Here is a 108,960-nt window from a genome sequence, read left to right as displayed (position 1 = left end):
TTTGTACCTTTAACATTTCCAGCCTCTTATTGCCCCGTCCCAACTTTTTTGAGATGTGTTGCTGTCATGAAATTTCAAATGAGCCAATATTTGGCATGAAATTTCAAAATGTCTCACTTTCGACATATGATATGTTGTCTATGTTCTATTGTGAATATAATATCAGTTTTGGAGAATTATAAATTATTGCATTCTGTTTTTATTTACACTTTGTACTTTGTCCCAACTTTTTTGGAATCGGGATTGTAAATCTAACTCATTGTTGTGTAGTGGTGTGCAGTTGTGTTCATCAGTTTCAATCTTATGACAAAAAGACAATTTCAGACCAAATTTAAGATAGCAGCGTGCATGGACACAGCACTTCCAAGGCTCCAGCTAATGGTGCTGTGTTATTGTCTGTCATAGAGACAGTCAGTCTCTCTCAGGGTTACAGCCGTAAAGCTCTTATAGTTTTGGGCTCAAAGAGCAGCTTTGTAATACCAACATCACAAAGAGAGAAGCTATGTGGCCTCGGACTACTACGTGGACAAAAGTTCAACACGGTGTCACCTGTTTCAGCCACCCAGGTAAGGAGGCACTGCAAGCAGAGTGAGAGGAACCAGAAGTGAGGCAAATGAGTGGGTGTCCGCTGGAGACGAAAGACTAACTCTAGCTGATCAGCTCTCCCATTAGTACCACTGGCTAATGTGTGTTCTCTGGACAATAAAATGGACCACCTGAGACTTTGACCACCCAGTCTGAAACAAGGAACTGCTGTGTACTCATCTTCATGGAAACATGGCTGCAGAACAACATCCCCGACAAAGCTATCCAGCTACAGGGGCTAACATCGTTCCATGTGGAAAAGAACACCGAGACCTCCACTAAGAGCCATGGTGGTGGATTCTCTGTTTATACCAACAATGAGTGGTGTTTTAATGCATCGACAGTCGCTACTCATTGCTCACCACAAAGAGTGTTTTTAGTGGTGAAATGCCGACCGTTTTATCTATGATGGGAATTCACCACTATTATAGTAGGAGCAGTGTACATCCCTCCCAGTGCTAATGCCAGTGCTAATCCTAACAAAGAGCAAGGGTGAGCCCAACAATGCCATCAGTGAGCAACAAATGGCCCACCCAATGGCTTTTTCATTGATGCCGGGGATTTCAACCATGCCAACCTGAAAACTATAGCACCAAAGTTTTACCAGCATGTCAATGTTGCAACAAGGGGAGACAACATGCTGGACTTATTTTATACCAGTGTCTGTGTAAAAGTCCCTGCAATGGGATGGAACACTGAAGCACTGGGACAGGCGGGTTAATGGTAGGGCACTTGTTTTATTTGAGCTTTTCAGCATCAAAACTCTGCTCTCTCTCTCTCTCACACACACACACACACACACACACACACACAGACACACAATTAGACACAGGTCTGATCACTTTGCCACTCACCTTCCCTGGTCTCACCCTCCATTCACAAACTGGCGCTCGACCACGCCCCCACTGCCACAGTCTGTGACTCAGACAAGGCCATCCCTCAGTCACCACCTGGGCCACTCAGACCACCTTCATGTCCTGCTTCTCCAAGCATACAGGCCACTACTGAATCACTGCAGGCCAGTCCAAAGAAACAGAGTCTGGCCGGAAAGAGCCACTTCAGCCCGACAGAACCGCTTTGAGACTGAACTGGAACATGATCAGGGAAGCTGCCACTTATGACCAGTACATTTGCCTGGAAGAATATCCAGACTTTGTGACTGGGTACACAGAGGAGTGCGTTGATGTCACTGTTGAAAAGACCATAATCACGTGCGCCAACCAGAAGCCATGGCTTTCGGCTGAGGTTCATGACCTGTTAAGAGCAAGAGACACTACCTTCAAGTTGGAAGAGGAAGGGCCTGAGGTCAGTAAGGGCTTAGAATCAGAAACACTTTTATTGCCAGGTATGCGAACACACGAGGAATTTGACTCCGGTACCACTTAGCTTTCATAGTACAACAGAGATAAAAGCGTATACACAAAACAAACAAACAAAACAAAGGAATGGTAATAGTCGGGAATAATAGGGAATACAGAGAGAGAGTCTAACTGCAGTGATCTTCAGGGGAAGATTGTTGCTCCAGCAACGACCTTGACCAAGGCAGTGCTGGCTGAGAGAGCCGAAGATAAGATTGGAATTTGTATAGGCTTGAAACAGGTAGACGTGGCAGACTACCCTGCTCATCCATTCTGGTCCCTAAAAACCATTTCTCTCTGCAAAGCCATCAACTTCTAGATGAATCCACAGAGTGACTAAAAGTTCTGAATAGCCACAGTCTAAGTGCCAACAGCTCTGCCCACCACTTCAATCATGTCGGGCAGCTTAATGGGGCTTTGAACAGCTGTCACTGTTTTCTGATTTCCTCAATACACCAGGGCAATGCCTAGTCCAATCAGCAAAAGTCCTGTGATCATGGTTCCGAATAAGGAATTATCCTCAATGTCCTCCACAGAAAGAACCGCCAGGCACACGACACGCCACCTCTCCCACACGGCCATCGTATATCCAGCTGCGAACGTTCCGGCAGGACAGGCTGGTTCCCCCGAACCCAGGCTTCTCGTCGAGAAGATTGTGTCAATTGCATGAAGAGACCAGTTTATCAAATCCATGAATTTTGATTTGAAGAACAATGCAGAAAGGGTCTCTCAGACAAGACAAGTCAGCAGAGCAGAAGCAGGAAAGCTCAGGGGAGGAGAGGCAGAGAAATGCAAGATGAGAGGAAAAAAGCACCTCCACATTATGCTCCTATCAGGAGCACCATGTGGAAACATTTAAAAAACCTCAGCGCAGCAGCTTTCCGTGAAAGCACAGAGAAGAATTAACACAACAATTACACAAAACATAGAAAGTATGAGAGAGCGAAGTCCCGAGGCAGCCGTCTGCAGCGCCATCTTAGCTTTCCAAGGTCACCAGTAAAGCAAATTGGCAGTATGCACAGAAGATTAATAACCACTTCTGTGATGCTAAGGAACCGAGACACATGTGGCAGGGTATTGAAGCCCTAACAGACTATAAAATCACACCATGCATGCCAGGATGCATGCCTGGGCAAAGTGTATGGAGATCCTGTGATGCCCAGTCAACAGAATCCCCCTCTCAACCTCACCGATGTGGTCCAAAGGTGAGCAGAGCAATATATTTGGCATCAGCTTGGCTGCAGGAGCTGCCGGAAGGAGGTCAGTGTTGACGATCCAACCGCCTTAGGGGCCCCGCTCCAGATTTTATCTCGAGGTTTACTCCTGAAGCCTTTTCCATGACTGGATATGGCCGCAAGGCAGTGGAGATTTGGAATCAGAGTTTATCTTCTCCGATGGACTACCTTCCCAGGCTGATGAGCTCCACCTACCCAAAGCAACTGGTTTTAAGGTGCCCTCGCCCCTTCTTCTGTCAGCAGAAGCAGCTCCGCTGGGTTTAGAAACTCAGCTGCATGAGCAGGCCAGGAGTTGGACTTGGTTGTCAGAGGCTATTTGAGGCACATGCCATGTGGGAGCACTTTAAAGGCAGTGGGAGCTTGTCCCCACCGCACTCCTGGCAATGACAACCTTGGAACCAAAATCACGCCACATGCCAGCAACAGTGACACTCACTTCCCTGACATGTTAAATGACTTCTGCGCATGCTTTAAAACTCTGAACAACACATGGGCATGCAAGTCCATGCCCACCCTGAGGAGCAGGTGCTCTGCTTGGCCCCAATGGACGAGAGAAGGATGCTATCCAGAGTCAACCCATGCAAAGCTGCAGATCCCCACAACATACCAGGTAGAGTGTTCAGGGACTGTGCCGACCAGCTGGCAGGTGTGCTCACAGACGCCTTTAACATCTCCCTGAGAAAAGCTGTGGTCCCCATGAGCTTCAAAAAGATCTTCATCATCCCAGTGCCGAAGCAGTCAATGGTGATGTGTCTCAGTGATTACTGTCCAGTAACACTGATTCCCATCATGATAAAGTGGTTCGATTGTCTGGTCAAGAGACACATTCATTCCACCCTCCCTGCCTCACTGGACCCCCTGCAATCTGCATACTGCCCCAGTCGCTCCACTGATGATGCTGTCTTCGACACCCTGCACTCCATTTTATCACATCTGGACACAAAGGACACAAATGTGAGAATGCTGTTCATCGACTTAGGCTCAGTGTTCACTGTTCCCCCAGCAGTTAGTGAGGAAACTCTCTCTGCTGAGCCTCGACAACCCACTCTGCAACTGGATTCTCAACTTCCTGACAGAGACCACAGTCGGTGTGCATCAGCAGCAGAACATCAGGCACCATCACGCTGCACACAGGTTCCCCCATGGCTGCATGTTCAGTCCACTGCTGTTTACGCTGCTCACCCATGATTGCACAGCCAAGTCAGAATCCAAACTCATTGTCATGTTTGCTGGTGACACGACAGTCGTGGGCTTCATCAGCAACAACAACGAAACACCATACAGAGAGGAGATGGAAAAACTAGTGAGCTGGTGTCACAACAACAATCTGTCTCTTGATGTAGACAAAAGAGATTATTGTTGATTTCCGGAGAGGGTCGGCTGACCACCCTGTGCACTGGCACTTTATTCTCTGCTTCATCACATCTGCTTTCATCGTTCTGCTGCTGTTTACCCGATGTCACACTGTCTTTTGTCTGCATTGTTTTTGCAATTAATTTTATATTATGATGCTTCATGTTGTGTTTTGTTATGTTACATTTGGCCGAGTTATGTTGTGCGATGAGATATACACATGTATGTGAGGCTGAGTTATGTCAAGTTGTGTATGATATGTTCAGTTATTTTATGTTGTGTTATGTGATGTTTGCGCAGCTCTTTACCAGCTCTTGCAATATTTAATGTTTACTGTTTTATAGTGATTTATTGTTTGCACTATCTATGGACTTTGGTCTGTAAGAAAACAATCTTCTGTATCCTACCTATACGGAATAATGACAAAGTTGAGATGAGTAGTTCTTGATTTACAGCTTAGAAACCAACTATAATTTGTTGTTAAATTTACTTGAGTAAAAATGTGTTCTGTATCTTTCCACACTGGGAAACCTGTAGAACATCATAGCATGTTGAAATTACTCAAGAGTCCAAACACAGGAGCAATGGATAAGTTTTCCACCTTTCATCATGAACATATTACAACTACAAAGCTATCAGAGAAGCAAAACATATGTATTATTCACTGTTATCTCATTAACAGCTTTAGAAATATACAAGAAAAAAAATCAAAATGCACCAAGTGTACACTGTCTGAATAAGGGTTAGGTGGTGTTTACATTAGACCATATCCGTCTCGTTTTCGTCGCGGATGCACTGTCCGTGCACATTAAAACGCCGGGAAACGACTCCACAGGCGGAACAACTTGAATCCGCCAGGGCCCACATATTCAACCCAGTTCGTATCTGATCCGGTGCTGTGTAAACATTGAGGAACGAGGAAACACAGTGCTGAGCTCTAGCTGACGTCGTCATTGGACAACGTCACTGTGACATCCACCTTCCTGATTCGCTGGCGTTGGTCATGTGACGCGACTGCTTAAAAACGGCATGGACTACAGGAAACGACACACAGCGGCTCAGTCCCGAATCACTGCTCATGTGCTTCACTCGCGCGCTCGGTGAGCTGCGCAGGGCCGGAGTGCGTACCCTCCAGAGGGCACTCGCTGTTCAGGGCGGAGTGATTTGGAGCGCAGGAGGAAGCGCTGAGCCGCACTGAGGTTTATTTTCACATTTCAACTTATTTACCTCCTTCAGGCGCTTAAACTCAGTGAGAACATGAACATCACAGCCAGGTGTGTTTATCTGCTGGAGAAGGGGTTCGCTTGCCATCCTTCCACTTGCAAGTGGTGAGTGACTTGCGCATGCCCGATATGCACTGGGATCATGTGACGTGCCGTCTAATTAGTCATGTGATTAGCGTATCCGTGTATTGGCGTTGCTGTGTGCACGCAAATCGTGTATTGGCGTTGCTGTGTGAACATGAATCGTTTTAAAAACGTTAATCTGATGATCCGCTGATACGGTCTAATGTAAACACCACCTTAGTGTGACCCCTCTGTTGGTTATGTATCTGGTGGTGGTGAGGGTGGAGTTGGGGGATCTGAACCTGAGCAGTGGATTATCAGTAACACACTGTTTAAGGTGGTATCAAAATGTCCCTGATACCAAGAACCTTATGTCGAAGGACAATGTTTGATTTTGTGATGATCATCAGACATGAGACCGTTTGTTTTTGACACTCGAGTCACGAGAGACGCAGATCAGTCAAGTGTTCTCTACTTGCTGGTGAGCTGGTTTCATCACACAGGGTGCAGCTCAGATTTCTCAGGTAAACCCAGGAGAGTCTTTCAGGTTCTCACGGGAGCAAATGGAAAGAGCTTTACAGGAAGCTAATTTAACCTCTGAATGAACTGCTCCTGTGTACACTGAGGTTGGTAATATCCCTCAATCATAGAGGCAGCTGCAACAAGCGGTTCCCGAAAGGCTGTCAAAGAGGGGGAAACAAGTTAAATCAGGAATCCTTCTGTGTTCTGCTCATGAACAATGTTCCCAGATAGAGCTGATGATTTCCAGCCTCAAAACTGTTCAAAAACCCCAAAACATTCGATCAATATTTACTTCAGTATTTTAATTGCCAGTATTACTGACTGTACCATAATTAAACATAATGCACACCAGAAGCAGTTGAAAAATATATTCTTCCCACAGCCCAAAGACATGCAGATTGCAGGGGATATATAAAGTATACACACCCCATTAAAATGATAGGTTTTTCTGATATCTAAAAAAAAAAATCACAATAAATAATTTTAAAACTTTTCCCACCTTTAATGTGACCTATAACCTGTACAATTCAATTGAAAAACAAACAAATCTGTTTGGGGAAAAACATAAAAAATAAAAAACATACAATAAGCTGGTTGCATAAGTGTTCACCGGCTGTCAGAACTGATGAAGGCAGAAAATCAAGAGAATCTGAGCTGCTTGTGTGACCTGACTGAATGCAACTGCGGTTAAATTTCCCCAAAATATTACATTCCAGACATTTAGCAGATGCTTTTATCAAGAGTGACATACAACAAGTGTAAAAATCAAGCACAAGAAGTACTAAACTTCAAGACAAGAAAGTTCGAGTGCCAACTGAACAAGTGACTTTGTTACTTTAACAGAATATTACACTATCAGCAAACAGCCAAGGAAAACAAGCCAACCATACAAATGAACTCACAAAGTACAACTAAATTGAGAAAAATAAAACCCCATCGGCTTACACCAAGTTATTATGAGCAGGCGAGACAGTACACAGCCTGGGCTGGTTGGTCAAGGCAGCTACAGTATGTGATTACACAGTGGGCAGGGAAGCAGGGGAGAGGTGCAGCCTGAAGAAGTGGATCTTCAGTTTGTGCTTGAAGGTGGTCAGGGAGTCGGCAGTTCTGACCTCAATGGGAAGGTCATTCCACCAATGGGGAACCAGGACAGACAGCAGTCTAGAGCAGGCTGGGCAGGAACGGAGAGGAGAAGGGGCCAGACGACCAGTAGTTGTGGAATGTAAGGATCTCACTGGCGTGTAGGGGTGGATCAGCCTCTGGAGGAATGCTGGACCTGACCCCTTAACTGCCTGGTAAGCAAGCACCAACATCTTAAATTTGATGCGAACTGCGATGGGCAGCCAATGAAGGGCGGCAAGCAAGAGGGGTGACATGGGAGGAACCAGGAAGGTTGTAGACCAAGTGGGCTGCAGCATTCTGGATGAGCTGCAGGGGTCTGGTGGCAGATACTGGGAAGCCAGCAAGGAGAGAGTTGCAGTAGTCCAAGCGGTGCTTGGACCAGGAGCTGAGTAGAGTAGAGTAGGTGGTGAGGAAGGGGCAGATCTTTTGGATGTTGTAAAGGAGAAATCTACGTCTGGGTCACTGCAGTGATGTTCACCGAAAAGGAGACTGTCGAACACCACCCCAAGGTCCTTTGTGCTGGGTGAAGGTGACTGATGTCCCACAGGGAGATGTCAAAACCACTGTGCTAATTTTTTACAGTTGCATTTGGAATATTTTCCACTCAACACGTCGTAAAGCTCCTCTTATTCACTCACTCACAACACTGTTTTTGTCCTCCATGTTTTTCTGTTGCTTGTCCACCAAATTGTGACTTGATTGGTTGAGAGGTTAAAAAAATTGCATCCTATCACTCAGTGTTTTTCTAAGAGACATTATACTTCAACTTGGAAGCTTGTAAAGTACAGATGACACTTTTTTTTTTTTTTTAAGTGGATACATTCTGATAACCAGCCACTTCCTGTTGGATCACCTACAAAACATGAGAGAAAAATTCTTCTTGTGAAAGCAGCCTAGTCAGGTCTGTTGGGATTCTGTATCCATTTTCCTGGAGAAGTTAGATTCCATGGTTTTGGGGAGTGAGCCACTTTTCCTCTGGAGGACAAAGATGGAGACATTCAGTGTGTGTATTGTCGATTTCACAATCCATTTATCAGGAGCTGTACCTCATTTTTTCCTTCTATGTATGGCTTCATTCTTTTCCTTCTTGGAGCACCCTAATGGGGCATGGAACCTTGAAGGTTTTTGATTTCATTGATTCACTTGCAGGTCTGCTCTGGGGATGTTTCATTTCTGTTTCCATTCAGCCATTTTTTTTTGAGAGGACAGGGACTTGATGGACCTCACGCACCTTCACTTCTTCTGTTTATCATTTTATTTCATGTGACTGGAAGGTGACATGTTCATCCACCCGATGATCATTTCAATGTTAGCATCAAACCCAAATCAAGGATGGACTGGCTATTCTATGTCTCACATAACCACACTGAAGGATTGTGATTGAAAATTTTCTCTGATAATTTATAAAGCAAGCAATCAAACAGGACTGATGAAAATATTATCGGATGATTTTCCTTTTCAATCATTTGTACGTAACGTATAAAAGATCCTCTCGTGCATCACATCCATTTTGTATGTTTTGGGGTTGGTTTGTTTGGTTGTTCAGTGTTCTGCATGTTTGGACTCCTCCTCAGCCCTTTTCTTCAGCTCTTTCAGTTTCTTCAATATTTCTGGACGTCGAGTTTCTTTTGCTTCCTGAATCAGGAAGTCCAGATCCTGAAGTGTGGACACAGCATCAGTCTTTAAGGCGATCTTTTTCAGGAAGTGCATACACTGATGACATTCATCCACCAGTCTGGTTATTTCTTTTTCTTGTTCTGCCATTTCTTTCTCAAGCTGGGTTATGCATCTCTTTTTCTCCTCAGACTCTGTCTCGTATTTCTTTTTCAGATCTTCCTGAATCTTCTTGACCTTCCTTGTTTTCCTCACATAGATTTTCGCTTCTTTAACATGGACAGTGTAGTCACACCTTCCAGTACACACTGTGCACTTGCCCTTTGACATGGCTCTACACCATGAAAGATCTCTGGCCCACCGGCATCCTGGGTAATGACAGTTCTCCTCACACACACTGCAGCAAGTCGCCTCTTTGCTCGAACTTGTTGACGGGTCAATTGGTACTTTTTCTTTGTAGACTTCATCCATTTCATATTCAAAGTTAACAGTTTTCCTTTTCTCTTCATGCTGCTGCAGAGCTTCATTTACCTGATCAAGCTTCATTTTCTTGAGCTGCATTGCTTTGACTTGTTTCCTTAAACTGCTGATGTGGTCTACTCGTTGCCTGCAATATGTCAGCACGTTTTCCGTATTTTTCCAACTCACAGGTTTGCTCCCATTTAGAAAACGCAAAAATTTCTTCATGCTTGTGTTGAAGAGATTCCATGCTGCCTGAAAACCCTGTAACAGTTGTTCATTTTCGTTTTTACGGTCATATTTCGCATAAAAGTTTTCACAGTGGTAGTTGTCAAACCTGAAATGCACAGGCTCCTCCTCATCAGTCTGAGCACATGGGATTTTGGCATCTTTAATGGCCTTTAAGGAATTTGTAGACTTTGTTGGGGCGCGTGTGATGAACACAACCAAGTTTTTCTTCACATCGTTGCCAAACAATGAGAGAACGGCATTAAAAACATTGTGCTGTTTTTCAGTGAGTCGAACAGTGCTTGATGACACCACAAGGCACACTGCATCAATTTCATGAACCCAGTTGCTGGAATGAAATAACTCAAATAAACCATCAGAAACTTTTAAATCCTCCTTTCTACCTTCCGTTTTTCCAAATCCAGGCGTGTCGATGACGGTCAGAGAGAACGGGCTGTGTTCAGTAAAGATGTCATACACTGTGACTACATTTGTCTGAGAATCACTTTGGTCCGTTTTTGTCTCGATGATTTCAAACCAAATTCTGTCTGTACTGTCCACACCCAGCATATAGTTGACCATGGCATTGACGAGAGTCGACTTCCCCACTCCCGTTTCTCCAACCATGATTATGGTTTTATGAGGTTTGCTCTCATCTTTTTCTCCGAATCCCACTTTCTTCAGTCTTTCACCATCAAGAAGAATCCACGGGTTTAGTATATATCTCGTGAGGAATCCGTTTCGGCTATTCTTCATATATTTACGTTGTTGTTCCTTTCTTGAGGAGCTCCTAAAATTAGGTCATGTATAGTGCATTAATTTCAAGTTAATTATTAAAGCTCATCATAGACAGATAAAAATGGTACAGATATCATTAATTATCTACAACTGAAACAAACACACACAATCTTGAAAAAAAAAAAAAAAAGACACTTTTGGATATGAAGTAAACGTTTTGGGAACACATTTCTCTTGTTTGAATTCAACATTAGAGTTTTTGTTTGCTTGCCTGCTTTTTTGATTAAAGACTGAAGCTATAATGGGGATAATGTAGTTCTGTCAGATGGAACCTTACCGAGAGAAATGTTGACCATCTTCCATGACTGCTTGTGCTATACAAGTGTCTAAATGCAAGGAAAGAGAAAAAACATTTTGACCGATCAGTTATTGGTACAGTTACAGGTAAAATAATAAAACATGCACAGTGGGACCGCCACATCCACAGGGGACACATCCCAAGACCTAACATAGATAGTCAAAACCGCAGACAGGAGTGAACCACGTATACATCTATTTCATGTACATCTATACCTATGATGAAGTTTAATTTATAAGTTACACACAGTGACATTAACAGTAACTAATAATAAAACAGCTACTACAATATACCCAAATAAAAGTGAAGTGAACATGGTCTGTTTATCTCTTGAATGGGATTCTGACATTTCCACTTAATATTTTTGGCCCGGGTTAAACCGCAGTTACAGAGTCAGCGCCTAACTATATGAAATACGATCGTAATGTGAGAACACTGGCACACTTCAGCACTTGCTTTACACATCACTGTTCCCAAATATTACTTTTTACCAAATGGTCAATGATCAATTTTGAGATTAACAGACTTGATCTTCAGCAATATGTTTTGAACATGGGATCAAAGAGATGAGAGAGTTGTATTCGTTGTCCAGGGCACCAGCCAGATTTCCCCCAGGAAAGCTTTCCAGGCTACTTTGGAGAATGTGGTAGACACTTCAGTGAATAACAAACTTAAATCACTCAACTGAAAAGGACTTCTGTGCACTGTGTGAGATCAGGGACATTAAGTCTGTTTGGACCATATTCAAGTCCTCAATCACAGAGGGCGCTACAAGAAGCTTCTGGCTGCCGGACTGGCTGGAGGTGCCCAGGGATGTGTTGGTGGACACCGGGGTAAGGGAAGCTATCAAATTAAAGAAGGAGGCTTTCTGAGTAATGAGACTCCTGATTCAACTGAGAGGTACAGAAGAGGCAGAAAAATGTTGCAGAAGCAGCTGCAAAATGTTATGGGATAGAGTTTTGGGAGGCCATGGAAAAAAAAAAAGACTTTTCGGTGGCCCAAAATATGCTCTGCCAAACCATTTGGTGCCTCAGGAAGAGGAGATGAGACCATGCGCAATCTTTGCTAAGCAAGTGCAGGAGGATGTTGACCTCTCCAAAGGATACCATTGTGAGATGGAAGGAGCACTTGGAGGAAACTCCTGAACCCACTGGATATGTCCTCTCTTCAGGAGACAGAAATCTTTGCTGTTTTGGAGTTCATCCTTGTGGGTGAGGTTGCTCTGGGGCTAAGAAACCTTCAAGGTTGAGGAGCAGATGAGATTCAGCAAGACATGCTGAAGGCAGTGGACAAGGTTGCTGTTGTGTGGATGACATGCCTCAATGTTTCATGAAGACTAGGGACAGTGTCTCTGGAAAGTTCTCTCTATTTTTTAAAAGGGGACCAGAGAAAGTGTTTCAGTTATTAGAGAAATACACTTCTCGGCACCTCAGGGAAAAGTCCATGCCTGGTTTCTGGAGACTCCATTCAAGAGCTGAGCCAAGTCTTGATGCATTCTATAAATCCCAAGATATTGCCCTTATGTCAATGATGCACAAGTACAGGCAATTTTCAACAAAAGACATCATACATACAGATGGCTTTTGTTTTTTTGTGGCTTGCACCACATTTTCTGAATAAAATCAAAGCCCAGCACTTTCAGTCCATGACCAAGAAAAGGGTGAAGGGTAAATATCAGTTATGGTGTTGATGAGGCAAACAGAGTATCAAAGGATCAGCAAAAGGCAGAGTCAAAACAAGCAGAACAAAGTCAGGAGCCAGAGGAACGAAATAGAGAATCAAGGCTTGGTCTAGACAGACAATATGTACTGCACATATACTTCAAGTCTGTGAGAGTTCAGCCCTCTTATAAGGGCGTACCGATTGCACTCTAATCTGGGACAGGTGCATGTAATTAGTCCGAGTGGCAGGCATAGATGAGAGCCAAGCTCAAGCGCACACAGGACATGTCAGAACCACCCCCCAAAGGGCTCCCTCCAGGAGCTAAAAACCTACTTGGTCGGCCCCAGGGATGAGGACCTGGCGCTGGACCAAGTCTGCATGAAGCTTCGCTCTGGCTCGGGGAAGACATGGCATGGGAACATGGGCTCAGGCAGAGGTTTGGGTCCTGGTTGGGCCTTGAATGAGGGCGAGGACAGAGGTGGAGGCTTTGGTTCAGGCTTGGACTCGTACTGGGTCGGGGATACAGGTGGAGGCTCAGGCATGGCTTCAGGCATGATTGTGGGCTGAGGCACTGACATGGACTCAGGAATTGACATGGGTTCAGACCTAGACAAGGGCTTGAGCCTAGGCATGGACCCTGACTTTGGCATAGGCATGGACTCCAGCATGGACATGGGCCTGAGCATGGGCATTGTCCCTGGCATCAGCATGGGCATAGATTCGAACATGGGCATGGACTCAGACATCAGCATGGGCATGCAGACCTAACAGTAAATGTAAAGGGGAATGCATGTTTATTTTTCATCTTTGTATTTCTAATAAAACTGAGGCTAATGTGTTTACAGATTTATTAAAATTGTACCTTGTCCTTCTAAGGAATGATCTTGTTGGTATCTGGTGTCTAGAAATAAATCAGATTTTTTTCCCCAAAGTCTCAGTTTCAGGAAAGGGAAAACATTATATTCAGGGCAAAGTAAGTCACAGGCACATTAAAAATTCAAGTATATAAAGTGAAGCATTTATGCATAATATATGTAGGCCTGTGTCAAGTGCAAACTTTTGGCTGACAATGAATTTTATCATAAGCATAATAGTATTGTAGTTGTGCACATATGTATGCGAAGAAACAGCTTTTTAACCATGTAAATAAGTTGTATTTCTTTTAAACTGTAAAAAAGTTGCAAAGAGAAGATGGCAGTGTCATAGTCGTGGCTATCCCTCGAAAGCGAGGATGATGTTCTCCTAGTTGTTGGCAGCTCGGTCTTGGTGGGTTCTCAGGTGGCTGAGGGGCCCAATCCTTGATTCACAGGATTTGTTGCAGATGCTGGTGGTGGGAAAATGCAGGCGGTCCGGATTTTGCGCACGTTCTTTCCTTTGCCTCCTCTTCTCCTTAATGTGGTTCATTCTCTGGTTTTGTGATGGTTGCTCTCCAGGTTTCTGGCCTGGTCTTCTCAGTTGTTCCAGTCAGTGCCGCAGCTTTTCAGGTTTTGTTTCAGCAAGTCCTTGTATTGTTTCTTTTGTCGTCTTCTGGACCACTTTCCTTCTCAGAGTTGGGAGAAGACCAATTTTGGAAGTTGGCTGTCCTCCATTCTGACAACGTCACCATCCCACCACAACTGGCTTTGGATGATGGACTCCATGCTCAGGAGTTTAACTTCAACCAAGATGCTGATGTTGGCATGGTAGTTCTCCCAGCCGATGCAAAGGACGCTCTTCAAGCAGTGTAGATGGAAATACTCAAGGGTCTTCAGGTGGCAGCGGTAGGTGGTCCAGGTTTCAGAGCCATACACAAGAGTTGGAATGATGACAGGTCTGTAAATGTGGACCTTCGTTTCGCCTCAGAGGTTTCGGTTTTGGAAGACATGAGGGCGCAGGCGGCCGAAAGCTATTCCAGCATATTTAAGTCGGTGTTGGATCTCATCATCAATGTTACTGTTTGAAGGCACATGGCAACCAAGGTACAGGAAGTGGTTCACATTCTCCAAAAGTTGTCCCTTCAGTTTCACAGTAGGGACTTTTGTGTTGAACTCATGGGGAGCAGGTTTGTACGAGACTTGCATTTTCTTCAGGTTGATGTGAAGACCGAGCTTGGTATAGGCATCATCGAAGGTTTTGAGGATTGTTTGAAGACCTCTCTCTATGAGAGATGACACGCCGTTGTCATCGGCAAACTGGAAGTCCAGAAGCGAAGTGGCCAACGTTTTGTTCTTGGCTCTCAGCTAACTAAGGTTGAAGAGCTTTCCATTGGTTCTGTACATGATGTCCATCCCTGGTGGTACTTTGTCCCTGAACAAGTGGATAAGGGTGGTGATGAAGACAGTAAACAAGGTTGGCATGGTGAGACAGCTTTGGTTCATTCAAGATTTGACCTTGAAGGTTGCGGTTTTTGTTCTGTTCATCAGGACCATGGCAGACATGTTGTCTTGAAGAAGTCTCAAGATCTTAATGAACAACTCAGGGCAGCCAATTCTGCCGAGGCTCTTCCACAAGAGTGGCTATGAGACACTGTTGAATGCTTTAGTGAGATCTACGAAAGCAAGATGCATTGCCTGGAGTTGTTCCCGATATTTTTCTTGCAGCTGACAAACTGTGAAAATCATGTCCATCCTCCCTCTCCAGTGGTCAAAAAGCCGCACTGCGTTTTAGGGAGAGTGCTTTCTGCAATGGGTTTCAGCTGGTAGTTGGTAATGCGAGCAAGGATCTTCTCTGTGATGGATAGCAAGGAAATTCCACGGTAGTTGCAGCAGTCAGACTTGTCTCCTTTCTGCTTGTAGATGGTAACAATCATCGAGTCTCCGAAGTCCATGGAGATGTTTGCTCAAGTCCAGATCTTGATAAGCTGGTGCAGCTCATGCCCAAGATAGCAGTGTAACATATATAAACACCGATTACTGAAGTATACGGAGATGTTGAACACATGGCTTTATTCACATCATCTCCAAGTGTGAGTAAAGGGCAAGTTATAATTAAACTAAAGAGTATTGTGATACATGACAAAAGAAACAGTTCATTGATCAAATCCTGAAATAATGTTCTGATAAAATGATGAGAATGTATTGAGAACTCACCTTCATAAACCTTTCAGAACTGTTGAGTTCATGATGACTAATTGCATATTTAAACTAAAACAAAAATAATCAGATAATATAATTGATCAACTCCAATAATAGTGAATCACAATTTGATTAATTGTAATAGTTCTTATACTGTATATTCTTATCCATCAAAACATTTGTTTCAACAGCAACTAAAAGCAGAAGTGTAATTTTATAAAATTTTAACACAACGTCTAAGCCTAAATAAATTTGATCAAGAAAAAAAAAACTGAAGCATCAAGAAATTCACTTAAAGGCAAATCTAAAAATATGACCTACCTTCTAATGCATCCCTGTACCTTTTCTCCTGTCCACCCAAAAAGAGAAAGAACTCAAATGAGTGAAAGCTGCCTGGATATAGAGCAGCACATAATTTACAGGAAATCAGTAAAGTTCTCTGCTGCATATCAACAAAGACATTGGCAGAGCATTTCCTGAGTATTGGTCTGTCTTCCTCTGTAGGCACCATTTTGTATGTTACAGTTTCCAGATATCAACCTGCAGTTTTACAAACCATTTCAACAGCCAATTACACATTTTCAGTTTTCAAAACCAATAAAGTCATTCCTGTTGTAGGGATGGATTGCCATGCCCGTAACCAGAGTAACCATTTATGAACACACCAATCCCTGTACTCGATGCCATGTTCCATCTCCGCCCATTCTTCTGACTCCCTGTAATGGTATTGGATACAGAGATGATACTGGATACCAAATACAGTGACGTCACGACTGTGCTTTAAACTCGTGGCAGAATCAAAAGTCTTTCTCTCTGGCGGTGGGTTTCCATGCGAAAAAGAGAAGCTGATGCATCGGTGCTATAGAAGGACAGGGAACAAAGAATGAGTTATTGATACCGGACCTTTAGCCAAAGTTCAATGTATTTGACCTTCGCAGAGTTGTAATAATAACTGAACCGGTTAGTTACTGCAGCCCACGAAGTATTTCAAAGAGAAAAGGCGACCAGATCCCTTTTCCCTTTCTCAGCATCGACGAGCTATAAACAAGATTCCTTCCAGATCATCGGACGCCCAACGGAACACCGAAGATCTTCAGCTGACAAGCTGTAAAGTGAAAGGAACAAAACGGTCTTCTCCCTGGACTTGCGCTCCGCACTGTCTTCGGATAACAGATGGCGCACTTTCAAGCAAGAGCGATCTCAAATAAGGCTGGCATCTGGGCAATTGTTAATCTTAGTTGTGGCTAGTTAATGTGAAGAGTGTTGTTCATTTGAATTCATTTATGGTTTAAATGTATGCATTTTGATTCACATGAAAGTCGGTCTTAGACCACGTATTGTTTGATTTACTTTGTTTACTATCTGTATTTAGTTAGACAGGCATGCAAACTGGTCAGGGGTGAAAAAGGTGAGAAGGATGCACGGGGACACGGCACGCGCGCAAAAGTACATTTCGTAGTCTACGTTACAAAAAAAATTGCAACCAGTGACATCTTGAATTTAATACAGTACAAAATAACTTTCCATAAACATGTCTTAAGTTACTGTTGAGTGGCCGGTAAACTGTACCATTTATTTGTCAGTGGCCGGTAAAGTTTGATATTTTGTGAAGTTAATTTTCACCCCTGTGTACAACACAGTGGGCTATTTACAAAAAGGTATATATTACTGCCTGTGCTATCTAACAGACCTACCCCAGAGGACACACCTGGCCAATCCCTGTCTGTCAATTTTCTTAAAGACATCACCTATGTGAAATCAGGGGCGGATCTAGAAAAATATTTATGGGGTGGCAAGAGGGGGGCAGGAATTTTTGAGGGGTGGCAACGTATTACAGACATGTATATATACTGAATTTAATCACAGTTTGACGACAAATAGTATGTACACACTACAAAAGGGCACAGGCTGCCATTTACAAACTCATACAGATAAACTTAATCTCATGCCTTTATTGTTCACGAAGAACACACATTCTCAGATGAGGTCTATACCGTTTCTGGACAGTTTTATACTGTATATGCAAAAGAACAGACACTAAAAAACAACAATAACAACACTGCTTCAAGTTCAGCATGATTTAAACCATTTACACCAGTGTCACATTTTATAGTTTTATTTTCTCACGCTTTGTAAAGGCTCACCAGTGAGCAGAACATGAACTTGTCATGCCTACAACAGCTGAATGCGGCGATTTCCATGTTGCTCAGCAAAACGCTTCACAAATTTATCAAGATCTAATGCTTTTGTGCGCTTTGATTCAATGCTGAGTACAGCCAAACTTGATAGTCTCTTTTCTGTCATAGTCGACCGCAAATAAGTCTTTATGAGCCTGAGAGATGAAAAACTTCGTTCACAGGATGCACTGCTCACAGGCAAGACAACCGCTATTTTACACAACCTGAACAACTCAAAAAAAAACATCATCATCTTGGTATGGGTCCAAAAACAGTGAACTCCATGAGAGTGGTAGGACTCTCCTGTTCCCCCTTTTTTCTGTCTAGTACTCTCCTCGTCTGATGTAACTCATGTTTAAGATCCTCAATATTTGAATCATAAGCTTCAGCCAATAGCAATGTTTTCCTTGACAGACGGTGAATCAATATTAACTTTTGTGGCCGACTTCACACAAAACTAATGTCAGACCTAGCTAACATTAGGCCAAAAAAAAAAAAAAGTGTGTTTCAGGTAACATGAAATACTAAAATAAGGTCGGTAGGTAGGAAATTTTTTTTCTTAATTTGTTTTATTTTGTTCGAAAAAATTAACACAAGTAAACATCTTACAAAATAGTATTTTGGCACAGAATCCTTTATACCACACATCATAATAAAATAAGTGTTTTAAATCTTTAAACGAATAAAAAAAATATCGCAAGAGTTCGAGTTATGATCTGCGGAAGCGTATTGCTGCCACACTCAAAAAAAAAATTGGCTTAGACTCAAGTAATTACGTGAAAAGATATTGTTAACAGAGTTATCACGTTTTTACAATATATTTATTATGTAATAACATCACGTAATTTCATGATATTTTCATGTGATAATGTGAAAACACCTTATCAAGAAATAACGTGAAAACATGGTTTAACGTCCTAGGCTCGGCTACTTCCATTAAAAGCAGACGGCCTCGCCTCGCCTACTGTAGAACTTGGGTCGAGCAAAAACACGGAGCAAAAACATGGCTGAATCCTGAATGACTCCTATTTGTATAAATAGGGGACTACATAGGCGGCAAAATGTCGTGTTTTTCCCTGCCATGGAAGTGCACTTGTATACTGAAGAGGAAGCAATTTGCATTACAGCCAGGAGGGCTGATAGAAGTGGCAAAACATTTTACTTTTTATCGTTTCTTTCACAACTTGAATGCGTTGAAACAAAAAATTATGACAAACTAACGCCACTTACACTAAAATATCGAGGGAAATTTGTAATAAAAACTTTACGGTTGGCAATTTCGACGCGGAAATTCTCGATCGGTCGGGTTACCGGAAACACACTTTTTTTTTTTGCCTTACATGTATAGTTAGCTAAATAACCTTCTCCAACCTGATTTTTATCCTCTCAAAATCAGCATCGCAACTATGCTAGCACTGTTCATTCATTATAATTTCATTTTTTGATAGATAGTTAATCAGCTTTTACCCCTTTCCTCCCGTGTCTCCTTTCCTCGCGACTCCTGGCTCCCTCGCTTCGCGCCTCTCAATTTTCCAAAACAACCAATCTCTGGCGTTATCTCGTGCTGCATTCACCGCAGTCAGACATTGGAAATTCGCGCACGTAAATGTCAAATTGGCCGTAATTTTTCTTTGAATTCGTCGCTGCCAACTGGGGTAGCAGCAGGGGTGGCAAGGCTTTCTTTTAGAGTGGCATATGCCACCCCGGTAGATCCGCCCATGGTTATTCACCCCCGAGCGCGCTGGAAACTGTTCCATTGGTATTCAGATTCAGTCGCGAGATGAGGTTGCCAGATCTCTCTATAAAAAGGTGACTTTGCGGTCTGAATCTGTGGAATATTCATAAGCGAGGACTGGCAACCAGCAGTGGGTTGTGCACCAGCTGATCAGAACTCCAATGGAAAAGAAGCGTGTTAGTTACTGTTTATCTTGATTGGCTGTAACCTTGTAAGTGAAATGTTTGGCAACAATAGCGTTGTAGCCTGCCTCCCCCCCCCCCCAAAAAAAAAATAACTCTTCGGATCTACACGATTCACACAAGTGACCTATTTTCGGACCAAAACGGCGAATTTCGCCGAAAGGTGAGGAGTTTGCATGTGTGTTAGATCGTGCATGCATTCTCTCTCTCTTTTAACTCCCTCCATTGTACTCCACTCCTCAACTTTGGGATTTCAGGAATTGCTCAGGGTTAAGTAGAAATTTGGGTTTAAGGCCTAGCCAAGACTAGTTTAAACTCCAGATTCCTTTGTTTCTTCTTTTTCGCGCACTCTCCCTGTGTTGACCATCCCCCTCTGGGTGTGGCCTGGCACAAGGCTCGCGCATTCCATACACACACACACACACACACACACACAAACATGTGGTTTCCCTATCACATTTTAACATCCACTCGCCCCTACACTGTAACAGTGGCATATAGCTTATTACTTCTGATCACCATTAGTGCCTTAATTATCATGAATATTACTGATTCTTATTTGTATATATTGTATCACCATTTATATGGAATTATTCCTTGGCTGCTATTGTTGCTATATCTGATCAGTATTAATTTGCTAATTCATGTCAGCTATTTCAATAAATGGTATCTTTGGAATAAACTGTGTCCTGTTTATTGCTACAACACCCACTGAATGCCAACATCTGCCAAATAAGTATTCTAATTGCCTTCGCCCATTTGGTTGTTATATGAATGTTATAGATCTAGAGTAAACATATTATATTAGAGCTACAATACCCAATAAACTATAGCAACATCACCACCAAGTTATTCCATTGATTTTAATAGTTTAGCTATAAACTATTAGACACTTGAATTAATGATTAATGAATTTATGAGACTGATTTGATAAGCCTATTGCAACTACACTGTTGACTTCAATGAAAGCCGTGTGTTTAATTCCTACATGCTTTCCTCTTAAGTTTCCAACAATGTAATGCCATTTGAGGGCAATAATAAAGAGACAAGGATGACAAGTAAATGTATAAAATAATCCATACTCCTGGAACTCCCAACTCTTCAAGCATTTTTCACCCTCTGTAAAATTCAGGCTTTCTGGTGCTAATGGTCCCAAATGCTTTTTAAATATATTTCAACTTTTTTGAATTTTTTGTGCAGGATGGTCAGCTGTTTACTCTGCCAGGCCCCAGTGGACTTGGATTATGGTCATGACAAGCATGATAAATCAGTTCCAAGATGGGTCCAGCCACCAGGATTTCTCCTGAATCGCCTTCTTGCATTGGAAATTAACTCCACAACAGTTTCAATTAATCTTTTTGTAAAGATGTGTGTAAAATGTCTGCATAAGCCTAAAATACTCACTTAAAATTTTGAAATTGAAAATTTCGAATTTACAAAAATTTTGAAACCACCAATTTTCTTCATATGCTCATGCATACATTGATAACTGGCTAGAAGAGCCTAGGTTGGGAAGAAGAGCCTTTGATGTGACTTCATTTAAAATGGACCTCAACTTGCAAGTTAATGGCCCACACACTATGAATTCAAGGCCTTCCACTGAGGTACGTCTGGGACACAGGATCTGGCATTGAAACTGCAATAAAGTGCCACTAACTCACTTTAACAGAGTCATGCCTCATAGCATTGCTCAAGCACTGACCTCATCTGCCTCCGCAGCCATTGGGAGTCTGTGTCATGGTTCCTCCTCTGCCTGTTTTGCCGTTGGGGACTTCAGATTACTTAAAGCATATATGCAGAGCCATGGCCTCACTTTTGTTAATAAATGCCTTGAGACCTCAAGAATGGCACAGGAATAGTTTTAAGCGTCAACAATAAATCTAATATCATAATTTTTATGATTAAAATGATTTACGTAGGTAGCGGTCTGAGTGAATGACCTTGATGTCTGTAACATCACAGCAGGAAGTCCATCGGTCTCATCGCCATTTCCGCTATACTAAAACACAGAGCTGACTGCAACTCCGTTTCTCCATTGTGAACTAATTTATCGCTATGCCACATAGATGCGTTGCTGGCCGGTACAGCAACACGACAGAAGGTGGATTTATGTTGCATTCATGGCCCAATAATTTTCAAACTGCAAAGATTTGGATGCGTTTTGCGAGAAGTTCACGGGCACATTGGGCGCCTACGAAGTGGTCTCTCCTCTGCTCTGCACATTTTACTGAAGACTTATATGAGACCTCTGATCTGTTGAGGAGCGTTGGCTATAAGCCCGGATTGAAAGAGGGTGCAGTACCAATAATTAAAGAAAACTACAAGAAAAGGAAAGTATTTATTGTATTTTAATTTTTTTTAAAAAGCAAAGTTCAATTGCACCAGTCCTCCCGGAGTGAGCCGAGGGTTGGTGCGAATACCCAGGATGGAACGGGACATGACATATCGCTCGGGCAGTGACCTCCCCACGGTTGTTGCTAAAACCGGTGATGTCCTGTTCCTTCCCGGGTTTTAGTAATTGCCTGAGCTGAGCAGTAATGGCGGAGTACTCCGTATGGACAAAATAGAGAATGAGTGGAGCAGCCATCTGATTTCTAAACTGGATATTGCTGCCATCTCGCCCTTACATAGAAGAAGTGAATGAACGGAGAACTGAATGAACAACTGAAAGTCAGATTGTTTCAAAACAATCGGCCACAAGGTCGGCCTTCCAGAAGTGAGAACACAAACGGGTAAACTCCGACTCTCATTTGGATAAAAAAAAAAAAAAAAAACACCAAAAACACCACAGTGTTTACCTGCATTTAGATTAATCCATGTAACTTGTATTGTGTGTTTAAGTTAGCGGTATAAGATTATTTAATTTGCTTCAGAATGTGATTGTCTCAGTTCATCTGATTATTTAATGAGCCTTTTACGTTTTATCAGTGAAAATGCATGCATGTACATGTCTGTTGCATAAGTTATAGCACCCATCCTGTTTTAATGAGAGTCAACCCACAGTCAATGAAGTCAAATCAGTCTTAGTTGAGCGAGTTGGTAACGGGATTTCTTACTTTCACCATAAATTTTTATTTATATGACTTTGGTCTATAGCTGTAAAAGGCCTCGGCTTTAAAACTGGTTCCCGCTGTGACGTCACGCACTCAGGGCTGGCTGGCTCAGCGGGGCGGCGCCAATCACAACTTTGCCGTCGATTTCAACTCTCAAAAATGTTTTTTTTTTTTTTATTCCCATTGATGCAGCATACAAGAGTCAAGGATAGAGATACTATCCACGCGGAAATTTATTTAAAAATTAAAAAATTCTGCCTATCTGCTTTAATGACATTTTCAAGCCCGTCAATGGCACAACAATAAACCTTTCTTAATCACTGCTCAGTAAAGGGTGGGAAGTCTTCAGACTGTCTCGCATTTCCTTTTCAGATCTTCATCTTCTTGACCCTCCTTTTCTTCACCACATCACTTTGCTTCTCTAGAACATGAGCAATGTCATCACACCTTCCAGTACACATTGTGCTCTTCCCTTTGGACAGGACACTACACCTTGAAAGATCTCTGTCTCACCAGCATCCTGGGGAATGGCGGTTCTCCTCCCACACTGCTGCAGGTTGCCTCTTTGCTTTGAAAATGCCACTACTTCTGTTGCTACCTTTTCTTTGTAAGGCTCATCCTCCATAACTTCCAAAGGTTTTTCCCTTTTCTTTCTCATGTTGTTGCAAAACTGCTTTCTTCAGTTCAAGCTCATTCTGTTTGAGGTCTGCCACTGTGATCCGTTCCTTTCTACTGGAAATGGATGCTGTCAGGGGTTTGTGTCTTTTCAGTCATCTTCAGGTTTCCATTCTGACTTTCATTTGTAAAAGCCAGAAAGTCCTTCATGGTGGTGTTTAACAGATCCCATGCTACCTTATCATCATCATCTAATATTTCATAATCGTCAGTCTTCCCAGTGAAATCTGAAACCTGAAATACGCAGGCTCCCATTTTTCAGTCTTTGTGCACACAGTTCTGGTCTGTTTGATGGTGTATTTGGGGCATGGGTGATGAAGACGATGCATTTCCCATGTCAAATTTGCCAAATAAGGAGAGAACAGATTTAAAAATGTACAGCTGTCGGTCATAGAGTCGAGTCGTGTCTGATGACAGACCACATTAATTTCACAAACTCCATCTTCAAATCGAAATAACTCGTGGAAACTTTCAGCAACATTCGTGTCCTCCTGCCCACCATCAGTGCTTCCAAATCCAGGGGTGTTGATGGTGGGCAGACAGAACAGGTTGTTTCCAGTAAACACATCATTCAAGTTTTATGTATTTATGAACACCTTGTCTATCAAATTTGGCAGGCTTTCACCATCATCAGTGTACAGGAGATTGCCTGTCAGGTTGGATCATGAGCATGTGCTTGTTGCCCTCTAGTGGATCTTTACTGAAATATGATTTCACTACCTGTATACTGGTCACTTAAAACTAGCCACCTGTGATGCCCGTTTATGTGATAAACCGACCTTAAAGTTCATTCAGATCATTCAGTTTTATTAGGAGAATAATGCAACTAAAATAACACATTTGATACTGCAGGCTTTGTACTTAAAGTTACTAAAGCCAAAAAAAAAAAAAAGTCAACAAAAATATTACATTTATTACAAAATGGAACCAATTAAATATTTAATCTGGAATTTTTTTTAAAGAAAATACATTTTTTCCAGTTATTTACAGACTCTGCTTCATTTATTAGGCTTTACAGGGTGATGGGCTTATTCTTGTTTTGATCCCTGCAAGAAATTTCATCATGATTTTTGGATGGAAAGCAAAACAAGACGAACGGCATGAGTCTATTATACAAACCCTGTTGCCAGAAAAGTTGGGTTATTTTTCAAAAATCTGATTTGTTAATTCACGTGAACCTTTATTTCACTGACAAAAGTACAAAGATTTTCAATAGTTTTCCTGAAAAAATATGAACAACTTGAGAATTTGGTGCCTGAAACATACTCAAAAAAAAAGTTGGGACAGAGACAAAAGACTGAAAAGTTTATCGGATATCCAAGTAACACCCTTTTGGAAGAGTCCATAATCAGCAGGTTAATTGGTCACATGATTGGGTTTAAAAGGAGCAGCACCAAAGGCTCAGTCTTTGCAAGCAGGGATGGGGCGTGGCTCATCACTTTGTGCCAAAATTCAGGGGAGAATTGTTCGTCAATTCACAAAGAATATTTCTCAGTGCAAGATTTTAGATCTTTCAAAATCTACAGTACATAACATTGTGAAAAGATTCAGGGAATTCGGAGACTTCTCAGTGTGTAAAGGGTGAGGTCAGAAACCACTGTTGAATGGGTGTGACCTTTGAGCCCTCAGGCAGTGCTGCCTGAGAAACCATCATGCTAATGTGACAAATATAGCCACATGGGCTCAGGAGGACTTCAGAAAACTGCTCTCACGTCACACAGTCCACTGCTGCATCCAGAAATGCAACCTGAAACCGTATTACACAAGGAGGAAGACATTCATCAATTCTATACAGAAACATCGGTGATTTCTCTGGGTTGGAACTCATCTCGGGATGGACCGAAAGACAGTGGAAAAGTGTGCTGTGGTCAGATGAATCACATTTCAGCTCGTTTTCAGGAAAACCGGATGTCAAGTTCTCAGTGCGAAAGGTGAACACGACCATCCAGTTTAACAGAGAAAAGTGTAAAAGCAGCATCTGTGATTGCATGGGTGAGGTTACGTGTGTGTGAAGGTACCAACAATATATTGGGGCACGTATAGGGATTTTAGAGAGACATTTATCAAGGCGACATGTTTTCCAGGAAGCTCATGCTTATTTGAGCAGAACAATGCCATGCCTTGTTCTGCACGGACTACAACAGTGTGGCTTCACAAACAGAGTGCATGCGCTTGACTGGCCTGCTGCCAGCCCAGATATGTCTCCTACTGAGAATGTATGGTGCATCATGAAGAGGAGAATCAGACAACGGTCAGCACGGACTGTTGAGCAGCTGAAGTCTTGCATCAAGCAAGAATGGACAAAAATTCCAATTGTGAAACTGCAACAATTCGTATCCTCAGATTCCATATGATTAAAAAGTGTTATTAAAGGAAAGTTGATGGAACACAACGGTAATAATGCCTTGGTCACAACTTTTTTTAAAATGTGTTCCAGGCATCAAATTCTAACTTTGTTTGTATTTACAAAATGCAATTAAGTCGATCAGTAAAACTACTGAAAATCTTTCCTTTGTACTTTTGTCAGTGAAATAAAGGTTCACAGGAATTAACAAAATCACAGATTTTTGCTTTGATTGCATTTTGGAAAATCTCAACTTTTCTGGAAATGGGGTGAGTAATTGCTTTTAATTTTAGAATATCTAATTCATAAAGCTCATTATTCAGCCCTTTTGTTGTTCAAATGGGTATTTGAGGCCTTAATTATCTTTCAAACATCTCCGCTTGTCCATCAATTAGGCAGAGACCAGTGATTTAGGGGGCCAAGACAACACACACAGACTGCTTTGTTGAAAAACTTCTCATTTGCCTGTAATTTCACACGAAATTCTGTTGTACAGGACCAGTTAAAAGTTTGGACACAGACTTTGTTTTTTTTTACTCTTCTCTAAACTGAGACAATGAGACTATGATGTCGATTGTTTATCAGATGAAAACTTACCCTCGAGTGCAATAACATGCCATGATTAGGATCTTGTTACAGGTATTAAAAAAAAAAAAAGGTTGGTTTTAGAATTAGAGAGAAAATATTCGTAGGGCAAAATAAATTATTAGATACAATTTAAAAAATTGTACAATTCATCAAATCAATCTCAGGAATCATTTCTGTTAATATTAGATAATGAGCAAGTATATTATCTTCTTGTATTTTAGTCCATGAGTATTTTATCATAATCCTGCACATACTATAAACAGCTTTTTAAACCACATGTAATTACATTTTACACTGTAGAAAATACGTACAACCAGATCCTACAAATAACTGCTTCATGCATTAATTCTATTAATTGAAGTACAGAGTTTGATGAATAAAAACAATGTGCATCAGATGACTATCGCCCACTATTTTCTTCTTGAGGACTCCTTTGTTTTCAGTTTTTTCTATCACCCCTGCCAAAAAAAAACGAAAAAAGAAAACCATTTTAAGCAGATCAAAAACATCTCACTTACCTTCTAATGCGTTGATATTGTTTCTTCTGTCAAGCCTGAATTGAGCAGCATCCTGCCTGTATTTATAGCAGCACCTGAGCTGCTGCCATCATGTGATTTACAGGAAATCTGTCTCACATCAGCAAACAGTGCGGTTTTCCTGAGTACAGTTTACCTTCATCAGTAGCTTTCTCCTTACAGCCCTGCCATGCACGCCATTTGTTGTTCAGTGTTCTGATGGTGGACTCAGGAACATTAACATGAATCAAATGTGAGCGAGATCTTTTGTTGTTTCTAAGTTACCCTGGGTTCTTTTGAGACCTTGCGGACTCTTACATGCCTTGCTCTTGGAGTGATTTTTGTTGGTCCCCTCCTGAGGAGGGGGACAGTGAGCTTGAATTTCCTCCATCTGTCTGACTGTGAACTGGTGGAGACCAAACTATTGAGAGATTGTTTTGTAAAGTTTTCCAGCTTGATGAGCAACAACTCTTTTTATGAAGTCCTCAGAAATCTTCACTTCTACCAATGACCAGAAACAGGTAGTACACTCATCTACGTGCCACATGCCACTCGTACTTTGAGAGGTCTTTGGCACACAGTTCCAGGAGGCACTCGATAGTCACCTCTTTCTTTTCAAAACCCATTTCAGGAAGGAGGTTCATTTTTCATCACCCTCATCTACCATCACAGACAGCACAGTGGTGTAGTGGTTAGCACCATCACCCCACAACAAGAAAGTTCTGGGTTTGAGCCCCGTGGCCGGCGAGGGCCTTTCTGTGCGGAGTTTGCATGTTCTCCCCGTGTCCGCATGGGTTTCCTCCGGGTGCTCCGGTTTCCCCCACAGTCCAAAGACATGCAGGTTAGGTTAACTGGTGACTCTAAATTGAGCGTAGGTGTGAATGTGTGTGTGAATGGTTGTTTGTCTCTGTGTATCAGCCCTGCGATGACCTGGTGACTTGTCCAGGGTGAACCCCGCCCCTCACCCATAGTCAGCTAGGATAGGCTCCAGCTCACCCGCGACCCTGCACAAGATAAGCGGTTTCAAATAATGGACGGATCTGCCATCACACTCTTTTAAATTAGATTTTGGAAACTGCAGCTGGACAAGATCCACAGGACCAAGCAATGGCCATATTTTCACGCCAGGTTAGAATCAGCAATTATCTCCAGGGCACAGTTGAAAAAAGTGCCACGTACAAAGGCTTCTGATCTTGCCACATCAGCGGCTTCCAGGTCAAAGATCTCTTGGGTGTCTTTTACAGCATCACTGCCTCGAAGATGTGAGACCCAGGCCAAATGGTGATTTTTTTTTTGGGGGGGGGGGGGGGGGGGGGGGGGTGGAAGACATTATGCGCAAGTCCATGGGCCAGACCAGATGACCAGGTCCATTTCCAGATTCCAAAAATAGAGACGGAATCTGCCTCATTCCCAATCTCAGGAATCAAATTCCCGTTCTGTCTGCTCCAGACACCAGATATGATGTGAGCTGTGGAACGCAGACAGCTAATCCCTCTTTCACATCAATGCCATAACTTACAAGTTCAAGGTCCTTCAGTTCACATCGAGTCGTGAGGGTGCTCACAAAGTGTGTCTAAGTTGGTTCGAGTCCCTGCAGAGGCAGGGGCTGTGTCCGAACCACACCAGGTCCTGATCTAACAGAATCAAGCACTGGGAAATTCTCCATCACAATAATCACCCGACTCGGTCATCTTCATGTGCACGAGGCTCGAGTCACATCATGTGAACTTTCTGGACATGTGTCAGTCCTCTCAATTACAGGCAGAGTCAGGATCTTTCAGGTGTCCAGACATGTTGGAATGATGGTGGTGGTCACTCCGGGACTGAGAACGTTTACACTGCACCTCCATTTAAGTGATTTCTGCTGAGACCGTTACTAGCAGACACTGTTCTCAAAAATTAAAGGACAATACAAGGTTAAACATCCAGTTCATCTTTGCAGTGCATGCAACAGTCAAGGAGACTCGGAGAGGAATGTGTGTCTTATTGCTTTTATTCAGAATCTGCAGAATTTTCAAAACAGGACAAAATCCACTCAAATGTTTCTTCCCCCACCAGAGGCTCGACTTCAGACGTTTACTTTTTTTTTTTTTTTTTAAGGTCAAGGCTGATGACGACATCATGTTGTGAAAGCTCATTAACAAGAGACAGAAGTTTAAAACCTTATTTTACAGAAAAACACAGCCACTTTCATGCTTAAAAAGAACACAAAATCCACCACCCAAAACAGTTCATCATAAACAGGAAGCTGTTCTTATTTCTCACACAGTTTTCATCCAGGGAAATTATCAAGAGAGTCAAAAATAAAATGTGCAATTAAAGAAAACACAGGACACAAATATAGAGAAAGGGAAACAAGTCGCAAAAAGACAAAATTCAAAAAGGATTTATTAAATATTAATATTAGGTGATTAATTTATGGTAAATAAATATTGGAGAGGTTCTCCATCACTAATTGTAGACTTTATGCTTTCATTATTTTATCACATCAAGATGTAAAATCGGTTGAAAAATAAAATGGGGAGAATAATACTTTGGCCCTCCACCAGATTTCCTTCAAGTGCATTTGGCCAAATGTTTTTCAAGTTTAGACACTGAAAATCTCATTCTTCTGAAGAATTAAAACTTAATTTTTATTAGTTTTTCAAGAAACGCATGGATCCTTCATGGCAGTAACAGTTTCCTGTTTCTCTGAAAGGCGAATAGTCAAGTTTATTTTATTTTTATATGCAGCATCTTGCTGTTAATTTACAGGAGACAGAAACACATGGAGACATGAACATGGTAAAGTCTGAAGATTTTTCTTTTTTAAAAGGGGGACAATATTTCTGCTCAGCTAAACTCCTGAGGATTCTCCTAAGGCTCAGTCGAGTCTCCCAGTCCTGCGGTCTGATTCTCATTTCAAGCAGCAGATTTAGAAAACTGTTGGCATCTCCATTACCAAACTTCAATCCGTTTCAGATTTCCTCACACACCTGACTGAGCAAACGGATAATGAGAAAATGAGCTGGAACATGGTTTGAGAAACTGAAGTTCAGTCGGTTCCCCTGATTGCAGTGGAGAACCTCACTTTCAGTGGTTGATGTTCAAATCCAGGTTGAAGGGGTGAAGACCAGATTACAAACTCAAGCCGGAGCGGAGTACATAAAACAACCGAGTTATCATCTACGCCAGGAGAGGAAGCTCATAAAGATCCCACGCACCTGTTTGGAGAAATTATTCAGCAGCATCAGATGCTCTTGACTTCAAGATGAAACGTATTCATGAGCAGAGAATTACAGACTGTGAACCAGAAGAGACATTTTTCTTGACGGTCCTAAACGCAATGGAATGCACTCCCAAAGGAATTCCTCCTGCAGGTTTTTAAGAATCCTGACAGTGTGGCTGAGTGAAATCAGTCATCACAGAGTTCTGCTGAGTCCAGTCCAGTCCACTGGGCATTCGAAGAATTTCTCAGTCCTTAAACAGTATCACGGTGCATGGGGATGAATTCTTCATGTTTTATCGCACCAATTAATTTATTTTTATTGCAAACAGTGTCAAAGAACTTCAGGTGAAAATGTAACGTGACTGCACAAATAAAGCAGCAAAAATAAAAATAAAAAATTACCAGGTGTCCTGAACCAGTTTTTGCTTTAACTCCAGAAAAAATGATGAATCCAATTACTGGTCAGTTAGTAAACATGAGTCATGCAACCCACCCGTGAAAATGTTCGGAGATCATTAAGCATGGTAAAAGCGTGGTCAATGGATAATAAATAACGCTCATGATTGGATGTGTGCTCTGGAAAACATTGCCAAATACAATGGACTTAAGGGTTAAATAAAATGCTGCCATTTTATATTTTAAAGACTGAATATTCACCCCGTGGTGGACGGCCAGCTCCAAAGCTAAAGGTCTGTTTCACTGGATCTCTGCACAGCTGGTGAAGGCACTACGACAGCAATGACTTTCAGTCATTAGCACTGAACCTGAACCGCTACGTTGCACAAAGGAAGGAACACACGAACCCACATATGCGTGCACACACACACACACACACACACACACACACACACACGAGACACTTGTACCACCATGCCTCCCCCCCCAAACTAAACAAAAGGTCCCCGTTTTATACCAAGACCTGATAGCTGATGACAAACAGAACGTAATCGTCTACAGAGACGGATCTGAATGAAGAAGTCTGCCAATATCACTTGAACTAGAACTACTGATAAAAAAATATCGTGATTCTGTGATGTTACAGGAAGTAGAATTTTGGAGAAAAACAAATCAATAAATAAATTCATAAAAATTAAAAAAAAAAAAAATCCACAGGTTTGGATGTAAAGAGTTTGTTCCAGAATGAATTTGGCCCAATTACATTTTCCTTGGCCTGACTGGGCAACATTAATTTAATTGAATCATTCTTTTATTATATTTAGATTGTGATAGATATTTGGGGGGTTATTCTCATAAAATATACAGACATGATGGACAACATTAACGTCTGCAGCGTGCAACTGGCGAGAAGCTGGCCGAGTTTCCAAGCACCTACCTTCAAGGAATCATTTATAAAATAATAAAACATTTCCCCCGACCACAAAGGCAAGTTTCAGAACACACGCTATCGGCGAGAAAGTTTTTAAACACTTATTTCTGAACCATTTCACAAAATATACAGGTAAATCAATCCAGTTTATCCAACATCATGATATTGGGCTTTTTAGAATGCAAAACAAAATCAAATCCAGTATTTTGTTTGTCCAAAGAAAGACTTAACAATGCTCCGAGTCACAATGTGACCTCGACTCCACAACTCGGCTCTTAAAAAAGACACCATTTTCCTTTTTTTTTTCGTTTTCACGTTAGAACAATTTATTTGCACATCTGGATGTTCTCTGTCTGGTTATAAATTTGGAGAGGTGCGTTTCAATGCACACGTCTTCTATCTGGTTCTTTTGGAGGCTGTTTGACCTTTGTAGGTCATGCAGATATTTTTATTAGAGAGGGGAGAAGGGAAGGGGGGGGGCAAAAAAAAAAAAAAAAAACCACATGACATGTTAACAATTAACTAAGGAGCTAAAACATGAGAAGCAAAACCAAAAAAGTGAACAGACACCAGCTCCATCTTGGCTGATGATTAGTGATGCGGGGAAGAGTCTAAATATGAACCATTCCATTAAAATTTAAACATTCAGTACCACATGTTCATAAAAAATGGCTTCCAAGTCAAAGACACCAGGCCTTTGCGTAAAAACATGCATTCAGTTTTAAACTCTGAAGCTCAAGATATCCAATGAGAATACTGATCAGTTCCTTAAAAAAAGGAATTCCCAAAAGTGACCAATTTATTCCATAAAAATGGCTAAAAATTATTTCTAAACAGGATGACAGCTTGGTAAACATACATCCCAAGCCAGGGAGTTCTAAAGTGCACTTCCAAAACTGAAATAAAACCCACCACTGGGACAGGAAGCTCCCTCAGATCCATCTGAACTCAAATCAGTTGGAGATCCTGTCAGTGCCGTCAATATTCCATGAAATAAAACATGGTGCCAATTTGTCCCTTGGTCTCTTGAGACCTTTGGATCCAGGCTAAAAGACGACGTTAACTCGGACAACTCTGTACTTCATCGTTCCAGTCTGAAAGCATCGATGCGAACGATGAAGTGATTTCTCACACAAAGGAGTGTAAGAAACCTGCAGCAGCACTGAACGCAATAAAGAGCAGCATATGAATCCCATCTGCTTGTAGCCCATGGCTACGGGAATAATATAAACAGCAGCACGTGATGTGGGCGTTGCCGTGTAATTCTACACGGGACTTGCTTTATTCCACAGACCCATTCAGCTGGGCCTTTCCCAGAAGTTCACGTTCACCTTTGGGTACGCTCAAATGCATGTCAACAATGATAATTCCTGAATCTGCACACGGCCAATTTAACGTGTGCAGATTGAGGACCGAGGATTGCAACCCAGGAACGATCCAAAGCCAACGATATTGGTATAAAGTTTTGAGAGGAGACCCGAAACGCTGACGGAAAGACAAGGAAATCAGTGGAAATGCCCACCAAATCCCAAATCAAAAGCATTTGCAAGTTGGACAGTGGTAGATCTTGGTTAGGAGAGGCATCCAGGTTGCACAAGCGCATGTAAAAACAAACTGGAAACCTTCAAGTCTTCAATTCTTGAGCACTTGAAAGGTGCAATCACCACTGTGAGAACAGTCCAAGTTGCCTATCCTCTGGACATTCCTTTCAATCCAACATGGAGTCTCTGAGGCAGCTATAAAGGACCAGCTTCCCCCAGGAACACGGCTGATATCCACCCTACGTTAGTTACAATCGCTAAAGCAGAGATCCTCAACATGAATCTCAAACGTAACGGTTCTTGCACAGGACAGGGGCCATTCGCAGGGAAATTTCCTCACAACTTACTTGATTAGATGGGAAACATTTATTCGGGGAACACTTGGCGCCTTTATCAGTGTCTCACGAGAGCCTTTAGACTGGAAGAGGGTAAACTATTGTTCAAGCATCACTTCATACAAGATGCACAGGAAGTAAAAAAATGCATCTTTCTCGTCTCCTGAATCAAGGACACCGAGAGGTTTGCACCCTCTCATCAGTGGTTACCTGACCAAGTCAATCCAAGCAGAAGTCCAAGAGGTCCTCTTCAATTGCATAGAAGATCATCCAGATTGGGAAGGCGATCAAGGTCATCAAAGAGGTCAGAAATACCTTCACCTTCACCCAGGCTCATGAGGTAGTCGTCAATGAGTGGTGGCGAGCCCAGGCTGACGAAGGGCGATTCAGAGTAGGGGTGCTGGTCCTCGGTTTGTTGCAGCAGGCTGGTGTAGGGCGATGTAATGGGGGAGAGGTTGGTGACAGTTACCGCTGGGCCTGAACAACTGGAGTTGCCATCTGCAGGTGAGGGGAAAAATAGAGAAGCTTGAACCAAAACACCAAGAAAAGCCCCCAGAGAGTAGAGATGCTCCTATTTAAAAAGAGTAAACCCACCTTCTAACACTTTCAAAAAAGGAGAGGAGTTTCCATTCAAACTTGAATTCTCATTCTTCACCGGACTGTCGGGGGTATTTTCATCAGGACACAAGAAGACGTCAATTGGTCCTTTTGTACTTGTGAGATGAACCTGCAAGCCCTGTAGAGGAAATGGGAGCAACAGCTATAATGAGACAAACTGGCCCTTGGATAACAAAGAAAAAAATAATTTGAAAGCATCCACTTGGTTTCAAAGTCTGAAAGATGGCAATCTACACCAAATTGACGATGACTGACCTCTTGGGGATCAGGCACCTCTAACTTGGTCTCAGATGGTGCTCGGACGACAATGACGGTCTGATCTTTCAGACTACGGTCTTGCCGGAGGTCTTGATACATTACATAAGCGAACGTAGAGGAGGTTAAAGAACCATAATGAAGGACTTGAGTAAATTCGAGCCCACAACAGTATCAGCCACATCAACACTACTCAGGTTTTTAGCTTCACAACCACCTCCTGAGGTTCCCCTGAACAAGATGAGGCAAGTTTTCCCCCCTTCACTACCCAAGCTTACCTTTTACCAAAATTACCCAATTTGCCCACCAAAACCAAGGTGACCCGTTTCCCCACTCCTGGACCAAGCCCATGTTCTCCCCATACCAAACCTACTCAAGTGTCCCCATTTTCCAAACCTATCCAAGACCAAACTAACTTCATTTCCCCGTACCAAGATGACCCAAGTTTTCCCTGACCAAGGTGATCCTCAATCCTGCTTTTCCGAGACTTCCCCAGTTTCCCCCTCATCATGACTTCGATCTTCAAAGTCTGAACAGCAAACAGACATTCACATGATCATCAAGACAAAAGCCACAAAAACTAAACACACATCTGAGAAGTAAACAGTGATCTTGTTGCACCAACATGAGGAAAGGATATTTCTGACTTTGCGCTGACTCGGTCATCTGCTTGACTTCTTGCGTGCACCTTTGGATCAACTCATCGAGTCTGCGCTCCTCCTGCACCAGCTGAGCGACTTCACTGCTCAAAGTCTGTTTCTGGGTCAGTACTCCACCAACCTCTGAAAGGTTACAGCCCCTAACAAACCACACAAGAACGGAGGCAGGGTTATCATGTTAATATGCCTTGTTTATTAGCACCATGCCCACAGAGATGTAAAGACGTGTTCAATTTTCCAATGATATATTTTTAATACACTGATGAGCAAAAACTTTGACTGCAAAAAAAATTATATGTCCCCTCACGGATGACCCAAATCAGGGCTTTTCAAAGTGTGGGGCACCCCCCCCCCAGGGGGTGCCAGAGTTCTTCGGGGGGGGGGCGCGACATGAGGAAAAATAAACCAGAATAAGTTACTATTGCGGACATTTAGCGAACTTCAGCTCGCCTTTGCCAGAGACAAAATGGATCGATTTTTAGTACCTAAAGCTACAGTGAGTGAGGAGACAGAGTCTGGGCCAAGAAAAAAAACAGACCCTCCAGGATTTCGCGATGTTGCGATTTGCAAATTCAACCAATCCCCGCGAATTCAGGGCGGTGTTGCAATTATATCCCATCACCGCAACTTTCCCGCAAATTTGACCAATCGTTGGCGTCATCTTGAGGTGATGTCGACAAACTACCTTCTGCCTTACTTCCGTGTATACGTTCAAGAGAAGCAGCATGTGCGCAGTGTTGCCAGATTGGGCGGTTTCAAGTGCATTTTGGCGGGTTTTGAACATATTTTGGGCTGGAAAACATCAGCAGTATTTGGCAACACTGTGTGCGAGTCAGTGTTTATATAGGCTTAAATTCTGTTACTGAAAGTGTGTTGTGTTTACAGTGAAGGACTGTGCGCACTTTACAGTATTTTTTTTACTTAATACAAGAAATTAATGGATGCCAACATTTTTGCCAAAATGGTATTTTATTTTCCATTGTTTAGGCAGCTTCAGCATCATACTGTGAGATTCTGTTCAAACTGTTTTTTTCTTCTTTGAAGCCTGAGCCATTTATTTTATTAGTTTATAATTATTGTTTAATTTAGTCTTCAGGAGAGACTGCCTGCACACGGTACTAGTGTTAATAGTTTTTTTTTTCTTACATGAAAGCTGAGGCATTTATATTATATTTTAAGGTAACTTCATGTTGTGCTGTGAGGTTCTCTGCACTTTAACTTTTGAACCAACAGGTGCATTTGGATAAGTAAAGCCTATTTTTCTGCATTTTTGTAGTCCTGGTAATCTTTTATACTGGTAAAGTTGTTTATAGGACCATTTCTCAGTTTCTTTGTTTTTAAATCAACAGTTTTTCAGTAATAACTTTAATATTAAACATATCACTCAATTTTAATCACAAAAAGAGAAAATCGCAACAATTCCTCAACTTTCACTTCCTCCCGCAATGTAATCGCAACAAAAACCTAAAACACCGCAACTTTCATCACTATTTTTTGGAAAACCTCCCGCAACATCAAATCCTGGGGGGACTGAAAAAAGAAGGAAGTCTGACCACGATTATTTAAAGTTTGGATTTTCATGGACTGGATCTGAAGATGCTCCACTGCCACAGTGTGTTGTCTGCCAAGAGGTGCTAGCTAACGGTGCTATGAGATGTTTAAAATGTGTAAAAAAAAAAGATGTCTTAAAAAGCACAGATGTTTAAAATGTGTAAAAGAAAAAAATGTGTACAACAACCATTTTTTAAAAATACGAATGGAACATTAAGTATAGCAACAACAAAAATTGTAGGGGGGGCGCTGTTGTTTATTTGTTCTCGAGGGGGGCGGGCTGACTCTCCCACACTTTGAAAACCCCTGACCCAAATAAAATTGAAGACTTTAGAACAATGGTGCAAGTGAAGGTCTGGGACACAGATGGAACGTTCTGATTTTTCGTTCACATTTATGGTATTTGGCCGACGCCCTTATGCAGAATAATTTACAGAAGATCCGTGAGGTTTATATCAAGAAATGCATCTTCATACAAATGACTTCAGATGATTTGACAAAAACAGCAGACATTACGTCTTTTTTAGTTATTGAAAATCCAGACTACTTGCTGGCCATTTTCATCTCTTGTTTTGATAATATTGGCCAATACTTCACACTCCCTGGCCACTTTAATAGGAACTCGTTCTTTGATTTTAAAGCTTCCTGTTCTTGGCTGCAGGAGTGGAACCCAATGTGTTCTTCTGCTGTTGCATGCTGAGATGCTTTTCTGCTCACCACGGTTGTAAAGAGTGATTATATGAGTTACTATATCCTTCCTGGCAAAAAAGCTCGACCCAATCTGTCCATTCCCCTCTGACCCTCTCTTATCAACAAGGCGTTTGTTTCCACCCACAGAACTGTCGCTCACTCACTCAGTGTTTTTTGTTTTTCGCACCATTCTGTGTAACTCTAGAGACTGTTGTGTGTGAGAACCCCAGGAGGAGATCAGCAGTTTCTGAAATACTCAAACCAAAAATACTCATCTGGCTCAAACCAACACCCATACCACAGTGAAAGGAAAGAAAGTCACACTTTGAGATCACAATTTTTCCCGTTCTGTTGTTTGAACATTGTGAACATTGACTGAAGCTCTTGATTTGTATCTGCGTGATTTGATGCATCGTGCTGCTGTCGAGGGATTGGCTGATTACAGAACTGCAGGTGGACGTAGGAGTGTTCCTAATAAAGTGGTCAGTGAGCGTTTTAGGATAGCGTGAATTTTACAGAAGTTCACCGCAACATTTAAAACATCACCATGAGGAAACTATTTTGGAACTTTAAGTTTGAATGATTGTCGGAGCAGTATGATAATTCGGAGAAATGAACTGCAGCGTGTTGGTCTTTCCGGAAGCGTTCGCCTACTGAACGAATGAACGACTCTTTTGAATGAACTGAATGAAAGGAAGATGAAGCTCATTCTCAATGGCCGTGCATACCAGTGAAGAGCATCGTTACTACTGAAAATGCCTTCAGAACTGGACCTTGGAGCAACGCAAGGAGATCACCTGGTATGATGAGGCCTGTTTTTACTTTTACATCACGTCTGGCCAGATAGACATGCAGTGTTTCCCTGGCAACGTGATGGTACCAGGATACACTGTGGGATGATGATGCTCTTGGCAATGAGCTGTTCAGAAACTCTGGGTCCAGTCATTCACGAGGACAACAATTTGACACCTCCATCGATGTAAACGTTGTGGCGGACCAGGTACACCACGTTATGGCAGCAGTACTCCGTGATGGCAGTGGCTTCTTTCAGCCGGACAACACAGCCTGCCACAAGAGTTCAAGGTGTTGCCCTGACCTCCACATTCCCCAGATCTCAATTTGATCAGAGCATTTGTGAGACGTAACAAGTTCAATCCGTGGCACCTCCATCTCACTAAGGACTTCCAGAATTTGCTGCTCATGTCTTGGTGGAATCTTGAGTCCATGGGTCAGGAGGTCAGAGCTGTTTTGGTGGCACACAGAGGACCATCGGCATATTCGGTGGGTGGTTATAATGTTTCTGCTCATCGGTGAATATCCTACATTTCTTAATATCTACAGTAGACAGTGATCCTCCTGAGATAATTACCAAGGCCACCAATTTAGCTAACTAAAAATAACAAGAATGCTCCGAGAGCACAATATCCCCCGCTGGCAACTTGGCCAGAACTCTGGTAAAATGTGACTGAATTGAACAAGATTACAATATTTCGTATTCCCGACATAAAGAATCCTGTCAAGTTTCGTGAAATTCCTCCAAAAATTGTGAAGGTGAGTACCCTTCCTGGGATGGACAGACAGATGGAAATTACAACATAATCCCCCTTCGGGCCTTTCGGCCAGCGGGGGATAAAAAAATTAATTGTTAATAAATTCACTTTGATTTTCACCACCAGATTGTGTGTTTTTAAATGGTGTCTTAACTTCCCGCAAAAGTATTTTCCTTGTTGATCTGGTTATGTTATCCAAAAGGTACTAAAGAAGGCAACTGGACTTGCTTGAAATCCTTGAAGATGTTTCACCTCTCATCCAAAAGGCTTCTTCAGTTCTAGCTGACAAAAGGGTGGACCATCCTCCGGTGGACCAAAAGCAACCTCCAGTGACCCGAACAGCCTACAGGACGGCTGAGAGAGTCACCGACTCCCCTTTAGGTTGCTTTTGGTCCACTGGAGGATACATACCTGGAACTCCCCACGAGTCAGACAGAACTGAAGAAGCAGATTTGAGGTGAACAGATGAGAGGTGAAACGTCTTCAAGAATTTCAAGCAAGTCCAGTTGCCTTCTTTAGCACCTCCAGTTTACAATGATCTGGATGACCGAGAACCTTCACAGACATATTTAGCATGTACTTTGTAGTTTCCTTTTGACTTTTATTTGGGACATCAAGTCAAAGTCCCCCTCACGCCAGAATCTGGTCTGACCAGGCAGTCTCCTGTCCCAGTACTAACCAACTCTTTCAGAAAATGATTACACATCACTTCCTTCTGCTTATTTCACTTCATGAATTCCCTCCACTTCGACACTCCAACCCGGCTCTTGGCTGGGCTCCTGGTTCCTGATTCACATCATGAATCTGACATGTTTAGACTCGTTATCCCACCATGAAACTTTCACACGCTCACACCACTAGTTAGCACGTACAAAGCTATCGCAGCAAAAGTAGGCCACGCTGCAGTATCTCAGCACGTTTTTAACCAATATTACCACAGCAAGCAATATTATTTGCTCCTCTGTATAATCACTTCCTGCTGACAGACAGGAAGTGTGGTAATCAGGCCTGTGTGCAGAGCAGCACTGTATGCAAGGTTTCAACTCAAATAGTTTGTGATTATAAATGTATTAAATGTCTGTCTGGATACTCATGAAAGGTAAATATTTAAATTTCTTGTTCACGAAATCACTTGCATCCATTCGAGATGAAGCTGAATGTGAATACGCCCCTTCACCCTGTTCTACGTACATCCACTGTATGTTGTTCTTGGATTTCTTCTTGATGAGGTGAACCCCCTCCAGGACGTTGGTGATGTCGTAGAGACGTCGCTTCTGGACGTTGAGCGCCTCGGCGGCTTGGTTCAGATCCACCACGCCGTCCGACGACTGGCCCAACAACTGCACAAACTTCTTCGTCAGGAGACCCAGAGACGTGTCGTAGCGCGTCTTCTCTGACGGAGACTTTGGAGCTGTGAGGAGTTAGGAGGAGAATTAACACAACTTTTCACCCCAAATTCGAGACACTTCCATTAACGCCAACAAAAATTCTTTACATGTTATCAGACAGCTGATTAGTCTGGATAGTAACCGTCTGCAGATTGCTCACAAAGATAAAGGCTTCTGAAAATCCTGATTCAGCTAAATGTAACGTGTTAAAATTAATAATAAATAGATCAAATTTAAGCAGTTACTGCTTAATAACACTTCAGGACTGGCTGTTCTGGAAAATAATCAACCCCCCCCCCCAAAATAATAGAGATTACTCATTTTTGGATCAGTATCAGAACTGACGAGGACCAAACATTCATACCTGATCTGAAAAGAGAAAGGGTATTGATGCGCGACTAGAATAAATGGGTAAAAAGTCCAAGGTGTTGTTTATTAAAAAAAACAATCACTTTTGGAAAACTGCTGCTGTGTCAGAGGAAAATACACTGAGGGATGTGCTGCAAGAGGAAAATAATCAACTTTGGGGTGGTAACAGTGATGTGGCTTCTGATTTCCCCCCCATAATAGCACACAACAGTATTTAACTTCAATTAAAAAAAGAACAGACTATCAATTAAGACATTAATTAAGAACAAAATGATAGTTGTCGAGCCATTCAGTACCAATCCAGATAGAATTAGGTTGGTTCTCACTTTTGTTGCCCTTTAGCACAGCCAGCGGGCCTCCATTTTGGGTCTTGGGGGTTTTTGCTACTTCCGCCGTGTACAAGTGGTCCGAGTCATCGAGAGCCAAGCGTCTCTTCGCCTGTGGATTACGTTCACAAGACAATCAGTCAAGACTGGCAGCCATATTGCTGTCACAAATCGCGCAATGCAAGATCAGCAATAAACTAAAACCAAAAGAAGACGCAAAAGCAGCAGAAGCATCGCTGGGAAAAGTTCAACGTTCCTGTCTGAGATTCAGTTTAACCTGCTTTGTGGACTCATCAGTGAAGCAGCCAAATTTTTTGCAAATATTAAGCAAATTTCCACATCACGAGTCAAGAAAACACACACACACACACACCCATCAACTATAATGAAACTGGAATCTTTGACACGGAAGCAACAAGACGACTTCAGCAGGGGAGAAAAAAAGAAATCAATCAATCATGCTGCAGAGATCATCACTGAAACAAGATGACATGGTCATCACTTTCCCCCGCCACGAGCATTTTATCAAGACCTCTTAACACTTACGCCCTTATAAGCCCATTGCTTTAATATTGATTGATGATGTCATAAGTGCTACGGCACCTTCATAAAACGCTACCCAGCTTTTTTCAGTAGGATGAGCACGCCAAGTTTCATTGATGTAGCTTATGTAGTTTCTGAGAAAACCCGTCCCGACTGAGTCGACTTCTACAAAGTCCAATCATGAAAATCAAGGGCCATAACTCTGAAAATAATACTTTCTTGTAAATGATTTTCAAACTCAATTTCGATCATGAATAGGAATATGAGCACGCAAAGTTTCGCTGATGTAGTTTCTGAGAAAACCTGTCCGGACTGAAACGGACGTACGGACGAATTCCATTCCAATACTCCGCTGCGCACTTCATGGCGGGGGATCATCATCAAATGGACACGCACCGACGAAGTCATAGATTCTGATTCTCAGATAAGGAAAAATACAGTTCATACATTCTAACATTAAGGTTATGAGAAATAAAGTCAGAGATTTTCACATTACGATTATCCAAAATCAAATAGCAGATTGTGGTTAAATATTAACATTAGTAATACGATGAGGGGAAAAAAAAAAAAAAGTCATAACCTGTGATAGTAAAATCATAAAAATTGTCAAAGATCCTGACAGAAGGATTACAAGGAACAGGCCTTCTTGAACATATGAGGATGAAGTGAGGATCTGTTGTTTCTGATACAAATATTATGAGAATAATTTACAATATTACACAGACCCGAGTGTCTTTGCGGAAAACACACCACTCGTATTTAGTTTTAATTCAAGCTCCATCTGGGGCATGGAGAACCAAAACTGGGACATAAATCTCGTGAGGAAATCGATGAATCGTTTGGATAAATTTGGGGACTTTTTGTTTGTGAATGTGGGCAACATGAGCTTACCTGCAACTCAGTGCCGTTAGCGCAGCAGTCCAGTTACCGTCTAGCTAGCGTCATTTTAACAAAGGCCAGTGCTCACGCAGTCAAGCCGAATATTATTTTCCCTGTGTAATTTACTCGTTACCTCGCCTGCTTACTCCGTTGCGGGAGAGGCATCGTGATTACAGTTCGTTACTTGCGAAAATCTGAGATTTTTGCAAGTATGTTGATTTGTCCGTTTGTTTGTTGGTACTCAAGCGTTGTCATTTCTTGACCAATCTTCACCAAAATGCATCACTCACTTGGGTCACACAAAGACATCATTAGTTTCTGGTGGGCCAAGGTCAAAGTCACCAAGGTCAAATCTTGTAAAAACACCTCACCAGCCATCAGTTCCGTTTCTTTGCGATTTTCACAAGTATCGTGCTCTGTACGACTTTTCATTTGTCTGTCTGTTTGTAGTCTAGACGGTTGCACCAACTGACTTCCAATTTTCAGGGTAGGTGGGCAATGGTCCCTAGATTACCTGATTAAATTTTGGGGGTAATTGGGTCAAGGTCACCAGAAAGGTCAACCTTCTGGTCAAAATAACATTTTCCATTGTAACTCAAAAACAGTTACTGATCAACAGATGTTTATTATTATGAGCATATAGGAACTCCAATATGGCCTTTCATTTGGCACCATGATCTTTGACCTTGAGTGACCCTGAAAGGTCAAACACAAGGTCACGGATTTTCAGAGGGCTGTAACTTGAAAACAGTTGATGGTAGACAGATATTTACCATTATCAACTTATACAAAGTGCCATATGGGCTTTCATTTGGCAGCATGATCTTTGACTTCGAGTGACCCTGAAAGGTCAAACTGAAGGTCATGGGTTTTCAAAGGGCTATAACTTTAAAATGGTTCATGGTAGCCAGATATTTACCATTATCAACATATAACAAGTCCCATATGGGCTTTCAGTTGCTGCCATGATCTTTGACCTTGAATGACTCTGAAATGTCAAACTCAAGGTCATGAATTTTCAAAGGACTGTAACCTAACAGCTGATGACTGACAAATATTACCATTATCAACATATAACAAGTGCTGCCGGGCGAGGTTCGTTTTGCTCGGCAACACTTGGTTACTTTTAAAATCAACATCGATACACAACGGAGCAACCTGGCAACCGAAACTCTCAAAATCTTCCACTTTATTTTCCACTGAAATTTTGAACATGTTCAAAAAAATTTGTGCGACAAAATTTCTCTCAAAATAGCTGCAAATGTGTCGTTGGTGTCGCAAAGCCATCGCGAACCTTTCTCAAGTCAGTTTCCGTGAGGCTTCCTGTACTTCCCTGCCTGCCGAGGGAAAGCCGGGCTGTGACGGTCTGCGACTAGTTGGAGACTCAACAATTGCGGTAAAATATGCGAATATCAATTCAGTGTGATTCCAAGTGAAAATTTTCAATAATTTGCATATTTTGTTGCAATTGTTGCGTCTCCAACTAGTCGCGGGCTGTCGCAGCCCAGTCAGATACTGGCTTAAAGTGCATATCACTGGTAAATTCAGGAGCAAGATCAATGTAATTCTCCTATTTTATATTAAACTTTGGTCAAATATCAGTCACATTTTGTGCATTTTTTTTTTACCTTGCACAATACCAGAAAAATTCAGTTGAAATCAAGCCATTTGAGGCGAATTGGTCCGCCTCTGAAAAAAATTGCCATTTGGATTTCCCAGGAAACACTGATTTTCATGACATCGCGTGCGGGACGCCTCCCTCTGAATCCTACGCCAGCGCTGGTTTGTTTATGAGAAAACGACCTGGTGGTTTTCTGCAAATTTCTTCAACGTTATCACGTAATTATTAAAATGGTTAACAGATGTATCGTAGGAGGGTGTAGCAACACCAATCTTGATGGGATTAGTACTCATCGTTTCCCAAAAGACCGGACAATGAGAGAGAAATGGGAGCGCTTGGTCTATACAGGCTGTGCACTGAAACCGCGCAAAGCTCGCGCAGCCTGCTGGCGCTTCCGCAGGTGACGTCACGAATCTGGTTCCAGACTCCCTTGGGGTTTTTCCAGACACGTTTTGTTATTTTATTTTTTTCTGCTGTAAACAGATGGCCTTGTGCAAAATTACCCTTCTGGATGAGTGACAGACTTTCATATAAAAAAAAAAGAAGAAATTGGTCCAGAATACGCACTTTAACAAAAATTCCTACATTATTATTATTTTTTTTTTGCACAAACTACTTCCTGTTGACACCTGGGTCTTGAACGGATACTAATAACAACAAATAAACGACAAAACTGAGCAGACTGTTCGGGTTAACTCTCCACACTGGAAGTTGTTGAGAAGCTCATCAGCTGTTTTCAGGCTGAAAGTGAAACTTGGGTGGAATTTGATGTCCTGCGTGCTGACGTCACACTAACCACTTCCGGTTTGTTTCCGCATTGAGCACTGTGGCAGCCGGATGTGGATCAGCTCAGAGAACCGCGGTACGATATTTCACTCTGTATCGAGCTGCTTTAGAACTAAACCCTCCCCGCCTGACAGAGAGAGAGAGAGAGATTACTGGAGTGGGGAAAATAATAAATAAAAAGTTTGACTACCCCCCGCTGACGTCACACACTGTTAATGTATTTATTTCTCAGTGCCTCCTTCCGGTTTAGCCCGAGCTCCGTTTCCATAGCGACTGAACAGACGCTAATAAACAGCGCAGTTCCAGAGGAGCCGGACTCTCTCTCTCTCTCTCTCTCTCTCCCCCCCCCGGTGTGTGTGTGTGTGTTTACCGGAGGCCGTCCCCGTGCAGCAGTGTGTCCGCTCCCGGTGGGGGTGCTGTAGAGCCCGGCGGCCGGAGACTCGGTGTGTGTGAGAGTGAGGCGCGGCGGCGGGGTGACGGTGTGAGACTCGGTGTGTGAGAGAGTGTGTGTGTGTGAGAGAGTGTGTGTGAGTCGCGGCGGCGGGGTGATGATGTGGATGTAGGTGGCGGTGTGTGTGTTCGAGCCCAGGGCCGTCAGCACCGCCTTCTCATCCAGCGGAGATCCACCAACCCCGGTGATGATGAGACTCTCCGGGGCCGAGGAGGAGATGGCTCTTCTCATCGTCTCCAGCGCGGCTCTCTCTCTCTCTCTCTGTGTGTGTGTGTGTGTGTGTGCGGCGCGTCTCTCTCCGGCTCACTTTAAACTGCGTTTTTCACACCAACGCGCTGCTTTTCTGCCATAAATCTTGGCCTTGTATGAAAGCTGAGACTCTGAGGTGTCGCTGCGGGCAGGTTCCGGGTGATATTATAGTGCTGAGGGCGCAGATGGCTCGGATTTCGGAGGCGAGTGCGCGCCGCTCGCTGCAGGAGAGAAAATGGCTCCGGAAGCTGCTGCCTCGCGCTCAGCGGCGACGCGGGTGAAGCGCGAAACTCAGATTTCCCGCGGAACACTTCAAACCCGATTTGCATGTCGTGCACGATTGGTCGCGTCGACACCAAGCCACGCCCACAACACGTTGCCACTCGCGCTGACACTGACAGCGAGGCGAAAGGGCGTGCCGTGCCGGCGCGGCAGCCCGCTGATTGGTCAGAGGCAGCACGTGTACCGTGACATCACACGAGTGATGCGGAAGAGGTTGAACCCGCTGCGGAAGCCTGAGTGTCCCTCAGTGTTCAGCCTTTCCGGGACAATCAGCACCAGGACATTTAACACTCACACACACATCTGTACAGCCGCACCGCTGCCCTCACTGCTGCCCGCACCGCTCCTTTAGAAAGAAAAGAAAGCACAACTTTATTCATCACACACTTGTACAATTTCCTCTCCGCGTTTAACCCATCTGAAGCAGTGAACACACACACACACACACACACACCCAGAGCAGTGAACACACACACACCCAGAGCAGTGAACACGCACACACCCAGAGCAGTGAACACGCACACACCCAGAGCAGTGAACACACACACAGAGCAGTGAACACACGCACACACACACATACCCAGAGCAGTGAACACACACACACACCCAGAGCAGTGAACACACACACACACATACACACACACACACACACACAGCAGTGAACACACACACACACACCCAGAGCAGTGAGGAGACACACACACACACACACACAGAGCAGTGAACACACACACACACACACACACCCAGAGCAGTGAGGAGACACACACACACAGAGCAGTGAAAACACACACACACACACACACCCAGAGCAGTGAGGAGACACACACACACAGAGCAGTGAAAACACACACACACACATACCCAGAGCAGTGAACACACACACACATACCCAGAGCAGTGAACACACACACACACATACACACACACACACACACATACACACACACACACAGCAGTGAACACACACACACACACCCAGAGCAGTGAGGAGACACACACACACACAGAGCAGTGAACACACACACACACACACCCAGAGCAGTGAGGAGACACACACACACACAGAGCAGTGAGGAGACACACACACAGAGAGCAGTGAAAACACACACACACACACACACACACACACCCAGAGCAGTGAGGAGACACACACACACAAACCCAGAGCAGTGAACACACACACCCAGAGCAGTGAGGAGACACACACACACAAACCCAGAGCAGTGAGGAGACACACACACACACACACAAACCCAGAGCAGTGAACACACACACACCCAGAGCAGTGAAAACACACACACACCCAGAGCAGTGAACACACACACACACACACACACACACACACAGAGCAGTGAACACACACACACATATACCCAGAGCAGTGAACACACACACCCAGAGCAGTGAACACACACCCAGAGCAGTGAACACACACACACACACACACACACACACACCCAGAGCAGTGAGGAGACACACACACACACACACACACACACACACACCCAGAGCAGTGAACACATACACACACCCAGAGCAGTGGGCAGCCAAAGGCGATTCTAGAGTCTGTTGTGGCCCCAAGCAAAAATTTCCAGGGGCCCTTCTGACCAGTGTTCATCACCAATATGTTATAAATAATCTGACACCAACGAAAAATGTATTAAACCCAAGTTTTTTAAATTCCAAATGTGAAAATACAATGGTAAAGAGCAATAAAAACAATAAAAAACAAAATAAATAAGCCCTCAGGCCCCGACTCTCAGGGGGCCCCAAGCAGTTGCCTGCCTTGCCTGTTCACAAGCTGCGCGTCTGTGGGCAGCCATGCTAACAGCGCCCGGAGAGCAGTTGGGAGTTCGGTGCCTCGCTTGAGGGCACCTCAGCCTAAGGCCGTCCCATATTAACCTAACCGCATGTCTTTGGACTGTGGGGGAAACCAGAGGAAACCCACACAGACACGGCGAGAACATGCAAACTCCACACAGAAAGGCCCTCACCGGCCACGGGGCTCGAACCCAGACCTTCTTGCTGTGAGGCGACAGCGCTAACCACTACACCACCGCTTACTTCTTGTAACTGTGAATTTGTTGAAAGTGTATTTCAATAAAAACACTCAGTCAGCCCACAAAACTAACTCTGAAACAGATCTGGAAAATAAGTTTCATTGGAATTTGTTTATCTTTTTAGTCAAGTATGATCTGCATCAGTATAAGGTGTCTGAGGAATGCTTGATGCAGCAAGAAACATGTCAAAACATGGCATTCTGGTGAACACTCTTGCATTGTTTGTTCAGCAGGAGTTGTATTTATGTTTATTTTCTTTAAATTATTGTTCATAGAGAGCGCTCTGACCAGCTGCATCTCTGTGCGGTGTGGAGGCTGCAGCGCCTCTGACTGGAACACTGTGAGGAGAGCGCTGAGGACAGCAGAGAAAAATCACTGGGACTTCTCTGCCCTCCATTCAGGACATTGCACCGAGGCGCTGCATGTCTCGAGCCAGAAACATCATCAGTGTCCCCTCACACCCTCACTATGGACTGTTCTGGCCTCTGGAAAGAGGTTCCGCAGCATTCGGTGCAGGATCACCAGGTTCTGTCACAGCTTTTCCCCCAGGCTCCCAGACTAATGAACTCCAAACCCAAACTCTAAACTTCTATTTATAACTTGAACATTCCAAATTCCACAGGTCACTTTATACAATTCCACTTTATAATATTTTTGCTGCTGCATAATTTAATTAAATTTAATACACTTCATATTTATTTCTGTGCTGACCCAAATTGCAACGAAATTTCATTCAGTGTCCACTTCTTGCATACTGAATGACAATAAAGGTTGTCCAAGTCAATGATGGACATGATGTCCTTGTTTTGTTGGTCTCTGGTTAAAATGGAACAAAATAAGAAAGACAGAAGTTAAAAGAATCATGTTTAGATGGGGGGCGGCACGGTGGTGTAGTGGTTAGCGCTGTCGCCTCACAGCAAGAAGGTCTGGGTTCGAGCCCCGTAGCCGGCGAGGGCCTTTCTGTGCGGAGTTTGCATGTTCTCCCCGTGTCCGCGTGGGTTTCCTCCGGGTGCTCCGGTTTCCCCCACAGTCCAAAGACATGCAGGTTAGGTTAACTGGTGACTCTAAATTGACCGTAGGTGTGAATGTGAGTGTGAATGGTTGTCTGTGTCTATGTGTCAGCCCTGTGATGACCTGGCGACTTGTCCAGGGTGAACCCCGCCTTTCGCCCGTAGTCAGCTGAGATAGGATCCAGCTCGCCTGCGACCCTGTAGAACAGGATAAAGCGGCTACAGATGATGAGATGTTTAGATGGTTATTAATTTTAGCTTTCAGTTCTACATGGATTTTTATTATTATTCTTTTTTTAATTTCTGACAATGCACTAGATATTTAGCAGATGCTCTTCCCCAGAGAACCATACAAAATACCCAGAGCAGCCTGGGGAGCAGTTGGAGGTTAGATGGCTTGCTCAAGCTGGTCCAGGGAATTAAACCAGTGACCTTTTGGTCCCAAAGCTGCTTCTCTAACCTTTAGGTCATGGCTCCCCCCCCCCAAAAAAAAAACAAACAAACAAACAAACACAGAAATAAATATACCCTCTGAAACACAGGACAAACAGAAGGCTTTCATATGGCACTAGATGTAAACTTTGTAATGACTGCAGCTGGAAGTACAAAGATTTTGTTTGACTTCAGAATAATAAATAAATCATTGTGTGTACTTTACAATGTAACACGAAATAAACCCAAATTGTTTGAAAGTAGTTTGTTAGGATTTTTAAAAATTATTTTATATCCACATATTTAATCCTGGATAGTCACAGTCTTTGTTGCTAAATGTTGAAGTCTGATGGTCAGTGTTCTCATTCCATTTCCTCGGGGTTGTGGTTATTCTCAGTAGTGAGCAGCAGAGGGCGCTCTGACAACGGGAAACCTTTCAGGAAGTAAAAACCCTGATTCTGAATCAATCATCCTGATTCTCACCATCCTGCATTACCCTCCAGTTCGGGATTATTATGGGCTGTGATCAGTTAAATGCATTGAGTTGATATAATTAATGTTTTATTTCTGTCTTTATCATGAACTACATTACCCACAATCCCTCATGGGGCTCTGGGGAACATGTGGATGTTAAAGCGTGAACTGAGTTTAATAAAAACATGAAGCAATACAGAGTCACCAAGAAAAAAACGCCTGATCCTGCGGTGTGTGCAGAGTGTGCTGATCCTGCGGTGTGTGCTGATCCTGCGGTATGTGCTGATCCTGCGGTGTGTGCTGAGTGTGCTGATCCTGCTGAGTGTGCTGATCCTGCTGAGTGTGCTGATCCTGCGGTGTGTGCTGATCCTGCGGTGTGTACTGAGTGTGCTGATCCTGCTGAGTGTGCTGAGCCTGCTGTGTGTGCTGAGTGCGCTGATCCTGCTGTGTGTGCTGATCCTGCTGAGTGTGCTGATCCTGCTGTGTGTGCTGAGTGCGCTGATTCTGCTGTGTGTGCTGATCCTGCTGAGTGTGCTGATCCTGCGGTGTGTGCTGATCCTGCGGTGTGTGCCGAGTGTGCTGATCCTGCTGTGTGTGCTGAGTGTGCTGATCCTGCTGAGTGTGCTGATCCTACGGTGTGTGCTGAGTGTGCTGATCCTGCTGAGTGTGCTGATCCTGCGGTGTGTGCTGAGTGTGCTGAGCCTGCTGTGTGTGCTGATCCTGCGGTGTGTACTGAGTGTGCTGATCCTGCTGAGTGTGCTGATCCTGCTGAGTGTGCTGAGCCTGCTGAGTGTGCTGAGTGTGCTGAGCCTGCTGAGTGTGCTGATCCTGCTGTATGTGCTGAGTGTGCTGATCCTGCTGAGTGTGCTGATCCTGCTGTATGTGCTGAGTGTGCTGATCCTGCTGAGTGTGCTGATCCTGCTGAGTGTGCTGATCCTGCGGTGTGTGCTGAATGTGCTGATCCTGCTGAGTGTGCTGATCCTGCTGTATGTGCTGATCCTGCTGAGTGTGCTGATCCTGCTGAGTGTGCTGATCCTGCTGAGTGTGCTGAGTGTGCTGATCCTGCTGTGTGTGCTGAATGTGCTGATCCTGCGGTGTGTACTGATCCCACGGTGTGTGCTGAGTGTGCTGATCCTGCGGCGTGTGCTGAGTGTGCTGATCCTGCGGTGTGTGCTGATCCTGCTGTGTGTGCTGATCCTGCGGTGTGTGCTGAGTGTGCTGATCCTGCGGTGTGTACTGATCCCACGGTGTGTGCTGAGTGTGCTGATCCTGCGGCGTGTGCTGAGTGTGCTGATCCTGCGGTGTGTGATGAGTGTGCTGATCCTGCGGTGTGTGCTGATCCTGCTGTGTGTGCTGATCCTGTGGTGTGTCCTGCGCTAATGATGTGAGCGCGTCAGAGTCACTGATTTTTCTCACAAGCAGATGTGAAGTCAGCGTGCCTAAGCTGGCTAGTGGGCGTCACCAATAGAACGGGGTGGGTGGGGCCAAGGTGATGTTGCCAGATTACATCATATTAACTCATCTGCTTTTGTTGAGTTTTATTTATTTATTTTTTAATTCATGCTTTATCTGGAAATAAAAATGTTTTAACGTCACAGTAAAATTAATAATGGCACGAATAATAATTAAAAATACATTTATATTGTTATTTCTGCATGATTAATTTCATTTTAAAATGACTGTTTCCTAAAATATTTTATACCTCAAATAAATAAAGTGAATTTGAAAATATCAGGTCCATTCAGATATTTAAACTGTCTGAACAGGAAAAAAATTATTTCAATTATTTGTAATGATTATAAAAAGACAAAGTGAATAAAACTATTTTATGACTAAATTGTCACTAATTATGATTTCACGATTCAGACAGTTTTACAGTCATTACCCTTTGAGATCATGAAGACTGCTTCAGCTCCTATGAGGACTTTAGTCCTGTCTGGCAACCCGCACAACTCGAACCTGGCAACCCGAGCGCGCGCTCGATCCGCCCCCTTCCTGCGCCGCGCCTTCCCGAACCTGCTCCAACTTCTCCAGGCTGGAGACCAAGCGAGATCATGTTCCTGCTGTGGACCTGGAGCTGAGCTTCAGGAGTTTGGTTCTTGGTGGAAGGAGCATTATTTGTGTCAGAACTCGTGCTGGTGTTGATGACACTCGGATCTCCAGCCCTCACGCGCATGAAAGGGTCTTCAGGAGTTTGAGGAGAGTCGGGATGCAGAATGGATCCCAAACCAGACATCCTGCTTCCAACTACGGGCTGCACATGGCTGAGTCCCATCAGCATGTTCCTGGGGATTCCTCTGGATCAGGTGAGAACCTTGGTGAAGTTCTCAGACTTGAAATTGTGATTGAGATGAATGAAGTTTGGTGATGAGGTTTATTCCTTTGGTTCTTGATTCATTTGGGCCAGTGCAAAAGGAATGTTTTATGGATACAAGACTAGAACTTTGCCTGTTCTCCTCCTTCCAAGGTGAACTTTATCACGTGCCAGATGTTCGGCCTCGCTGCTGCCTTCTGGTTTCGGCTGTGTCTCAGTCCTCAGCGGGTCGGTCCAGCTGTGCGTCACGGCGTCGCTAGTTTCTTGGGGTCGTTGTTCATTATATTCTGCTTTGGATGGTAAGAGCGACGCAGTGTAATTCTTTGGCAATCTGAGTGAGTGTGAAACCTGCAGGACCTGTACCATGACCCCCATCACACACTGCTGACAGGGGTTCGTTAACGACACACAGCCTGAAACCTCTTCTCGTCCTGCAGGTATTCCTCACATGTCTTCGTCCTGACGCTCATCTGTTACGTCATCCTCCACAGAGCGAGTGCACACACTGTTCACTGGTAAGAATCTCCTCTTCAGCTGGATTCTTCTCAAACACGCTGTCCGGCTGTCAGTTGTTGCTTGTAGTCCAGGACAGGAGGTGTGTGCGGATGCGCCCGATAATCTCGTTCTGCTGCGTGTTGATGCTTTTTAGAGAGAAGGAATGTAGGTGGGGTCCGGTGGTCCCCTCAAGACCCGGTTTGTCCAGAATGAGCTGAATGGAGAGAACTGTGAAACTGTTTCACCAACAAACCCCGTTCACAAGACGTTCCGTTTGTCATCGTTTTGATGGTTTGATGATGTCAACATCAAAACATGAAGAAGCATGCAGTGATAGGAAAATAAATCAACAGCAATGCAATGCCAAGTGACGTTACTGCCCTGGAGTTCCTCAGTGTTTTATTCCTGATCCATCACGTCAGTTTGCCAACGATTTAAAAGTATTTATTAAAGAATGACACCTCCTACTTTAAAAAAAAATCGATTTATAGTTACAATTAATGTTGTGGCAAGAAGTTGTGACTTGCATTATAGCAGCGATAAACAGTCATTCCCTCAACAGCTGCTTTTTTTTTTTTTAATTGTCTCCGAAAGTTAATCAGACAAAAAAATGCAGTTGAGTCAGAAAGCCAAAAGTTCCAGATTTACCTCAGACTTGAAAGGTCGCTGGTTCAATTCCCTGGACCAGCAGGACTGGCTGAAGTGCCCTTGAGCAAGGCACCTAACCCCTCCAACTGTTCCGGCAAGAGCGGTGGCATACCTTGTGTCTGAGTAGCCAAAGAAAAGCTGATGATGTGATCATCGGTTCAGGCGGTGTCCAACCAAAACGAGAAAAAAAAAAATCTGCCTGATACAAAGCGCTGATACTGGAGACTCCTTCCAGAAACGTTCAACATGCAAGACATTCTTTGCTAAAAAGACTTATTTCTGTGAAATCTGTTTATTATTAGTCTTGGATGATGATTGTCAGCCGGAAACGTCCCAATGAATGAGCAGTTACTATAGAAACGCAAAAGGTATTAGCACGAGCCCATGAGGATAAACCTGCGCTCCTGCCAGAGCTGGCGTTTTTGAAAATTCATCAACACCTTCTGGCCAATCACAATCCAGAACTCAAGAGCAGTCTGGGACCAACTCCATATTTCTTCTTGTGAAATAAAAATTGTGTAAAATAAGTCGTATTTTCCTTCACATGATCACGTCTTCCAGGATTTCTGCTGTAACTCCGCCTTCAAACTTTGGGAAGTTGAGCATACACCCTGAAGGGTTCTGTGGCTGACCCTCTGGCGGTCTTCAGGGCTTCACTGGATGATTCAGAGGTCCAAGCTTCCAAAATTCTGTCTACTTGGAACCTTTCAACAAACTCTTGTTGTGGAGTTGGACAGAGTTCCTACAGAGGCACAAACTGAAGAGGGTTTTCTCTTCGAACATGTCCAACTCTGATGCATTTGAAGATGTAGTTTTTGGCAGCATGGTGAGAAACTGTTTATCGCAGCTGTAATGCAACTGAGAACAGGAAGCAACTTTGTTTTTGTCAACACATGACATTAAACAGGACTCGAAACAGCTGAAAAGTAACGTTCATTCATAAATAATTCCAATTGTCACCAAGTTGCTGTGGTGTAGGAGGAATAAAACACTGATGGACACGCTGTAACTGGAAAATAGTCAACTTTGGGGTGGAAATAGTAACTCTGCTTCATCACACCACTCAGTATTTTACTTCCTTACACCTCACACCGAGGCCAAATAAGGTACAGATTACATGTGTGTAGCTAAACTAAAAGAGGAAAATAATTAGCATAAAATCAAAGGAAAACAAGCTCCGGTTTCGAGTTTAGTCGCGTTGAACACAGTCGCGGGACCTGCATCTTAAAATATGTGCAGTGTCATTTGACATCCCTTCGAATACCTGGAATAAAATTTTAAAGCTTGGACTTCCTTTTTATAAGATAGTGGACTCTCTTAAAATGAGGTGTTTTGTTCATAATTACATCAGATAGATGCTAAAATGACAAATGTCTAAATTATGCACAGAGCCAGCTTGCATACACTCAGCGGCCACTTTAACCCTAATCATACCGGCATATTTTGCAACCTATTCATACCGGGTGGGGTCGGTTACGACCCCAAGTTATTTTTAGCCAAATATCGTTACATTTTTTATGTGTAGACAACAAAAGCTTCATAAGAGATCAATATTCTTTATTAAACATCTTGTTAGAGATCCACAAATACTATTCTATACTATTCTATGTATATCTAGGACACCAATTTGATTCAACCAAACCTATTTTTTTCAAAAATCTGAAATTACTTTCTGACTCTGAGGATGAACAGCATTGTACTCAGTAGTCTTCCGGCGACCCTCTCTATTTGTCTCTTGGACAATCTGAATCACTAGTGGCTGGGTGATAAAAAGCTGGAAAGACTGCAGTATATCAGTACATCTTCCTTCTGGTGTGATTCCAGGGGCCTGTCTCAAAATTCGTCCCTGCGGTGGCTGGGCCTTATCCCAAACAGTTCCATCTTTACCATTTATGTGGTCTTGGTCCACAGCAGGGTTGTTGGGCTGGGCTTGGCCTTGGGGAATTGCACCATTGTCCTGGCCTTGCCCACGCCCCCTGCCACGACCTCTGCCATGGCCTCTTCCCCTTCCTTGATTTATTTCAGCCTCTCTGTTGTCAGGGCGTTGTTGATTTCCATGGTGTTCAACCTCTGGATCATTATCACTGGCACTCTCAGTGTCACCCCTGTCTGATGCTTCAGATATGTGGTCTGCTTCTTCCTCAGAGTCAGATTCATTTGGTTCACTCTCATCTGTGGTACTGTCCTGCTCTAAGAGTCTTTGAATCTCTTCTCTTCTCAAGTATCTCACTACTCTTGGTCTACCTGCCATATTTCAATCTGAAAAGACAAAATTGAGTAAAATACACCGAATAAAAAACAAGTACTATATGGCTAGTGAAAAATGAGTGGGGTCATTTACGACCCCAATGGTTTTTGGTCCGATAAAAAGCAGGCATCGAGGGCACAAAGAATCCAGATGCGTATCCTGTAACCTGCAAAAAATGTGACAAATTCATGAAATTTCATGAAAAATTAACGCATATTAAATTTTTTATCCTAAAAAATAGACGTCCGGGGTCGGAAACGACCCCACCCGGTATGATTAGGGTTAATAGGAACGTGTTGTTGATTGTAAGATCCCTGTTCTTGGCTGCAGGAGTGGAACCCAATGTGTTCTTCTGCTGTTGCATGCTGAGATGCTTTTCTGCTCACCACAGTTGTAAAGAGTGATTATATGAGTTACTATATCCTTCCTGACAAAAAAGCTCGAACCCATCTGACCCTCTCTTATCAACAAGGCGTTTGTTTCCACCCACAGAACTGTCGCTCACTCACTCAGTGTTTTTTGTTTTCTGCACCATTCTGTGTAAACTCTAGAGACTGTTGTGTGTGAAAACCCCAGGAGATCAGCAGCTTCTGAAATACTCAAACCAGTCCATCTGGATCAAACCAACACCCAGACCACAGTGAAAGAAAGTCATACAAAAATTGAGATCACAATTTTTCCCATTCTGATGTTTGAATATCGTGAACATTCACTGAAGCTCTTGATTTGTCTCTGCGTGATTTGATGCGTCGTGCTGCTGCTGAGGGATCGGCTGATTTAGAGAACTGCAGAAAATAGCAGGTGGATGGGTGTTCCGAATAAAGTGGCCATGAGTGTAATATTTCACTTTGTGCTATTAAGATGCTTAACAAAGTGACTTCTGTTTGATTTATCATCAGAATACTCGATATATGTACATAGACATTAAACTACTTGTAGCCCAACTGTACAAATATCAGCATTCCTGTCCATGAAGAACCCAATCCAGTAAGTTAGGTTAGCTTTATTTATTCTTTGTTAATGCCAAGTCTCTGCTAACAAGTTTCATATTTTGGTTCAGGTACTCGATGATCGTGGCGATGGGCTACCTCACGGTGTGCCAGATCAGCAGGGTCTTCATCTTCAACTACGGTATCCTGGCCACGGACTTCTCAGGGTGGGTCTCAAAAAGGTGGCGCCATCATCTTTTTTTCCCCACAAACTGGTGGTGAATGGACGTACAGCTAAAACCATTCAGCCCGTCACTGCACGAAGAAAAGATGAATTGCACGGAAGGAGAAAAGAAATCTGAAGTGAGAAGCTAGCAGTAGCAGTAAACATTTACAAATATGACTTTTGATAAATCCTTTGAAAAATGTTGTCATGTTAGCCAAATAGCTTTCGCAGTGGTAACTCCTTTTTTTTTCCCCCTGACTTTAAATATCTAATTCTGTCAGTTTAACTCGTGTTAAATACTGTAGCTAGCAGCAGCAGTACAGGTTTACAAACAGTTTTTAAAAACTTAAGTTTTGTGGGAAATACGGTCACGTTTGCTTTTGTTAACTGGCTCGTGGTAAATTTAAAGATTTACTTTAAAATCCTTTCGGAAATCCTTTTGTACTCGCCCACGAGCATCAGCGTTGAGTAAAATAAATATATATATTTTTTCTCTCATATGTTTTCAATATCTTCTCAGAAATCCTTTCAGGGTAGCTTATGTTTGCTAGCTGGCTCGCGGTAGCTGTACAGATGGACAGTTAGGACTTAAAATCCTCTCAGAAATCCTGAGCAGTGAGCTGACTAGCTTGAGCAGTAAGATTTATAAATTTGTGGTTATACAATTTAATATCCTCTCAGAAATCCTGTCAGTTTAGCTTATGTTAGCTAACTATCTAGCTAGCTCGTGGTTAAGATTTACAAACTTGACTGACGGTGAGAAATCCTCAGGTTAGCTTCTGTTATGCACCTGGCTAGCAGGAACAGTGAAGTCAACGCCAGTGAATCTTACTGATAAATCCTCTCAGGTTCTGTTAATTTTGCTCCTGTTAGCTCGCCAACAAGCATTATCAGTCATAATTACTGTATGAATATTAGTTAGCTCGTGAGCTAGCTGGTTGTTGTCAGCATGAGGACTATATCAGTTATACATTAGATTTCAATGTAACATTTGTTACGTGTCGGTCCTGGGATCGAGATGCTGAACCTCTTCTGCTCCTCGGACCTGCCTGATCCATCCTGGTGCCCTGTGTCTGGTTGGAGTCTCATCGCATCGCTCGTGTGGAGGACGGCCCCATGTGGACAGTTGGGGGTCGCGCCTGGAGGACGCTCTGGACTCTGGAGGTGGTGCTTTTGTGGCTGGGGACTGCAGTTGACTTGCTGACTTTAGGACTGCAGTTGTCATGAACGGTTTTGCGCTCTGGTTTCCGTCGGTGGGGGGTTTATAACATCAACGAAGCTGACTTTATGTTGGCACTGTTAATGTTATAGTCATGCTGTCTGTTGTTGCCCAAATGAGGATGGGTTCCCTTTTGAGTCTGGTTCCTCTCGAGGTTTCTTCCTCATGTTGTCTGAGGGAGTTTTTCCTTGCCACCATCGCCACAGGCTTCATCATTGGGGATAGATTAGGGATAAAATTAGCTCATGTTTTAAGTCGTTCAAATTCTGTAAAGCTGCTTTGCAACAACGTGTATTGTGAAAAGCGCAATAAAAATAAACTTGACTTTCATACGATTTCAGATATTTGGCTAGTGGAACTAATGAGCTCGCTGGCAAACTTTTTATCAGAAATCCTCTCAGGTTAGCTCATGTTAGCTTGCGAGAAGTAGCAATAAGGATTTACCTGAAATAACAAAGATCCTTTCAGAAATCCTGTCTTTTTTTTTTTTTCGGTTGCTAACTAGTGATCATTTGCAAATATGACTGATCGATCCTCTCAGAAACCTTGTCTGTTTATTTCACAGCTAATGCTAGCACTGAAAATTCTCAGCTCTCACATGTCTCATCAGGTTAAATAAATGTTAGCTCTCTCGCATTATCAATACCGATGATGAAAATGACTTCCTAGAAATTCTGCCACTTTTGTTTGGATGCGCTACAGGACCATTATAAATTTGACTCAAATCTCAGAAATCCTGTCAGGTTAGCACGTTAGTTAGCTCACTGGCGTTAGCAGCGAATAAAGGAACATCTATGAAACGTGAGGTAAAATTCCTGTCAGGTTAGTCCACGCGAGCTCGACTGCTGACGAGATCTGTAAAAATGTATTTACATGCATATTTATGCAAATGAAATGCATACATATTTATGCAAATGAACTTTTAATTCCAAGACGCATACTTTTTAAAGATGGAATGTCTTGATAAAATCATAAAACCTTGATACAATGTTGAAACTCAACACGTACGCCCATGTCTTGAGCCAGTGTGTCACGATTGCAATATCACGATAATTTTTTTTGTCCATCATCACCGTTTACGATATTGAATTTAAAAGTTAAATTTTAGTCTATGATTAAAAAAACTCATCAAGGGATTAATTTAACCTTTCAACTTTATATTAAGATGTCCACAACAACAGAATCATGGTTGTAGAATATTGTGATGTATCTTAGAACTGATTATTGGGACATGTGAACTTTGGATGTACGTTTTCATGGAAACTCTGTCGAAGAATCAGAGCATGTTCTGACACGTATGTACACACTTGCTTTATGTACACACGCGCACATATTGAGAAAAAAAGACTGTTACTCACCTCAGCCACACCTCGTGCCTGGATTTTGGTCCTTATCTGCTAATCTTGTTAGTTCTCTTTTGCTGCAAGGTTAGGCCACACCCTTAAGCCAACAAAGGTGTGAGGTAATGCCAAGAAAGGCGGGTCAACTGTCCTTGCCGTGCGAGTTTGGTTCAGAAATCCCATTCTCATTGTTGAGTACAAGTGCTGTCCAAGACCTGTATTTATACTTCTTCACCTGGCTGATCATGTCTGATAACAGCTCTTAAAGGAACAGTATGTATATTTGCATCTGCAGAATTCCAGCCATGACCCTCACCTGGGTCTGATACTGATGCGGAATGACACCAGTGTTTACACACCATTAACCAGTTAACTTGGTGAATGTTCATGATGAACAAAATCCGGGTTGTCACGGTGATGGGTTTGATGAATCCGTGAGACACCGATACTGAAATTCCCATCATGTGAATTAGTTTACTGTTTAACCAGCTGTCTAAGTTTGAGCTCATCTTGGCGTGTAACAGGAGCACACAGGGATGTTTTTTCTCATTTGCATATTCATAGATTCTAGAATTTTTAGAAGGGTCAGAAAACCTAAAGTTCCCAATTTGGCTGTTACAAAGTGCTGACACTGGAGACTCCTTCCATAAATGTTAAATAACCACATTTCTCCTTCCTGAAAACTTGTGGAGCGTCCGCCGTACGAGTCCCTCTGAATGAGCGGTTACAATGGAAACGATAACGTATTCGAACCAGCGCATTCATATAAACCTGTAATATGCAGCTGCACTACTCTGAGAGCTGCTGTTATAGAGAATTAATCAGCACCTTCTGACCAATCATAAAAAGCAACTAATGTAGTCTTTTTTGAAAGATGGTGGAACACGAGCACCAGCATATCTTCTTGATTTTACGAGCAAGATGATAAATCTCGAGGATGATGTTTGAGAACGTTGCAACTTGAGAGGTCAGCTCAGGAGTTTCACCCGAACACCTCGTACCCTGAACAGTCAGAGTTTTATCAGCTCCATGAACCCTGTGCACCTCCACCAGGTTGAGGAGAACAGTGACGCCAAAGTGGTGCTGCTTCTCCATCAAGCTGTTTGACTCAAACCAGAAATAAAATGTTCAATGTTGGGTGTAAAACATTCGCAAACTGTTTGAGGCCATGAAATCGGTTTGCATTGGTAATGACTCGGCGTTATTTCCCAACGAATACACATTTGAATTCTTGATAACGACTCTTACTTTCATCTCCAAATGAAAAGGTCTGTTTGACACATGCACTGAAGTCAGAGTTCCGAGTGTTTCCACAAGAAAGTAGTTGTTTGAAATATCCACAATGAGGTAATTCGTCCAAAAATATGTTCGGTGTCCGATGTTTGCATCTTTAGTTTTGCCCTGGAGCTCTGAGGTGAATGTAGCTCTATCTCGGTGAAGAAAACAATCATCTGGATACATGGATTAAAATTCACCATGAAGCTCAACACAGGAACAGAATCCCTTTTTTTTTTTTTTTTCCTCCACAGCTTGGTATTACACTATGCCGCCCAACAAACAGGAAGTGAAGTGAAGTGGATGGTCATGGAGTTCCACTTGTTTCTATGAACAAGAAAATCTTTTTTTTTTTATTCCCTCCGCCAACTTTGTTGGAGGAGGCTATATTTGTCTTTGTGTGTTTGTCTTTTCCCAACATCATTCATGAAGTCGTGGACAGATGTTGAAGAAATTTTGAGGAAAGTTGGGCCAAGGAACAATTAATTGAGATTTTGATACAAATCCAAATATGTATGTGGATCCAGGATTTTTGTGACTGCTCCCAACGTAACTCAAAAAGTAGTGAACGGATTTGGATAGAATTTGGTAGACAGCTTTAGTATTCTCCTCCGTTCAAGTGATTTTGATTTTGATGTTCATGATACGTGGCTTGGCCGAGGTACGCGCTCTACTTTACCGAGTGCCGTTCTGGAGTTGATCCATGATGTTTCGATAGAGGTCTCATCTCATTATCTGTAGCCGCTTTATCCTGTTCTACAGGGTCGCAGGCAAGCTGGAGCCTATCCCAGCTGACTACGGGCGAAAGGCGGGGTACACCCTGGACAAGTCGCCAGGTCATCACAGGGCTGCACATAGACACAGACAACCATTCACACTCACATTCACACCTACGCTCAATTTAGAGTCACCAGTTAACCTAACCTGCATGTCTTTGGACTGTGGGGGAAACCGGAGCACCCGGAGGAAACCCACGCGGACACGGGGAGAACATGCAAACTCTGCACAGAAAGACCCTCGCCGGCTCCGGGGCTCGAACCCGGACCTTCTTGCTGTGAGGCGACAGCGATAACCACAACACCACCGTGCTGCCTTCGATAGAGGTATATTAAAAATTTGGGTTTGTGTTAATGGAAGAGATTTCAGGAGGTGGAAACTTCCATTCTCTCTCGACTAACAGAAAACAGATTTTAAAAATCATTGACCTGGTGAAGTTCTCTGGAAGGAGACATTGAATAAACATTCATGGCGCGACTCTCCAGTTTAACAGGCCAGGGTAAAGCCGTAAACAAGTTTTCAGACATGCTCAGAAGAGGAATCTGAGTCAGATTATATTAAATTTATTTATTTGCCAGCATTCAGATCTCTGACATTCTCGCAGATAAAAATCTTCGTGTAGCTTTCCATTGTTGACGCATCTTCTTTCCCTTTACCTATTAATTCTGTGACTTTTTTTTTTTTTTAAATACAGCCCTAAAAAATACCCTGATGACATGCTGTGATCACACCAGTGATTTCCTTACTTTCCGACAGGAAGTGGCCACACCCACCCAAGCACGCACTTGTCATATGTTAAAGTTCTGACACGCCATGTGATTAAAACACCCAGTTCTCCTTTCCACATTTTAGCAAGTTATTTTACTCCAAATGTTCATTTTTTCTTTCCCTCCCCAGGCCGCTGATGATGTTGGTGCAGAAGATCACCACTCTGGCCTTTCAGCTTCATGATGGTAAGATTCCCTCCACAATGCTGGAGGTGTGATGAAACATCACAAAAATGCGACACTATCAACAAGAAGAAAAGAATTTGATTCCCCAAAGGTGTGTTTTTGTCCGTTTCTGCTCAAGGCTTAAAACATCATTGTGATTGAGTCACAGCTCCTGTGATCTCTGTAGATCAGAGTTTACTTCCTGAGTAGCACCGTGAAACAAACTAAAACACAAACCAGCATTCTAGAGAAGAGAAAAGCCCTCAGTCTCAATCTATGAATTCGCTTTTACTAGCATGAAGACAAACCATCCTTTCGTGAATGACGATAAACTGGCTAGCCACAAATTAGCATAAGTTGAATTAGCTTTATGATAAACGGACGAATGAATGAACTAGCGTTATCGTAAACTATATCGTCCTGTCACATCATGGTAAACTAGTATTATAGTGCGGCATTATATCTAATCTATAAATTAGCATGATTAGGCTAACTGACAAGTCACTGCAGTGATTCTGGTCAACAGCTAATCTATAAATTAGCATGATGGCAAACAGGCTAATGTTGCAAGCTAGCATTACAGTAAAGAGGTTTTAAAGTACAAACAAACTCGCGTGATAAATCAACAGATTACTGTATAAACGAGTGTTATAATAAACATCCAAACACACACTGGCGTGAGAGTAAACGGGCGAATGTACAGATTAACTAGCATCAAAAGGCTAACCACAAACTAGCATTAAACGCATTGAGTTTAGTTTTTACTGCTCAGTTACTAAATTGAATTTTTTTGTGTGTGTTTTATTTTCAGGAAAGTTTAGAAAGCAGGAGGAGCTCACTGTGGAACAGAGACGGCTAGCTGTAGCGTATGTACACACACACACACACACACACACACAACTGTGCAAAAGTCTTCGGCCCCCTATTTTTTTTCATCCAAACTTTGTTATAGATTTCTATTTTATGTTTTTTACATTATCGAGTCAGCACAAAAACATTTTAGAGTCCAAATGTTTGTTTTCCAGCAAAAAATTAAATGTTACTCAAAAAAATTGTTTGTATCTGAGCAGTATATTCCATCAGAGAGCACTTTTCAGATGAAACAAGAAAATATAATGAAGGCTGCTGGGTTTTGGTGTGAAATGAAGAAGCGAGTGTGACAGTCAGTGTCCAGAAGAACCGTGGCTGGTTCTGTAAGACGCTCAGGAAAACCTACAGATCATTTCCACATAAAACTGACCTCACTGGACCTCAGACGACTACACTTGATTATTTTTTTTTAAAACAAAGGTTCGTTTCAGACCAAATATTGACTTTAATTTATTATGACTTACTGATTTCTGTTTGTAGTATTTTTTTTAGTTGAAATATTTAATTTCATCTTTTTTTTTCTTTTTTAAGCCATTTTTGGTCGACAGCATTTCTTTACATGTGCCGAAGACTTTTGTACAGTATTGTGTACATGGTCTACATTCTGATTTTTTTTCCAAATGTAATCACAGTGACATGAATAAATGCATATTATCTATTTCCAAATAATAGAATTATTCCTTTATTATTGGAATATTAATTGCGCCATAATTCTTCAATACCTAAAGGCTAAATCTCACTGTATTTTATCGTGTTGTATTTCGTTCACTTTGCAGAATCTACAATGCAGTTATGTTGCACGCTATGTAGTGAGCGTGTGCGGTGAACAGGACATCATGTAGAATTCTGCTTTCTTGTGAACTGTTCCTGAGTTTAAAATCGATTTTTATGGAGATTAGAAATATAAAAAGTCAAGCTGCACGTATTATCAAACAGGAAGACATTATTTGTCTGAAATAATGAATCGAAAAAGATTTTGGATAAAATTGCAGTAGTGATGTGATAATCTTTTGCTTTTTTGTGAGATGAACACACACACACACACTGTTAACAGCACTACTGTTCATGTTCATTACAGTGTGAATAAATTTACACACTACATCTTGTCCATAATTAAAATTCCTAATTACTGAGCTGAAGTCATGAAGTTTAACTGCTTGGTCGGGTTACAGCGTGTTTCATCTTAAACAGCCTTGTCTTCTTTTCGACTGTAATTTTTGTTTTCCTCCATCGTCCCTAAACCAGTCTGTCCTCATGCATTTGGCTTTCAGTGCACCCGTGACGCAGAGCTGCTCTGTAATGAGCTCCAGATTAAACACTTGATGAAAAATAGTAGAGAAAATATGTGAAAACAACCCGCATGATTACTGAAGTGTCAAAAAATATGTTTTACGAGAGATACTCAGAGAGCCTAAGTTTCTGACAAATCTCTGCACAATAAATTTAGATTGTTTGTTATACAATACACTGAATACAGTTTTACCCAAAAGCGATGGATGACTTATTTTACATGCGTCTCACATCACGTTATTCTGGGGGAAAAAAAATGCAACCGGTTTCTTGAAGCTGAGAGCAGTTTTTGGTCCTGTATTTATTTTTAAAGAATGAGGGTGCCAATATTTTATATTCCCTTTGAGGAAAACTGTTGGTTACGTTGGTGGGAAGTTTAATAACTGTGGACGTGTAATGTTCATGTTATTCAATCATTTCACACCCTGTTTTCTGGGAAGGGTGCCATTAATTATGAAATGGAGTCAGAGGTCAGGGTTGGGTCAGTGTGACGGTGTAAAGTGAGTTCAGATGTGGACTAGTCCATGTTAAAATGTGCAAGAGATGAGCATTTATGAAGGGTGTGTTGGTGAGAGTTCTGGGAGAATGTTCTGGACTCGACAACGTTTCCGTTAAATCCTGAGCTTATTCCCGAGAGTGAGAGAGTGTGCAGAGGAAGGGAGCGCGTCCTGATGACTTGAGTGCACTTGAAGGGTGTGTGCGAGAGAGAGAGAGAGAGAGCGCAAGGATGAAATGACAGGAGTGCAAAAAAAAAAAAAGGTGTAGGCAAAATTCCAAGAAGCAAAGAAAAGCCAGTGAGTGTCGCACATTCCTCACACATACGTCACTGTTTCAGAGAGCAGCTCTGGTTCAGCTTCATCTGCTGCCACGCCTCTCTTCTGTCAACAGTGTCATTCAATCTGTGAACTCGCATTCCGAAAGACAAACACTGAAGTAAGCTTGTGAAAATATGAACAAGCCTCATACTCAACAGGCTAAAAAAAAATCCTCAAGCATTATCGTAAACGCGCTAAAATACTATTTTATCATAAATACACTCACTGTCCACTTTCATCTGAACGTGTTGTTGGTTCTAAGATCCCTGTTCTTGGCTGCAGGAGTGGAACCCAATGTGTTCTTCTGCTGTTGCATGCTGAGATGCTTTTCTGCTCACCACGGTTGTAAAGAGTGATGATATGAGTTACTATATCCTTCCTGGCAGTAAAGCTCGAACCACCTCGAATCTGTCCGTTTCCCTCTGACCCTCTCTTATCAGTGTTTGTTTCCACCCGCAGAACTGTCGCTCACTCACTCACTCACTCACTCACTCAATGGTTGTTTTTCGCCCCATCCTGTGTAAACTCTAGAGACTGTTGTGTGTGAAAACCCCAGGAGGAGATCAGCAGCTTCTGAAATAGTCAAACCAAAAATACTCATCTGGCTCAAACCGACACCCATACCACAGTGAACGAAAGAGTCTCACACTTCACTGTGAGATCACGATTTTTCCCGTTCTCATGTTTGAACATAGGGCGGCACGGTGGTGTAGTGGTTAGCACTGTCGCCTCACAGCAAGAAGGTCTGGGTTCGAGCCCCGGGGCCGGCGAGGGCCTTTCTGTGTGGAGTTTGCATGTTCTCCCCGTGTCCGCGTGGGTTTCCTCCGGGTGCTCCGGTTTCCCCCACAGTCCAAAGACATGCAGGTTAGGTTAACTGGTGACTCTAAATTGAGCGTAGGTGTGAATGTGAGTGTGAATGGTTGTCTGTGTCTATGTGTCAGCCCTGTGATGACCTGGCGACTTGTCCAGGGTGAACCCCGCCTTTCGCCCGTAGTCAGCTGGGATAGGCTCCAGCTCGCCTGTGACCCTGTAGAAGGATAAAGCGGCTAGAGATAATGAGATGAGATGTTTGAACATTAACTGAAGCTCTTGATTTGTATCTGCGTGATTTGATGCATCGTGCCGCTGTCGAGCGATCGGCTGATTACAGAACTGCACAAAACAGCAGGTGGACGTAGGGGTGTTCCTAATAAAGTGGCCAGTGAGTAAGCTAAAACATGCATTATGGTAAGCAGGCTAAACTAGTAATATAGTAAACATGCTAACAGAGAAACCAGGATTCAAGTGTGCACGCTGAAACATTAACGTACTCAAATGCAGAGTAAACGAATTGCCTGGGCTAATCTGATTAACTGCAACGCCACTGAAAATGATCGAATTTTCACGTTCGCTTTGATCTTAAAACAAGCACAGCGAATGCTGTTTGCATGAAAAGTCGTATTTTCGCCTGCTCTTGCTAAAACCGTCAGCCGTGAGTGCATATCGTTCATGTTTGTGTGGAAAAGTGCTGCTGTCAGGGTCAGGTTTAGCCTGTTAGCGCTAACCTGATTAGCCTGATGAAGTTAAGCTTATGAGATTTAGCCTGTTTTTATGCGACAGCACCCAGCCGTCTCTGCTGGAGTACCTGAGCTACACCCTGAACTTCATGAGCATCCTGGTGGGGCCGTGCAGCAACTACAGCGACTACACCGAGTTCATCAAAGGACACCACGTCCACAACAAACTCGCACACAAACTGCAGCACAACGGCTACGACGCACAAGCAGAACCCTCGCCTGTGGTGAGAGACAAAGACTCATTCACACACACACACACACACACACACACACACACACACACACACAGAGCAGTTTATGCTAGCATGTGGGTGTTCACATAAACCAGGGGCCAATTAGCATCAAGTAGAAATGTTAGCAAGTCGAAAAAGCCGTGTGTGTTCAGTCTTCCTCCACACACCCATTTACGGGTTCTACAATACTGGAGACAGAATTTATTTTTCATTGTCTTATTTCATTGCCCTTTTTTTTTTTTTTTTAAGCAAAACAATTTCATATTTAACGTTAGTACAAAAGGTGGAGAAATAATATTGGAGTTTGCATACTTAAATTTTTTTAAATAAATATGAAATATATTTATGAAGAAAAATGTAGATTATAAAAAAGTGTGAAATTGTTTGGTGGATAAAACCTTTTAAGTGATTTGAAGAAAAAAAAAGAAAAAATGCAGGAGGCAAAATTTTCTGCTCATGGAATTGCCGTTTCAGATTTAATGAAAAAATTCTAATTCATTAGAAAAGTGTAGAAATGGGTTGAATCTACTTCTAAAATATTTTTAACCAAATCTCAAGTTTCTTTTCAAAAATTGTTCGGCGGTGGATTAAAAAAAATTTCAGTGAAAAAAAAAAATGTTTAAATTGAAGACGGAGGCGAATAACGGCAAAGCTGAAATTAAAGGTGTGTAGAAATGTTAAATAAAATTATAAATAATAAAGAAGAAGAAAAAATTATCTGCTCATGAATTCAGTGTACTGAATGTTAATATAGGATCAAAATACTATAAAAAAAAAGGTTCTATCTAACTATCTTGGAAAAAAGCAAAAATAAAATGATTGTAACTCAACAAATTTAAAATAAATCTTAAGATTAAATGAATAAAATTGACTGAAATACAAAGAAAAAAAGTTCGAGATCACAAAAATTTTCCAGCAGTACATTTAAAAAAAAAAAAGAGAGAGAAATGGAAAAGAAATGAAGCTTTCTGCAGATTCAATAAAATCCTTACACTTGGTACAGATGTTTAGAAAAGATGCTCAATTTGATTATAATTATTTTATGATGGAGAAATTTTACATACAGCCTGTATATTATTGAATAAATGAGTATTTCTCCCCCCCCCCCATGATGCAACTAGCTGTAAATTATTTATTTTATTTTTTTCCCTCTCCAAAATGACAGACCATGATCCAGCCCAGTGCATTGTGGGTGCTGTGATTGCGTTCATGTGTACGATGACCCGGATGCGTGTTCCTCCCTTCACAGCAAACCGTGTGTCAGAAGCTGATGGTGTGTGTCGGCTGCCTCTTCTGGTTCTTCGTCATCACCAGAAGGTTCCCGATCGGCTACAACGTGGACCCGCGGTTCATCGGCGAGGCCTCGTTCCTCAGCAGACTAGCTTACGCTTTCGTCTCCGTCCAGGCGGCTCGGCCCAAGTTTTACTTTGCGTGGACTCTGGGTGAGTTGGACTCTGTGATGGCTCTGATCATGTGCTCATTAATGCGAACTCTGAGTGGGTGTTAGCGCATTGGCGCGACAGCGTGTTTTCATGGGGCTTTTATAAGAACACAATGTAAGTGTCTGTAGGCGTGACGTCGCTGCACAATGTGGCTGCTTGTTTGGTGTGTGTTGGGCTTCTCAATGCCGTCTGTGTGTGCGCTGAGTGTCTGAGATGTTCCTCTGTTCAGCTGATGCAGTCCATAACGCAGCGGGATACGGAATCAGCGGATTGGACAAGAATGGCCGTGTGTCCTGGGACCTCATCTCCAACATCCACATCTGGGAAATTGAGGCAAGTTTATTTATTCTTTAAAAAAAAAAAACACCAAGGTCACTCTGAAGCAGGTCTACAGCACCCACAATATCAAATACTGGACACTAAATTATTATTAGTATAAATCAATCTACAGGAAATAGAAATGTCAGTGTGTCTTTAAATCCAGATATGGAAATGGGCTCTGCTATGAGTGGGTGTGGCTTCAAGGCCGTATTTCGGAATGCAGGCTTGTCTTTGAGGGCCCATATGGACACAATTTCCACTTCCATGGGGGGCGTCGTGGCTCAGGTGGCTATGGCGCCATACCATAAATCCGGGGACCTGGGTTCGATTCCGACCTGAGGTCATTTCCCGATCCCTCCCCGTCTCTCTCTCCCGCTCATTTCCTGTCCTGTCTCTACACTGTCCTATCCAATAAAGGTGAAAAAAGCCCCCCCCCCAAAAAAAAATAATAATTTCCACTTCCATCAGTGCATTTATAAATTCATAATGGGTATGTCACAAGGACACGCCCATTTGCCCGAATGACACGCCCATCATGAAATTCAAATAGCTGTTTTGAAGAACTGTTATTTTTATGTTCATAGCTCATTCTCATATTTAAATTTAGCTCCCGAGCATTAGGCAACATCTGGAGCTTGCGAGTAAGAGTTAGCTTGCTAGCTAAATGTAATTCGAGATCGACTTCTGGAGATCTGTGAAGTAAAAATGCGGCTAGACCTTTTAATTCTTTAGCTTCTGTCCCGTCTACAGGGAGGACAAATCTAGCTCACACGCCGACACTAACGAGCACGAATTCTAGCGTTGGCCAGTTAGCAGCAGAAGGTGTGATTAAAGTGTAATTTTACTTCCAGAAACTATTTTCTTTGCCATTTACTTCACACATCTGAGGTAAATGTTGATTTTCCGGATGGTTCGGTCTCATTTCCACTGTTATTTTTGCTTTACGTTGCCTGTCTAAAAGACTTCGAGCTAGCTAAACAGTTAGCCTCAATAATTCGCTAGCTCATGCTCACTGGATGCATTTCATCATCACCTCGCAACCGCGTTCTTTCACTTTGAAACTCTGGTGTATGTTAGATTGATGCTAAGTGTCATTTATAATGTAATTTTTAATTCATCAGAATTTTTTCCTCACGAATTTACCAACACGTCTGAGGTAAACGTTGATGTTCCGGATAGTTCCCTTCCATTTCCACCATCACGCTGTGTGTGAGAAAGATTTTAAGGCTAAGTCCTAGCTAGCAACATCCTTCTCGTATCAGGGGAGCGTGGCAGCAGGCTTCTGCCACAAGAAAAAAAACCCGCTAATGCTAACTAGAAGGCTACATCCATCCATTCTGATCGTGTACAGGACGTGTCTCTGTTTGTGAATCCGAGCATGCTAAAGCAGTGACGCATGACAAAGCTGAAGTGCTGAATTTCATGGAAATTGTGGAAGTAGTTCTTTATTTCGTTGAAGGTTTTTCGCTCACAGAGAAATCCGCTCTTATCAGGTTCTGCAAGACAGACTGTCAGAGGACCCTTAAGGGGTTTAGATTTCACCTTTTTTTTCATAATCTTGAATAAATGGTCAGACAATCTTTGTCATTTTTGTTCCTTTTTAATTAAATATTGGTATTTAAAGATCACATCACGATTCAAATCGAACTCTACCCAATAAATAATCAGTGTTTTACCTGCTTGGTGGGAGTACGTTAATGTTTTCCTGATTCTAAATGTACGATTTTATTCCCCCCCAAACAGACAGCGACCAGCTTCAAATCGTTCATTGACAACTGGAACATTCAGACAGGGGCGTGGCTCAAGTGGTACAAACTAGTCTTATTATTCTTATTATTATTACTACAACTACAATTAGTACTCGGATTATGATTAATGACATTTTAATCCTGTGTGTAGCGTGTGTTACGACCGTGTACCGTATTTCCAGACGCCATTGACGTTTGTGCTTTCGGCGCTGTGGCATGGAGTTTACCCTGGATATTACTTCACCTTCCTCACAGGCATCCCCATCACACTCGCCGCCCGTATCGTAAGTCCCCCCGCCCTCCCTATTAGCATAAACGCAACGATTTTAACGATAGTAAAGACAAGTCACCTCTGTGACATCACAACTCTTAACGTAATTAAGATGAGAGAATTTCTCCGTGTTTCTGCATGCTCACTTCTACTCTCTCCTCCATGTCATCGCTGGCAGATTCGCAGGAATTTCCGCCACCATTTCTTGCACTCTCGTGCCGTCAAGCTGGCGTACGACGTCATCACCTGGGCAGCGACGCAGTTGACCATCTGTTACACAGTCATGCCGTTCTTAGTGCTGGCCGTGGAACCGACAATCGTCTATTACAGGCAAGTCACGCTCGAGTTTACTTCCTTATCTCAAACTAGTCTGATATTTTTTAATGTTGCAAATTAATAAACATTTGCACCTGTTTTCATGGTCACGTATGCACATGGAATTTGTTTATAATCGGGACATTTACGGGTGAAATTCGATTTATTATTTTTTTTTCCTCAGAAGAAAATCCCAGAATCCGAATACAAATGAAGATGCAAATCAGCCAACACTGAGATTTAGATAACGTAGCTAGCCAGTTAGCGAACTGATTGTAGCTCATATTAGTTACGAGTCTAAAGGTACATTCTCACCGGCCAGAATATAGTTTTGTTACCATGGCAACTATCCTCTCCATTCATCACTGACAAATATGACTTCACACTGCTGAACAGTTTCACTCATTTGGCTTCGCAGCTAAAAATTTCGGAAGTCACTGTTGCATGACTACATTTGCATAATTTCCAGACAGATTTTGTAACATCACAACCTGAATCGTTTCTACACAGGACTGAGAAAGTTTGTGTCTTAGAAGAGATGTTAACCATGTAAACTTGGTCACTGAATTGAGAAAACTTTGAAATGAAGGTTTGAGGGGGAAAAAAAAGTAAATGATTGTTTTGTCTCTCAGGTTCATGTACTTCCATGTGCACATCATTAGCATTCTGGCGATACTCGTCCTCCCCAGCAGACCCAAGAGGCCTGATCTCCATGTCCAGCACTCCAACAATAACGTGAAGGGAGAATAAACACCCCGCCGTGTGTGTGTGTGAGAGAGACTGCAGTGGCATGAGGGCTGCACAAAGGACGCTCTGTGTCAGTGACAAAGCGAGCTGGGCGGGAGCGTAACCGCCTGCCATAACGCGTCCTCACTCTCGGTTCATGAACAAACACACACACACACGATGGTGACTGAACTATAGATCCGAGTAAAGACTCGACGCCGTTGTGTCATGCCTCACTGCACTGAGCGGTTATGAAGAAAAGATGGACTCATCCCATTTTTACTAAGTAAATTAATTGTCATTGTTCAACGTTTTTAAAACTTTAAACTGGGGCAGTAACGCCGGTTTGGGGCCAGAGAATTAACTGTAAATTAAATGCTGTCTAATATGTATTTTACACACATCCATATTTATAGGAACACCTGGACAAACTCAGTGTGGGTGAGTCTCTGTCCATGATGGTCTCCAGTGGAACCTGAGGTGGTCTTCTGTTGTTGGAGCCCGTCCACCTCGAGGTTTGGTGCATGCGGAGATGCTTTTCTGCTCACCATGGTTGTAAAGAGTGATGATGAGTTCTTTGTGGCAGCTCGAACCAATCTGGCCATTTTCCTCTGAGCTCTCATCAACAAGGCGTTTGTATCCACTCGCAGAACTCACTCACTCTCTCTCTCTCTCTCTCTCTCTCTCTCTCTGACCCCATTCCCGCTCAGTGAAAGCTGTAAAGTTTCAATTATTATTCTGGAACGGTGTCCTGTGCGACTGGAATCAAAACAATGTTGAAATGTTAATCTTCCCTGATCAACCCGAGCCCCCGGTATCTGCACTGCACTGCTGCCACTTGATTGGCTGATTGGGCCACTGCATCAACGAGCAGGTGTACAGGTGTTCCTAATAAAGTGAACAGTGCATGGATGTGTGTATCTAACTTTGTGAATTTTGATCAAATACATTTGAGTGCTACCTTTTTTAAAAATGTATCTTTTTGAATAAAAAAAAATAAAGCGAGGTTTCAAATAAATTATCTCTTGTTCTTATGCGACATCCAAACGCAAATCATGTGTTTATGTTTATGACAAGATTGTACTGTAGCTTCAACCAGTTAAAAGTGGAAACTAAGTGCAATCAAAGTCTGATTTTTAGTTCAACGGAGTCTTTCCTCACGAATTTACTCCCAGATCTGAGGTAAACGTTCATGTTCAGGACAATTCGGTCTTGTTTCCACTGTCAGGGTCTTTTTACACTGTCTGTAGAAAGACTTCAAGGTGGTGATCTATGAGCTCGCTAGCATCATTAGCTAACTTATCCACTGTGTACAAAAGACTTGTGCTGCAAAATCGAAGCTTCTCAGTGTGACCGGACCCATTAAACTGGGTTAAAAGTTGACGGCCAGTGTAATTTAGTCTAATTTTATTTGAACAAATTTTTTTTTTCATGAATTTAACACCACATTTGAGGTAAACGCTGATGTTCCAGACAATCTTGTCTTATTTCCATTGACACTCACCATGTTTCTATTAACCTGTTTAATGCGCAATTTGAAATTGCGAACATAAAAAAAAGGAATGGAAACATTTTTGGAAAAAAAAAAACCTAAAATCTGACAAAAAAGGCTTTTACGCTCACATGAGGTGGATTTTCAGACGATCTGACAGCAATTTTACTCAAAATTGAAATGGAAACATTTTTCATATTTAAGTCACATGACATGAGATGATGTAAACGTGATCTTTTGGAAAAAGAGAAGGCTCTGGAAGAGGAGAAAAAACATAGTTTTAATCACAATTGCCTAAACGGACATGCTGACCCTGCGCCCTGACCACAGCGTCCGAAGGCTGGAATCAGACGCATACATGTCAGCCTATACGGAATGTCCGTATTTTATACGGACTTGATTCAATAAACGTAGTATACGGGCGTACAAATAGTTATACGGATTCTTTAAAAAAACTTCAATATTTATTTAGAGCTATAATCAATTCCCACGATGATAAAAGAGCGCATAACATTCATTTACAAACGTACTGTACACCACAGAAAGCACAAACAGCCAGTAAAGAGTCTTATGAAATCGCGCGTTATCTTGTGGTAGCGAGACTTCGTTCCACTTTTGATCATGCGCACACCGCATTGCAAGAATCCCGCCAACCGGGAAGTAACATTTTGTTTGAAACGCGTATTTCCACCTGAGCGACTTTCACTAGCGACTGAAAAGATTCTGAATGGGCACTCCGGCAAGATCAACACAGACACTCGCTGTGGCATGCAGCCTCGTGAGGTATTGGTGCAGAGCGCTAAAAAAGCTGTCATGGAGTACAATTCAGAACATTAGAGTGACACTTTGTGTTTTTGTCGAACATTGGAGCTTTGTATTCATTCTGAAGGTTTATTGTTATTAATATTGAATAAAAAGTAACTTGGATATATCATTGTTAATTATCATTCAAATTTTAGGTAAATTATTTTCATTTGCATCTTATACGGATTTTATAAGGGGAATACGGATTTTGGAGGTTGGTTATACAGGTTTGATTGACCAAAGGTTGACGTATGCAGACGACAGAAATCCAACCTGATTTTGTTCTGGCGGATAAATTTAACATTGGGAATGACGATTGGGCCTTGCCGCATGACATAATCGAAGAACCGCAATGTGACATCGAAGAACGCCAACGTGTCCATGACATGCCAGATTTTTTTTTTTGCATTCTCTCACTTATTTTGGCAACTTCTACATTAGAAGTTCTTTAACATTCCTTGTGTCACCGTGATTGATTGACCACTTCCTGACCCTCATCCATGATAACACGCAAGGACATAAATGATGATCGGTCGGGGTCAAACTTGTAGTGTTGCCAGACTCCTGACCAAGACACAGCAAGAATTTCTGGCACTATGATCGCCTAATTGGACACGGTGACAATCACGATAGACAAAAATATCATGTCTGTTCCTGGTGTAACAAGCTGCTATATATGAAGAAAATAATTTCACTGTGCTTTAATGTGTATATGTGACAAACGCTTCTTATTCTACTGGAACAGAAGAACAAGCAGCAGCATGTTGCTAGATTTCCTAAAATTCTAGAAAACCCAATGACTGCTTTGAGACATCACGTTCTTGGGTTTGTGTTCATTATTTCACTGACGTGATCCATTGTCCATCCCCAGTCTTCAGTCCTCAGATTTCAACCACTATGCACTTTGAGTGGTTCACCAGCATGGTGTCACAACTGGTACAATGTTATGGCACCGATCCATCCTTGAACCTTTGAACAACAACTTCTTCACTTGATCATCTTGAGTTTCTCCAAGTCCTTCTCTGGTACATGAAGTAAACATTCTCAGTTCACCACAAAGAAGCGAAACAGAACAAGGCATTTCAGACAGTGGTTTCTTTCTGTTCTTCAGTCAGTGCGATTGATTTGATAGGATCTTTTACATCACATCTGATTTTTAGGACATGATGTAATGCCAAACTGTTATGACAAGACATTTTCCAACTTCAGTGCCAAATCCATCAAGGATTTCTGTGATCTTCTCTTCTGCTGGTGGGTGACTGATGTTCCATTCATCCATTGTAAGGGTTGACTCTGACCCAGCATTTAAGATTTTCTCACTCAGGTTTCATTATGGACACATTTATCAATCATTCACATGAAATGGATGGAAAGGAATTCAAGATGAAAAGCATCGTCTGGAGATTTTTTTCCATCAATAAACCTCAAATTCCTGCACAAAAAATGTCAATAACATTTTCCATCCATTTCTGGTTCAGCATAATGATTTAAATTTCTCTTTTATTTTGGAAATCCACTTAAATTTCAAAGTATACTCTAAATATTCACAGAATAATCTTTGAATCTGTTGACAGTGAGATTAAATGTACTACCACAGAAACGCCAACAGGGGGCAGTGCATACAAACACAGTGAAGGGTTAAAAAGAGGAATTAGACAGTCCTGAGACTGTTGTGACTTTTACATCCTGGTTTTGTGTTCTGTGGTCGAGTTTAAAACTCCAAACTGTTCACTGTAATATTGTTAAACTCCTTTTTCGCATGTTCTTCCAAAGTGCATGTTCAGAGTTCGCTGCTTCTTGTGCGAACCATAAATAAAAATCCACGGAGAGGATGACTTCAGTGCAGTTCCTGGAACGAAGAAATTCTCCCAAATGTTTGCATTTGGTTTGCATATGAGTAATTTCTGGAAAAGAAAAAAAAAGTCCTCTTCATTTTTCAAAGATGTACGCAATGCGGTTATTTCTGCACTCTTTCATCTTGAGTAAGTGTAAGGTGGGCCTGGAGCCCATCCTGGGATTAGTGGGTATGAAGCAGTGACCCTGGAGCTGTGACATTGTACCTGTACATTACCCGCCATACCACCACGTCGCCTGTCACTCCTGAAAATGTTTATAAGACCTGTTTGGGACTTCTGACCAATTGGTTAGTGTGAATAAAAACTGATACTGCTTTTGAGAATTGAAGCGAATAAAATTTTGAGTTTCTTGGTTGGTCCTGACAGGGTGTCCTCTGTGATCGAAACATGCCAGTTTGTTCACGTATTTGAAAAATCTTAAGACTATTGTGAACTTTTTCCGTTTTTGAAGAAAATATCAATGAGCCAAGCTCTTGTGAGCGAAAACCGTTGACTCACTGGTGAGCTCTATCCAAAGAGTCGACTCACTGAAAAGCACTGCCGATGATGAGAGTATTAGATGAAAACTAGAGGAGCCTTAGAGGAGCAGAGTTGAGTGGATTCTGTAATCAAATGCTGCAAAAGGGTACCTGTACAGCATTGAAACAGGATCGATATCAATAATACAAGCCTTAATGATAATGGACACATGTGCAGCTCCCAATGAGATATCATAAGCTTAAAAGTCTCAAAGCACAACAAATTTTATTGCACATGGGCAACCAAGATGGCGCCCAGGATGTGACATGAAGTCACTGATAGCCAGGTACTGGAAGTTAAGTGGAGCCGATGTGAACTTACTCGTTAGCCTGAATTTAAATCACATGAAAAAGCGTTATCTTCAAAGTCAGTATGGATAGTGGGACTATGAGTTGGCCTAGTGGTTAGCATGTCCATCTCTTGACCGGGAGATCGCGAGTTCTACTCGTGGTCAGGTTGTATCAAAGACCATCATAAAAATGGTACCTACTACCTTCTGGTAAGGCACGCTGCAATACAGATGAGAGTGGGAAAGTCAAACTCTCATGGTTACCAGAGGACCCGCCCCCCACTGTAACCCTGGCTGTTTTGGCGAGAGGCTGAGGGCTATCGAAACGGAGATCGGCGCTGCACCCATACGCCTGAAAGAGTTGATTAGTCCTGGGACAGGGGACTGCCTAGGAAGACCAAATCCTGGCGTGAGAGGGATTCTGACTTTTTGATGGACAGCGGAGGAACCAGATATCTGTCTGAACCTATAAGAAAGGACTATCCTCTTCTGCTCCTCGGACCTGCCTGATCCATCCTGGTGCCCTGTTTCTGGTTGGAGTCTCATCGCATCGCTCCTGTGGAGGACGGATCCATGTGGACAGTTGGGGGTCGCGCCTGGAGGACGCTCTGGACTCTTGCAGTGGTGCTTTTGTGGCTGGGGACTGCAGTTGACTTGCTGACTTTGGGACTGCGGTTGTCGTGAACGGTTTTGCACTCAGGTTTCCGTCGGTGGGGGGGTTATAGCATCAACGAAGCTGACTTTATGTTAGGACTGTTAATGTTATAGTCAGGCTGTCTGTTGTTGCCCAGATGAGGATGGGTTCCCTTTTGAGTCTGGTTCCTCTTGAGGTTTCTTCCTCATGTCGTCTGAGGGAGTTTTTCCTTGCCACCGTCGCCACAGGCTTCATCATTGGGGATAGATTAGGGATAAAATTAGCTCATGTTTTAAGTCGTTCAAATTCTGTAAAGCTGCTTTGCGACAGTGTTTATTGTTAAAAGCACGATACAAATAAACTTGACTTGACTATTTGCATCTGGAAAAGGATTTCAGCAGCGAGTCATCAGATGATTCTAATTTTGAAAATCGGTGGTGCTTTGCAAGCACAAAGTCAGGAAGGCAGGAAAAAGGGTTCGTGGATAGTGTGCCAGGTGGAAAACTGACGCTGATACTGAATGTGTGTGTTATAAAGAGCACAAGTCTATGTGATATAATACAGGCACAGTCACTGAACTGTTTCACAGATAAACCTGGTTTAGAAACATCTCAAAACACAAGCCAGTACTGGAAATGGACAACGTACAGACCACGATCGCCTGTGTGTCGCATATAGCATGGGAGCCTGATGTGAGAGGAGCAACACCAGATGGAGAACTCAAAAATCAGTTCGCGGTCCATTATCGATAGAAACTCCGTGTGCGTGCGTGTTGATGTATGTGTGTCCATACTCGCTATCAAGTTTATTTATTGATTGTGTGTGTGTGAATACAGGTATAGACACGCGATGTGCTACAATCGTTGACATGGTCGAAATATAGGTGAATGAAAGCTTGAAGCCGTGCACAAGTTTATAGCAGAGCAGAGTGAAGTGCGATGCACCGGACAATGAAATTTGTATCTTTATTTATAAATGGGTTTTGATCCAGGAATTATTTTAATTTTTTTAATAATGTGGGATTATTTACCAACACATTTTACGCTCATCGGGAGCTCTGCTTCCACACACTGCCTCTATGTATAGATCAGCTTTGAATGTCTGTACTATTCTAGTTAATCGGTTTGCATGGCCTGACTCCCTTTTCTGTGGATGCCGTTGGAATATCGTTGGCACAGCATCGGGTTTGAGTCGAACATGACCTGCGTAGCCCAAGCGCTCGGCCTGCAGATTCCTTTCAAAGCAATCGGGCTCAAAACGGTCCTCGCAAACAACAGAATTTCTCCCAGAGAAGAGCGTTTCTAAAGTGTGACCGGTTTCCAAGTTGTGTAGCCGCTGATTAGCGAGTTATGTACGTTGCTCAGTTGTCGGCTAACAAACACAGAAAAAATTCTTTCCCTTATTATCGCGTTTATTGTTTTTGCAGCCATCGGCTTCGCACTCTGCCGTTTATTCACAATGTTTTGTTCATCCAGCTACATGGCGGTGTCAGGAGCAGCGAGCCAATCAAGATACAGGAAACCTCTCAAGGCTACTCTGTTAGACTCCGCCCACAAAATGGCTGCATCTTGAATGAGCAGGAGTTTTAAAGCACTGCTTTATGCAGCACAGTGTGACGATACAGGAGAATCAAAATGCATTTGTGCAAAACGTAAGATTTCTAGCCGATGTTTATTTTTCACTGTGGGATCCCTTTAAGATGGCCAGTGGGAGCTAAAATGAGTGGAAGTGGACAGGGGCAAGTCTTCAAAATATCATTTGAAATCTCTTAAATTCAGCTGGACAGACAGATGTGACACTCTCTCTCTCTCTCTCTCTCACTCTCTCTCATGGGCGGGATAATAAAATGAGGTTGCAACAGAGGAAGTGACAGATACAGCATGAAGCATGTAAAGTGCAACCACTAACCACTTTAGGACAAAGAGGAACGACGTCAAACGCACAACTTTAGTGAACCTCATTTTACAATTTTTTTATTTAACTCCAAAATCTTCAAATGCGAAGACTTTTAGCCATGTCCTGCCCCGAAGGACAGTATGAACACAAAGGTTCCTGCTGCAAAAAGTGCCCAAAAGGTGAGTCTGGAAAAATCTAGATAAGAAAAATGGTTGATAAATGATTTATCTTCAAATTGTGGGTTATGAATTTTGTACAACACGTTTTTGTGATGCTGAGATGTGTGTAAAACTAATTCAGAAAGATTACATTCAATCTTTTCAAACTATAGAAAAAAAGTGTTATGTTTGGAACACAGACATAACTTTTACACATTTCACCATTTTGATTTTAAAAAAAGGTATTATTTTGTTTAAAAAAAGCTTTATTTCATGAATTTAATTCAGATCAATTTCATTGCCATGGGTAGAAATTAAACATGAACACCACACTGTGTGTGTGTGTGTGTGTGTGTGTGTGTGTGTGTGTGTTGTCTGATTAAAAATCTATTTTAAATCGAGGTTGCAGTTCCTTAGACAGGCAACATTTTGAATAATAATGCTTTATGATTTATGTCATGAACATTTATTTCATAATGTCTCTCCGTCATCCCAGTGAACAACCAGACATAAGCAGAAAATTTTGAAAATATTACCGTTTGGGGAACATTTGCTTTGTAAAACTTTGAGACAGGGTTGATTCCCCCCCAGACGGTGTTGAAGATTTTTTTTTCATGTTTTAGAACATTTATAAATATTTATACAACACTGCTGTAACATTTTGTTGTTGGAAACTCACTCATAATTAGTCCATCATTTTTAATCGTACACAAATTATTACACGTCGTATCTTCAGGTGTTTAATGAAGCAGTTTTCATATTTAAAGCCACAGTGGAAAAAGATTTATACAAAAGATTATAAATCAACTTTGTCTTAAAATAGTATGTTTTTAGAAAAATTGTGTGTGTATTTCTCTCTCGGTTTCAGGGACCCACATGTCGCCATCTGACTGTAATCAGTGTGAACCGTGTCCTGATGGTTACTACACAGCAATTGAAAATTCTCTAGATAACTGTTTGCAGTGTCAGTTATGTGATTCCAGTAAGTTTCAACACTGAATACCAGCGTACACTGATGCTCTTCACCAAAACACAAACATTTTCTATGAGATACCAATAAACACCGTCAGACGCCAACCTTCTCCACCAAACACCAACAGAAAAAAAGCTTTTCCACGTTATTTTCTTCTTAATTCAGGGCAACAGAATTGACATCTCACAGGCATTCCCCTTTGATATCTTTTTCATACAGAGACAAATCACTTCCTGACAAAGAAATGGAAAAAATTATATTTTTATATGCTGCCATCCAGGCAAGACAACGCCAAACCTCTTTCTGCACATATTAAAACTGGATGGCTCTGTCGTAAAAGAGTCTGGGTGCTAAACTGACCTGCTGCAGTCCAGACCTGTCTCCCATTTACAACCCCAATTCCAAAAAAGTTGGGACAAAGTACAAATTGTAAATAAAAACGGAATGCAATAATTTACAAATCTCAAAAACTGATATTGTATTCACAATAGAACATAGACAACATATCAAATGTCGAAAGTGAGACAATTTGAAATTTCACGCCAAATACTGGCTCATTTGAAATTTCATGACAGCAACACATCTCAAAAAAGTTGGGACAGGGGCAATAAGAGGCTGGAAAAGTTAAAGGTACAAAAAAGGAACAGCTGGAGGACCAAATTGCAACTCATTAGGTCAATTGGCAATAGGTCATTAACATGACTGGGTATAAAAAGAGCATCTTGGAGTGGCAGCGGCTCTCAGAAGTAAAGATGGGAAGAGGATCACCAATCCCCCTAATTCTGCGCCGACAAATAGTGGAGCAATATCAGAAAGGAGTTCGACAGTGTAAAATTGCAAAGAGTTTGAACATATCATCATCTACAGTGCAGAATATCATCAAAAGATTCAGAGAATCTGGAAGAATCTCTGTGTGTAAGGGTCAAGGCCGGAAAACCATACTGGGTGCCCGTGATCTTCGGGCCCTTAGACGGCACTGCATCACATACAGGCATGCTTCTGTATTGGAAATCACAAAATGGGCTCAGGAATATTTCCAGAGAACATTATCTGTGAACACAATTCACCGTGCCATCCGCCGTTGCCAGCTAAAACTCTGTAGTTCAAAGAAGAAGCCGTATCTAAACATGATCCAGAAGCTCAGATGTCTTCTCTGGGCCAAGGCTCATTTAAAATGGACTGTGGCAAAGTGGAAAACTGTTCTGTGGTCAGACGAATCAAAATTTGAAGTTCTTTATGGAAATCAGGGACGCCGTGTCATTCGGACTAAAGAGGAGAAGGATGACCCAAGTTGTTATCGGCGCTCAGTTCAGAAGCCTGCATCTCTGATGGTATGGGGTTGCATTAGTGCGTGTGGCATGGGCAGCTTACACATCTGGAAAGACACCATCAATGCTGAAAGGTATATCCAGGTTCTAGAGCAACATATGCTCCCATCCAGACGACGTCTCTTTCAGGGAAGACCTTGCGTTTTCCAACATGACAATGCCAAACCACATACTGCATCAATTACAGCATCATGGCTGTGTAGAAGAAGGGTCCGGGTACTGAACTGGCCAGCCTGCAGTCCAGATCTTTCACCCATAGAAAACATTTGGCGCATCATAAAACGGAAGATACGACAGAAAAGACCTAAGACAGTTGAGCAACTAGAATCCTACATTAGACAAGAATGGGTTAACATTCCTATCCCTAAACTTGAGCAACTTGTCTCCTCAGTCCCCAGACGTTTACAGACTGTTGTAAAGAGAAAAGGGGATGTCTCACAGTGGGAAACATGGCCTTGTCCCAACTTTTTTGAGATGTGTTGTTGTCATGAAATTTAAAAAATCACCTAATTTTTCTCTTTAAATGATACATTTTCTCAGTTTAAACATTTGATATGTCATCTATGTTCTATTCTGAATAAAATATGGAATTTTGAAACTTCCACATCATTGCATTCCGTTTTTATTTACAATTTGTACTTTGTCCAAACATTTTTGGAATTGGGGTTGTAAAATGTTTGGCGCATTATGAAGCGCAAAATACGACAAAGGAGACCCCGAACTGTTGAACAATTGAAATTGTATATCAGGCAAGAATGGGACAACATTTCTCTTTCAAAACTACAGCAATTGGTCTCCTCAGTTCCCAAACGTTTACAGAGCGTTGTTAAACGTAGAGGTGATACAACACGGCGGTAAACACGCCCTGTCACAACTTTTTCTGAAATGTGTTGCTGACATCAAATTCAAAATGAGCAAAAATTTTTCAAAAAACAATAACATTTCTCAGTTTCAACATTTGATATTTTGTCTTTGGACTATTTTCAATCAAATATCGGGTTTCCATGTTTTGCAAATCGTCACATTCTGGGCTTTATTTATTTATTTTTTACAGTTTACACAGCGTCCCAACTTTTTTGAAATTGGCGTTGTGCATTCATATAATTATGATGTTTAAATTTTGAGTATTTTTAATAATTGTGACTGCATATTGATTACTGATTTGTGTGTGTGTGTGTGTGTGTGTGTGTGTGTGTGTGTGTGTGTGTGTGTGTATTCTCTTAGAATGTCATCTGGAAATCTCAAAGTCTTGTACAGCAGAAAGTAACGGAACCTGTAAGTGTATGAAGGGCTTCTACTGTACTGGACACATTTTTCAAAACGGTGATCATCACTGCACAGAATGCAAGCCAGTCCATCTCTGTCCACCAGGAAAAGGAGTTTCTTTTCACCGTGAGTTTTTCTCTCTCTCACACACACACACACCCCTCTCCACCAACACAGACCCCTGGGGGTCTTCAAGAACATGGGCCTAAAACCCACGGGCATTTTCTCCCCAATAAAACACACTTGCAAATCAGTTCACCACATCATTGAAAAAGTTAATCAGTGACCAGTCCATTACATGCTCAGGAATGTGGTCCGTGTTTCAAAATTCAAGTTGTGCAGGAAAAACAGCATGGCGCTTACGAGCTACTGAGTGCTGACTAACCACCCCATTCTGACATGTTAACCTCAGCGGTTTCATGCCAAGTCACACCTCCATGGTGTTAAATCCCACACAAGGGCTTAAACAGAAGCAAGTAGCCACTCTCCATTCAGGAGAACCTCAGATGAGTGGAAAAATGTCTTCCAGCAGAAGTTCAGTCCCCAAGATGACATGTTTATCTCACGAACTTTACTTTGTAATGGACTTTTATAAGATGATGATGAAGAAGATCATTGACTTCATCAATAACACTGAATAAAATGAGAAATGTGATTTTTTTTTTCAGCCAACAGCACACATGACACGGTGTGTGAGCCCTGTCCAGCAGGAACCTTCAACAATTGGACCGATTCTTCCACAACTTGTCAAACTCACACCAGGTGAATAGAGCTTCATCACTCACACCTCTCATGAGATAACCAAATAGCCCACAATTCTACATACAAACACCAATATTCACCATCGAATACTATGAAACACCATCACGCACCATCAAACACCATCACTTATTGTCAAAGGCCACCAAAGCCATCAGTCATTTCAAACACCAAAACAGTCCAACATTCACCATCAAACACCATCATTCACTTTCTTCATTCTTGCTTTTGTTCCTGTTTAGTGTTGACTGATCTCGTTTGTAACTTGTTCTTGCCTAGTTGTTCAGCTGCCGGTCGGTATTTGATATCAGATGGAACGGCAGAAACAGATGCTAAATGTGGAGATTTTGTGTCTCGTGAGTATTTTTTTTTTTTTAAAAAAACAAACAAAAACTAATTATAAATCCCAAACATGATTTTGCTCCTCTAAATGCTGGACATGCTGAAACTTGATTTTTTTTTTTTTACTGATAGGTTGTCATTGGATGATTCCTGCTAGTTTGTGGGCGGGGCTTATCCTGACACTCATCCTCATGGTCATTGGGGTTATTTGTCTGAAGTCCAAGCGTAAAAGAAAAGCAGGTAACACTTGTTTATCCGAATACAGCTGCATGCAAGACACACTGCGTGTGACCACGAGTTTGATGCCCAAAAATGTGGATTTTCCTTTCAGCAGATGTCAAAATCACTTTGCTCCTCGAAATGGCACGTTTGTGCGTGTGAGAGATTGAAGAAGCCTTAAAATGGTCAACATGCTATCAAGAAAGCTGAAAGTCCACAAAGCGATGATTCTCTTATTAGTCTCTGAGCCAGGAGGGTTAAATGTGTATTGTCTAAGATGAATAAGTTTTATGGTGGTTTTCTGGGATTTTAGAGCATAAGCAGTGAGAAAACACGTGATCGCAACGACTCGATGGTAGCTTGTGGATAACGGCGCTCTTTAAAGTCTGGCTCAGACACGGAGACCACGCTGAAACTGATTTGACAAATATATTTCAGTCTTTTGTCCACCAAAATCTACAAAACACCAACAAACAGTAACATTGAACAAAAATAGAATATTTCTTACGACGTGTTGTTCGTTTCCTCGGTCATGTGACCAGAGCCTTCAAAAAGATTTACTATTACAGTGGTGCTTGAAAGTTTGTGAACCCTTGAGCATTTTCTATATTTCTGCATAAATATGACCTAAAACATCATCAGATTTTCACACAAGTCCTAAAAGTAGATAAAGAGAACCCAGTTAAACAAATGAGACAAAAATATTATACTTGGTCATTTATTTATTGAGGAAAATGATCCAATATTACATATCTGTGAGTGGCAAAAGTATGTGACCCTTTGCTTTCAGTATCTGGCGTGACCCCCTTGTGCAGCAATAACTGCAACTAAACGTTTGCGGTAACTGTTGATCAGTCCTGCACACCGGCTTGGAGGAATTTTAGCCCGTTCCTCCGTACAGAACAGCTTCAACTCTGGGATGTTGGTGGGTTTCCTCACATGAACTGCTCGCTTCAGGTCCTTCCACAACATTTCAATTGGATTAAGGTCAGGACTTTGACTTGGCCATTCCAAAACATTCACTTTATTCTTCTTTAACCATTCTTTGGTAGAACGACTTGTGTGCTTAGGGTCGTTGTCTTGCTGCATGATCCACCTTCTCTTGAGATTCAGTTCATGGACAGATGTCCTGACATTTTCCTTTAGAATTCGCTGGTATAATTCAGAATTCATTGTTCCATCAATGATGGCAAGCCGTCCTGGCCCAGATGCAGCAAAACAGGCCCAAACCATGATACTACCACCACCATGTTTCACAGATGGGATAAGGTTCTTATGCTGGAATGCAGTGTTTTCCTTTCTCCAAACATAACGCTTCTCATTTAAACCAAAAAGTTCTATTTTGGTCTCATCCGTCCACAAAACATTTTTCCAATAGCCTTCTGGCTTGTCCATGTGATCTTTAGCAAACTGCAGATGAGCAGCAATGTTCTTTTTGGAGAGCAGTGGCTTTCTCCTTGCAACCCTGCCATGCACACCATTGTTGTTTAGTGTTCTCTTGATGGTGGACTCATGAATATTAACATTAGCCAATGTGAGAGAGGCCTTCAGTTGCTTAGAAGTTACCCTGGGGTCCTTTGTGACCTCACCGACAATTACACACCTTGCTCTTGGAGTGATCTTTGTTGGTCGACCACTCCTGGGGAGGGTAACAATGGTCTTGAATTTCCTCCATTTGTACACAATCTGACTGTGGATTGGTGGAGTCCAAACTCTTTAGAGATGGTTTTGTAACCTTTTCCAGCCTGATGAGCATCAACAACACTTTTTCTGAGGTCCTCAGAAATCTCCTTTGTTCGTGCCATGATACACTTCCACAAACATGTGTTGTGAAGATCAGACTTTGATAGATCCCTGTTCTTTAAATAAAACAGGGTGCCCACTCACACCTGATTGTCATCCCATTGATTGACTCTAATTTCACCTTCAAATTAACTGCTAATCCTAGAGGTTCACATACTTTTGCCACTCACAGATATGTAATATTGGATCATTTTCCTCAATAAATAAATGACCAAGTATAATATTTTTGTCTCATTTGTTTAACTGGGTTCTCTTTATCTACTTTTAGGGCTTGTGTGAAAATCTGATGTTGTTTTAGGTCATATTTATGCAGAAATATAGAAATTCTAAAGGGTTCACAAACTTTCAAGCACCACCGTACTAACATATAACGCTGATTGATGTGTCAGATTTCAAAAGGAGACGTTCCAAGCTTTGTCTATTCAACTTTGTCTTTTTATTGTTTTTGACAATATCTCTGATTCTTCTTTCGTGTCGTGTAGATATAATTATAAAAACAAACGGGTCACGTGATCTACATCCTTTATTTAGCCTTTCAGTAATTAAGAGAAATTGACGGCAGTATAGGTATTTCGTTTAAACTGAAACAAAATGAAAGTGTGGGTTATTCTTGACATGTACGAGTCTGTGTAAATTATATTCTAATGGTCTTCGTGACTGTCCACTCCGTGCTCATCGTCTTCGTCTGTGCTTTGAATCTCCTGAAGAGAAGCTTGGTTCTCACCTTCTGCAAGTCTGCACACATCAGTCCATCTTAGTCCATTTGCAATACAGACACAGTTAGGGGAGACGCGTTTCCGAGTGCGGTCGCACGCGAGGAGTTTAAGGAAGGCCTCTGGTGCTGGTTTTAAATCCATCCAGTCTACGACTAATTTGGCAGCACCATCTTCTTCATGCTCAGTCTTCCATCCCCGTCCAACAGGACTCGGCACCTGTGGGTCTTGCTGCAAACACCGTTTCCAGTTGATGTACTCAAACACATGATGTCAACCTTATAAGTATGTCTTAAAAATGCATTTTATTGCTTGGAAAAAGGATTTCTTGTTGGTTCTACTTGTACTTGGTATGTTTCAGCTGAGGAGTGCAGATAAAGCCCACTACTACGCAGCAGCTCCCAACGATCCATTGCTATCATGGATTTTACAACTCGACTGTAGCATGGCTTTTCAAAAAGCATCATGAAACATATTCGCCTCAGGTGATACCGAAAGCCCAAATTTTGCAGTCTGGCTCATGGACTATATTTTATGGATAATATATTTAATAATCCGTGATTCGTCTCCTTTCACAAATCAGAGAGACTCGACCTCCATCAGCTGAAAGAAAGTTTTTTTGTTGTTTTTTATCTATTTACAGTGAATGATCAGATCAGTGTGTATTAGAATGTGTTCGTCTCGTGTGTTACTGTAATGTTTGCGAGTGGATTTCGTGAATATTGAACTTTTGTGTCATTTCCTCTCGGTTTGCTTTGATGTGTGCTGTACACAGTGTGCGAGTGTGAAGCCAGTATGATGTGCGTTGGATGCACGGTTTAGTTTCGGGTCATTGTGGTGTGTCGAGACGTCACAGCAATTAAATCTGCTCTTTTAACCCAATTACTTGAACACATACTGTGTGAGAAACCTCGCTGTTATTCCACTTGGCATAAATCACTCACTCTCATCATCATCACGCATTCACTCCCATCACACCCTCACGATATTCACACGACTTCAAGTCACACAAATGTCCTCACGAAGATTGTAAAATCTGACCATTTTGACCATATTGAGATGGTCCCGACAAGGAAAGTTAAATTTAAGATTAAGAGTCAAAAAGTTTCTTTTTCAGGACTAAGATGAAGGCGAGGCTTCAGTTTTGAGTTCGGTTTCAGGCACAGCATTAATTAACTGCATTAATAATGACAGTGGAAAGTCCTGAGAAGGATAGTAAGACGTGTGTGTGTGTTTGAAGATTGCTCAGATAACACAGCAGCGACACACAGACCACATCCTTTTAGAATTTCATTTTGGAGTGTGAGGAAATAGCACGCTTTTTAAATTAGTGGTTAACAAGACGCAAGTAATTATTGTGTATTTTATATCTGTGTGTGTGTGTGTGTGTGTGTTTCAGTGATAACTTTGGTGAGTTCTGAGAATTTCGTGTCGCCAGGTCTTCCTCCAGACATCATCAAGTGTCCAGGAAGTTCCGAGATGCATGCACTCACTCACAACAGTAAGGACACACACACACACACACACCAGTTAAATTCTCTGGTACTCATGAAGTTGAAGACATTGAGAAATGAGGAACAGATTCAGAACACCACCATCGAGTTTAAGTTGAGTTCAGTGGCTCACCTCACGGGGAAATACAGAAGAATGAGATTGTGAAGAAAAAAAAAAAAACAAAACACCCCCCCGACTGGTAGAACATTTCATACACAGGTGCAAAGATTACTGAATCACAATTTAAAATCACAGCCATGAGTCAGGTGACTGATTGATGATAACACTGACTTTGACAATCATTCAAGCAAAGATGTTTTGCCACAACGCACATCACAGAATTGAAATCATGGAAAACATGGCTCAGAGTCTTCACAGCTCGAGAGAATGGGAAGACTTCACGATGACGGACTGAAACGCGTGTGCTTACAGACCACAATCTAAACAAGAAATAGGAACCGACGAGAATTCTGGGGATGTTCACCTGTGTGAGCAGGGAGGGATACTGTTCCTGGCTGTTGTGACAAATATACAGCTCTGGAAAAAAAAAAAATTAAAAATGCCACTTCAGAGTTTTTCTGAAATCAGCATCTCTATGTCTGGCAGCCATTTCATTCCAGTGTCGATGCTGGAATTCCAACACAAACCTCATTTTACTTTTAAGTACTGATTCAGTCATCACCTGAACCAAATCTTATTTAACGAGGAAAAGTATAAAAACCACTGCTGTGATCATCACTATCCTCTTGCAGTCTGGATGGCAAAAACAGTGCTAATCGTACCTTAAATTTATTTGGAATACAAAAATATCTATTCATCGTGCCAAAAGAGTGAAAAGTTTTGAGTGAGGAAAAGAAGGGTTCGATTCTGGCTTTACTGGCAGAGAGATACAATGAGCGTCAGGTTGCTTCCGTCCTCAAAATTTCAAAGACGGCGGTTCATAGGAACAAGGTCAAGCAGCAGACACTGGGGACAACGAAGTTACAGACTGGCAGAGGGTGAAAACGACTCTCCATTGACCGGGATGATCATCAACTCCTTCGGATGTCACGCAACTACTGTAGGATGACATCAAGTGACTGACAAAAAGAATAGGAAATGGCAGCTGGGGTTAACTGCACGGTAAGGACGGTACGAAACAGGCTCCTCCGGGTGGGGCTGAAGTCATGCACAGCTAGAAAAAAAAAGCATCAATGAGAAGCAAAGAAGAGGCAGGCCGAGGTTTGCTAAAGACCATAAGGATTGGACCGTAGAGGACTGGAGTAAGGTCATCTTCTCTGATGAGTCCAATTTTCAGCTTTTCCTATCATCTGGTTGTCAAATGGTCAGACGGAGACCTGAAGAGGCCGACAAGCCACAGCGTCTTGCACCCATTGTGAGATCTGGTGGAGGATCAGTGATGATCTGGGGGTGCTTCAGCAAGGCTGGAACGGGGCAGATTTTTGTTTGTGAAGGACACATGAGCTATCAAGTTCTCCTGGAAGAAAACTTGCTTCCTTCTGCTCTGACAGTGTTCCCGAAGTCTGAGGATCAGGTTTTCCAGCAGGACAGTGCTCCATGCTGCACAGCCAGGGCAATCAATCAATCAATCAAGGTGTGGATGGAGGACTACAAGATCAAGACCCTGTCATGGGCAGCCCAATCTCCAGATCTGAACCCCACTGAAAACCCTTGGAATGTGATCAAGAGGAAGATGGATGGTCAAGCCATCAAACAAAGCTGAGCTGATTGAATTTTTGCACCAGAAGGGGCATAAAGTCACCCAAGAGCAATGTGAAAGACCGGTGGAGAGCATGGCAAGACGCATGAAAGCTGTGATTAAATCTCAGGATTATTCCAGCAAATATTGATTTCTGAACTCATAACAAGTTCAAACATTAATACTGTGTTGTTTAAAATTGAATATGATCTTGATTTCTATGTATTATTCAAGGTCTGAAAACACGTCATCTTTGTTATTTTGACCAGCTGTCATTTTCTGCAATTAAATGCTCAAAGTGACAATTTTTTTTGTGTTTGGAATTTGGAGGAAATAGTGTCAGTGGTTTATGGAATAAAACAAAAATATTCATGTTCCTCAAACACAAACCTATAAATAGTAACACCAGAGAAACTGAATTTTGCAGCGGCCTCAATTTTTTTTTCCAGAGCTGTACACACACGCGCACTATACAGGCATTTAGCACACGCGCTTCTCCACAGTGATGTTCAACAAGTTCAGCAACAATTTTTACTGAATCTGCATGTCTTTGGAGTGGGAGGAAACCCACGCAGAGATAAGAACATGCAAACTCCACACAGAAAGGCCCCGGTAGGCCGTGAGATTCAAACCTGGAACCTTCTTGTCATGGAGGTAATAGTGCTGATCACTGCACCACCATGCTGCCTATACAGCCAAAAGTACGTGGCCAGTTCTGAACTCAGATTTGCTTCTGCGCTGCACCCTGCTGTGTGGTGGTGGTGGTGGTGGTGGTGCGAGAACAGTGGACCAATAAGGTGTTGGTGAGGTGCCTGAAATAATCTGAGCACTGAGAGGATTCTTCTGCCATTAAATACTCACTCAATATTGTACTTATTTGTATTATTTACAAATACAGTACTGTTTAATAAACTATAGACAGACATTCTTGAAACGTAGGTCAGTATGTACATGATGTACGTAAAAATAAAAATTAAAAATCCATTATGAAATCCGGGGTAGAATGTAGACGTATGTAGTTGCATGGTGCGTCTACTACGCCTTCGCTGTCTATAGTCGTCTCTAAACACCATCGCTTCTTTGTTCAGGGAAAGGAAATGAGCTGGCAGGAAGTACCGTACTGTTAGTGTTCAGTAACCACACACAAATACAAATAGCTGCTTGCTCAAAAAGAGTGAGTTAGTCATGTCTCTGAGCTTTACCGTAAAGTGGATTATAATAATGAACTTTATTCAGTAGAAAGCACAGAATAAAAGAAGTAAACATTACTGCAATTTAAAACGTCCATATAACACAAAAAAAATTAATATAGGTTGAGATAGTGCAAATATTAATTCACGTGTGTGTGTGTGTGTGTGTGTGTGTGTGTGTGTGAGTGAGTGAGTGAGTGAGTGTCAAAGTATCAGTAAGGGTGGTGTGAAACACACAGGTTTCAAAATGAGTACGAGTCTGACTTGTGTACTGTACATTATGCAGATCAGCAGTTTACACACTCATCAAAAAAACCCCTTTATACACACACACACACACACACACACACACACACACACACACACACACACACCCATTGATCTAGGGCATAGATTACCCGTTAATTCAATCAGCAGTCTGGTTTTAGTAAACCAACTATTTTTATTGTCGTGTAATTTCACAATAACAAAAAAATCTAACAGTGAGGAAAACGTCAGAACGCCGATACACGCTGCACGAGAGGAACTAACCTGAACGTCAGTTTCCTCTCACCCACGTCCTCATGTTTTCACCACACAAACCATCCCAGCCTGTTCCATTACTCAGTCAGTGCTCATCATGTGTTACAGGAGGAATCACCTCCAGATCACTGGATCATTCAGGATCACAACTTTCCACAAAACATTTACTCACATGTCCAATGCTTCTTAAAAATGTTTTATTTTCACACCTCCATCACTGGATTGTGTGTTCTCAGCTTTTATGGCCGGTTTCTGCTCATACCTTCAACTTTTCATCTCTTATTGAAGCTGCGAACAGGATGAAGAAAAAGAAAGAAGCAGAGATCAGAAAGAATATAGAACAAGCAGAAAAATAAAAAGAAAGAATTTTGAATTTCAAAGCTCCTTTATTACCATCTTGAAAAAAAAAAAACCATACAAAAACATGACAAGATCAGTTTGTCACAAGGTACAAAATATAACCCTATTTCCAAAAAAAGTTGGGACGTAAAACATAAATAAAAACGGAATGTGAAGATTTGCAAAATTATGGAAACCCGATATTTAATTGAAAATAGTACAAAGACAATATAAATGTTGAAACTGAGAAATTTTATTGTTTTTTGAAAAATATCTGCTCATTTTGAATTTGATGTCAGCAACACGTTTCAGAAAAAGTTGGGACAGGGCGTGTTTACCGCCGTGTTAAATCACCTCTACTTTACCAACACTACGTAAATGTTTGGGAACTGAGGAGACCAATCGCTGTAGTTTTGAAAGAGAAATGTTGTCCCATTCTTGCCTGATATACAATTTCAGTTGCTCAACAGTTTGGGGTCTCCTTTGTCATATTTTGCACTTCATAATGCGCCAAATGTTTTAAATGGGAGACAGGTCTGGACTGGGCGGCACGGTGGTGTAGTGGTTAGCGCTGTCGCCTCACAGCAAGAAGGTCCGGGTTCGAGCCCCGTGGCCGGCGAGGGCCTTTCTGTGTGGAGTTTGCATGTTCTCCCCGTGTCCGCATGGGTTTCCTCCGGGTGCTCCGGTTTCCCCCACAGTCCAAAGACATGCAGGTTAGGTTAACTGGTGACTCTAAATTGACCGTAGGTGTGAATGTGAGTGTGAATGGTTGTCTATGTGTCAGCCCTGTGATGACCTGGCGACTTGTCCAGGGTGTACCCCGCCTTTCACCCGTAGTCAGCTGGGATAGGCTCCAGCTCGCCTGCGACCCCGTAGAACAGGATAAAGCGGCTACAGATAATGAGATGAGATGAGAGGTCTGGACTGCAGCAGGCCAGTTTAGCACCCAGACTCTTTTACTACAGAGCCATGCAGTTTTAATATGTGTAGAAAGCGGTTTGGCGTTGTCTTGCTGAAAGAAGGAAGGCCTTCACTGAAAAAGATTTAGTCTGGATGGCAGCATGTTGCTCTGAAACGTGTTTATATCATTCAGCATTAATGATGCCTTCCCAGATGTACAAGCTCCCCATGTCACGTGCACTAACGCCCCCTCATACCATCACAGACGCTGGATTTTGAACTGTGCACCGATAACAAGCCGGATGGTCCCTCTCCTCTTTAGTCTGGAGGACGTGGCGTCCATGATTTCTAAAAAAGAATTTCTACTTTTGATTCGTCAGACCTCGGGACAGTTTTCCACTTTGCCTCAGTCCATCGTAAAAAGAGTTCGGGTCCAGAGAAGGTGGCGGTGTTTCTGGATATTGTTTATATCTGGTTTTAACTTGCATTTGTGGATGCAGTAATGAAGTGTTTTCACAGACGATGGTTTTCTGAAGTGTTCCTGAGCCCATACAGTGATTTCCACTACAGACACGTGTCTGCTTTTAATGCAGTGTCTCCTGAGGGCCTGAAGATCACAGGCATCCAGTGTCAGTTTTCAGCCTTGTCTCTGGCATACAGAGATTTCTCCAGATTCTCTGAATCTTTTAATGATATTATGGACCATAGATGATGTGATCCTCAAATTCTGTGCCGTTTTACATTGAGGAACGTTATTCTTAAATTGTTGCGCTGTTTGCCCACGCAGTCTTTCACAGAGCGGTGAACACCGCCCCATCTTTACTTCTGAGAGACTCCGCCTCTCTGGGAGGGTCTTTTTATACCCAATCAATCATCTTACTGACCTGTTGACAATTAACCTAATTAGTTTTTTATTGAAAACATTTCACAACTTTTTCAGTCTTTTGTTGCCCCGTCCCAACTTTTTTTTTTAAATGTGTTGCTGACATCGAATTCAAAATGAGCAAATATTTAAAACAAAAAACACCCCAAAACAAGAAAAATTTCTCAGTTTCAACATTTGTTTTTGTACTATTTTTCAATGAAATATTTGGTTTCCATGATTTGCAAATAATCACATTCTGTTTTTATTTACATTTTACACAGCGTCCCAAAATTTTTGGAATTGAGGTTGTAAAAAACAAAAAAACAAAACAACTAAAAACAAAACTGAAAAAATACAAAGTATAAAAAATCATGCTTTAGTCAGTGAGGCAGAAAGAAAAAACAAGAAGAACAAGAAAGAAGGAAGGAAGAACAGAAAAAGAAATAATTTGAAAGAAGTAAAGAATAAGGAACAAAAGGAAAGACAGATGCAAGTTCTGAAGTGTATCATGTCTGATTTTTCAGATAAAATCTGTGCTGAAGAGGATGAGGACGCTTTCGAGTGCGACAGCGTTTCCGTGAAAGTGTTTTCAGAGAAATTTGGAGCCTTCTCCATCCCGGACACGTCCTTCACCAGTGAGCCCTACAGGTCTGAGCCGCAGGAGGACGACTGGCCTGGACTCTGACGCCCTCAGCTTTTGCTGCCTTCTCTCTGGTTCCCTCACGCTGCCCTGTCAGACTCTGTCCCGCTGCTCATTTTCAGGTTGTTGTTTTTTTTTGCCAAATGCTTCGACACACAGGCTCCATTTGACTGATGATGTGTGTATTACCCATAATGCACTGCAAGGAGTCAGCCATGTTACCTGGAACATAACGCTGAAGTTTGGAGGTGTTTAAAGGAGATACGCAGAGCCTTTATTTTAAAATACATTTCTGAGTGGATAGTATCTCCATCCTTGACTCTTGTATGCTGCATAAATGGGAATTAAAAATATATTTTTGAGAGTTGAAATTGACCGTAAAGTTGTGATTGGAGCTGCGCCGCTGAGCCAGCCAGCCCTGAGTGCGTGATGTCACAGCGGGAACCGGTTTTAAAGCCGAGGCCTTTTACAGCTATAGACCAAAGTCATATCAATAAAAATTGATGGTGAAAGTAAGAAATAGCGTTACCGACTCGCTCAACTGAGACTGATTTGACTTCACTGATTGTGGGTTGACTCTCAGTAAAACAGGATGGGTGTTATAACTTATGCAACATACATGTACATGCATGCATTTTCACTGATAAAACATAAAAGGCTCATTAAATAATCAGATGAACTGAGACAATCACATTCTGAAGCAAATTAAATAATCTTATACCACTAACTTAAACACACAATACAAGTTACATGGATTAATCTAAATGCAGGGAAACGACGTGTTGTTTTTTTTTATCCAAATGAGAGTCGGAGCTTACCCATCTGTGTTCTCGCTTCTGGAAGGCCGATCTTGTGGCCGATTGTTTTGAAACAATCTGACTTTCAGTTGTTCGTTCAGTTCTCCGTTCATTCGCTTCTTCCACGTAAGGGTGAGATATTGCTGCTGAGGCGAGCAAATCCAGTTTAGAAATCAGGCGGCTGCTCCACTCATTCTCCATTTTCTCCATACGGAGTACTCCGCCATTACTGCTCAGCTCAGGCAATTACTAAAACCCGGGACGGGACGTCACCGGTTTTAGCAACAACCGCGGGGAGGTCACTGCCCGAGCGATAACCTGCCACATCCCGTTCTGTCCTGGATTTTAGCAACAACCCTCGGCTCACACTCCGAACTGGTGCAACTGAACTCACTTTCCTTTTCCTGTAGTTTTATTTTCCTTTAATTGTTGGTACTGCACCCTCTTTCAATCCGGGCTTATAGCCAACGCTCCTCAACAGATCAGAGGTCTCGTACGAGTCTTCAGTAAAATGTGCAGAGCAGAGGAGAGACCACTTCGTAGCCGCCCAATGTGCCCGTGAACTTCTCGCAAAACGCGTCCAAATCTTTGCAGTTTGAACTTTCTCGGGCCGTGAATGCAACGTAAATCCACCTTCTGTCATGTTGCTGTACCGGCCAGCAACACATCTACGTGGCATGGCGATAAATTAGCTCTAAATGGAGGATCGGCGTTGCAGTCAGCTCTGTGTTTTAGTATAGCGGAAATGGCGATGAGACCGATAGACTTCCTGCTGTGACGTCACAGATGCCAAGGTCATTCACTCAGACCACTACCTATATAAATCACTTTAATCATAAAAATTACTATATTAGATTTATTGTTAACGCTTAAAACTATTCCTGTGCCATTCTTGAGTTCTCAAGGCATTTATTAACAAAAAGTGAGGCCACGGCTCTGCATATACGCTTTAAGAGCCGTGTCTCCTGATCTCATTTTCCTCCTCAACATCTGCAGAATGTCCAGCTCGAACATGATGCGTGACAAAATAATACTTCTGTTAATTTTCTATCCGTACTTCTTTTAATGCGTTGATGCAATTTCAATTCAGAAAGTCTGTTCTCGTCAAAACAAACAAACAAACAAACAAACAAACAAACAAACAATCTTTTTCCTTTTAGAGTTGCATTCATGTGCGAAGCTGATCTGAGCACATACTGACGAGTAATCATGAAACGTTTATTTCAGTTCTATAAGTAAATCAATTAAAATTTACATGCATGTAAAATCTGATCATTCCTTTCAATAAATGTCTGAAGAAATCATCAAAACATCAGTAAATCAAACATGCTGTCCACTGTCCAGGCTAAGTCGAAGTGTTGACTCTGGATATCGATATCGAGGATTACAGCGTCCCCAAGTGGCAGCACCAGGTCAATCCATCTGCAAACTGTTTCTGCAGAATTCTATTTATTTATTTATTTATTTGTCTGATCTTCACTGGACATCTGATGATTGTTTCAACCTTCACATGTTGAATGATTGCTGTAGCCTTAAATATGAATCATGCTGACCAGTACAACTAATAAAGAATATGAATCAAACTGAATTGCTCATTAGCGAACTCTAATTATTGCAATATTAAAAGTTGTAAATGACCGCTGTACACTAATCGCCATCATAGTTTCGTGGACGTATGATGCTTTTAAACTTGGTGGACATTTTATGCTGGCACTGGCGGTTGCTTGTTTGTTTCTTTCTTTCGTTTAATTAATTCACTCCTTGACCGAGTCTTGATGAGCCGTCAGTTGGTAGCTAAGCGGCTAACAGGAGCGAACTTGACAGGATTCCTGACAGGAATTTGAAGCCATATTCATCTGTTCCCGAAACACAACGACTGGAATTGATTTCAAGTCAGAAGCCAGTTAGACAGTGAGCTAAAAGGTGCGATTGCTTCCATCAATATCATTTACTGACCAGCCTTCAGGAACGTAGCTGATTTTGTGCCAACATCAGCAGGAACGGACTCAATATTCGATCTTGAGTCATTTCAGTGACTCAATTTAAACGATTCGTTCAGATTGATTCGCACGATTTGCCCAAATATGACTACAGCCGCCATTTAAACAAACAGTGAACAGCCATTTCTCCGTCTCCATTCTGTGTTCTTCTCTGTAAATCTGACGGGATGAGCAGATCTCGACTGCGATTCACTCAACTCTGATCAGCGACACGAGACATAAGAATCTGAGTCATGACCAAAAGATTCACTGGTTTGTTACCGCTCAGGTTAATTTTAAAACCCGCACCAGATCCTGACAGAACATAAGTGGATGCAATTTCAGTGTTTGTTGATCATAAATCAAGGTTCTCTGATGATCTGTTGATGCTGGAGTCAGTTCGTTTTGAGTCCAAGGAGTTCAGCGGCAACTGAACAAGACAAGTGGAGGGAATCCGTCTTCACGACTCGTTCAAAGAGATCCAATCATTATCTCCTGACTGTCGGTGCTTCATCTGAGAAAGTTTCTCAGTAGGTTCTCCTGGAAATAAATAATAATAATGGAGTCCGTTTAGTATTCTACATGTCTAACACTATGTATTGCAGCTCGGTCGTTACACAGAACTGAAAATATTCCATTAAAATACAACAATTCAGCCAATTACACACTGAACGTGTGCTGGATCTGGAACTGAATTGGGCCTGAATAAATTTATTCAGTATTGGTATTTAAAGTGTCCCAGTACTGGTCATGCTTACAACATTAATCGTGCTTTATGTATTACTTATAGACAAAAAGACGACGTGCACATTCAGTCAAAAAAACACCATAAAAGCACTTTTGTGGACAATTTTATTCTGTGAATCACCCGCGGAGGCAGAACCTCGAGGAGCAGCCGTTGCCGGCCGGAAGTGGCGTCCAGTCGTTGATTGCGGGTGTGAGTAAACAAGCAGTGTTCTGTGGGCCGAGATTCCCAGTTCCCAGTCAAGTAACTTCAGAACACATTGAATAAATATAGATCTAATACTTGTAATACAGCTTTATTTTATGGCATGATGTGCAAGTAGATTTGGTTGGACTTTGGGGTCGAGAGCTTCGCTGGCGAAGCTTGACAGGTTTAGAATGAGTAGGTCGTGTACTGAGAAAAATATCTTCACGAGTTTATCATCATATAAGCCTGATATTGACAGAAACTTTACACTTTCTTCACTGACAAATAATATTATAGTTCTTCTCATCTCATTATCTGTAGCCGCTTTATCCTGTTCTACAGGGTCGCAGGCGAGCTGGAGCGAAAGGCGGGGTTCACCCTGGACAAGTCGCCAGGTCATCACAGGGCTGACACATAGACACAGACAACCATTCACACTCACATTCACACCTACGGTCAATTTAGAGTCACCAGTTAACCTAACCTGCATGTCTTTGGACTGTGGGGGAAACCAGAGCACCCGGAGGAAACCCACGCGGACACGGGGAGAACATGCAAACTCCACACAGAAAGGCCCTCGCCGGCCACGGGGCTCGAACCCAGGACCTTCTTGCTGTGAGGCGACAGCGCTAACCACTACGCCACCGTGCTGCCTATTATAGTTCTTAAATGATCTAAATTGGATGAAACATAAAACTTGTCCCCTTCCTCAGTCCCACCGGAGCGCTGAGCGCCCGCTTACACATTCATAAAAGACTGTTCATACGCCCTGTGGCCGATATCGCTCTCTACTCACTATACAGGGCACTATACAGCGGGGACGCCATTCTGTAGCGCTGTCCGAAACCTTAGTGAGGATTATTTACACCCTATATAGTGCACTCAAAGTATCCCACAATGCATCATGAAAAGTAGTATACAACAATGGTCACTAACCAAAGCAGTATATCCCATCATGCATTGCGGTCACGCTGAAAGAAATCAAATTAAAAGTCTCAAATGTGATTGAATAAAAGGCAGCAGCGAAGAAGAAAGAAAGTATTCAGCCTTGATTTAAAAGAACTGAAAGCTGCAGGTACTGTGTATTGATTAATGTGGGAAATGCGCTCAGTATAATATGGATTTATCACAAAAACGCACGCATGCATTTATTATTTTGAAACCCACCAGCCGGCTGATCTGGCACGTTTTAATCGTGCGACGGTAAATGACGTAAATACCAGCGCGACGGACTAGTGTCCGAAAGAGTTTTTTTAATTTTACCAATGAGCTCACTGTATAGTCCTCTATATAGTAATTCCCTAGATAGGGAGCAGGGAGTAGTGAACGAGTGAGCGATTTCGGACACAGGGATGTAACGGCATGGTGATCACTTTCACTCTTTCGGTTGGTTTCTCTTTCACGGCAGGAACACTCACCGTAAACAGGATAAAATCTGTCTGACATAGTTTGGGCTATTTGGAGGTAAAACTTGTTGCGAGATGGCACGCAGATTTTATGCGCTTCAGATGATTCAGGACAGCGATTCGGTTCGATCTTGAGAAGTGCGATACTGATGATGAACTGTGCCTTTTTTTTTTTTTTTTAACTTCGACTCGATCCAGCCAAAGATCAGCTCGAGTAAACGTAAATATTTCTTCTGTTTCTGATGAGCAGATCGGTTGATAATGTGTTCTCTTGGACTGGTGTTTGCAGCACTGGGTCAGTGACCAGTCCACTGCAGCTCAGACAATCGGACAAACCAACAACTGTGCGTCACTACCGGTGCCGGAACAACCCGGGAAGGAGGCGGCCTGTCGCTGACCATGCCTGACTGGCGGAGCAGTGACTTAAAACTCACGCGTACTTGACAAGAGCTTATGACGAATGTTACAGTACATGACGGAACCACTGGTATCATACGTGATCTTTTGAAATAGCTAGTAATTAAAATTCACTACAGGTACACTTTAATGGACAATATTTGGCTGATTCTCATGAGAGAGACAGAAACAATATGTTTCGAGTTTTGTTTTTTTTTCTTCGCAGCAGGGAAACTTTTCACGTCACAAACACTAACTCCGGATTGATTCGGGGTTTGTTCAGAAATATGTGATCATCATCATGTTTTCAGACAGACAAACTGCTCCTGAACTGCAATTTCATTCCATATCTCCAATCACCAGTTGCTTGGAGGTGCAACATGACCACGTTATATTTCGCACGGACTCTCAAAAAAAAGTGTACATTTTCTGAGTTCCTTCATGGTTCCTCCTAGTCACAGTGACACGTACTAATCCAAACAGAAAGGTGAGAGGTGAGCTTTTTCCCCACTGAGCTCCACTTGGTGATAACTCTGAAAGGGGTGGTTTGGGGGAACGAGGTATGCGGGACGTGATACGATAAGAGAGTGTGTATGAGGTAGGTGTGGTGTGTGGTTCAGACCAGACAAAGTTTTACACAGACTTGAATCAAAAACCTAAACGTCATCAACTAATGTGTGCCATGTGAAAGAGAAGAACCTGATAAAGATCTCATGAACCCATCAGCCTGGTTGGTGTGTTGGTTAGAGTGTGTAGGTTCATTTGTGTGGCTTGAGACCAGCCTCGGTTGAGATTGAGAGGATTCCTTCTTGAAGCCTGTTTAACTCTAGCCACACTCTCTCACGTGTCCATTATGAAGCCAATGGTGTGAAGAGATTTTTAAAAAAACATTTTTGTCTTTTATTTTACAGGAAGGCATGTGTTCTTCCACAAGAACCCAACAGCGATCAGTTCCCCAAATCTCGGTCATTTATTTAACAGAGAACCGTGCGTCCATCAAGAAGATGAACCAGCACTAACCTACCTACCGTACCACTCCTGTGTGGGTTTAAACTGCAGTCCAAAGCCACAACATGCATGTGTTTACACCAGTGGTTTTGTTCTTCTCCTCCAGGTGAAGCTCACTTGTGATTGCTCAGCGGTGGGTTTCCCAAAAGCCTCTGAACACGAAGAGCATATTAACTAGGAGAGAGAGCGTGTTCATTGTGATGCTCGCTCTACCATTTTACAATGATCTCTGTGCTACGATGCTTTTGGGAAACCCAGCCCAGGTTGTTGACTCAAGTTGTTGTGTTGCAGAGTCGCAAGTTCATTCGTGGACCATGTCTTTAGATTGGATGTGCGCAGAGTTTACATTCACTCCTGACAAAGAATGGAGGTGATCTAGGGTCCTTCATAAGCTTTGAGAGTACTCCAGGTGTACACTTGATAGCAAAACCTACTGAACATGCACTTTATAGACAGTATAGAAAATGATTCAGGCTTGTACATTTTGCAGGCTTCATCGAGGGAATTCATGGGCTGGATCACACCTGTGACTTTACTCATTTGTCGAAACAGCAGTGTGTTCGTGGTCTCATCACACAAAACTGCTCAGTTCTAATTAAACAGAATGAATGAGATCCGTGAGCATTTGTAAAAACCTTTCGCCGAGCAGCGGTTCACTGTAATAATGAAAATGAAAAGTACAGCAGGTCATTCTTCTGGGCTTAGTTTCAAGAGTAATGTGATGCGAATGTGCATAAATCGATGATCATTTCTCATGATGAATCAAATCGAGCCAAAACGGACCTTGTGCCATGCGTCTTTAATCATTAACCTAATTACAATGCTGCAGCGATTTGCATGTGATCTTTAATAAAGAGGAACTTTTGGAGATTCAGATTTATGGATTAAACTGCAATAAGCCATGTTTCACACACAAAAAAACTTCACCGTCATCCCCAAACGCAGGAAAATACTCCTTCTGTGCACTACATAGTGCACTCCATATCCAATTCAAGAATTAGCTCCCTATAAAGCGTATCCAACACTTTAGACCAACTCCAGTTTGCAACATACCTGTCAACTTTGAGGTTTGAAAAAAAGGGATATTTCCCAGATTTTTAACTCAAAATAAGGGAAAATTTCGGAAAGTCGAACTTTCCGAAAATTTCCGAAAGTCGGTAATCGAACTGACTTTTCTTCACAAAATTAAATTCGTCCTGCCATTTGGGCAAGTAGTGGCAATACACCTTTTTTGGTTTTGCCTCGCTCCTTTCTTTATTCATGTCTCTAGTCTCGCCATCTACTGAAACTCGCTCCCTGAGGACAGTGCTTGAAGTGGAAAAAAAGAAGTGCAGGAACCCTGCTTTTCTGACAATGCCATCCCGGTCATTCAAATAAGTTCAAATCAAGTTCAGTTTTTTTAATTGAAAACTTCACAGTTTTTGTATTGCCTTCACACATTTTGCAAAACTTGGCTCATAAGGACGATGCTCTACTCTTTTCATCTGTTGTTGTGCTACAGTATTTGTTGTTTGAACAGATGTGTTTTCACAATGAGTCTCTGAGATATTATTTTTGAACGAAGTGTCTTAGGTTGTAGACAGCTGGAGTAAAAACAACTCAGAACTAAGAACCACAACCATATTGTCAAGTTGTGGATGATTTTCCCCAGTTTTGTGCCCCAACTTCAAAAGAGCTTTGGTCACACAAGGAACACACATGCCATGTACACACGTAGCCGGGTATTTTTAAAACCGAACATTTCCCCCCCTCCGTTTATAAAAATGTTTTATCCACACCACCTCGTCTTCGAAAAAAATCCCTTCCACACATAACCGAACATCTGCGTTTTCAATCACATTCATAAGCATTCCCAACCTGTAGATGGTTATTTCCCCAAATCCTACCCCCTAATCACATCGCCTGTGCTCTTGGAGCAGTAGTTGGGCTTCTAAAATTAAAGATGTAAATAGCACCGGCACAATAATTAACGCTTTCAAGGCACTACTCCGATCCATTACTCTTTAGCTAGCCGCACACTACGCCGATTTTCAGCGTACCGAGCCAACTGAAGTCGCGAGTCAGGCGTAAAGACTAGTTTTCGATGGTACCGACTAATCTCACAGCCGATTCGAAAAACTAATCGGGAGCCAGACTGATCGGCGAGAGTCGCTAGCAATAGCCAATCATATCTTTCGCATATAACACGTGACATCATTAAACACAATTTCTAGCGCGAGAAATACATGTTGGTAGCACCTAATGCAGGTATATACTGTAATTCCATAGACTGAAGCTTTATCCATAGACACAGTGGGCTGGAAAGCCACTCTGCTCAAGTTGTGTGGCTGAATTCCAAATCGCTTTAACTCCCCTATATAAGTGCACTATTTAAGGTTGGGAATAATAGCTCATGCAGCCTAGATAGTGCGCTACATATTCCATGTTGTGTCATTTGTAATTCAGCCTGTAGCATCTTCAAGTGTTGGATTTAACAGTAACTATATCCAATAGCCAATCACAAAGCTATTGTCACGTGTCGCTTCAATCGCGACTGCACTCGTCAACAGTCGGGGGATATGTGCGTGCCCTGTCGGGAGTCGGCTCTGAAATGGGTCGGTTCGGTACCGCGTGGATCGCCGTGGTGTGCGGCTAGCTTAAGTCCATGCTTAATCTGGCTTCTGCAGTAAACAAAGGTCGCACGTTTGACGTCAGGGCAGATTTGTTGTCATTTTTTTGGCGCAGATTGTGACGTTCTAAAACGCAAACCTCCGGTTATCTCTGTCCACACGAAAAGGCATACACGGAGTTTTCAAAAATCTTCACTTTGCCCGGAGTTTTTTTAAATATTCGTTTTTGATGTGTTTTCATGTGGATGACAGGCCAAAACGTAGAAAAATATCTTCGATTTAGCAGATACCCGGCTACGTGTGGATGGGGTCTCAGTTTTTCCCCTTTTTTGTTTTTTTTATTGAAGTTCAAAGGTGATGAAGGGGTTCATTAGGGCTTGATTAGGTTGATAACCTTAAGAACAACAGAAAAACACTGCATCATATTAAGTTTAAACTAATAAAAACAAGTCATCACAACATTACTTTAAGTTTCAAAAATAAAAAATGAGTAATAGTGCACTACAAGAAAAGCAAAAGAAGGTTTAACACCTTTAAGTTTACTAATCACATACATAAACACCTTTAAGTTTAACTAAGTTCACTAATCACCAAACCGCTCTCACGGTGCGCTCACTGGATGCGACCCAGCGCACGGAAAGGACGCGGCCAATAACAAGAAGGCGCTGCTCAACGCGCTGCGCACAGCTGCTCAGCTCGCGCTGATTTTTTGGCGACGCGTGATAAAGGCTGTACAGCTTGTCGAAGAAGATCTTAAAGTTGTTCATGCCATTGATCTGCTTTAAAACATCCCCAACTGCTAATTCAAGCCTGTGGTTGAGGCAGTGCCAGACAAACAAATGGGGAAACTTTGCACACAACTGCGCTGCCACTCCGGTGAAAATAAAGAAGTGCAGGAACGCAGTTCCGGCCCACTTCAAGCCCTGCCTGAGGAAAGAATTACGACCATCTTTTAGTTTTGTGAGAAGTTCCGAGCAGTGACCTTGGTCAGACTAGCGCTATGGTTCTGACAGTCTTCTTCACAGACATGCAATTAAAATCAATGTGTAATTACTAGACTGCCACCTGCTGTACTGGAGAGGGCGGGGACGTGAATTCATGGCCCGACTTCCTGCTGTAAAGTCCGGTCAGAGGCGCGTCATGAATTCTGGACCTACCGACTTTTTTATATTGTGAAAATATGGGACTTTTATATAATGTCAAAATACGGGATATTTTCGGGAAAATAAAAAAACGGGAAGACAGCGGGAAATAAGTCAAAATAAGGGATTTCCCGGGAAAAACGGGAGGGTTGGCAGGTATGGTTTGCAAATGTCAAAGGGGAACAGATGATGCAACTATAACACTGTTTAATATCTTAGCCAAACACTTACAAGTTCCCTCTCATTCCACTAGAATCTTGTTCATAGATTTTACATCTGCTTTTAATTCTATGCAAATTCATGTACTGTTGAAAAGACTTGTTGATTTAGGGGTTGATGGTGGAATAATTCATTGGGTTAGGGATTTTCTCTCTGACCGCCCTCAACGGGTTATTTTGGAGAATATTGAGTCAGACCTCACTGTTTTGAATACTGGGGCACCGCAGGGCACCATTTTATCTCCCTTACTGTTCTCTATATATACACGAATGAATTTAAAATCCAAGAAGAACATTTTAGGTTATTTAAATATGCTGATGACATGGCTCTGGTTGGTCTACTGCAGCAGGGTGATCTGGAGAGAGAATACGCCTACGCCCGCCATGCATCATCTCTTCAAGAATGGTGCCAAAATAGCTTTTTAGAAATGAATGTAAGTAAGACTAAAGAACTTGTCATTCAAAATGATAAGGACCTGTTATCTCCAATAATCATCAAGGGACAGACAGTGGAAGTTGTGAATGATTTTAAATATCTTGGCACTTTTATAGACAGTTAACTTATTTTTAAAGAAAACACAGATTTTATTTTTAAAAAGTGCTCACACCGTCTTTACCTACTCCGTAGACTCAAAACCTTTGGTGTGAACAAGGACATCCTACAAACAGTGTATAAAAACCTTGTTGAAAGCATTCTATCATTTAATATGATCATGTGGTATGGTAACTTGAACATGCGGAGAAAAAATAAGCTACAGAGAATAGTGAATATGGCCACAAAGATAATAGGAAAGCCACAAAAGCACTTAAGTATAATGTATGAGGAACAGATTTTAAACAAAACCAGGAAAATCATAAATTACCTTTCACACCCGCTCCACTGTGAATTCGAGCTTCTACCCTCTGGGAGGCGTTTTAGAGTGCCCAACGCTAATAAGAACATCTTTAAAAACTCCTTCGTCCCAAAAGGAATAAGGGCGATAAATAATACAGGGATTCTTTCTTAATTCACCCCAGTCCTTTTTATTGGTCTGATTTATTTATTTATTATATATTTATTACTTTTCAGCCATTTCATTCTTTTAAACACTCTTTTGAGTGCTAATGTATTTTTATAATAACTTAGTTTTCTTTTCTTTTGTTTTTACAAAATGTAGTGCTTGAGTGCTTGATTTGTGTATTGTGGTTTTAATGTTTAATTGTTTAAATGTTTGTGGTGAAACTGAAGACAAAATTTCCACATTGTGGACAATAAAGTATTCGTATTCGTATATAAGTGGACTGTAAAGGGTATACATAGACTATTAGTGCACTAGCTAGACGTGCTACAGTGATTTGGCTCCTCGTTCATTACACAGACGTCGTCCTTAGGGTATAAAGGTGTAGCTTTATGCAACTTACTCCATTGTGCACCAGAGGTCCTACAGGACACAGTTTGTGACTTCCTGTTGTGTACGACACCATGTATCCTCTGCCCAATGAAGTACAGTATACGCACAGTTGGAAGTCATTTTGGACCATGCCCTAACTTTATATAATAAATGCACTTACGATACAAAATAATGACATCAACACTAAACATAGTGCACTTCACACCCTACAGGAAGCCATTTGGGAATCAGGACTCGATATTTTATCTCCCTATATGTAATTAAACTGCACAGGGTTTACATCAATGGTGACTTCTCCACTACCAGGGGCGCCACCATGTGGTGGCCAGTGGTGGCCGCGGCCACCCGAAAATCATTCTTGGCCACCACATAGGCCACCCCTAAGAGAATTATTATTATGCATACCAAGTGTAAATATATAATGTACACTAGATTTTTTTAAAATTCACAACAGTTCGTAATGTGAAAACGATTTTGTAGCAAGATACAGCGGCACTGCTCTTGCTGACATCCTCCCTCCCCGACGTTGCTGGTTGGTGATTGCTTTGCTGACCAGACGCAGCATGAATCAGATTTGAACGACGCATGGAAGACCGCAGCACAGTGCTTGCACAACACTTGCATTTCCGAAAAGAAAACTTCTCGCGGGTATGTATATCACACAGTCGTGAATTCCCAAAGGACATACACTTCATTCTTAAAACTCAACTGACTCATTACGTTTTTATTATTAATAATTTATTATTGTTGAATTCACGCTAGCATTGCTAAGCGGGAAAGTTAGCATAGCTAACAACTAATACTGAATATAGTGTGTCAATTTGCAGAGGATGAAACGAAAATGTATGGACATTTCAAATTTTTTCGACAAGAAAAGTGCCAGTACAGGGGAGATACAGCCAGGGGAGAATGAGGAGGAACCAGATGATAACCTGACTGAGGCAGAGCTAGGCAATGAACTGGAAGAGGTGTCCAGGGATAGAGCAGGGACAGAACACAGTGATGCCATGTCAGCAACGGTTCCTGGGCCAGCAGGTAAAGTTACAGATAAAATAGGTATCCTTGCTATTGAAATGGATATTTCAGATAGGCTAACATCAGTAATGTAATGGCATCATGTTTCGATGTACCGCCAATCAGCAATGCGAAATTTTGATAGGAATGGCTGAGGATTCATTTCGGTTGAGAAGAAAATGAATCGCAATAGGCTACGTTTATTTTTTTATTTGAAAAGCAAACCATACTTTAGGTAGCCTAGGCTACTTTCTGTAGGCTTACTGAGAGACGGACAGAACCAGAGTAATAGGCTGAACAAACTCCTGTTCAGTGTGAACCTTTTGGCTAACTAAAACAGGCGTTTGCTAAACCTTGGACACGGTGGGCATGTAGGTACATGGATGCAAAACGGTTAAGGATAGACTGCCGGCTATCATGTGCCTACTGAAACGACTCTCTGAAGAGAGAAATGGTGACAGGGCTACCGAAGCAAGAGGTCTGTTGGCACAAATAGATCTCCAGTTCATTGCCCTCCTTCTGACAATGACACAAGCCTTTGCTGAGATTCAGTATCTGTCTGATGCTTTACAGTCCCCACAACTGAATTTGGGTGGAGCGGTTACCCTTGTGGATTCACTTGTTGACACATTAAACAGTTATCGAGAAGGCTCTGTCTGTAATGAAATTTGGGACAATGCGATGGCCCTCGCTGAACAATGCAGCGTCAGTGTTGCATCTAGACGTCAAGTCACACCAAGCTCTAGGCTTGAAGGCTATTACATATCCACACCAATAGCTCAGAGACAGGTCAACACAGATAAGGAGTCTTTTAGGACGGGCTCATTCATTCCAATTCTTGATGTCCTCCTCTCAGAAATTAAGAGATGATTTTCTAAGGAGAGTTGTGTCATAATGGAAGGCCTACAGGCCTTGAATTTGAAATCCCTCAACTTAAAAGGATACTGGGCAGGAAGCAAACTAGTGGCTTGGAAACACCATCCAGTTTACTCGACCTCACAGTCTTTCTTTCAGGGAAGTATTTCCTGAGATGTTTAAACTTTGCAAAATTGCATTACCTGCGAGTCCTGCTGCTTGTGAGCGTAGTTTTTCTGTTCTAAAATTGATCAAGACTGTCTTAAGAAATTCCGTGAGTGATGAGCGACTGAGCAACTTAGGGGTGCGAAGTATTGAGTCAAAAAGGTCAAAGGCCTTCAGTCTTGATGACTTTGTGGATGTGTTTGCAAAAAGACACAACAATCCTGCTTTGAAAAGAGTGCGACAGGTGCAGGAATATTAGTTGTGAATAGTTCAGATGCAAATCCCTCTCCAAGTCCATCTTCAGAAATATTAAAAAATTAAGTTGGTTGTTATAATAATTTCCAAGAAATCTAAATCAAAGTGCAATCTCAATTTTATTTTCAAGTAAAAACAAAGCGATCCAATTTCTGTAAATTCATTGCAAATCGACTTCGAGGGTTTTGTATCTGAACTGTTCATGTATTGTCCATTGGTTTTTCAGTGTTTCATTTCTGTTCATTCAGATTTTGTTGAAAATTACAAGACTGTCAGTATATTTAGGCAATATTCTGCTAATGCATTCCTTTAAGATGGAACTGTTTGATAGTTTTATATGTCCAATTAAAATGTTAACTTCTATGCATAGCTGTAGCCTAATAATAAAAATGAAAAGAAAAAAAAACACATTGTAAGATGTAACCACACCAGATCAACACATTAAGCTTAAGTTAAAAGAAGGATTTTTCTTTTTTTAATATATAAAACACATACTATACTATATATAGTAGAGTATTAAATTAGGTTATGGATTTTTGTTTGGTATGCCACCCTAAGATTTGCTGTGGCCCCCACTGGCCACCCCGGAACAATTTTCTGGAGGCGCCACTGTCCACTACTTGTCTGTTGAGGAAGCCATTTAGGATCCAGCTGC

At 42.2% G+C, this 108,960-nt stretch overlaps 4 protein-coding genes across 8 annotated transcripts; 2 read left to right on the top strand and 2 right to left on the bottom strand.

The window, feature by feature from the left end:
• Positions 1-6,817: 6,817 nt before the first annotated feature.
• Positions 6,818-26,912, bottom strand: LOC132886371 (uncharacterized). 5 transcript variants are annotated; one of them, XM_060920952.1, is made up of 6 exons: positions 26,846-26,912; positions 15,895-15,922; positions 15,589-15,642; positions 13,383-13,421; positions 10,838-10,886; positions 6,818-10,552 (listed from the first exon to the last, which is right to left on the bottom strand). In XM_060920952.1, exons 5-6 carry the CDS (start codon positions 10,861-10,863, stop codon positions 9,004-9,006), a joined length of 1,575 nt encoding a protein of 524 aa, XP_060776935.1. In that variant the 5' UTR covers positions 10,864-10,886; positions 13,383-13,421; positions 15,589-15,642; positions 15,895-15,922; positions 26,846-26,912; the 3' UTR covers positions 6,818-9,003. The 5 variants fall into 5 exon arrangements, with proteins under 5 accessions (XP_060776935.1, XP_060776936.1, XP_060776934.1 ...); XM_060920953.1 differs by lacking the exon at positions 13,383-13,421 and adding an exon at positions 16,239-16,432 and having other exon boundaries at positions 26,846-26,860; XM_060920951.1 differs by lacking the exon at positions 13,383-13,421.
• Positions 26,913-28,821: 1,909 nt separating this feature from the next.
• Positions 28,822-45,448, bottom strand: LOC132886374 (transcription factor E2F3-like). Its single transcript, XM_060920961.1, has 7 exons — positions 44,859-45,448; positions 40,660-40,771; positions 39,768-39,987; positions 34,767-34,925; positions 34,127-34,241; positions 33,848-33,989; positions 28,822-33,751 (listed from the first exon to the last, which is right to left on the bottom strand). Exons 1-7 carry the CDS (start codon positions 45,168-45,170, stop codon positions 33,504-33,506), a joined length of 1,308 nt encoding a protein of 435 aa, XP_060776944.1. The 5' UTR covers positions 45,171-45,448; the 3' UTR covers positions 28,822-33,503.
• A 5,917-nt stretch (positions 45,449-51,365) lies between these two features.
• mboat1 (membrane bound O-acyltransferase domain containing 1) lies at positions 51,366-72,440 on the top strand. The gene is made up of 13 exons (XM_060920960.1): positions 51,366-51,755; positions 51,917-52,062; positions 52,201-52,278; positions 56,215-56,310; positions 61,818-61,873; positions 62,664-62,718; positions 66,427-66,607; positions 67,866-68,058; positions 68,288-68,391; positions 70,123-70,187; positions 70,279-70,411; positions 70,577-70,728; positions 71,346-72,440. Exons 1-13 carry the CDS (start codon positions 51,666-51,668, stop codon positions 71,461-71,463), a joined length of 1,467 nt encoding a protein of 488 aa, XP_060776943.1. The 5' UTR covers positions 51,366-51,665; the 3' UTR covers positions 71,464-72,440.
• Positions 72,441-78,923: 6,483 nt separating this feature from the next.
• On the top strand, positions 78,924-96,524 carry LOC132886380 (tumor necrosis factor receptor superfamily member 5-like). Its single transcript, XM_060920968.1, has 8 exons — positions 78,924-79,108; positions 79,956-80,069; positions 82,613-82,780; positions 83,323-83,416; positions 83,693-83,769; positions 83,888-83,995; positions 87,890-87,991; positions 94,024-96,524. Exons 1-8 carry the CDS (start codon positions 79,030-79,032, stop codon positions 94,182-94,184), a joined length of 903 nt encoding a protein of 300 aa, XP_060776951.1. The 5' UTR covers positions 78,924-79,029; the 3' UTR covers positions 94,185-96,524.
• The last annotated feature ends 12,436 nt before the right edge of the window (positions 96,525-108,960 follow it).

This window comes from Neoarius graeffei, chromosome 5 (genome assembly GCF_027579695.1).
Source record: "Neoarius graeffei isolate fNeoGra1 chromosome 5, fNeoGra1.pri, whole genome shotgun sequence".
Classification (NCBI taxonomy): domain Eukaryota; kingdom Metazoa; phylum Chordata; class Actinopteri; order Siluriformes; family Ariidae; genus Neoarius; species Neoarius graeffei.
This window is presented reverse-complemented; position numbering and strand designations above follow the sequence as displayed.

Coding starts and splice junctions, on each gene's coding strand:
- LOC132886371 (XM_060920950.1), bottom strand. CDS start 16,277: ATGGGCGGAGATGGAACATGGCATCGAGTACAGGGATTG. Junction 10,887..15,894: donor GTACAGGGATGCATTAGAAG/GTAGGTCATATT, acceptor CCTTGCATTTAG/ACACTTGTATAGCACAAGCA. Junction 10,553..10,837: donor GATGGTCAACATTTCTCTCG/GTAAGGTTCCAT, acceptor ACCTAATTTTAG/GAGCTCCTCAAGAAAGGAAC.
- LOC132886374 (XM_060920961.1), bottom strand. CDS start 45,170: ATGAGAAGAGCCATCTCCTCCTCGGCCCCGGAGAGTCTCATCATCACC. Junction 40,772..44,858: donor CTGCACGGGGACGGCCTCCG/GTAAACACACAC, acceptor CGTAATCCACAG/GCGAAGAGACGCTTGGCTCT. Junction 34,926..39,767: donor AAGAACAACATACAGTGGAT/GTACGTAGAACA, acceptor GTGGTTTGTTAG/GGGCTGTAACCTTTCAGAGG.
- mboat1 (XM_060920960.1), top strand. CDS start 51,666: ATGGATCCCAAACCAGACATCCTGCTTCCAACTACGGGCTGCACATGG. Junction 51,756..51,916: donor TGGGGATTCCTCTGGATCAG/GTGAGAACCTTG, acceptor CCTCCTTCCAAG/GTGAACTTTATCACGTGCCA. Junction 68,059..68,287: donor TTACTTTGCGTGGACTCTGG/GTGAGTTGGACT, acceptor TCCTCTGTTCAG/CTGATGCAGTCCATAACGCA.
- LOC132886380 (XM_060920968.1), top strand. CDS start 79,030: ATGCGAAGACTTTTAGCCATGTCCTGCCCCGAAGGACAGTATGAACAC. Junction 80,070..82,612: donor GTGTCAGTTATGTGATTCCA/GTAAGTTTCAAC, acceptor GTATTCTCTTAG/AATGTCATCTGGAAATCTCA. Junction 87,992..94,023: donor GCATGCACTCACTCACAACA/GTAAGGACACAC, acceptor CTGATTTTTCAG/ATAAAATCTGTGCTGAAGAG.